General features: G+C 42.1%; 1 protein-coding gene across 1 annotated transcript; it reads left to right on the forward strand.

The window, feature by feature from the left end:
• Positions 1–407: 407 nt before the first annotated feature.
• tnfrsf21 (tumor necrosis factor receptor superfamily, member 21) lies at positions 408–76,256 on the forward strand. The gene is made up of 6 exons (XM_087980141.1): positions 408–917; positions 19,104–19,749; positions 23,052–23,471; positions 39,620–39,885; positions 73,418–73,655; positions 74,804–76,256. The coding sequence occupies exons 1-6, from the start codon at positions 834–836 to the stop codon at positions 75,031–75,033; spliced, it is 1,884 nt and encodes a 627-aa protein (XP_087836267.1). The 5' UTR covers positions 408–833; the 3' UTR covers positions 75,034–76,256.
• The last annotated feature ends 37,571 nt before the right edge of the window (positions 76,257–113,827 follow it).

The raw sequence follows: 113,827 nt of genomic DNA on the forward strand, positions 1-113,827 counted from the left end.
GCTCTTGTTTCGAATTTTGAAGAAGTCACACCGGACTCTGGGACGTTCAACTCCGTTTCTCTGTACAGATGCTACTGAGGTTTTTTTTAAAATTCCTTGCTAAAGTTGGAGCACCGAGATAAAACTTCAGTTGTATCTAAGGCAGAGCATGCAAAATACACAACTGTCCTGTAACTAAACAGGAAGCGACGAGGAACGTCTGCCATCGAGATCTGAATACCAGGAAAAAAGGGGGACTTTTGTAGGGATTTTCCTTTCTCTTCTCCGGGCAGACTGTGCGATCCGGTTGTCTCTGCGGTAGAGAGGAGGAGGCAGAGGCGCGCGGCCGACGGATTGGCAGTGGAGTGTTGCCCGGAAGGTTCTGTGGATGACGTGAGGCGCAGGCCCCGCCCCCTCGCTCCACCCTGCGCTAGCGGTAGCGGTAGCAGCAACTTGTCCATTTTCATTCAGCATCAGTCCGGAGCTCGTTTGTGTCGTCTGTGCCCAACCACTGCACATCGCTGGAGCTATGGGAATAAATGCAACCGACATTGAGGACCAGTCGCTTCTTCCCTACTATTTGAAGCCCGTCGACCTGGCGAGAGGTTTCTGCCGCGGTGCGGCGGCGGCCGCCAGTAAAAACGAACAATAAAAACCGAGATCTAGTCGGCGGCCGTCCATATGGGGGGGTGGTTGCCGATTCTAGCGCAGTAGAGCGGGGCCCCGGCACAATGCGGAGTGAGGCGACTCGCTTCCCACAAACACGGTAAAATGAAGCAGGGTGTGTGCTATGGACGCCTGGCAGCTCCGGCAGTGGCCACCAGCGAACTCTTCACCGCCTAGCCCTGCCAGCAATGGGAGCTTTTAGCTTGTTGTGGTGCTTTCTTCCTTCTTTCGCAGCTTGGACCGCAGCGACGATGCATTGGAGCATTCTGACGGTAGGCGCATATGGATGAGCGGTCGGTTGTTTACCACAAGCTCTGGTGTCTGGATGTTGGGGAGGCAAAGACGTGTTTCGGTTTTACAGATTTTACTTTTCACTTGGAAAACCACAGATTAGAATAGCTTGAGGTGTGGAGGGCTTCATGATTTTCCGTTTGAGGACAGATTGCTAGAATGCGTCTGGGCAGGGTTTTTCTTGACACCAGGATGGCGCGCCGGTTCCAATTCGACATCGGGGATAACGATACTTACGTACTGCAGAAGATAGCAAAGCTATATATTTTTATGACCGATGTGTTTTTGTAATAGTTTTTGGATATTTTAGGTACATTTTTAACTTCGTCTTTCCTTCAAAAACAACTGCTGGCAAATTTTGCTGGTTTGCAAAATAGTGCAAACTTGCTGAGACACTAATCCTGTAAACTAGAACTATGAAACATTTCATCTGATGTAATGCATTTGGCGACAAATATATGTCAGGTTGTTGCATCAAATTATTGATGTTTGAAGAAACAGTATGCCCTTGGTAGTCTTAGTTGCCATTGACCTGATTTTTAAGTGGAAAAAAATAAACATTTTAAATCCCTTGACCTGACAATTCTTCTCTGTTTCAGTGCCACATTGGGATAAATTTTGGGCTGTTTGGTATACATTGTCTGTATTCTGGTGAAACTTATTCAAGATTCAGTGCTTTTACAACAAGGCCAAACCTATTCATTGCACAGCTTCAGCTTAAAGCAAGTGTACTGCTACATACATTGGTGCAATATTTTAGCAATATTTTCCCCCTTTCAACTTTAATATTTCAATTCTTTGACACTGGGCTATGTGCAATTGATTTTTTTTAACAGTTCAACCATCTGCTTCTGAGAATCAGAAGTTTCTAAACACGTTCTTTTTTTGGGTAATTCTGTATCATTATATTTTAAATTTTTATCTAATTATAACACATGGGTGATTTGGCTCAATCTTTGTGTTGATGTTTGGTGTCAATACTCAGCAAGACTTTCAACATTGATACAGCCAAAATAGCACTGGAGCCTTGATTCCAGAAGTTCCATCCCTGATTTTAACTTATTATTATCACAGTGGGGCATATATCCATGTAAAGTTTAATTGATAGCTTCTGATGGTTGTCAAGCTTTTGTGGAGCGGTAGTTATGTCAGCATTTGATGCTTGGGCTGGAATTCCCCCCTCCACCCCCACCGAAGTGAAGAGAGAGAGAGAGAGGTGCAAAGGAGAAGCATTTGGGTTGACTCTGGAGAGATAGTTTCCCCCATCTACCACCTTTTGATTTAATCCTCCTTCCTCCTTTCCCACCCCACCACAAAGGGCAAGAAAGATGGCTGGATTCCAAACTATATAACCAAAGTGACTTGCCTCTTGGTTTGGAGAGATGATGGGAGATGTAATTGCTGCAACCTGGGCATAATGGGAGGGAGGGTTGCAAGAGGATGGCCTCAGAAAGTGATACCTTGCTCTTGCCTTTGCTCCCTGCAGGATGAGGAAAAAAATATTGTCCTTGCTATTGGATCCCCTGAGAAGTAGGCCTTAACTGCTAGCCTCTGATTGGCTTCCAATGACCCAGGATGCCAGTGTCTAGGCCTGTAATCAACGAGAAAACTCACTGAAGCTTGCCAGTCTCCTCTTAAGCTTTTGGTGTGAGTGTATATGAAGAGTGCAAGGAGAAAGGGTAATGTGTAGGTGACATATGTGCGTGTGAGTTGAAGCCAAGTTTTCACCAGGGTTAAGAGGCTGTGTAGAGGGGTATATACTTGCACGGAGGACAAGGACCATGGAAACAGATTGGGGAAGCATGAGTTGGCATGGCGGGAGTGTAAGGTGAGTGTGAGATGAGAGCTGTTTGGCTTTTTTCTGTAATTGTGTTTCAATCTGGAGTATTGAGTTAGACCTTTTATAACAGTCTGCCTTCACACTTGGCTGTGGCTGATGTTGATGGACCTGATTCACATTTACACATGCTTTGCATTATCTCTTTCCCCTATGCCTCCCAAACTCTAGAAGGAAGGTTTGGCTTGGTGGGGAGAGGCTTTCTGTCAGGAAATAATTGATTCTGCTCTAGATTAGATTAGATCCCCTACAGTGTGGAAACAGGCCCTTCGGTCCAACAAGTTCACACCGACCCTCTGAAGAGTAACCCACCCAGACCCATTTCCCTCTGACTAATGTACCTAACACTATGGGCAATTTAGCATGGCCAATTCACCTGACCTGCGCATCTTTGAACTGTGGGAGGAAACCAGAGCATCTGGAGGAAACCCACGCAGACACTGGGAGAATGTGCATACTCCACACAGACAGTCACCCGAGGCTGGAATCGAACCTGGGATCCTGGCGCTGTGAGGCAGCAGTGCTAGCCACTGTGCTGCCCTGTAAGAAGTCATGTCTCACTATTCCTAAATTTCTATACCTATCTTGTTTCCATATCGCTTTATGCAATTTTCCTTCTACCACTTAAATTATCAACCACATTTTGGTAATTGCTTCACCTATTTTTTTATTTTTATTTATTTTTGTTTGTGGAGTGAAATGAGTAAGAAGAATTGTTTTAAAATAAGGGACTGTGGAAAAAAATTGCTGCTCTTTCACAAACAAGTTGCTGGAGCTCATTATGAATGGGTCTACACTGCTGCCTTGTTTTAAGCACTGAGAAGCAGTACATGGCATGGCTCTGGGATATGTGTGTGTGTGAAGAGGTAGCTGGTTGATTTGTAATTGTGACCATTTCTGATTGTTGAAAGTCATCAGCTTGTCAACAACTCTCTGGCTCCTAGGCAGCTGAAGAGCTTGTGGGAGTGAGCAAGACAGTATGAGAAGTCTTGGTATTGCTGGAAGAGTAAGTTTCGAGTCTGTGTGTGTCTCTGCAGTGCCTGAAGAAAGCCAATTAATATCTCTCATCATTTGCGGTAATCCATTGCCTTTATCCAGAAGTGAGCCAGAGACTTTGTAACATACCAATTGTCGTTTCCTCTAATAAAGATTGAAGAACAACGTTTTAAAAAGCAAAATGAACATTTCATCGAACTGTGAGGATTAGTGCTCTTGGACTGTTCCTCCACCCATAAGTGCAAAGGTGTTTTGTTCGGGTGGGGATTTTTAAGTGGTTTAAAGTTTCAACTAGTAGAGTTATAGGTTGGGGGTTCTTCATTTTGTTTCATGATTAGAAAATAATCATCTGTGAAAAAGTTTTTATTAAGTACAGGAACTTAGTCACTGTTTTCTGTCAAACTGATTTCATCAGGCAGGTGTGTTTGGGGAATTTGTGTACTTTGATTCACTTATTTTTATGGAGCTCTAAGGAATGGTGGAGCTTAGAAATCAGCACAGATGTCTGTGGATCATAACGCAAGCCTAACTTAGTAAGTAGTTCCACAACCTCAAGTCTTTGTGAACAACATGTTTTACTTGATTTCAAGCTCCATATTTAATTATTTATCCTTCAATCAATAGCAAGCTTTTTCAATGTGTTCTCTTCCTTCATTTTCAGTGTTTGGATGAAGGTGTTTAATCTACTTAGCATAAGGAAATTACAGAAAGAAAAAACTAAGCAGTGTACAAGTGGTTAACTCTACCATTTCTTTTGGAAGTCACCTTTCTGTAGTATTGTGTTTTTGGAGGGGGGGGGGTGGTAGGAGCAAAACTACATACAGCACTGAATTGAGAATTTCTGAGATTTTCTCATGGCATGAAGTCCATCAAATTATATGCTTTCCATTAACCACAAAAGCCCATTATTCCATTAGTTTTATGGCTTGAGAAATGCAAATGGTTCTTTTAACAGCTTTCCCTTATTACAGACACTTAAATTTCTCAGCAACAATGCTGATGCCTCCATTTTATCAGCCATTTTGGAGGCTTCCTCAGAAAAATTTACTAAGTTTCCAAGTTGCTAATTTGGATATTACTTTGTGCAGCTTTACCACTCATATTTCCAAGTATTTTGCAAAATTGCATATCTTTTTAAATCAGGTTTTCAATCAACTTGACCTTTTTTTAATTTCATGCCCATTCATCAGCTCGGATACTATCATTCTGGTACTTTTGTCTTAAGTATTTCTGACGATTAGATTAGATTACAGTGTGGAAACAGGCCCTTCGGGCCAACAAGTCCACACCGACCCGCCGAAGCGAAACCCACCCATACCCCTACATTTACCCCTTACCTAACACTACGGGCAATTTAGCATGGCCAATTCACCTGACCCTGCACATCTTTGGACTGTGGGAGGAAACCCACGCAGACATGGGGAGAACATGCAAACTCCACACAGTCGCCTGAGGCGGGAATTGAACCCGGGTCTCTGGCGCTGTGAGGCAGCAGTGCTAACCACTGTGCCACCGTGCCGCCCCTTCATCCATTGTATTTTTCCTTTCACTATACGTGTCACCATTTCCATAGACTAATTTGTTAAGTAAAACAAAATCATGACGTGTAGGTTTCTCATGTTGTAGGTGTAGTGGAGGATGGAAGGGGTGAGAAGAAGAGGCAGGATGGGGTGTTGGATGAGGGTTATAGTGGAGAGGAGGAAGGTAGGGGGTATTGGATGAAGATCATGGTGGGGGTTGTGAGAGGAGGTATGGGATGTGGATGGAAAGAAGTGAGTTGGGTGCAAAAGGGGAAGCAGAGACACAGGCAACAGTAGGGAATGTGAGGGGTATGGGAGTGCTGGGGCCATGATGGGAACAGGAATACAAGCGAGGAATTGGGTCATGGGGGTAGGAATGGGAAATGTGTTGGAGAGAGTAGGGGATGACATTGGTGGAAGTGAGTGTGGATTGTGTGGGCAGGAGGAGAGAACTGGAGCAAGCTGGAAAGGGAGTGAGTTTGGGGGCTGTCAGGAGTGAGGTCATTCCTGATGAAGCGCTTTTGCCCGAAATATCAATTTTGCTGCTCCTCGGATGCTGCTTGACCTGCTGTGCTTTTCCAGCACCACTATAATCTTGACTCTAATCTCCAGCATTTGCAGTACCCACCTCCATGTAGGAGTGAGATGCAGGTGAGGTCATAGAATGGTAGGGGAGTGGGGGTCTTGAGGGCTGGAATGGAGAATGGGCAGGAGCAAGATTTCCTCTGAGCTGCGAGGCCACACTGTTCCTCAGAGGTCCCGTGTGTGCCATTCAGTTAGCTGGCACATTGACTTCTTGAGAGAGCTTGAGGTGATGGTTGGGCAGGGTGGAGATGGGAGTATGAGTGTGTGAGAGTGAGTGGTGAGGGTGGCAGTTTGGGTGAATAGATGTGTGGAGGGAGTAGGTGGACTTAATGAGACTAGCACATTTGCAATGTATTTTAAGAATTCAGAATGCCATATTGATATGCCGTGTCATAAGTTGATCTAAAATATGCGAAATTTAATAGCAGTGTTATTTGGTCTTGCTGTATGGTTTGCATCTTAGATCGCTAACTTTGAAGTGCTGTTTATATTTATGTATTTATGAATGCGATGTGGGCAGGACCAGCCTGTGTTGCACATTGCTCACTTTACTTGAAGGTGGCAGTTAGTTAAAATGGGATCACATTGGAAAATAATTTACCGTAGTCCTTGGCTTTGCTTTGTTTGTGCATGATCCAGCAAGGTCATGTTCTGTTGTACCAACTCCATCCCGTGTTACATGTGCTGAGTGAATTGCATACTGAAATGCAAAGGTCACTTTGATCATTTGATACAAATATGTTGGTCCAAAATCTTGATGGGAACAAAAGATAAACAAAGGGAAAATCAATGCTAGTGCGTTTGAGTCTAATAATTAGACCTTTTTGGAGCATTTGTATTTCACTGCAGATTATGAAAGGTGCTATAATTGCATGCTTCTTCATCAAGAAAAAAGTTTATGAACATTTTTGTCCGGCTCTCTCTTGACAAACATCTGTGAAAAAGCCATGGGCACTGATATTTTACGACAGTAAGATGGAGGAGCAGAACTAGGGCATTGGGACCATTGGATCTCATCTGATAATCCGAAACTCCACTTTAGTGCCTGGTCCTCATAATCCTTGATTCCCTTACTGAGACATTTTTTAACAATTTCCGCTTTGAATATACTTACCCCAACATCTGTAGCCCTGTGGAGGAATGATTTCTATCAAACCTGAGTGTTAGCCTGTTATGAATTGTAAATGAGGATCCCCCAACCCTACATGTACTGCAGCTTTCAGCAGCCTTCTCCATTTAAGTTTTATTCTGATCTCCCATTCTTCATGCCAAACTGCAGAGCCTCACTCTTTCTTTCCACTTTATATTCCATCTGTCAAGTTTTTTTTTCACATTCAACTTGTCAATATCCCTCTGTACACTATGATGTCCTCAAGACTTGCTTTCCCACTTTTGTGTCATCTGCATACTTGGAACATAGTACATTCACTTCTGTTATCCAAGTCATGAATATATATTGTAAATAATTGTGGCTTAACACATTGATTCCTGTGCCACTCTACTGGTTAAAAATTGCCGTCCTGTATCTCATGGTGAGCTAATCCAGTCTTGTATGAATGTCCTACCCAATGTCACGTCTCAAAAAGCCTTATGTACCAATTCTGAGCAAATGCTTTTTGGCAATGCAAACGTACCTACTTATTTAATTTTATCTATCCCACTTTCTTACCTCCTCAAAGAATTCTAATACATTTGTCAGGTGTGATTTCCCCCTTCATGCAGCCATGCTGTCTTTGCTTGATTATATTATGTATTTCCAAATGCTCTACTGTGATGTCCTTCATGTAGACTGTGACATTTTCCCAAAGACAAATGTTAATCTAACTGGCTGAGAGTTTGTTGCTTATTTTTGTCTCTATCCTTTTGGAATAAGTGTGCTGTGTGGTAGTTCTCCAAACCTCTAGGACTTTCCAAGAATCTAAGGAATGTTAGAAAATTATGATCACTGTGTCCACTATCTCTTGTGACTACTTCCTTGAAAATCCTAGGATACAACAAAGTAGGTTCAAGGGACTTAGTGACTTTTAGCCAAGTTAGTTTTCCTTGGAATGTTTGGTGATTCATTTTCTAGCTTTTCTTTAGTGTTGTTTTTCAGTTTCCATTTCCCCCGTCAGCTCCTTGATCATGTAGTAATTGTAGGAATGCTAATTGTGTCCTTTTACTGTGAAGACTGATGCAAAGCATTTATTAAAATTGTGTGACGTTTCCTAGTTTCCCAGCCTTTTTCTCTAACTGGCCTATGTTCATTTTGGTCCCCCTCTTCCTTGATTGCAGTGCCTGGTAGCTGAGGTTCCATTTTAAATATAATGCCTTTTCAGGAACCAACCATAGCAAGCCTTGGTGAGCATGCTTGAGTTGCAGCCAGATGCAAGTTAGCATATGTTGAGTTTACACCATGAGCTGGGTTTCTTGCAGTGCTGTGTATGAAAAGCTGCATTATTTTGATATTTTCACAGTTGAACTGCCACCTGACCAGTTCCTTCAAAGATCTTTCAGGTAAATTGGAGGTTGGTATTAATATTGAGAGCTCGGAAATGTTAATGCCAAGAATAAATTTGTGTGAATTATAGGATTATGTTGTGTGGTGGAAATAATCTTGCTTTTATTGTTGATTAAGTGTTATTTGTACATTAATCACATGTGGTGAATATGTTAGCACAGATTATTTCATTTTTGAACTGTTAATTGTTTCTTAGAACCAAACAAAGAGTTTTACTTTGGAGGTTAAGATTGCTGGGGTTGGAATAGGGGGAAGGAAGAAGGGTGAACATTAGGGAAGAAGGGGAAAGCAGTCTTCAGAATATTTGTCTGTTCAGGTGGGACTGGGCTGAAAACCAATGACACTATCTCAACTGCTGTCCTGTTCAGATTCAGCAATTTAGTGGAGGTGAGGAATCAAAGCTGCAGCCTAGTTTTTTTTGCTTTCTTTTGTGCTTTGCCTGTACTTGAGATATAAAGAAGACTTGTTTGTTACTTAGAGCATATCTGTACGGGGATTGAAGAATCTGTTGTATTTGAATGGGTTCTATCAGCATGGTAACAAATTATCAGCAAGTCAATTAAGCCAACTGCCAAATGCTCTTGTTTGGATGTATCTGTTCACGTCCCTTCTGAAAGTATCAAAGCAGCCTTTTACTCTTCTTTCTTCTCTGAAGCACTCATTATAATTTACTTCTTTGACCAGTTTTGTGGCCATTTTCTGGAGGCTTGTATTATCTTATACTACAGCTTTACAATATATTTTATGATGCATCTTTCCATTTACTTTTGATGGACATGCACTAAATCAAAACTGTTGGGGATGGGATAACTTTATCTGGTGCACTTACATGGTTTGAAGAGACCACTCTGAAAGACAGGTTCTGCCATAAGTTCTCCATATGAAATGATTACCAGGTTGTTTGTACAGCTCCTCAAATGCTTCATTCGGAGCTAGATTTTTGAAAATTGCATCCTGAATTACACAAGAATCATCAAAAGTGATATCACACTTGGTCATATTGATGAAAGAATTGTTGTTTGAAGGCATTGCTTTTTAAGGTAGTAGGTGTAAATTAGTTATTTTGTTGCATGCTCTTTTATTAAAATGTCTGCATGTCCTTATTTAGTGGACTGATGCAAGGAGCCATTAAAAAATGTTAGAGTGCACATCGGGCATTCAGCTCATTGTCTGCACTGGCTGACTAAGCTAGCCACCATTCCAGTATGTTGAAGGCTCCAGGTGTGGGCCCAGGCTCTCGCTCTCTCTCGCGCTCTCTTTCCCCCACCCCACCCCCCCGCCAAGTAATCAGATCTCTCTTCCTGGGGACACTGGTATCCTATTTGCATCAAAAAAGCCCCACACTATTTTATGCCACCTCAGTGAATTCTCCTCTGAGCCTTCCCTTCTAAAGCAAAACAATCTTGTCCTGCCCTATCTTGCTTCATCTGCAATTTTCAACCTCAGGCAACATTGTTGTAAATCTCCTCTACTGTTCTAGAGCAGTTATATCGTGGCAACCAGAACTGGACACAAAATTCCAGAAGTGGCCAAACGAGTGTCTGGTGTGGATCAGGCATGATCTTATGAAAATATCTTGTTTTTTATTCAGTACCTTGCCTAATTAAGCAGAGCATCATGTGTGCTGCCTTCACCACCTTCAGGGATAGGTAGATATGCACTCCAATATCGATCTCTCCCTGTGTCTCTGTCTCTGTGTGTCTCTCTGTGTGTCTCTCTGTGTGTCTCTCTGTGTGTCTCTCTGTGTGTCTCTCTGTGTGTCTCTCTGTGTGTCTCTCTGTGTGTCTCTCCTTCACTGAATTCAGTCCTATTTATTGTATATTCCCTTGATTTGCTTGCCCCCTCTAAATGCAAAACCTTGCACTTCTCCAAATTGTATTTCATTTGCTACGTTCCTGCAACTCAACCAAACGTATGTTGTGATTTAATTTTGTCTTTTAACTGTGATCATCCAAGTTATGATTGGTCTCATATAAGCTGGAGATGATGAATGTTGATTGTTGAACCATATAGGGACTGAGTCATTTTGACTAGTTCCATGTGCACTTTGCATCAGTAGTTTCAACAGATATTTAGGCTATTGAAGCTTTTGTTTTTGCCAAGTTATGACTCTATGCTTAACTGAGCAAGTGTCAATGTTGAGTCTATTTTGGCATGTTTGTTGCTGTATCTGACTATATTCAAAGATGCATTGCAATTAATACTTTTAAAATATATTTTAAACAGTGTGAAGGATCCATACCACAGAGTATATTTAAAAAGCCTATTCCTGATGAAGAGCTTTTGCCCGAAACGTTGATTTTCCTGCTCCTCGGATGCTGCCTGACCTGCTGTGCTTTTCCAGCACCACTACCATGATCTAAACTCTGGTTTCCAGTATCTGCAGTCCTCACTTTTGCCTATTTAAAAAGCATGCTGTTGCTGATGGCTATTCTTTTAATGATTGCTTTGAAGTTCGCATTTTTAGCTGTCGTTATTTCCTGGGGCGAGTGAAATTTCATAGTGGTCAAGAATTGGGAACCTAGTTCCAATTTGAACCAAAATGAGGACAGCATTATGTTGGGGGTTAAAAACATACAGAATTGAGTGGAAACTGCCTGAATTAATTCCACATAAGTTCTTCATAACAAGTTTAAAGTATACTTTTAATTTTAATCCCATCAGATCCTTTGAACCTAGTCTCCAGAGTTGAAAGGGTAAAGTTCTGATTCATTGCTTCACCTTCTACTCTGGAGAGCTTTCAGTTATTTTGGAAAAAAACATTTGTTTCAGAAGATGACTTGTTCCAAATTGAGAATTCAAGAATTCTAAGCTAAACTTTTGCATATTGCATAATTGTCAGGTTAACATATATTGATAAGATGAGTTCTATTGTGGAAATCTACTGTTAGTGCACACCCTCCTGTTAATTTAAACTTAAGCATATGACTTTGGTTTCATCAGTGTACTTGAAGTGAACATGTGCAAGACATAAAAATTGCAAGTTTTAGCTGATTGCAATGTGTTATTTTCTTCTGTAAGAGCTGAGTATCTGATGGAATTGTGTGCAGATTTTTTAGTTAACGAAAATTATCCAAGCTATTGACCATCTTGATATCTCCACTGTTGCTAATTATTAGACTGCTTATTCGACATTCTGTGGTGAGTAAGCAGAAATATCCTTGAATTCAAAATTAAGAAGACGGAAATCATCACAGTAATGCTTAGGTTTGCTATAAAGAAAGTCCATTCATACACAAAGATCTATTCTCTGCAAACAAAAGGAAACTGTTCAAGAATTGCACTTTGTGGGACCACTTGTAACTTTGGCTTTATCCATGGCACTGTCTCAGTTGGTTGGACTCCAATTGTTGATCAAGAACTATTCTTTGCTCCTTGGTGTAACTTGATGTGATCCTTTCAAAACATGGCAGGCTTGCATTTGGCTGAATGTGTGCAACGTGAACATTTTCAGTTTTAACAACATTCAGGATTGAGGTGGTTGTTTTTGGTCTCCCCTACAAACGCTATTCACTTACCACTAGCTTCATCCTGTCCTCAGCAATTGTCCAAGGTTAAGCCAGTCTGTGCATGACATCATTGTCACATTTGGACCTGAGACAAATTACTGAACAAAAAGATGTGCAGGTCAGGTGAATTGGCCATGCTAAATTGCCCATAGTGCTCGGTGCATTAGTCGGAGGAAAATGGGTCTGGGTGGGTTACTCTTCGGAGCTGAAAATGTGTTGCTGGAAAAGCGCAGCAGGTCAGGCAGCATCCAGGGAACAGGAGAATCGACGTTTCGGGCATAAGCCCTTCTTCAGGGGGGCTTATGAGGGTTGGTGTGGACTTGTTGGGCCAAAGGGCCTGTGTCCACACTGTAGGGAATCTAATCTAATTTACACCATTGCTCAGACCACCTATTTCTACCTCTTAGACTTCCCTATTCCACTATATTTGGATTATTAACCCTTATTTCCCCCTGTGAACTTGACACCATCTAAAACTTATGACCTCCATAGGCAAGCAATATTTTGCTTTTAAAACCTGCATCATTGTTTTTGAATGTTTCCATGGCTTTGCTCCTCACTCTGTTTTTAATGTCCTCCAACAGTGCTTTGAGATGGCTTTGCTCCTCATGTTCTGGCCTCTTGCGCATCTCTAATTTTAATGTCACTATTGTTGCGGCAGTGTCTTCCATTGCCTTGGCTCCGAGCTCTAGCTGTGCCTCTTTGCTATCTTTCTTCCCCTCATTCAGGCATTCCTTAAAATACTGTCTCTTTGACCAAACTTTTGATTATCTAATGTAGTATTTTCCAATGTCACAATGTGATACCTTTTGAAGCAGTTGAATATTTCTGATGTTATGTAAGTACTATTGAAAATATTCATTGGCACTGATGTGACTGTGAGCAAAGCTTTGTTTTTGCTTTGAAATGTACTTCTACAAAGCCCTGCCTTGTTCACGTACAATAGGCCTTCCAGTTGTAACATTTCTGAAATTTGAAACATTGTGTAAAATAAGAACACTTGTGCAGTTCTTATCAATGATAACATGAAAACAACTTTAGAGATGGTTATATTGCTTCCAGTTAATCTTTCCTGTCTGTAATATTACTGATGTTTGACACCCTTTATGGTTACTGCAGGATAAATGTTAACTTGGCTTTCTCTCTCAGATAACTTAATTTCATTTTAGTGGTGTTTGTTATTGTTTCGCCTCAAAATCTTGACTCCTCGTCATTTGTCTTGCAGCCTGAGAGTCATAGAGTCACAGATGTACAGCCTATAGTTATGTAGGTCTGGGAGTTTTGGATCAAAAGTTTGTTGACTGTCTTAATTACTTATATCATGATTGATTGATTCATGTGTACCATTGAATACAATTTGTTTTAGTAAGAATTGAGTAATTGGACTTAGAAAATATCCACTTTTTGTTATTTGCATTTTCATTACTTCATGGTGTGCGTGCGCTGCATCTTTGGCCTAGTTTTCTTGCTGCTTATGATTTGAGAGATAAAATCTGCCGCAAGTCACGTTATAAAATGTACAGGCATCCTCAACCATGTGCGTGCTTCTTGTCCCCATTCTCATTTCATTTTAATAGTAAAGCATCAAATATAGTTTGTGCTCTTCAAATTGTGACACTGAAGAGAAAACAAAATAGGCTTTGCTGTCGAACCCTTTGTGACCAAGATATCCTAGTGTACTCCCATCAGCAATGAAGCAATATTCAAGTACAGTCATTTTCATGCTGACAGTATGATCATCACCAGATACTCTGTTTTTAGTCATGTTTAAGAGATAAATATTATGTACATAATCTCACCTGCTGTTCTTCCAAATTGTGCTGTGGGATCTTTACATTCACCTAAATGGGTTTCTTTTAATATTTTTTTCCAAAAGTTGATGATTGCAGCAGTATAGCTCCACCTCCATAATGCTCTGAAAAGCCAACAGGGATTAATCTTGTGCTTAAGTGGGAAACAATGCAATAAAAATGAGGCAAAAACAAAAGTTGCTGTAAAAGCTCAGCAGGTCTGGCAACATCTGAAGAGAATTCAGAGTTAATGTTTCAGGCCCAGTGCCACTTCTTTAGAACTATAAACCGACCGATTTCCCACAGCTACCTAGATTACACCTCCTCTCACCCTGCCCCCTGTAAAAACGCCATTCCATATTCCCAATTCCTTCACCTCCGCCGCATCTGCTCCCAGGAGGACCAATTCCAATACCGAACAACTCAGATGGCCGCCTCTTTCAAAGACCGCAATTTCCCCTCAGACGTGGTTGACGATGCTCTCCACCACATCTCCTCCACTTCCCGCTCCTCCACCCTTGAACCCCGCCCCTCCAATTGCTGCCAGGACAGAACCCCACTGGTCCTCACCTACCATCCCACCAACCTCCAGATACATCGTATCATTCTTCGTCATTTCCGCCACCTCCAAACAGACCCCACCTCCAAGGATATATTTCCCTCCCCTCCCCTATCAGCGTTCCGGAAAGACCACTCCCTCCGCGACTCCCTTGTCAGGTCCACACCCCCCACCAACCCAACCTCCACTCCCGGCACCTTCCCCTGCAACCTCAAGAAATGCAAAACTTGCGCCCACACCTCCCCCCTCACTTCCCTCCAAGGGATCCTTCCATATCCGTCACAAATTCACCTGAACCTCCACACACATCATTTACTGCATCCGCTGCACCTGATGTAGCCTCCTCTACATTGGGGAGACAGGCCGCCTAGTTACGGAATGTTTCAGAGAACACCTCTGGGACACCCGCACCAACCAACCCAACCGCCCTGTGGCTGAACACTTTAACTCCCTCTCCCACTCCGCCAAGGACATGCAGGTCCTTGGCCTCCTCCATCGCCAGACCGTGGCAACATGACGCCTGGAGGAAGAGCACCTCATCTTCTGCCTAGGAACCCTCCAACCACAAGGGATGAATGCAGATTTCTCCAGCTTCCTCATTTCCCCTCCCACCCCCATCTCAGTCGCAACCTCGGACTCAGCACCGTCTTCTTGACCTGCAATCATCTTCCCGACCTCTCCACCCCCTCCCCCTCTCTGGCCTATCACCCTCACCTTAACCTCCTTCCACCTATCGCATTCCCAATACCCCTCCCCCAAGTCCCTCCTCCCTACCTTTTTATCTTAGCCTGCTTGGCACACCCTCCTCATTCCTGAAGAAGGGCTTATGCCCGAAACTTCGATTCTTCTCCTTAGATGCTGCCTGACCTGCTGTGCTTTTTCAGCAACTCATTTTTCAATTGAGGAAGGGTCACCAGACCCGCAGTGTTAACAGATGCTGCCAGGCCTGCTGAGCTTTTCCAGCAACTTCTGTTTTCATTTCTGATTTAGAGCATCTGCAGTATTTTGGGTTTTTAATAAAAATGTGAATCTGGTTTGCACCGTCAACTGCTTTAAACGGTTATCCACCTTCGCCTTCAAACATGCTGTGGTCTTTGTCTCAACCATGCAATAACAGGTTTTTTCTTTTTGCTCCAACTATTCCTGTATAAAACATTTCTCCTCACCAACTCTCTACAGACCAAGTGATTGTAAATTTGTAGTACCCTGTAATCCTGAGGTAAGGTGAGAGTGACCTGGTGTCAAGGTAGCATTTGTCTGAATATTCAGAAGTTCCAGTAGAATCGAAATCAGTGTGAATGTGGGAAGTTGTAATGGCTTACCCTATCTACTTGAGGACAATTGGGGATTGGCAAAAAACAACCATGTACCTTCTAATGCTCATGCAGGTGAGAAACCTGGGATGCACTGCCTCTAACCATTGTACAGTTTAAGTCACACTTAACCCTTTTTGTTTTCTGTCCATTGACCACACCTACACATGATGCTATGTTTCTTCTTTCATCACTTTGGAATTTTTTTCTTCTCAACCTTTTCTTTGAGACATTTCATTGAATGCTCTTCTACCCATCTTTTACTGTGTAGTAGCTGCAGTATGTCTTGGACAAGCCAGTTAAATATTACAAAATTGACATGCTTTTTAATAAATGTATACTGACTGTTCTTACTAATTCCAAACACTTCTAGTTGCTTGTTGATTTTAATTTGAAATATGGATTTGAAGAGTTTGACCACAACTGATAGTAGAGCTGACAATGAATGCTGTTCTCTAGCACCCCTGCATAATTTTAAAGAAGAACACAGAGATTTTTGTTCAGAACCTCTGCCACGTTCTATCAGGTTTCTTGGAGCTGTCTGCAGTGCGTGCTTTCAGGCTTTGATGACTTGTTCATTTTGTCTGCTATTTCTTTTCAGAACCAATTCCTTTCTACAGGTACCTCTTGCTCTCGTTCAGCCCATGTTTTTGATTCCACTATCATCTGTAAAGACTGAAAATTTATTTTGTAAATCATTTCCATGCCAACATTGTCCATAATAGATTCCATTCATTCCAGAGTGCTCAATCCTGTCATTAAATGTTTACTTCTTGTGGTCATATGGAGACTTGATTAATTCCTTTCTTTATTATCTGCTAAGCTTCTATTTGAGGTATCCTAATCCTTTATCCCCTGTAGCTTTATAGTGGTTCTTGAATCTCTCATTGGCCCAATTTTGAAGTTTAAAATTTTGAACTTTCTGTATCCAATGGGATTTCTTTTGTTATTTGTACCTCATACTATAAGCTTTCCCACAGCTTATCCAATGCCTCCTCAACCAAGTTAATTTGAATCACACTTTTTTTTGCCTTTCCTCAGTTCAGTGTTCCTTTTTTGTCTTAATTTCACTCTTCATTTAGTCTTTTCTGTAAAGTCGTTGAACCTAACTTTGCCTTGTGGTCACTGCTTCCTAGTTATTAAACCGAATGAACATTTGTGATTGTCCTAGTAAATTTCCCAGAACTGACTCAAGTTAGGTTTTCAGACTTGATCTGAATTAAAAACATACCAAACTTGGAAGCTGTCCTGGTAAATTTTAAATCATCATTCCTACTTTGATCATCAGTTACATTTATTCCAGTCTTTTGTGGGATACTTACAATTGAACTAGATCCATCTTTCCTTTTTTTTTGGCTAATATATTTTTTAAAAATTCCAAAATAACCAAATGTACACATGCTCTCAGTAAATAAAGTGACAAATGGACGTTTCATGTGTAGACTTTCAGTTAGTTATTTTTAGTTATGTGCAAATAAACAGTTGCTTCTGTTTTTGCTGAGTTATAAAAAGTTGCAGAATGTTCCATTTGCTCAATCTGAACATCAACTGGTGAAATCTGTATTACATCAGACAAGTGCGGCAGTGCATGTTCATATATACAGCTGAATGATGGCGATTGTTTGGTTTTGTTGATTAAAATAACAGACAGTTCCGACATCCGATGGGAAATGCATATCTTGACTTTGTACAAAAAACTTTGCCAACTGGCCTTCAGGTTTGTTTTTCAACTGCAGAGGTATCGTTATCCTCATGTCTCCTCAGGTGCTTAACACAGCCCTGCAGTTTACATCCATGCCATCCACATACATCAGCCTATCTTGGTGCTCAGGATTTGTTTGATTGTCATTTTCCAAGGCGTTATTCCTTCCTCAAACACTGTCACAAAATAACCATTTGTTAATTGGATTGTATTCAGGAGTCAGTACACTAAAATAAGTTACCCTGTGCAGAGAGCTTCAGAACATTATAAACCCGGCTCTGTTTTTATTTGAACATTTCTTTGTGGCCACTCTGCTCTCTCTTCAAAGCTAGGTTCTGGACATGCCAAGTCCTCACTCACCCACTTTGGAATTTTATCCTCAAGTGTAATCAGCAAGTGTAATTTTACAGTTGAGACTCTTGTTATCCCTATCATCATGAAAAATGCTCCCCCTTTGCTTTGAAATGCGGTGCTGATATCGTGGTCATGTCACGGGGCTGGCAGTTGTTCTAGGATACAAATCTCACTGTGGTAGATGGTAAAATTCCAATTCAATAAAATCTGGAATTAGAAAAAATGCTGGACAAATGATGACTGTGTAACTACTGACTGTTGTAAAAGCCCAGCCATTTGATACAAGTCCTTTAGGGAAAGAAATCTGCCATTCTTACCTGGTCTGGCCTATGTGCACAGCAATGTGCTTGACTCTTAACTGCCCTCTGGGATTAGGGATGGGCAATAAATGCGGGCCGATCTAGTGACATCTACATCCTATCTGCAAAAAAAACCTTACTCTTGTTGTTGTGACACAACAATGTCTTGGTATCGGAAAGAAGGAAAACAAAAATTGGAGCTCGTGCACTGCAAATAACAGAACTATCAGATGCATTAAAAAATCTAGACATGAAGCAAAAATAACTGGGAGAAATAAAAGTGTAACCTCAAATTGTGGCATATTAATGGGAAGATGGTTGTTTGTCCATACATTTCAGGTTTGCTTTGAGTACCTGATGTACTTAAGGACTTGTTATCTGATTTATTATTGGAGACAACTGAACATTTGAATTTGGGATTGCCAGCTAATGGTTATCTCTGTTCCTTTGGTGCCTGTAGAAGTTGTTTTTTACTGGTATGATCAACAATGTTACTTGATTACATTTACTTGTCAAATAATTATCCTCTCTCTCCCTCCCCCCGGCTTGCTCGCTTTCTCGACTTCCCCTCGCTCGTCTTTCGCCCTCCCTCTCACTCTCTCTCTTTTCTCTCTCCCCTGCCCCCCCCCCCCCACCCCCACAACTGCTCTTGTACTATTTCATTTTTACTGTTTCCTGAAACAGTAAGTGAAACCTTTTTGAGTAGACTGCAATTTGCAAATTGTCATTGCTTCCCAAAGTACGAAAGTGATGGTGTTAAGAATGGAATACTTTATAATAAGGCACCAGTTGTCACCATAAGCAATTCCTAGGACAAGCGCAACTAAGTTACATGTAAACGTATGCACCTAGTGATGCCGTTCACCCCCAAATTCAAATGAATGAGCTTAACAGGCTAATTATACGTTGATAACTTCTATCTCACACTAAACACCTTTTGCACTTTCCTGAACGATATTGCCACTCCCGTTCAAATTCAGATTAGTTTTGTGTTATGTGCTTGTGGGGAATAATTGCATGTGCATAGAGATGTATTAACACTTCATCAATTTGTCCTTTTTGTGCCATTTGATTCTGGATGAATGTTCAGAGATCACATGAAAGTATGCCGCTATTTAACATGTCTACTTAAGCAGGTGGACTTCAGTAAATATTTTGAGTGCTACAAAATGTCTCACTGAATATTTTTCTGCTTTGTTTCAGCTGCTGTTTGTGTTTCTTGGTGACATTACAGCTCAAGTAGAACCTGCTCCAAAGGTTGCTGTGTCCCTTTCGGGTAAATACCATCACTATGATCGTGCAACAGGGAAAGAAATTTACTGTAATAAGTGCCCTGCAGGCACCCATGTGGCACAACATTGCACATCAACATCATTGCGTGTCTGTAGCTCCTGTAAAAATGGCACTTTCACGAAGCATGAGAATGGCATTGATCAGTGTCACACCTGCAGGCCTTGCACAGCCCCGATGATTGAGAAATTCCCATGTACTGCCTTCTCTGACCGTGAGTGCACTTGCCCACCTGGAACCTTTCTGTCTAACAAGATCTGTGTAGCTTATACAGTTTGTGCAATGGGTTGGCGTGTGAAGAAGAAGGGAAGCGAGACAGAAGATGTTAAGTGTAAACCATGCCCTCGTGGCACTTTCTCCAATGTGCCTTCGAGTCCGAGGTGCAAACCACTCACCAATTGTTCAGAACATGATCTGGTGATCTTAAAACTAGGAAACCAACAAAGGGATAACATCTGTGGCTTGCCAAGCACAATTCGGAGTACAACCCTCAATTCTTCAAGCACAGAATCAACTCGCCACAACAGTGGAGTTCTTCCTGATGCCTCCACTCCATCAGGTAATTATTTATGATTCGTAATTACCAAATTAGCGTATTGAGATTGAAGTACAGTCCCTTGTGGGGTTAATGTAATTTCTCCTATGGTATTGGTGAATTGTGAATGTTGCATTTTGTGTTCGACATAATTACTGAAGCCTGGCTGTCTGACCAAAGATGTATCTAACTGCATAGTCTTGCAGGACGGCAAACAGCATTTTGAATGTGATCAAGTCTTTTTAAAACACTTATTTGAATTTTGAAACATGCTCTTTTTAACATTATAGTGAGTGAGAAACAAATAATGATTTTTGTTATTGAGATATGCAAACCTATTTCTTGAAACAACTCTATGAGTAGAATCGGCACGGTGGCCCAGTGGTTAGCACTGCTGCCTCACAGCGCCAGAGACCCGGGTTCAATTCCTGCCTCAGGCGACTGACTGTGTGGAGTTTGCACATTCTCCCCGTGTCTGCGTGGGTTTCCTCCGGGTGTTCCGGTTTCCTCCCACTATCCAAAAAAAAAAATGTGCAGGTTGGGTGAATTGGCCATGCTAAATTGCCCGTAGTGTGAGTTGAAGGAGTAAATGTAGGAGAATGGGTCTGGGTGGGTTGCACTTTGGTGGGTCGGTGTGCACTTGTTGGGCCAAAGGGCCTATTTCCACACTAAGCAATCTAATCTAAAAAAAAATCCCGACTCTGTGGAAACAGGCCGTTCAGCCCAACAAGTCCACACTGACCCTCCGAAGAGTAATTCACCCAGATCCATTCCCCTACCCTATTATCATTTTTTACCCCTGACGAATCACCTAACCCACACATCTGAACAAGCTGGGCAATTTAGCATGGCCAACTGACCTAACCTGCACATCTTTGGATTGTGGGAGGCAGACATGGGAAGAATGTGCAAACTGCCAACACAGACAGTCGCCCGAGGCTGGAATCGAACCTGAGTCCTTGGTGCTGTGAGGCAGCTGTGCCACCTTGTATAAATCCGATCAAGCCCCCATATTAAAAATAATGCACTGCTGTGCATCTGATTTCAAATTGAAGCTGGCATTGCAGAGGTTATCAAATAAAATTTAGAACTGGGCTTCAGTAATGTTTCGACTACTCAATAATTGTTTGTTTTGTCTGGAAATGTTCAAGATAGTTACCATGTTCTAAGTGGCAATTTAGTAATTGATAATATGTAATGAGTCAAACCCACCAAAAGACTGGGCAGTTAGATTGGGGTGGGGGAGGTGGGGTGGTCATGTCCCTACCCCTGAACCTGGTGGCCCAAGTTTAAGTCCCCCTTGCTCCAGTTAACAGCACTACTTAACAGAAAATTCCTGATTTTTTTTTTTTATTAGTTGAGAAAAATAACTTATCTAGCTTGTTTGGTCAGGGTGTGTGGTGGCACAACAGCTACAGTCAGCTTTGTGCGGATGTCTGTTCTTGTGAGAGATCCTTTACCTGGCCAAACTCCTAAACTTTAAAGCTGGTACAGGCTCAGTCCTATAGTTTCCAGTTAAGATACACTGTACTTGTAATGGTAATATATGTATCTTCCGTTGTCTCAGATCAGTGAAACATTTAAAGGTACAGCTGAGGGGCTTTGTTGCTGGGAGTGGGGTACAATCTGCCAATCTGAAGCTCCCTGCAAGGTTTGATGTGGTTGACCATACCATCATCTCTAGTGTCTGTCCTGTGTCCAGTTAGATGGAGTAAATCTACCATGGTTCCATTCTTGCAATCTGTTCAAGTCAGAATAAATTGCAATGGGTTATCTTCAGGCTCTTGCACAGTGAGATGTGGAATTCTCCAGAAGCTTTCCCTGACTGCTTTGATGCCCCTTGATGACATCAAGCAAACAAAAAAAGTCAGATTCTGTGTGCGCTCGAATAATGTCCAGCTTCACTTCCCCTCAAACCCTCCCCTGCCCCAGCTTCATCAGACAGCTTCTGTGACAGCTAGTATTAATGTGCAGAAGTTGTTTTTTCAGTTAAATATTGGAAAGATTGAGATCATTGTCTTTGGCTACCAACACAAACTCCATACTCTATATCTAAATTTTATCACCTTCCCTCACCTTTGTCTGAAGCTAAAACAGACTATTCATAATCTTTAATGTCCCATTTTTTTCCCTGAGCTGTGTTTCCAACCAGCTCTTTGATGTTTTTAAAAAAAATACAGGTAGTTCTGCTATGATGTGTCTTTTGTTGATACGAATTGGCTGTGGCACGATTGGGTGAATAGGGAATGCGGTTTCTAAAGTGCAAATTTTTAACCTGTGCATTGACTATAATGTGATCACATTGCCAACACTTCCAGTGTATTGGTATTGCGTGATATTTTATAGCATGGGGTTGCACAGGATTGTGTTCTGGAAAAGCTACCTGTATTTCCAACCCCCTTAATATTGCAGGTTTCTGTCTGAACCTCAGCCCACCTGCTGCAGAGATTGTCAGTTGTTCTCTTTTGTTACAGTTTGCAATTGTTGCAATACATTCCCTGGGCAGCCTCCCATCTTCCAACCTTTGTAAGCCTCAGCCTTGTATATCCTGACTTGCCCCAAAGCCTTTTTTGTTTAACTAGTGTTTGACCTATACTGGCTCCCTGACTAGAGCTGAAAATGTGTTGCTGGAAAAGCGTAGCAGGTCAGGCAGCATCCAAGGAGCAGGAGAATCGACGTTTCGGATTCTCCGGCTCCTTGGATGCTGCATGACCTGTTGTGCTTTTCCAGCAACACATTTTCAGCTCTGGCTCCCTGACTAGCAAAACTTCCGATTTTAAAATTCCTATCAAGTGTCAAAATCCCTTTGGTACCTGCCTCCCTCATGCTATCTATAATCTCATCGAGTCTTGCGACCCCCGAATAACTGTTTCAATTCTGATCATTTCTGCAAATCCAGCTTTCTCTGCCATCTCATTGACTGTCGTGCATTCAGCTCTTGGGTTCTTTGCTTTGGGATTCATTCCCTAAATTGGGGCAAAAGCCTCAACAGAACTTGTCTTCCTGTGCTGAAACTGTTCCATGATTTTGTTTTGCCTCATAATTTGTCAAAGATACTTAGGCAGCTGATTTCAGGCAGAGTAGCTATTAGAATTGAGCATCTGACATCAGTACCTTGTGACAGGAATTTCTTAAGTATCCTTCTGGATGACTGGGGCACAATGCAGAGTATGCAGTGATTTATACCTGGTGAATTAGTCCTGTTGTCAGCAGTCATCGACAGAATTAAAGACGCTTGAGAGTACTGCTTTTTTAAATTAATTTTAATTTTAAATAAAGTTTTGATTTTGTTTTCTGTCTCTCTTTTTTTCTGTAATATTTTGCAGGTATTCTAAATCAATTAAGCACCACCACTACAAAATCAATCAGTGGAGTGACCAAAGAAGCACAACTTTGGCATTCTTCCTATTCAGGCCCCAATTCACCTCTGTCAGCTGCGATGAATTTTCAACCCATCATGGAAAGCTCAAGAGCAGGTGCTGACTTCAGACCTCCCAGAAAAGGCCCACCGAGGCCAAGCGCACACAAGCACTTTGACATAAATGAGCATTTGCCGTGGATGATCGTACTCTTTCTGCTGTTGGTGCTGGTGGTGACAGTAGTTTGCAGTATTAAGAAAAGCTCCCATGTGCTGAAAAAAGGCCCCAAACAGGATCCCAGCAGCATTGTTGAGAAAGCTGGCCTCAAGAAGCCTATTTCCCCTAGCCCAAATAAAGAAAAATGGATTTACTATTATAATGGGCAAGGTAAGCAAACCAAGATGTAAAACTTGAAGGTAATGAACTTAAAAAACTGCAATGTAGTTATAGATGCAATAATATTAGTATTTCACTCGCCATCGCTTAATGAGGAAAATGAAACTCGCATTAGGGTCTTGAATTTTATTTTTAATTTTCACCATTAATTTTGATAACTTTTTGATATGTGTGTTATCAGTAAAGATCCGAATAAAGGGTGTTAACTTCCACCAAGCTCGTTAGTTTAGTTATATTGGCAGCTAGCATTTGGTTCAGGATAGTGGCAATAGCAGGGTAAGCAGTCTGCTTCTGGCCAAGGTGGTTTGGGATCTACGTCCTTGCTTGCCCATGTCAATGGATGACGGGAGTAAACAACCATTGACAAAACTGCCAAACAAAGGCTGAGGATGAAGAAATGGCAGACAATGAACCAAGGAGCTTGCATTTGAGCAGAGCGCTATTACTGGACCAATCTTCTAATCTTCTTGGAGTCCAGTAGTATGTGTCCATGTCACTTTTTAAAAAAAAGTTTGTATTGCTGAGGAGTGAGTTCAAGGTTGGAACATAATTTAAGAATGTTGAAACACTAAGAGACCATTCAGTCTTCAGGAGCCTTTTGTTATTAGTTCATGAGGATAAAGTGAGGTCTGCAGATGCTGGAGATCAGAGCTGAAAATGTGTTGCTGGAAAAGCGCAGCAGGTCAGGCAGCATCCAGGGAACAGGAGAATCGACGTTTCGGGCATAAGCCCTTCTTCAGGAATGACCTGCTGCGCTTTTCCAGCAACACATTTTCAGTAGTTATTAGTTCATGGTCAATCTATACTTTACCTCCATGTGCTTAATCCATAACCCTTAATGGCTTTGTCTAATGTGACTCACTCAATTTTGACACTGTAGGAAAACCGTTCCAGAATTCCTTCACACTTTTTGTGACAAAATACTTTGTGACCTTGCCTCAAAATACCCAACAACAATTTTAAAACAGCATTCCTTTATTTTGGGTTCACTTTATCAGATCAAATATTTCCCACTGCCCCTGCCACACACACTGCAATAAACCATTTTTAGCATTAACGTTTCAATTAGATAACTCTCTATAATTGTCTATAGTCACAAAAATACAAATATGGTCAATGCAACTTGTTTTCTAAACTTAACCTCTTTAAATCAGTTGTCAGGTTGGTGGCTGCACTATCTCCCAAGTTCAATATAATCATCTTGAGGTACTGTGTCCTCGTCTAAAATGAGATATTTTAGAAAGGATCAAACCAGACTCTGCACAGCTGTAGTGGTAATCTTTCAATTTTGGTCCTCCTTGAAGTAAAACCTAAGAATTCTGTTAATCTTGTAAGTTATTTTTCTGTGCCTGTCCACGAGCTTATTGTTGTTCTTGGGCTTATCCACAGTTGCTAGCTTCTCATCATTAGGAAAATGATCTCAGCAAGTTTGTAAGTGCGTGATGTCACACTTGCCTACATTGAACATCATCTACTATGGTTTATTTACTTAATCTATCCATATCACCTTGAAGCTTTGTGTTTCCTATTTAGTGTTCAAGCCAACTTAGTGTTGTCAGCAGACTTGGATATACAGGGTGAAAGTGAGGACTGCAGATGCTGGAGATCAGAGTCTCGATTAGAGTGGGGCTGGAAAAGCACAGCAGTTCAGGCAGCATCCGAGAAGCAGGAAAGTCGACGTTTTGGGCAAAATCCTGATGAAGGGCTTTTGCCCAAAACGTCGATTTTTTTTTTTTCCTGCTCCTCTGCTGCCTGACCTGCTTTGCTTTTCCAGCACCACTCTAATCTAAACTTGGATGTGCAGCCTACATTCCCTAATTTAAGTCACTTATAAACAAGTGAAACGTTGACTTCCCATAACTGATGCTGTGGAACATCACAAATTGCTTGCTGTAAATACGAGTGCAAACCAATAACTTGGACTGTGCTTCTATCTCCTAAACGTTCAAGCCAACAGATTGCTTCAAAGTCCATATGCGCTCATTTTTGTTAATGGCTTTTTATGCAGACTGCCATCTGGAGATTACTATAAATTAGGTCCACAGACAATCCTGTGTGTACAACATTTGTTATTGCCTTGACTAATTCAAGTTGATTAACTAAACAAGATTTGCATTTAAAAAATTCGAACTGACTCTCTGATCAACAGATATTTGTCCAAATTCATAGAAGGGTGCTATAAATTAGTCAAATGTACTGTTGATTTCTGTATGTTCATGTTATTTTTGGTCTCCGTTTGTTTTAAACTTCAGAAAGGTTTGTCTCTCTCCACTGCCCTTTCAAAGCTTCCTTTGATTTATCAGTTTTGTTCAAATAACAACTAAAACCCTGCAGGTTAAAGTCACAGGAAGTGTTGATGATGTAAAGGGCAAGGCAATTTGCTGTTGTGATGGTGTTGTGTTAACTGTGATGGTTTACTCCAATTTTATGTATTATTCAGTGTAAATTTTGTTTACATTTCTTTAGCTCTTCAGGTGTCATGGCATTTAATGGCAAATGTAATTTATGTTGTAAAAACTCTTACAAATAATAGTACATATCCTGGTGAATGGAGAGATTACAAGCTGCAGCTAATGATTACAAAAAGGCAGGAAGGGCTATGAAGTGAGTATAGAAAGAAATTTGCAAAGGAAATCAGTCAACAGGTTTTCTTTCACCATTAGGAAAAACATGGTCAAGAAAAAGCCTTAAAAACTGGTAATATTGTCTGTGCAAATAGGGAATTGGTAGACACTGAATAATTGCTTTACGACTATTTACAATAGAGGGTGAAGTCGCCATGCTAGAAATGTCAGGAAAACTAATATTGAATTTGGATTATTAATGCATTAAGTAGGTGGGTATAATTTGAGCCAGTGAATCCCAGTGTTAAAAATATAAGGTGATTCACTCTCTTTTCAGGGAGTGGGGAGGTGGTGGTGGGTATGGTGTTGAGGTCATGCTTTGGCTGTTTGGAAAAAAACCTGCTTATGTCACACCTGGACACTATTGTGGATGTAACGCCATGTGTTAGCCTTGGAAGAAACTAGAAGGTCAACTAGTAATTTAGTTTGTTTGCAAAACATTAAGGAGAATTGGTAGGGTAGATTATTTGCAATATTTGGGGAGTATTGTTTAAGGACCAAAGTTAAAACTGAATTACTTTGGGAGTAGAATTAGATTAGTTTTTAACATTTGTAATTGCTTGGGATTCTAGTCTGCAAATGATGATTTGTTGCTAGATCAATTGTTTGTTAAACTGCCAAGTACAGAGTTTTTTCATTCAATGATATCAAAGACTATGGAGCAAACTGACTAGCTAGTGATGTCATGTGCCATGACTGAATAAAATAAAACGTTCAAGTATAGATTACAATTCATCATGATCTTGTTGAAAAGCAGGAACTGGCGAAATGGTTTATTCTTGTTCCTATGGATTATTTTGTTCATACTGCATCAGCTACTGTTTCTCATGTACTGATGTTTTGTAATGGTACTCCTCTCCTTGTAGGCCAGTTATTTGTGACTAAGACTGCTCTATTATTGCACATGATCTCCTGATGTGAATTCAGCAGCGACAAATTGATCTAATCTTGCCTGTGGTTTTCATCCTTTGTTCCCACTCAACTCTGTAAAACAAACCAATGTAAAACAAATCCTTATTTTGAAATTTTCTGTCTTTGAACTCTCGGGCATGAGCCTAAATTTCCAAACTTTTGTGTTCAAGTTGGTAGAAATGTTGGTAATGGGCATGTTTTTGACTCTTGATCAGACTAGGATACCTGATTATTTCTCAGATATTCCTGGTACAATTCTAGGAATAGCATTGACCAACCTGTGTTCTCTGTTATTTCTGTTCACAATCTTTATTGAAGAATAAAAGGACCTTTTTATTATTGTTGGGATGAGGGCATTGCTGGCCGGGTCACCATCTGGCCCATCCCTAATTACCCAGAGGGCAGTTAAGAGTCAAATCACATTGTTAGGTCTGGACCCAAGTAGACCAACCTAGGATGGCAGTTTTTTTCTCTAAAGATAGGTTTTTCCCACAATCAACAACGGATTAATTATCTCTTTGACTCTTAATTTCAGATTTTCATTGAGTTCAAATTCCACTGCCTGCCATGGCAGGATTCAAATCCCGGTCCCATTACATGGGTCTCTGGATTAATAGTCCAAGGATAATACCACTGAACTATTGCCTCTCTGTATTTTTTTTTAACACCTTTTTGCTTTTCTGTCCTCCTGCACGATTATTGATTTTGTATAAGGCAACCTCAAGACATTATTTATCCCTAATAATGTCTCATAAATAATGTCTCATAAATAACTCATTAGGGATAAAATTCAGGAGAAATATTGATGTTTGGGGTAGCATTCACATTTTTAATTCATGAGTGCTGTTGGCTGGTCAGCATTTAATCCCATCCTGAGTTGCCCTTTAAAAAAATAGTGGTGAGCTGCCTTCCTGAGTCACTGCAGTCCATGTGATGTGGGTAGACCCACACGACCTTTGGGGAGGGAACCTGAGGTTTTTCATCCAGTGACGCAGCAGGGCTAGCTTGGAGGGGAACTTGCGGGTGGTGGTGTATCTGCTGCCTTTTTCTTTCTAAATGGAGCGGTTGTGGGTTTGGGAAGTGCTGTCTGAGGATCTTTGAATTTCAGTGGTGCATCTGAAAGATAGTACTGCTGCTCCTGAGCATTAGTGGAGGGAGTGGATGCTTGTGGATGTAGTGCCACTCAAGTGGGCTGCTTTATTTTGGATGGTGTCAAGATTCTTAAGCATTGTTGGAGATGTACCCATCCAGGCAAGTGCCAAATCTTCAGTCACACTCCTGACCTGCTCCTTGTAGGTGCTGAACAGTTTTTGGGGAGTTCTGATGTGAGTTATTTGCAGTATTCCTGGCATCTGACCTGTTGTCATTGCCACTGTATTTGTGTTGAGTCTAGTCGAGTTTCTGTTCTATGGTAACCCACGCATGTTGATAGTGGGGAGGCAATAGCCGAGTTATATTAGCACGAGACTACTAATCCAGAAATTCCGCTTATGTCCTGGGATCTGTTATGGCAGAATTTGACTCTCATTTACCCTCTTAGTAAGCTGCTCAGTTGAATGGCAGCTCGGAACAAGCAATAAATGCTGGTCAGCAGAGATACCCACATTCCCACAAGTGAATTAAAAAACAGTGATGGTGACACCATTGAATATCTTGGAGTGGTGGTTCGATTCTCTCTGGTTATTACTTGACCTTTATGTGGTGTGGGTTAATTGGCACTTCTCGGCCCAAGCCTGGAAATTGTCCGGATCTTGTTGCATTTGAGCATGGATTGCTAATCATCAGTGAACATCTGCACTTCTGAGCTTATAATAGAAGGTAGATCACTGAAGCAATTGAAGATAGTTAGGCCAGGGACACTACGTTGAGGTACTTCTACAGAGATGTCATGGAGCTGAGATGACTGAGCTTCAACAATTACAATCATCTTCCTATGTCAGGTATGACTGCAACCAGCAGAGTTTTTCTCGTTTATTCCCATTGATGCCGGTTTTCCTCGGCCTCCTTGATGCCGCAGCCATTCAAATGAAGGCCTTCATGTGAAGGGCTCTCACTTTCCCCTCCCCTCTGGAAATAAGCTCTTTTGTCCACATTTGAACCAAGATTATTGGCAGTGTTGGATTTTATTGCTTTGCGTACTGGATGTACCTGGGCAATTTTCCATATTGTCTGATCGGTGCCAGTATTACAACTGTACTGGAAAGGCTTGGCAGGGATGTGGCAATTTCTGGAGCACTGGTACTCAGCACTATTGCTGGAATGTTGTCAAGAGCCATTGCCTTTGCAGTATCCCGAGTTTGTAACCATTTCTTCATATCATGTGGACTGAATAGAACTGGTAGACGATTGGTACCTGTGATGCAGGGAACCACTGCATGAGGCAGAGGTGGATCATCCACTTGGTACTTCTTCTGGCTGAAGATTTCTGCAAATGTTTCAACCTTGTCTTGTGCTGATGTGCATAGCACTTCCACCTATTTCTGGAATGGTCTGCACAGTGCTCCATGCTGATAAAGATACTTGTTTGGGTAAGGGGTGTGTGGAATGGAAGCCTCCAAACGAAACAGATAATAATGTCAAATAATCCCTCCTCACCCAGAGGCATTGTGTCCACCATTCATTTTAATGTGGAATGCTAGCAACTCCTCTGGTTTTGTGCTCACTTTCAGGAATAGCCTAGTTTGCCTTTGTTTCTGATTGGTTTCTATTCTTTTCACAGGTTGCAAAGCCTAGCTTTCCAAAGTTTGAAACATGCAGGCATTTTGTTTTATTTTTCATCTCAGCACCAACCTTTCTGCCCTAAGGAGGGCTTCTAGCACATTTCCCTTTCTCCAGTGGGTGTTCTGTTTCCTTGGTGCTCGACGGATAGTTGGAGTGCCGAGAGGAGGGCATCTCCTGGTCAGCCCACTATCATTGATCAACATGGCAGTTTGCCTGAACCTTAATATTTTTAGATGACTTTGGATCACTAGATACAAGTACTGAAGATAGAAGTGACCTAGAAAAAACCCATCGAATTTGATATATTCAATGTGCCTTTACATTTAGATATGTCTGATGTGAAGCAGAGGAATGTGCTGGTATGTGGACAGAGGGAGGACAGGAAGCAGCAGTACATGGATTGCTGCTGAGGATGCTTGCACAGTCCTGGTGGATAAAACGCCCTCCTTTGTGCTGGAATGTGTAAAGAACAAAGATTAAGTTATATCCGGTTTAGCTAAGTTTTGTTTCACCTTGCTCCATCTAAACAGCCTTTCATTATCTCAAAGTGAAGGCAAATGTTATCCTGAACTTAACCTTTAATTCTGCTGTTGCAATCATTCTTTATCACTAAGATTGAGACACTAAAACAATTGCACATAAAGCAATTATAAATACATACGCCACACTGTATAATCTAGAGTTTACTTGATGTCTCACAAGCTGCCTTGCCTCCTGATGAAGGAGCAGAACTCCAAAAGGTAGTGTGGTGCTGTGTGATTGTTAACTTTGTCCACACCAGTCCACCACTGGCATCTCCAAATCACCATTTCCTAAATATGTCACACATTTGTGCCATTAATAATTATGCAGCTGATGCATCCTGTGAATGAAGGAGAATGTCTAGGTGGCCTTAGTATTTAGATATTTAATAGCATTAAGTAAAGAATGTTGGCAGTCTAGGAAAAATGAACAATGTTGACATAAAATAAAATTGCCATAAATGTAAAGAAATATAACAGTTGATGTTCGTTTCAGTATGAAACATTCAGTCATCCCTCCCTCCCCCCCCCCCCCCCCCCAACGCCAACAGCCAGGTATCTGGTTGTCTGTTCCAGCAGCTACATTTCCTTTTGTGCTTATAACAGGAACACTTTTTTTTGGTTCATTTAAAAACAGCAAATGAGAGGAATTCATTTGCTGGATCAGACCAGTGACTGTTACAAAGTAACAATTACTCTGGGTTGAAATGGAATTTGAAAAATGTGTTGCTGGAAAAGCGCAGCAGGTCAGGCAGCATCCAAGGAGCAGGAGAATCGACATTTTGGGCATAAGCCCTTCAGAAATGAGGAGGGTGTGCCAAGCAGGCTAAGATAAAAGGTAGGGAGGAGGGACTTGGGGGAGGGGCGTTGGGAATGCGATAGGTGGAAGGAGGTTAAGGTGAGGGGATGGGGGTGGGACGGGAAGAGGATTGCAGGTCAAGAAGGCGGTGCTGGGTCCGAGGGTTGGGACTGAGATAAGGTGGGGGGGAGAGGGGAAATGAGGAAGTTGGAGAAATCTGCATTCATCCCTTGTGGTTGGAGGGTGCTGCATGCCCTTGGCGGAGTGGGCGGGGGAGTTGAAGTGTTCAGCCATAGGGCGGTTAGGTTGGTTGGTGTGGGTGTCCCAGAGGTGTTCTCTGAAACATTCCGCAAGTAGGTGGCCTGTCTCCCCAATGTAGAGGAGGCCACATCAGGTGCAGCAGATGCTGTGTGGAGGTTCATGTGAATTTGTGGCGGATATGGAAGTGTCCCTTGGGGCCTTGGAGGGAAGTGAGGGGGGAGGTGTGGGCGCAAGTTTTGCATTTCTTGCGGTTGCAGGGAAAGGTGCCGGGAGTGAAGGTTGGGTTGGTGGGGGGTGTGGACCTGACAAGGGAGTCGTGGAGGGAGTGGTCTTTCCAGAACACTGATAGGGGAGGGAAATATATCCTTGGTGGTGGGGTCTGTTTGGAGGTGGCGGAAATGACGAAGAATGATACGATGTATCTGGAGGTTGGTAGGGTGGTAGGTGAGGACCAGTGGGGTTCTGTACTGATGGCGATTGGAGAGGCGGGGTTCAGGGGCGGAAGGGCGGGAAGTGGAGGAGCTGCGGTGGAGAACATCGTCAACCACGTCTGAGGGGAAATTGCGGCCTTTGAAGAAGGAGGCCATCTGGGTTGTTCGGTATTGGAATTGGCTGACACGGACATTTACTATAAACCGACCGACTCCCACCCTGCCCCCTGTAAAAACACCATCCCATATTCCCAATTCCTTGGCCTCCGCCGCATCTGCTCCCAGGAGGACCAATTGAACCCCGCCCCTCCAACCGCCACCAGGACAGAACCCCACTGGTCCTCACCTACCACCCCACCAACCTCCAGATACATCGTATCATCCTTCGTCATTTCCGCCACCTCCAAACAGACCCCACCACCAAGGATACATTTCCCTCCCCTCCCCTATCATCGTTCCGGAAAGACCACTCCCTCCGCGACTCCCTTGTCAGGTCCACACTCCCCACCAACCCAACCTCCACTCCCGGCACCTTCCCCTGCAACCGCAAGAAATGCAAAACTTGCGCCCACACCTCCCCCCTCACTTCCCTCCAAGGGATCCTTCCATATCCATCAGAAATTCACCTGAACCTCCACAGACATCATTTATTGCATCCGCTGCACCCGATGTGGCCACCTCTACATTGGGGAGACAGGCCGCTTACTTGCGGAACGTTTCAGAGAACACCTCTGGGACACCCGCACCAACCAACCCAACCGCCCTGTGGCTGAATACTTTAACTCCCCCTCCCACTCCGCCAAGGACATGCAGGTCCTTGGCCGCCTCCATCGCCAGAACATGGTAACACGACGCCTGGAGGAAAAGCGCCTCATCTTCCGACTAGGAACCCTCCAACCACAAGGGATGAATGCAGATTTCTCCAGCTTCCTCATTTCCTCTCCTCCCACCTTATCTCAGTCCCAACCCTCGGACTCAGCAACGCCTTCTTGAACTGCAATCCTCTTCCTGACCTCTCCGCCCCCACCCCCTCTCCGGCCTTTCACCCTCACCTTAACCACCTTCCACCTATCGCATTCCCAATGCCCCTCCCCCAAGTCCCTCCTCCCTACCTTTTATCTTAGCCTGCTTGGCATACCCTCCTCATTTCTGAAGAAGGGCTTATGCCTGAAGCGTCGATTCTCTTGCTCCTTGGATGCTGCCTGACCTGCTGCGCTTTTCCAGCAACACATTTTTCAGCTCTGATCTGCAGTTCTCACTTTCTCCTACTTGAAATGGAATTTGCACTGATTGATTGAATCTCATTCTTTTATGTGCGACAAATTATATCTACTTTTTTTTAACTGCAAAACTTGACAGTTGAAACGGTATGAAGTTATTTTCAATCTAAAGGGATGTGACTAAAATTAAAACAAATTTCTTCAACTGACGAGAAGTACCACCACAGAAAAAAAAATCCCTCCTGGAAAGTAGTCTAGATAGGTAAATAGAAGCTGTTAAAATCTCTGTAGAGGACAGGAGGAGTACATTGTTATATGGTACTGCTGCAGTGTCTTAATTAGTGCAAAATATTTGTCATTAGTTGTGGTTATTATCTCAATTAACTAATTTGGGCTTCACCTGTCTTTTAAACTTGTATTAAAATTACCTTGTGATTCATGATATTTGACATCGTATAATTTAACTTTTATGTTTCGAATCTTCTAAACATAAGCAAGTTGTATATCTCCTCCAAGTTTGTTGCAAACAGTTGTTCAGTAATTATACCAAAACGTTGGTAATATTTATTTGTGCTGAAAATGTCTTGCCGGAAAAGCGCAGCAGCATCCAAGGAATAGGCAGCATCCAAGGAATAGGAGAATCGACGTTTCGGCATAAGCCCTTCTTCAGGAATGAGGAAAGTGTGTCCAGCAGGCTAAGATAAAAGGTAGGGAGGAGGGACTTGGGGGAGGGGCATTGGAAATGCGATAGGTGGAGGGAGGTCAAGGTGAGCGTGATAGGCCGGAGTGGGGTGGGGGCGGAGAGGTCAGGAAGAAGATTGCGGGTTAGGAAGGCGGTGCTGAGTTTGAGGGATTTGACTGAGACAAGGGGAGGGGAAATGAGGAAACTAGAGAAATCTGAGTTCATCCCTTGTGATTGGAGAGTTCCCAGGCAGAAGATGAGGCGCTCTTCCTCCAACCGTCGTGTTGCCATGGTCTGGCGATGGAGGAGTCCAAGGACCTGCATGTCCTTGGTGGAGTGGGAGGGGGAGTTAAAGTGTTGGGCTACGGGATGGTTGGGTTGGTTGGTCCGGTGTCCCAGAGGTGTTCTCTGAAACGTTCCGCAAGTAGGTGGCCTGTCTCCCCAATATAGAGGAGGCCACATCGGGTGCAGCGGACGCAATAGATGATGTCTGTGGAGGTGCAGGTGAATTTGTGGTGAATATGGAAGGATCCCTTAGAGGGAAGTGAGGGGGGAGGTGTGGGCGCAAGTTTTGCATTTCTTGCGGTTGCAGGGGAAGGTGCCGGGAGTGGAGGTTGGGTTGGTGAGGGGTGTGGACCTGACGAGGGAGTCACGGAGGGAGTGGTCTTTTCGGAACGCTGATAGGGGAGGGGAGGGAAATATATGGTGGTGGGGTCTGTTTGAAGGTGGCGGAAATGACAGCGGATGATACGTTGTACATGGAGGTTGGTGGGATGGTAGGTGAGGACCAGTGGGGTTCTGTCCTGGTGCCGGTTGAAGGGGCGGGGCTCAAGGGTGGAGGAGCGGGAAGTGGAAGAGATGCGGTGGAGGGCATCGTCGACTGCGTCTGGCGGGAAATTGCAGTCCTTGAAGAAGGAGACCATCTGGGTTGTACGGTTTTGGAACTGGTCCTCCTGGATGCAGATGCGGCGGAGACGAAGGAATTGGGAATATGGGATGGCTTTTTTACAGGGGGCAGGGTGGGAGGAGGTGTAGTCCAGGTAGCTGTGGGAGTCGGTCGATTTATAGTAAATGTCCGTGTCGATTCGGTCACCCGCGATAGAAATGGAAAGGTCTAGGACGGGGAGGGAGGAGTCTGAGACGGTCCAGGTGAATTTGAGGTCGGGGTGGAAGGTGTTGGTAAAGTGGATGGAACTGTTCAACCTCCTCGTGGGAGCACGAGGCAGCGCCGATACAGTCATCATGTAGCGGAGGAAAAGGTGGGGGGTGGTGCCAGTGTAGCTGCGGAAGATGGACTGTTCCACATATCCTACGAAGAGGCAGGCATAGCTGGGGCCCATGCGGGGCCCATGGCTACTCCTTTGGTTTGGAGGAAGTGGGAGGATTGGAAAGAGAAGTTGTTAAGGGTGCGGACCAGTTCAGTCAGTCATGCTAAACAATATTTATTTGTGTCAAAGCTTCACAATTCTTTTGTGGTAGTGCCTTTTTGTATCAATTTTTGCACTTGCTTGTTTCTCCATTTATTTGCCTTTCCTGTAACAGATAACATCCTGTTTTGTTCAGGAGAATATAATAGTAAAAACACCACCAAATTATTCAGATGGAATGGGGATTTGACTGTAATTGAAACCAAGTTTACTCCATTTCTGTGAAGCTCCTCTTCTGTGATGTGGCGTGTAAATAATTTTCTTCTTGTGTTGCATGGCAACAAGAACCTGGCTGCCTCTCAGCTTGAATAACATGATGCTATCTTTTGAAATTCAAAGCAGACAGATTTTCTGCTGGCTGACTAACAAAATTTACTGCAACTGGTGTGATTGGATGGCTGACGAATGAAAAGAAAGGTTTAATTGGACGACGTTGTCTGTGTCTCCCAGCAACAACCTCAGCTTGCAGCTGATCGTAGTGCATACAAGTTAATGATAATATGTAGAAAAATGGTAAACAAATTTAAAAATCATTTAGGTTTAAATATCTGATTTGTGATAAGGCATCTCTGATAACATGTTTAGGAGTAAATATAAATTCTCTCTTCATTAATGTATGTGGGTGGTCATATAAGCAGAGTAAGTTTGGTGAATTAAAGGTCACTATCTTGCTAAAAGTGTGGTCCATACCTTGTATTCAACTAGTTTATACTGTGCTAAGAGTTATAAAGTAGGGTAAGAAAGTAATATAAGTTTCTTTTCAGTCTGAGATGGAGTAAGCAAGCCCTACTGGAGAATAATTGATGCCCGAAACGTCGATTCTCCTGCTCCTTGGATGCTGCCTGACCTGCTGCGCTTTTCCAGCAACACGTTTTCAGCTCTGATCTCTAGCATCTGCAGTCCTCACTTTCTCCTAGCTAATTAGATAAACAGGTTCTTGCACAGTCTGGGTCTTGCATTGTAGTTCCAAAGAGAAGAAATACAGTGGTATCCTTGCACCTTGGAAATGCAGTAGATATTGAATTCAGAATATGCTCGGTGAGTTAAGTGAAAGGTGGAAAGGAGGTGCATTTTATTCTCCTTTTTTCCCCACAGTTTCCTACTTCATTATTTGACTCCTACCTGCTTGGTAAAATAAGATGGTTGGTGGTAACCAGCAATCTGTTAGACTTATATACATCATTGAAGCAATTAAAATATGCAGGGCAGTTCAGCTGAGTGGAATGCATAATTTGTGGGAGATTTGAGCCATGGTTGTGTCCAAGTTGGATGTATCTGCAGGAAATGTCACCATCTGCATAAACATGAGCTCCAGGTATTGGAACTTGAGTGGCATCTGGAGTCATTTGCATGACAGGGCGAGATGGATAGTACATTTGATGGAGGTGGTCACTCCACATTGTCACACGGACAGACCAAGGAATGGGCCACCTTCCAGGCATTCCAAGTTGCAGGTGTTCCATGAGACTATCCCCTTCAAATCCACTTACTGTTTGGAAACTGGAGATGCTGATGGTTCCTTAGAGAAACATAGTCACAGCCAAGTCAATTGAACTATGGGTGACTCAACTCAGTATCAGTGGATAAAGAGAGACCAGCAGTGATTGGACAGTCTTTAGTTGGGGGAACAGAGAGGGATTTCTACAGGTGTATACCAGGGTGTAGGTTTGCTCGCTGAGCTGTAGGTTTGATATCCAGACGTTTCATTACTTGGCTAGGTAACATCATCAGTGGCGACCTCCAAGTGAAGCGAAGCTGTTGTCTCCTGCTTTCTACTTATGTTTGTCCTGGATCGGGTTCCTGGGGTTTGTGGTGATGTCATTTCCTGTTCGTTTCATGAGGGGCTGAAAGATGGTATCTAGATCTAGGTGTTTGTTTATGGCGTTGTGGTTGGAGTGCCAGGCCTCTAGGAATTCTCTGGCATGTCTTTGCTTAGCCTGTCTCAGATAGATGTGTTGTCCCAGTCGAAATGGTGTTTTTTTTCATTCGTGTGTAGGGCTACGAGGGAGAGAGGGTCGTGTCTTTTTGTGGCTAGCTGGTGTTCGTGTATCCTGGTGACTACCTTCCTGTTTGTCCTAAATAGTGTTTGTGGCAGTCCTTGCATGGAATTTTGTTGATGACGTTGGTTTTGTCCATGGGTTGTACTGGATCTTTTAAGTTTGTTAGTTTTTGTTTGAGGTGTATACCATGATGGTGTGTTATCTTTGTGATGCCAGATTTAAGGCTATCACAGAAGTGTTGTATGAACTCCTTCCTTGGGACGGCGAACAGCAAGGGGTTAAGGTATATGTTGGTATCAATGTCTTGGGTAGGAAGGGAAATAGGTCCTGAATGCAGATTTCAGAGAGGCAGGAATTGATTGAAAAGCAGTAATTTACCAACCTTCAAAAACAGTAATTTTAAGATTACTCCCAGTCCTACATGCTGATGAGCACAGAAACAGGAGAATTGTGTAGGTGAACACCAAGCTGAAAAACTGGGTTAAGAGGAAGATATCAGAATTCTGAGGCATTGGGATTAGTTCAGGAGGAGGTGGGACCTGTAAAAGGTGCATTGTTTACACCCAGGCAGGCTTGGGAGGAGGATCCTTGCAGGGAGATTTGTTAATGCTCTTGAAGGTTCAAACTAAATTGGTCAGGAATGGGAACCCAAGAAGGAGCCTAACTACATCAGTGTTAATGATCACATTTCAAGTGATCCAATTGAAACTCATAAAATACTTACAGTAAGTGTTAGAGAGGATGTAGATACAATCTTTCTCCTGCCTAGTGGCACAAGAACCAAGGGACATAATCTCAGGATAAAAGGCCAGTTCAGATTAGGATGAAGAGGAATTCCTTCATTCAGAGGCTGGTAAGTTTTATAGAATTATCTACCCTTGAGGTCTTTGCAAGCTCAATCAGTCAGTCGATTTAAGATTAAAATAAGTTTCTGGCCACTAATTGCAGTAAGAGATATGGAGGTGGTGTGAGAAATTGGCTTTGAGGAAATGTTCAGCCACGATCAAGAGTCCCATGCAGGTTTGCTGAGCTGAATGGCCTATTCCTGTTTGTATGTCCCTAGGTGAGGTTGCTTAGCCAATATGTCTTAACATTGAGACAGATGCATGTAAAAATATGTAAACACCAATATATCTGGTGCCTCCCAAAGATTTATGCTTTAGTCCCAACCTATTTCTTAACTCCCCCATTGACCATTTGTGACGTTAACTAGAACACTACATCAGGTTCTATGGGTCTGCTTTCGAGAATTAAACATCTTTTTTCAAAGTTAAAGTCCATTTCCATCAAAGGAGAGATTGGTCACTAATACTGTCCTTTCAGTCAATGACTAATAAATCTAATGCAATCTCAGCATGAATCATTCCTAAATATGATTATTTTAATCTGCTTCTCAGCATTAAATATGCTGTACTATTTTAACAGCTTGCATTTCTGTTGAGCCTTAAGCTTGAAAAATCATGCCAATGCTGTTCTCTGAAGCGTAGTCAAAAATAAATGCATTTGGACCCAATTAGAGATGAGGTAAGGTTTACAAAAACGTGTAAAGGAGGAAAGGAGTTGGAGAAACAAAATGGTTTCTGGAATGTCAGAGCATGAAACCTTGGTGAATAAAGGCTAGTTTAATAGGAGGGTAAAGTTCAACCAATTTGGTTGTATCTCATATGTGTACAAGATCAAGGAATAAATGACAGAATGCATTTGTGAAGAAAACAAAGGTAACATTTGCAGTTCTGGACTATTCAGCCTGCTGTTTAATACCTGGGAGGGAAATCAGTCACAAAACAGTGCATTATTATTCCGAAGTTTCTTCTAGAATGTAAATTAGTCAGCTGATAATGGGTCTGCTGGAAAGCAATCTGCAGTGTTACACCGCAAACTCTGGATACTACATGTCGTTCCACCATATTAAAGGTAAATCATTGTTATACAGCTGAGAGAAAAACTGAGTCTTGTTTTGCTGGGTATGAGACCGCATGCTTGATTGGTTGCATTAAATTTTCAACCAATTGAATTACTATTTGTTGAATGATATGAGGTGGATGGTGGTAGTTAACATGGCACAAAGGCAGTGAGTGGTTCTTTTCACTAGTTCACTCTCTGTTTGTACCAACTCAAATTCATCCCACTTTATTCTATATAATCCTGGAATAGTTTTGTCAAAGCTGATGGGTTTTTTTTCTATGCCATGAAAAATGGATGGTTTAAGTCAAATTTTAGTTGTACCCAATGCTAAATGTTTGCAGGTTGACGAAAGGTAAGCCTCAATTTAGCTTTCTAGGAAATACTCCTCTGTAAAGACAGCACGCTTAATATTAAATAAATTAGAGCTACCTGTTGGATATTTGCCTTTCAAATTCATTAAGCTGATGGATTTCTACATATGCAACATATTTAGCTGAAGGTAACGAGGCTTGTTGACAACCAGTTTACTTTTCCTGTTAATTTCGGTTTAGTTGCATTTGATGTGAAATATGTCAAGTTGGCGCATTGAGGTGATATTAGAAACTGCTACTAACTCATTCGTGTTATTTGAATTAGGAGTGGACATCCTGAAACTTGTGGCAGCGCAGATTGGTAGCCAGTGGAAGGACATCTATCAGTTTCTTGCCAATGCAGCTGAACGAGAAGTAACCGCTTTCTCTAACGGGTATTCAGGAGATCACGAGCGAGCATACGCAGCCTTACAACACTGGACGATCCGAGATCCTGAAGCCAACCTGGCAAAACTCATTAGTGCTCTTCGTCGCTACAAGCGCAATGATGTGGTGGAAAACATCAGAGGGCTAATGGAAGATACCTCCCAGGTATGTGCCCAGTCTCAGCAATTTAAATCCCTTATTTAATGGTGACTTAAACTCTGCTGGGCAATGTACAGTATATCATCAAGTGAAACTTTATAAGGGAAAGGCTTTTCTTTGGAAGTGCGTTTGTCAAGCATGAACAAAAAAGCTTTGTGCACGATTAAGACAAAAGTCATAGGCTTGTTGACTTGGAATTTCGTGTGGCCTCCCACCGTTTCTCTGTGTACTTATATCGCAGTTTCACGAGTGCTGATAGCTTGCCTTGTCTTATACACATACATTCCGATAATTTAAGGGCTTCAGCCCTGCAAGAGTTTGTAGTGAATTTAAAATACCCCTTTTTTTGATATTGCAACAGCTTTTGTTTATTAATTGCTCTGGAATAAATATCTGCAAGGTCGGAAAACAAGAATGTTTGGCAAAAAGGTATAACCCTTGCTTGGAAGATATGTCAAGTCACATTTAGAGTACAGTTCATTGCATGCCATATATGAAGCAGCTGTACTTTGTTGCTGCAAACGCAGTGTTCTAGATATAGAAGCATTGATAAGTTGTTTGAACTTATGCAATGGTGTACACATACCATTTGGTAGGGAGAAAATAAATTATTCAATATCTGGCTGTCTTGTGTTACAGAATCATAGAATCCCTATAGTGTGGAAGCAGGCCATTCAGCCCATCGAGTCCACACTGACCCTTCGAAGAGCACCCTACACCTCCACCCTATCCCTTTAACCCTGCATTTCCCATGGCCAATCCACCAAGCCTGCACATTCCTGGACACGGCAGTTTAGCATAGCCAATCCACCTAGCCTGGCTGTTTTGGCCATGGCTGTTTCAGAGTCCTGCAATGAAAAAGATAGTTATTCACAATAAACCTCGTTCGAAAAATAGAAGACCTTGTCATCGTTCAATGGGATTTTAAATGGGCTCTGACAAACATACAAAATTTCATGGTCCAATTTGAATCAGGCATGCTGTGCTGAAGGATGCTGCAAAGGACTCCTATAGCATGTTGAGGGAACAGTTCAGTGATTCCCAGTGCTGTGAAGTTTTCCCTTTTTTAATTTAGAACCAATTTTCCCAGTAGATCAAGGAATTCACAAAATCATAGAGTCCCTATAGTACTGAAAGAGGCCATTTGAGTTGCACCAACTTTGAGTATCCCCTTCACCCTATCCTTGTACCCCTCAATTTACTATGGCTAATCTATCTAGCTTGCACATCCCAAGACATTGCAGACAATTTAGTATGGCCAATCCACCTAAACCTGCACATCTTTGGACTGAGGGAACCAGAGGACTCAGCGCAAATCCAAGCAGACACATGGAAAATGTCCGTGTTTGAACAGTCACCCAAGGCTAGAATTGAACCTGGGTCCCTGGCGCTGTGTAGTGGCTGTGCTAACTACTGTGCCACCATGCTGCCCAGACATTCAAACGTCCATCTGGGCCAGTCAATATCTGTGGGTTTACTCAAGAATGCTGATGTGACGTCTGCGTTGGTGACTGTGGGTACAGGTCCACCCAAGGCAATCGGGGCTCGGGATATCATTTCACTGACCTTCTGTTCAGAACGAGCATAGAATGCATTGAGCTCACTGGTGAGGCATACATTGTTGTCAGCTATTTTACTCAACTTAACTTAAGGTTGTCGTGTAAGCCTACTGCAGTCACTGTCTGATCATGTGATTAGTCTGGGACTCTAATTTAGTCTGATATTGTCTCTTGGCTCCCCTGAAGGTTGTACCTAGATTTTCTATATAGGTCAGGGTCACAACTTGAATGCTTCAGAGCTGGACTTTAGTAGGAAGTGGATCTTCAGGTTCATCCATGATTTCTGGATGGGGAGCACTCAGATTACCTCCTTTGGCATGCAGTCCTTTGCACGCTTACTGCAAGTCTGTGACAGTAGTGGCATATTCATTTAGGTTAGCTGCTGAGTTCTTGAATATGACTCCAAGTCATGTAACAGCTTATCCATTACCTCAGAAAGAAATGTATGACTTGCTGTACCAAAGCTCACGCCTCAGTTTCTGCTTGTAACCTGGGAAAAAGAGCACAGCCTTATGGTCTGATTTACCAAAATGCAGGAGCGGAATGGAGCAGTAGGCATCTTTGGTTATGGAGCAGTGGTCCAGGGTTCTTGGGCATTCATGGGACAGGAGACATATTGATGCTATCTTGGTAGCATATTCTTGAGGTTGGTCTGCTTGAAGTCAACAGCTACAATGAATGAGATCTCGGTGTATTCTGTCTCAAGGCTATTTGTGGCGGTGTATGTTTCATCAAGTGTGCTCTTTGCTTCCACACGGGATGGGATGTGAACTGCGGTCGGGATAGCAGAAGCACGCTTCCACGGCAAATAGTGGATACAACACTTAACGGTTAGATGTTCTAGATCTGGGTGCAGTAACTTGCCAGGTCGTCATGTGCAGGCACCAAGAGGGGTTCAGCAGGAGGCAGACCCCTCTGTCCTTTGCCTTGCCTGAAGGTGCCATGCAGTCCATCTGATGGATCAAGAAGCCCTTGGGTTGCAAGGCGCACTCAGGTGAAGCAGGAGCAAGACCGAGCACACAGCAGTCTTTCCGTTCCCTTTGGTACGTTAGACTTTGACTACTTCATTTGAGTTTCCAGTCCAAATTTGCACTATTGTTTGTGTGAATTTGTTATAATTAAGGCATTTGGTTACAGTTATATATGATAGAGATGCATTTGACATGTTGGAATCCTGTTAAACGTTTATGTCCTTTCATATCATTAGTGTTCTAAATTGCAAACATGCACTATTGTAAGTAACTTGAATGTTTTCTGCTACCATTCTCAGTAATTCTCTCCCTCCCTCTCTCTCTTTCTCTCCCCCCCCCCCCCCCCCCTTTCTAACTTTGTTCTGAACTGCATAGCTCATTGTGTTCCATACACAACCACACTTTGATGTTGCTCAATTTGAATTTCTTTCATGACAGAAAAATGCTTTCTAATCCTAAAGATCAAATTGATTTGCATCTCTGATCAGATTTCCAGTGTACCTTCAATAGCTTTTGATATTTAAAACATAGTTTGTATGAATTTGTATGAGGCCAGCACAGAAGATATTTGTTTGATGGGATTATGCAACATGGCATTTGGCACATCTGTTCTCCATTGTGAATTTGACATTTGTGGTTTGGGATAATTTTGTTCTGACATGTTTGTCAACTCCTCCTGATGTAACAGCTTTTGAAACATTGCAGTTCTCTTGAATTGTAATTTTCTATTGCATCATCAATGTTACTGAACAGAGACCTTGGAGTGCAGGTTCATAGCTCCTTGAAAGTGGAGTCGCAGGTAGATAGGATAGCAAAAAAAGGCATTTGGTAAGCTTTCCTTTATTGGTCAGAGTATTGAGTACAGGAGTTGGGAGGTCATGTTGCAGCTGTACAGAACATTGGTTAGGCCACTTTTGGAATATTGTGTGCAATTCTGGTCTCTGTGCTATTGGAAGGATGTTGTGAAACTTGAAAGGGTTCAGAAAAGATTTAAGGATGTTGCCAGGTTTGGAGGATTTGAGCTATAGGGAGAGGCTGAATACCCTGGGATTGTTTTCCCTGGAGCATCGGAGGCTGAGGAGTGGCCTTATAGAGGTTTATAAAATCATGGGTAGGGTAAATAGACAAGGTCTTTTCCCAGGGGTGTGAGACTCCAGAACTAGAGGGTTTCGGGTGAGAGGGGAAAACTTTAAAAGGGACCAAGGGGACAGATTTTTGTGTGTGTGTGTGTGTGTGTTTTGTGTGTGTGTGTGTGTGTGTGTGTGTGTTTTGTGTGTGTGTGTGTTTTGTGTGTGTGTGTGTGTTTTGTGTGTGTGTGTGTTTTGTGTGTGTGTGTGTGTGTGTTTTGTGTGTGTGTGTGTGTTTTGTGTGTGTGTGTGTGTTTTTTGTGTGTGTGTGTTTTTTGTGTGTGTTTTCTGTGTGTGTGTGTTTTCTGTGTGTGTGATGAAATGAGCTGCCAGAGGAAGTGGTGGAGACTGGTACGATTAAATATTTTAAAGGCATCTGGATAGGTATGTGCATAGGAAAGATGTAAAGGGGCATGAGCCAAGTATTGGAAAGTGGGATTAGATTAATTTAGGATATCTGGTCAGCATGGACAAATTGGACCAAGTGTCTGTTTCCTTGCTGTACATACTCTATCATACATATTCTGTCTCCCTCTGGGAGTTCGTAAAACACTGCTGTGATATTTCATGTGAGCATATAATCTCTTTGTTATGCCAAAAACTGGAGCTCTTTTTCTTCCAACCTATAAAACTGAAAATTTTGCATTAATCCTAATGAAGGATCACCACTACTTAGAGTATTTAATTTTATCAGCTTTGCATAGTGACAAAAAATCCTAGTTTATTGAAGTTTCTCGAACTACAAAGGAATTTTGTTTTGTGACCAGGTGAGGTAAGCGAAACAAGTAAAGGACCAAACCAACAGGATCAATGAATTCAGAATGCAGTCTTCAGTGAATGCTGAACCCATAATGAGACTAATCACATCTGAACTGTCAGTCCATGCTTGGCGTGGATTAGATAATGGGACTGAGCATTCTGCTCTGTAGGGCTGACAGTCTAAGTGTTCCCAGTAGTCACTGCCTATGCTGTGGCAATTAATGCACGTAAAATTGATGCAAGGGTTGCAAAAACTCTTTGGTCTTTAAATCCAGAGTACCTGTGGCCTCTGTAATGACAGCCTGTCCACTTCAAAGCTTCATTTGTATTACTGTCGCTGAATATAAATAGGCTTCGTTTTGGACTTTAAGATTTGCTAAAGGTTCAATATATTCTGAAAATGTGGTCAACAAAGAACAGGAGGTATATCCTCCTTTGCTATTTTAGAATAATGAGCATTCCAGTGATTTGCAGATCTAAATCCGCTCCCACTGTCAGTTTTTGTGTTGCTTTTTGTCTGACCACTCTTGCTTATGCAAATTAGACAAATCAGCAATCTATACACTGGAATATGAATTTTAATGCTTTGAAGTTGCTAACTGCCTTTTTCCTATGATCTTCTGCTCCTTGGTGTAAAATTATGTTATATGTGGTGTTTTTTGGTCCATTGCCAAATATGAGGTAGAATTAAATATATTCCAAATATGAGTTACTTAACCAAAAATACTACCTTGTGCACTCCTGGGTAACTTTCTCCTCCTTTTCATTTAAGCTACTGTCTCCTCAACCCAACACAAAGTACTAATGAATGGTGGCAATAAATGTTTATATGTTCTGACTTTGAACAGTGTTCAAAGAATGAATAATACCAAGCTGACACTAAAATGTAATTTCATTGGCCATCATGAATGAAGGTGACTTATATAATGATCATCTCATTAATTCACAGTTGTTTGAACTATTTGCATGTCTGACAAGTACATTAATGTTTGCAGTAGGTGGTTTCATGAATACAAATGTGTGATGATACTACTTTTAAAAAATGTGCATTTTCTTTCTCAAGGCAGTCTAATTTACCATAACATCAGTATTTTTAGTTTTTCTCCCCCAACATTTAGTTGTTTCCCCCCTTTTTGGAGCTGAATTAACCAAGTTAACAAAGCAAATGCTGTGCTTTTGGAAAACAAATTAAATGCATGTCCACACAATTTGTGATGAGCGAGACTGGAAGTTATAAATAAATTACAGGATTAAGGTGGTTTTCAAAATTTCCGTTTTCTTCCTGTCCACGTCATTGCATTTAAACCTATTGCTGATGTTTTAGAACAGTGAATGGGATTGCAATGTGCTGGGACTAAGTGGTGTATAAATGCATGAAATGTTAACTTGTCTGTATAGCTGGATTGGGGAAATGATACAAAACATTGAAACTAGACTTCTGCTAGTTGAATTTGTGCTTCCAAAAGCTGCTTTTGTTTACATAGGTTTATTTTCAGGATGAAGTTGTGCCATATATCTTCCTTTAGTTATAGAGTCATAGAGATGTACAGCATGGAAACCGACCCCTCGGTCCAACCCGTCTACGCCAACCAGATATCCCATCCCAATCTAGTCCCAGCTGCCAGCACCTGGCCCACATCCCTCCAAACCCTTCCTATTCATATACCCATCCAAATGCCTCTTAAACGTTGCAATTGTACCAGCCTCCGCCACATCCTCTGGCAGCTCATTCCATGCACGTACCACCCTCTTCATGAAAAAGGTGCCCCTTAGGTCTCTTTTATATCTTTCCCCCCTCACCCTAAACCTATGCCCTCTAATTCTGGACTCCCCAATCCCAGGGAAAAGACTTTGTCTATTTATCCTATCCATGCCCCTCATAATTCTGTAAACCTCTATAAGGTCACCCCTCAGCCTCCGACGCTCCAGGGAAAATCCAAGTACAGCTAGTGAACTGCGTGATATCTGTGCTCAAGAGTAAGTTATGTCTACTTAGCTGCTCCTGTAGTTTAGTGTATGTTGTAGTGGAATCAAAACTTTTGCCCACGAATTCTGCTTTGCCAAGAGGTGCAATTCAGACAGATAACAGCGGAATTAGACATTAGGGTGAAACAAACTTCTGACCTTTTGGATGTTGCAATGAGTACAGAATACAGTGAGAGCAGTTTTCTCACCAACTGGCTACCTGTATTGATGTCAGTTTGAGATGAGTAAGCAGAAGCAAATAGTTTTCAGGTTTCCCTAAAAAAACTTGTCAATATACCTTTGTGTTAGCCAGTGAAATGTGAAAGTCCTAAAATCAAAATATTTGGATGACCAAATGAGTATAATTGGTAGATCACCATCAAAGGACTGCCAGAAGAAATAATTTAATTGTAGTGTAATGTTTCAGCCCAATTAACCTTGGACTTCCATTTTACAAAGTAGCAAGGAAAGCGCCACCATTCTGTTTTACCAGTACGGTGCCCCACCCAATTGCCTTGCTGAAGGGACAAAACTAGAGCGAGCACCAATTTTTAATTTTGTTTAATTTCTTCACAGGATGTGGACATCATTGGCTAAGCGAGCATTTATTGTGCATCCCTAATTGCAGAGTGTACAATTAAGAGTTAACCACATTGTGATTTTGGAGTCATATGTAGGCAAGCCTAAATAAAGATGGCAGATTTCCTTCCCTAAAAGGCATTAGCAAACCAGGTGGACTTTCATAATGATTGTAGTTACATGGTTGCTGTTAAGCTTAGCTTTTTCTCCAGTTTTTTTATTGAAGTCAAATTTCATCAAGTGTCATGGTGGAATTAAAAGCCAAGTCCCCAGAACTTTAGGCTGGGTTTCTAGATTGTTTGTACAATGTCAATGCTATTGGGCCACTGTGTCGTCAACTGTGGTCTGCCTGATGACCTTTCCCTGGGATTGTTAGCTGAGGTTGTGGTTGAGGCAGAGGAGCAGGTAGGATTTGATTCCTCATGCCAGAATTTGTTGTTTTTATGACTTAGGCATATTGGCACTGAGGGCTTTGGTACATGATCTTTTGTATAAGATTTGACCACACTTGTAGCATTAGGTAATCTCTGATAGATGCAAGTCACTGTTTGGGTAACAGCATAAATTAATGATCTTGCATTTTTGATACTTGTGGGCTGCAAACTAAGAAATTTCATGCTTAGGAAATTAGATTGTTTTCTGTATTCATTATGTCCCAGGATCTGTCATGAGGTGTGCCTCTTGTACCTTCTGTTCCATTGTCCCAACAATTTATCTGACCTCATACAAGCATTCCCCATTATGGGATTACATTTTTGACTTAGTTTTAATTCACTTTTGGCCTCTGTGCTTAATGAAGCCACCTTTTGTTTCACTTAGTTATCCTTCTGTAGGTTATTATAAGCTCTCTCATGAACTATGAAAGTCTAGATATTGAAGCAATTCTTGCAATGCTGTTAGATATGAAGTCCAAACATCTTATCCAATATGGATGATGCAGCAACAAAGGAAGATATGAGACTTGGGATATTTGAATGTGATTGTATTACAATGCTCCCTGTCCTTTTATTCCTTGGTGACAGGTTTTGTCAATGACACCTCTTGAAATGCTAAGCAAGAGAGTAGATATTGCAGTCGCTGTGTACTTGTCTTGGCAGGAATTCATGTTTCGGGTGGCGAATGGGGTGCTTTGCCTTGGATGACTTTGAGCTTCCTGCAGCTGCAATCAAGGAAAAAGTTGAGTCTCCCATCCCGCTCCTGGCTTGTGCAGTTTTGGTGATTAGGAGGTTTTGCAAATTCAGAAGATGAGTGACCTACTGCAGTTTATCCCATCTCAGACTTACTCCTTGTAACCATAATGTTTGTGTAGCTGGCCCAGCTGACTTCCTGGTCAATGGTGATCTGAAAAATGTTAATAAGGTTATTTACAGTTAAGAATGCTGTTGTCTATTATGGGAGGTGCTGATTAGATTCGCTTTGGAGATTATTATTACTTGGCATATGTGTGGCTCATATGTTACTTGCTGCTTCTCAACTCAAGCCCAGTTGTTGTCCACGTCTTGTTGAGCACAAGCATGATTGCTTCATTATCTGAGGAACTGCAAATAGAACAAAATATTACAATATACTGCAATCCATTTCCAATACTACTTGAGCTTAGTCCAGAATGAATCTGATTCTCCTCTGGAAGCTGGATGGATTGCCACCCAGTAAATCAATTTGGTATCAGTTGATGTAATCAAGACCTTATTTTGCTTTATTGTTGTGGGGTGTTGAAAATTATAGGAGAAAGTGAGGTCTGCAGATGCTGGAGATCAAAGTTGAAACTTTATTGCTGGAACAGCACAGCAGGTCAGGCAGCATCCAGGGAACAGGAGATTCGACGTTTCGGGCACAGGCCCTTCTTCAGGAATGAGCAGAGAGTGTTCAGCAGGAGAAGATAAAAGGTAGGGAGGAGGGACTTGGAGGAGGGGCGTTGGAAATGTGATAGGTGGAAAGAGGTCAAGGTGAGGGTGATAGGTCGGAGTAGGATGGAGGCGGAGAGGTCAAGAAGAAGACTGCAGGTCAGGAAGGCGGTGAAAATTATAATCTTGTTATTTAAGCAGTTAAATCAGGTAAATATTCATTGTTGAGTTTGATAATGTATTTTAAAATGGAATCTCTTCCTTCAAAAAGGCATTTTACTATTCATGTTGAGCAACGAGAATAGATTTAAATGGTGTAACATGTCCAGTGAAGTGATACTTGGCTGTCTGAAGTGCTTGTGTTTAGATGTCAACAGAGTTAAGTTTTCTATTGACATACATGAACTGTTGGAACAGAAATCCTGCTTTCAAGCAATATGGGAAAATTGGTTTTCACCAGTAATAAGTGATTGTATTTATTGGGAGTGGCAGAATGTGCATTGTGATGGATTGGAGAGTAGCTTCTACAGATCTATCCAAGGAAAAATGGGCAGGAGGAGAACAAAGAAGTATTGCTACGACCTGCTTGAGTTCATTGGCCTGTTTGAGAAAATATTAGAATTAACTATCAAAATTATCTTTTTTTTTTGATATATGAAAACATTTCAAATTATTGTTGGCTTTCTATACATCCTTAGTGCAATAACTTGCAATATGACCTCAGACTAGATTTTGCCCCTCAATATTCGAAGTTCATTTAGGCTGCTGTGATCTTTGTGAACTCCCTCTCTTTCATTAACCAGCTGTTGAGACTGTTTTTGTAATATACTGTCCATTCCACTGGGATATCATTGGTTCTCCATGTTCCCTATCCTATGCTCAACAGCCAGGTTTTCTGTCTATCTATCTAAATGTTTTGTTGTCTTGTGTGTTTTTTTGTCTGGTTTTCACTATTCCAGTGACAAGTATAGTTGCAACATTTAAAAGTCATTTGGGCAGGTAGGTGAATAGGAAAGGTTTAGAAGGATATGGGAAGTGCAGGCAAATGGAACTAGTTGAGGTTAGGAAATCTAGTTGGCATAGACAATTTGAGCAGCAAGATCTGCTTCCATGCTGTAGGTCTCTAGTAATTAATTTTACTGGCCATGGCAGTAGGGAAAGACAGAGCATGAGAGAGGTGCAATTTGTCTGCTTTGCAATATTTCTTAGATTAATTCTTTCTCATTCCATGGACTTGGTATTCTGTCTTTTATCTCACTGTTCTTGAATTTCTGTCATACTTCCCACCCTGATTTTTCATCTGTTCCCCATATCCATGACATGCCTTTCCTTTGGTCAACCTCCTTTTCTTGATGCTGCATGCTTTCATATCCACCTTCTTAGTGATCAGGTTTGTTTTCAAATGCAACTAAATTAAGAATGAACATTTCTGGTGGTTCTGAAACCTGAAATGTTTCACCCGGTCTAATCTGTATGCTTTCTATTTGACCTTGATGCAAGTCAGTACGTGGATGACAGCATAAATTAATAACCTTGCATCCTTGATTCTTGTGTTTTGCAAGCTGGGAAATTTAATGCTTAAGAAATTTAGATTGCTTTCTTCATTTGTTGTTTCCCAGCATCTGGCATGAGCTGTGCATGTTGCAATCTCTCTCACATTGTCCCAACAACCTACCTAACCGCATGGAAGTGTTCACCATTATGTGATTACATTTTCGACTTGTTTTAAATTTACCTTTGGCCTCTAGGCTTGTACGCAAAGCTCCTCCCACAGTCCAAAGATGTGCAGGTCAGGTGAATTGGCCATGCTAAATTGCCCGTAGTGTTAGGTATAGGGGTAAATGTAGGGGCATGCGTGGGTTGCGCTTCGGCGGGTCGGTGTGAACTTGTTGGGCCGAAGGGCCTGTTTCCACACTGTAATGTAATATAATCTAATCTAATCAATTTCACCCGGTCTAATCTGTATGTTTTTGATATTTATGATTTGTGTATCCATTTTATAACCGTATTGTGTTACTCTGAGAATCTTTGATTTCATGTATAGGTATTCCTCTTCACCCCATCTTATTTTCTGAGCTTGATCTTTGTAGTTATAGTTACAGAATGGAACAACACAATGTTTTGAATTCCTGCTTGAAGACTAATTTTGGGTCATTCTCTCAATCTGTTTTCATGCCCTGACTCTGTACTTACTCTGCTTGAAGTAGCTGTCATCTCAACAATAGCTCACCTCTCCTTCCCTACCCCGTGTCTGTCTCTCTCTCTCTCTCTCTCTCTCTCTGTCTCTGTCTCTGTCTCTGTCTCTGTCTCTCTCTGTCTCTCTCTCTCTCTCTCTGTCTCTCTCTCTGTGTCTCTCTGTGTCTCTCTCTCTCTCTCTCTCTCTCTCTCTCTCTCTGTGTGTCTCTCTGTGTGTCTCTCTGTGTGTGTGTGTGTCTCTCTGTGTGTGTCTCTCTGTGTGTCTCTCTCTCTGTGTGTCTCTCTCTGTGTGTGTCTCTCTCTGTGTGTGTGTGTCTCTGTGTGTGTGTGTCTCTCTCTCTCTCTCTCTCTCTCTCTGTGTCTGTCTCTCTCTCTCTCTCTGTGTCTCTGTGTGTGTGTGTCTGTGTCTCTCTCTCTGTGTCTGTGTGTGTGTCTCTCTCTCTCTCTCTCTCTCTGTGTCTCTGTGTGTGTGTGTGTGTGTGTGTGTGTGTCTCTCTCTCTCTCTCTCTCTCTCTCTCGCTCTCTGTCTCTCTCTCCGCCACCCTCCACCCCATCAACCCCCCCGAATTGGAAGTCTGAGAGTTTGCACCCTAGGTCAATGCCTTATGCATGTATTCCACTTATGAGGAAGTGTTCTAAAAGGCAGTCAGGGATGGGCAATGAATGCTGATCCAGCAAGTGGCACCCACTTCCATGATTGCAAAAAAAATTGTTGCCCTATCAGATGAGAATTTTTAATGGCGGTCCTATCTACTCATTCAGATGAATGAATGTAAAATGTCACATGGCATTATTTCAAGTATAGCAGGGAAGACCTCTGAACACAGGTCAATAATGGTTATACAGTGAAATCCTCAAAAGTGTGATGTGGTCATTTTACACGACATCACTGCTTGTGGTTCCCTGTTCTGGACAAATTGGCTGCACATTTCCATTGTCACATCAATCTACTCCATTGGCTTTAACAATGAGGTAATTCAAATTTAGAATTTTGAGCCAAACATGTCTTATGCTCAAATTAATGTAGCTCAGAATAATGCTTCAAATAAAAAAAATAGAATGGCCAGGAGATTTAGGTAGTTAACAAATTTGAAATGGCAGGATGTCTTAACTGGTTTGTTGCTGCTCTAGGAATTCTGAGACTCAGTTAATGCTTTGGAGTCTTAGGTTAAAATTCCACAATGAGTGGTTGGAATTTGAATTTATCGAGAGTTTCGGTTTAAAAGTTAAATGATGAATGTTGATTTTTGGTAATCAATATTTTTGAATTTAATGAAAAGTCTGTCTGGTTGAGTCATTTCGTTTCAGGAAGGAGATGTTTTGCCTTTGTCTGTTCTCGCATGTGCATGACTCTAGGCCTCCAGACATGTGCTTGACTCTCAAGTACTCTCTAAAATGGCATAACAAGCCAGCTGTATTGAACCACAAATGTCTCAAACGAATGAAACTGAATGGGCCATCACCCTAGACTTTGGAAATGAAAACACCAGTAACAGCTATGTCAACCCTGCAAACTCCTCCATACCAACAGTGGGAGCTAGTGCCAAAATTAGGAGAGCTGTCTCTCAGCCTGACATAGTCATAGTCATGCAGTCATACCTTGCAGATTATGTCCGTGGCACCACCAGCAGGACACACCAAACAAAGGTGCTGGAACAATGGTACACAGTTGGGAGGGAGTTACAAAACACGCTAAGCAGCAATGGAGTACACCTAAGCTCTGCAGTCTGCCACATCTGATCATGAATAGTGACAAACTCTTTAAACACCCAACAGGAGGCTGCATAAATATCCCTATTCTCAGCACATCAGTGCAAAATACATTGCTGACACATTTACAGCAATCTTCAGCCAGAAGTATCAAGTGGATGACCCATCCCTGCCTCCTCTGGTCTCCAATATTACAGTTGTCAGTCTTCAATCAAATTAATTTCGCCTTGAGGTCAAAAACAGCTGAAGGCATTGACTACTGCTATGAATCCGGACACTATTCTGGCTGTAATATTGAATTTGCAGCACTCCTGGTCAAGCTGTTCAGTACAACTTCAACACTACCATCATTACAGTATGCCATGTACATACAAAGCAGGACAAATTCGACTTGGCTAATCACCTATGTCAGTCTACAGGAAAGGTTCATAAATCATGCTATTAGCAGCATTTGATTAACAGTAACCTGCTTACTGATCAAAGAATCATTAAATCATACAGTAGTGACCCTTCAGTCCCAAGTCTGTACCTCTAAAAGTATGCTAAGTCTACAGGCTGCTTTTCAGTGGTTGGGGAGAAAGTGAGGTCTGCAGATGCTGGAGATCAAAGTTGAAACTTTATTGCTGGAACAGCACAGCAGGTCAGGCAGCATCCAGGGAACAGGAGATTCGACGTTTCGGGCACAGGCCTGTGCCCGAAACGTCGAATCTCCTGTTCCCTGGATGCTGCCTGACCTGCTGTGCTGTTCCAGCAATAAAGTTTCAACTTTTCAGTGGTTGGTCCATTGCGTTAAATGTTATGGCATTTCAAGTGCTCATAAAAGTACGTTTTAAAGGTTACCTGCCTGAACTGCCCTCCAGGCAGTGCATTCCAGACCCTCACCACCCTTAGTTGGCAAAATGTTTCCTCAATTCACCTCTAATCGTCCTGCCTGTCATCTTTTAAAAGTGTGCACCCTTCTTGACCCTTCAACTGAGGAAAACACATTTCTATCCATCCTGGTCATGCCTTGTGTTATGAATAATCACAATCCAGTTTCCTCGGCCTTCTCTGCCCCAAAGAAAACAATGTGAGCTTATCCAGCCACTCTCCATAGCTGAAACCCTAGGCAACATCCTCTGCACCCTCTCAGTGTGCTCACATCCTTCCTATTGGACAGACACCATTACTGCACACAGTACTGCAGCTGTGGCCAACCAAAGCTCTGTGCAGCTCAATATAACTTCCCTGCTCTTAGAATTTATGCCCTGACTGATAAGGGAGAGTCCCGTATATCACCTTAATTACTGTATTAACATGTTCTGTCACCTTGAATGCGTGACCTCTCTCATTATTGAATCCCTCAACCTGGGAAAAAGCTTATCTCTATCCACCCTGTCTATACTCTTCATGATTTTATAGACCTCAATCAGGTCCCCACTCAATCTCCTTTTTTCTAATGAAAACAATCTTAACCTACACAACCTCTCTTCATAGCTAGCACCTTCCATATGAGGCAACATCCTCGTAAACCTTCTCTGCACCCACTCCAAAACATCCACATGCTTTTGCTAATGTGGCGACCAGAACTGTACACAGTATCCTAAACGCTGCAAAACCAAAGTCTTGTACAATTTTAACATGACCTATCAGCTCTTATATTCAATACCCCATCTGATGAAGGCAAGCATACCATATGCTGCCTTGACCACTCTGTCGACCTGTGCAGCCACCTTCAGGGTGCAGTGTCCTGAACTCCCAGATCTCTGCTCATCAACTTTTCCCAAGGCTCTTCCATTTACAGTATAGTTCACTCTAGAATTAGGTCTTCCAAAATGTATCACTTCACATTTGCCCAGATTGAACTCAATCTTCCACTTCTCTGCCCAACTCTCCAGTCTCTATCAGTATTCTCCTGTATTCTTTGACAGTCCCCTTATGCTTTCTGCTACTCCATCAATCATCATGTCATCTGCAAACTTACTGATCAGACCACCAGTGCTCTCTTCCGGATCAATTATGTATATCACAAACAACAGTGGCCCCAGCACTGATCCCTGTGGGGATACCACTGGTCACCTTGCTCCATTTTGAGAAACTCCCTTCAACTACTGTCTCCTGTTGCTCAATCAGTTCTTTATCCACCTTGCTAGAACACTCTGCACATCATCTGACTTTACTTTCTCCATTAGTCTACCATCTGGAACTTTACTAAACTCCTTACCAAAGTCCATATATATGACATCTACAGCCCTTTCTTCATCTGTCAACTTGGTCACTTCCTCAAAGAACTCTAAGTTGGTAAGGCATGATCACCCCCGCATAAAACCAGGTTGCTTATCACTGATAAGCCCAGTCTCTTCAAAATATAAATAGATTCCAGCCCTCAGTACCTTCTCCAGCAACTTTACCACCACTGATGTCAGGCTCACTGGTGTATAGTTACCTGGAATATCCCTATTACCCATCTTGTACAGGGGTACAACAATAGCAACTCTCCAGTCCCACGGCACCTCACCTGTGTTTAAGGATGCTACAAAGATATCTATCAGGGCCCCAGCTATTCTCCCCTCGTCTCCCTCAGCAACCTGGGATAGATCCCATCTGGTCCTGGGGATTTGTTCACCTTAAAATCCTTTAGCCCTCCTTATGCCAATGTGATCCAGAGTAAACAAACTTCTATCTCTAATCTCAACATTCATCATGTCCCTCTCCTCAGTGAACACTGATGCAAAGTAATCATTTGAGAATCTCACCCATTTTTTCAGGTTCAACACACAACCTACCTTCCTTATCCTTTAGTGAATCAATATTTTCTCTAGTTACCCTCTTGCTTCTTATATGAATAAAAGGCCTTGAGATTTTCCTTAATTCTGCTCGATAAAGTTATTTATCACCCCTTTTAATTTGCTTGATTCCTCGTTAAAGATTGGTCCTGCTCTCGCGATATTCCTCCAAGGCCTGTTCTGTTCTTGGCTCCCTCGACCTTAAGTACACTTCCCTTTTCATCTTGGCGAGTCGCATGATTTCTCCTGTCATCCACAGTTCACAAATCCTGCTTTTCCTATCCCTTGTTTTCAAAAGGACATGCCTATCCTACACTATCTTTGAAAGCCTTCCACATATCGAATGTGGACTTCCCTTCATGTAACTGCTCCTGGCCTAGCTTAGTCCTCCTTCCCTTAGGACCACTCTCATCTTTGTCTATAACTATTCTAAAACGTACAGAATTGAGGTCACTATTCCCAAAGAAATCCCCCACTGCAACTTCTACCACCTGGCCTGGCTCATACTCCAATACCAGGTGTAATAGTTGGACTATTGACATACTGCTCTAGAAAACTTTCCTGGATGCTCCTTACAAATTCTGCCCCATCCAGACCTCTGACACTAAGTGTATCCCACTCAATGTTGGGAAAATTAAAAGTTTCCATCATCACCAGTCTGTAGCCTCTATATTTTTCCATAATCTGTTTACCTATTTGTCTTCTACCTCATGCACACTGTTGAGAGGCCTGTAGTACAGCCCCAACAATGTAGCTGCAACCCTTCTTATTTCTCAGCTCTACCCACAATGCCTCATTGCTGAAGGCCCCCATAGTGTCCTCCTTTAGCACAGCCGTGATATCATCTCTGACCGGAAATGCAACTCCTCCCTCCTACACCATCCCTCAAGTCATGTGTTCATACTGCCTTTTTTTAAAATTCTATCCTGGCTAGCCTGTGACAATCCTGAGATCGCTATCTTTGAAGTCTCCCTCTCTCCTAGCTCCCTGAATTCTGCTTTCAGGAACTCGTCCTGTTTTTTACTTCTATCATTGGTGCCTACATGCACCACGGCAATTGGCTGTTCAACCTCCCCTTTCAGAATGCTTTGCAACCAATCAGTGACATCCCTGACCTGAACACCTGGGAGGCAACGTACCACCTAGGAGTCTCGTTTTCAGCCACAGAAACGCCTATCTACTCCCCTTACAATAGAATCCTCTATGACTATGGCCCTATGAGTCTTTTTCCTGGCCTCCTGAACAGCAGAGCCTGCCACGGTGCCATAATCCTGACAACTGCCCTCCCCTGGTGAGCCATCTCCTCCAACAGTATCCAAAACGGTATTCCTGTTTTGGAGGGAGATGACCGCAAGGGACACCTGCACTGCCTTCCTACTCTTTCTCTGCCTTTCACTATCTCCCTCAGCAATTCTAATCTGTGGTGTGATCAATTTACTAAACGTGCTATTCATGACCACCTCAGCTCCAGAGCTGGCATGTGATCAAACAAAAGCTGCAGTAGGACACACTTCTTGCAAGTTTGAGTCAGAGACGTCAGGCTTAGCTTTTACTCATCTAACCAGTACCAAACAATGAACTTAAATATTTGAAAGAAAAGGCCTGTAAATATATCAGCGTTACTTCAGTGTTCTTGGGATACAAATCTGGAATTTCTTCCCAAATAGCATTGTGGGTTTAACTACAGCACATGGATTGCAGTGATTCAAGATTGCATCACCTTCTCAAGGGCAACGAGGCCAAAAATGGTGGCCCAACCAGCAAATCCTACTTGCACTGAATGAATATTTGAAAAAAGATATTAAATCTGTGTGGTAGTACATTACTTGAGTATTGCCAAAAAAAAAGCATAAATTTGTAGAATTGTTTTCCCCATATTGTGCAGTAACCTGTGTTGTTAGTCTAAAACTACTTTTAGGTTGAGTGCATTTCCGCTCAACTGACTTCACAGCAGGTGCAAGGGTAAGAAGTGTGTATAGAACATTAATAAAATGTACGATTTTTTTGGTGCTAGAAGATTTTGTTCCATTTGACTTTTGTTGTCCTTTCTGTTTAAGGCTGTAGTATGAGTGCTTGAATGTGCTGCTTGTCAAAATTGATTTAAATTCTCAATCCTTGAACTCCCCACCTGTGTTTTTAATTTCTTTTGTACCACTCCGTTTTGGAGAATTGCCAGTATAAATGTTATTGATGCAGAACTAATACTCTTTGTGATAAAATTGATTATTTTAAGGACCTCCTCCAGAAAGCAAAGTCCAATACATGTCACAATATTTAAATAATGGATTTGGACCTGAAATATTTTGAGTTGAATAGAACATTAAGCATCTTTGAAGCACTGCTTTCATTGTTCTAATTATCTGGTGGAATTCAAGTTGAGGTTTCAAAGATTGAAACTATGCCTCCATTATATTTATCAACACTGTGGAAAGTTGAGTGTCATTGTATATTTCGTATGAAACAAGCTAGAGAAACGACAACTCTGGAGAGAGGGGATGTAAAGTTTAATGTTTCGAGTCCAGTTTCCTGACTTCAGAAGTGAATTCCACGGATTCACCATTCTTTGAGTGAAGAAACCTTAGCTGCACTCCCCCTATATCAAGAATATCCTTACTCTGGTAAGGAGACTAAACTTGATGCAGTATTTGAGGTCTGGTCTCATTAAGGCTCTGTATGATTGCAGCAACACATGCCTGCTCCTCTGCTCGAATGCCCTTACTATGAGGCTAATATGCCATTTGCCGTCTTTACCTCCTACTGTACCTGCATGCTTGCTTTCAGTGACTGGTGTGCGAGGGCACCCAAGTTTTCTTGTACATTTTCCACCCATTATAGTCATTTAAATAATAATGCACCTTCCTGTTTATGCTCCCAAATTGAATAATTGAATAAATTTATCCACATTGTACTGCACCTGCCGTGTCTTTGCCCACACGCTCAGTTTATCCAAATCACACTGAAGCAACTATCTTCCTCACAACTTTCCCTAAATTACTATGATTCTACTTTCTTCTATTTGTCATTAGTCTACACAAACTAAGGTTTAAGACAGTACAGCAATGTACAAAGATATTCAAGTGGGAAAATTAGTCTTGGGTGTATCGTTCAAGCTTAAGCTCAGTACTACTTGATTTAAGCAAGTCATTTCCTTGTGTTTAAAATGGCAGGAATGTTAGCAACCACTTAGCAGCTAAAACTTCGCTATTTTCCAGATTCTGCTGTTAACTGGCATAGGTTGCTCATTGTCAGAGGAGTTATGAATAGAGCTCAACACTAGAAAAGTCAGCAAGCAGTTCCACTCCTGACCTCCTGATCTAAGGGATACTATTGATTAAAGAGGAAAAGATGCTTGGACTGAGGGCACTTACCTGAGAACATCCTACAATTCAAAGTTTGTGAGATGATTTGTAGCTCGGGTGCTCATTGCTGTGGTTCTGTTCGCCGAGCTGGAAGTTTTTGTTGCAAACGTTTCGTCCCCTGTCCAGGTGACATCCTCCGTCCTTGGGAGCCTCCTGTGAAGCACTTCTGTGGTGTTTCCTCCGGCATTTATAGTGGCCTGTCCCTGCCGCTTCCGGTTGTCAGTTTCAGCTATCCGCTGTAGTGGCCGGTATATTGGGTCCAGGTCGATGTGTTTGTTGATGGAGTTTGTGGATGAGTGCCATGCTTCTAGGAATTCCCTGGCTGTTCTTTGTTCGGCTTGCCCTATAATGGTAGTGTTGTCCCAGTCGAATTCATGTTGCTTGTCGTCTGCGTGTGGGGCTACTAGGGATAGCTGGTCGTGTAGTTTCGTGGCTAGTTGATCGTGGATGCGGATCGTTAGCTGTCTTCCTGTTTGTCCTATATAGTGTTTTGTGCACTATATAGGACAAACAGGAAGACACCTAACGATCCGCATCCACAAACATCAACTAGCCACGAAACGACACGACCAGCTATCCCTAGTAGCCACACACGCAGACGACAAGCAACATGAATTCGACTGGGACAACACTACCATTATAGGGCAAGCCGAACAAAGAACAGCCAGGGAATTCCTAGAAGCATGGCACTCATCCACAAACTCCATCAACAAACACATCGACCTGGACCCAATATACCGGCCACTACAGCGGATAGCTGAAACTGACAACCGGAAGCGGCAGGGACAGGCCACTATAAATGCCGGAGGAAACACCACAGAAGCGCTTCACAGGAGGCTCCCAAGCACTGAGGATGTCACCTAGACAGGGGACGAAACGTTTGCAACAAAAACTTCCAGCTCGGCGAACAGAACCACAGCAACATCCTACAATGGATGGTTGACCTGCAAAAGCCACGAACAATTTTCTTTATTCATCATACATAATTTAATCCATTGAAAGGTTATCCTTTTGACCCCAATTAATGTCAATATGTCTAGACTGCAATTGAATGCACCATTAATATTAATAATAGCTACCCACCAATTAGGAAAAAATAAAAGTAATTCCAAACTACAGAAGCAAATGATTGACAACACAAATCGACAAATGTTCTGGTGTACAGAGCAGTTGTTACCACATGCCTGCACTCCAGTGAGACCTAGGCTATGTATCGTTGACACGCAAAGCAATGGAGAATTTCCACCAACGATCCATGTGCTTTGAATTCAATATGAGGATCAAGTACCTGTGTCCTTCCTGAAGCCAACTCCACAAGTATTCAGACAAAACTTTAGAATCAAGTTTGACGGAGTGGACACTGAATACAGACAGCTAGGTCCTGCTTTATCCATTCTCTAAAGCCAGCATTCCAGCAGAGAACAAAGTAGATGCTTAAAATGCATCTTGTTCAATCATAGTAAGTCCCATGACAGAAACTCATGACCTTGAGTTGATATCATCCTCTGTTTGAGGGACAGACAATTAAATAATATAAACTACATGAAGATGAGGGAATCCTGAGGGACAGGTGTTACATGTATTTGGAAAGACCAGGACTGATTAGGGATAGTCAGCACGGCTCTGTGTGGGTAATCATGTGTCATGAACTTGATTGAGGTTTTTGAAAAAGTAACAAAGAGGATTGATGAGGGCAGAGTGGTGGACATGATCTATATGGACTTCAGTAAGGTGTTCGCCAGAGTTCCCCATGGGACACTGGTTAACAAGGTTACATCTCATGAAAGTTGAAACTTTCTATAGATTAGATTAGATTACAGTGTATAGAAACAGCCCTTCGGCCCAACAAGTCCACACCGACCCGCCGAAGCGAAACCCACCCATACCCCTACATTTACCCTTTACCTAACACTACGGGCAATTTAGTATGGCCAATTCACCTGACCCTGCACATCTTTGTGATGTGGGAGGAAACCGGAGCACCCGGAGGAAACCCACGCAGACACGGGGAGAACGTGCAAACTCCACACAGTCAGTCGCCTGAGGCGGGAATTGAACCCGGGTCTCTGGCGCTGTGAGGCAGCAGTGCTAACCACTGTGCCACCGTGCCGCCCTTCTTCCTGAAGAAGGGCCTGTGCCCGAAACGTCGAATCTCCTGTTCCCTGGATGCTGCCTGACCTGCTGTGCTGTTCCAGCAATAAAGTTTCAACTTTGATCTCCAGCATCTGCAGATCTCACTTTCTCCTCGTACATCTCATGAAATTCAGGGAGAACTAGCCATTTGGATACAGAACTGGTTCAAAGGAGAAGACAAGAGGGTGGTGGTGGAGGGTTGCTTTTCAGACTGGAGGCCTGTGATCAGTGGTGCTGGGTCCACTACTTTTTGTCATTTATATAAATATTTGGATGCAAGCATAAGAGGTACAGTTAGTAAGTTTGCAGATGACCCCAAAATTGGAGGTGTAGTGGACAGCAAAGAAGGTTAGCTCAGATTACAATGGGATCTTGTGCAGATGAGCCAATGGGCCGATGAATGGCAGATGGAGTTTAATTTAGATAAATGAGATGCTGTGTTTTGGGAAAGCAAATCTTAGCAGGGCTTGTACACTTAATGGTAAGGTCCTAGGGAGTGTTGCTGAACAAAGAGACCTTGGAGTGCAGGTTCATAGCTCCTTGAAAGTGGAGCCGCAGGTAGAAAGGATAGTGAAGAAGGCATTTGGTATGCTTTCCTTTATTGGTCAGAGTATTGAGTACAGGAGTTGGGAGGTCATATTGTGGCTGTGCAGGACATTAGAATATTGTGTGCAATTCTGGTCTCCTTTCTGTCAGAAGGATGTTGTGAAACTTGAAAGGATTCAGAAAAGATTTACAAGGATATTGCCAGAGTTGGAGGATTTGAGCTATAGGGAGAGGCTGAATAGGCTGGGGCTGTTTTCCTTGGAGCGTCGGAGGCTGAGGGATGGCTTTATAGACGCTTATAAAATCATGAGGGACATGGATAGAATAAATAGACAAGGTCTTTTCCCTAGGGTGGGAAGTCCAGAACTAGAGGGAATAGGTTTAGGGTAGAGGGGAAAGATATGAGAGACCTAAGGGGCAACTTTTTCACGCAGAGGGTGGTACGTGTATGGAATGAGCTGCGAGAGGAAGTGGTGAAGGCTGGTACAATTACATCATTTTTAAAAGGCAGCTGGACGGGTATATGAATAGGAAGGGTTTAGAAGGATTTGGGCTGAAAATGTGTTGCTGGAAAAGCGCAGCAGGTCAGGCAGCATCCAGGGAGCAGGAGAATCAACGTTTCAGGCATAAGCCCTTCTTCAGGAATGAGGAAAGTTTGTCCAGGCTAAGATAGAAGGTAGGGAGGAGGGACTTGGGGAGGGGTGTCGGAAATGCGATAGGTGGAAAGAGGTCAAGGTGAGGGTGATAGGTCAGACTGGGGTGGGGCGGAGAGGCCAGGAAGAAGATTGCAGGTTAGGAAGGCGGTGCTGAGTTCGATGGATTTGACTGAGACAAGGTGAGGGGAGGGGAAATGAGGAAACTGGTGAAATCCGAGTTCATCCCTTGCAGTTGGAGGGTTCCTAGGCGGACGATGAGGCGCTCTTCCTCCAACCGTCGTGGTGTTGTGGTCTGGCGATGGAGGAGTCCAAAGACCTGCATATCCTACACGACCACAACTGCGTGGAGATCGGCGTGGGGGCAGAGACACATGCGGCGTTGTGGTCGACTCCTCCATCGCCAGACCACAACAACACGACAGTTGGAGGAAGAGCGCCTCATCTTCCGCCTAGGAACCCTCCAACCACAAGGGATGAACTTGGATTTCACCAGTTTCCTCATTTCCCCTCCCCCCGACCTTGTCTCAGTCAAATCCATCGAACTCAGCACCGCCTTCCTAACCTGCAATCTTCTTCCTGGCCTCTCCGCCCCACCCCAGTCTGACCTATCACCCTCACCTTGACCTCTTTCCATCTATCGCATTTCCGACGCCCCTCCCCCAAGTCCCTCCTCCCTACCTTCTATCTTAGCCTGCTGGACAAACTTTCCTCATTCCTGAAGAAGGGCTTATGCCCGAAACGTCGATTCTCCTGTTTCCTGGATGCTGCCTGACCTGCTGCGCTTTTCCAGCAACACATTTTCAGCTCTGATCTCCAGCATCTGCAGACCTCACTTTCTCCTTAGAAGGATTTGGGCCAAGTTCTGGCAAATGGGAAATGAGGTTAGGATATCTGGTCAACATAGCTGAGTTGGACCGAAGGATGTGTTTCCCTGCTGTGCATTTCTATGGCTCTGAGGACAGGGTCGCAGGTATGTGCAAGTATCAGTACTGCAGGTACTGACAAGTAATTCATCATCCTATTGTGAACTTGATCAGTGCTCCTTCACTTGTCTCTGGTCAGATTCCTGGACTGACTCTCTCAAATATCACTGTAAATGTAGGTTTCCCAAATGAACTGTCACCGTTCACAAAGATACTTAACCATCATCACCTTGAGGCTGTTTGGGGATGTACAGGACACTCGCCCTGTCTGCACTGCCCTCATCCTAAGGAGAAATATATATTAATTTTTAATATTTTTAAGTATTGTGCAATATGTTTTCATATACTTTGAAGGTTGGATCAAAACATGCTGTTTCTAGCAATCGAGTGGTCACAAATGAGTGGACAAAAGGGAATTTATTTCCACTTTGTTACTGGGGCAGAAAGTGTTTGCACCTTTAGGATTAGATTGTATGTGTGAGTAAGGGGATATTGGAGTACAGTGTGTAAATGTGATGAGAACTATTTGTTGTGTGGAGAGTAAACACTGACATAATGCTTCAAACCAATACCCCCATGTCTTATTTAATTCTCTGGAGAATTGTTTTTTTGTGGCATGTTTATTCCCTGGTGTTGAGTTAGCAGAACTCAGATGCAGTAAGTACATTTAGCCTCTGGAGTTTCATAATGTATGCAGAGACTCTCTGTGGAAAATGGTGTTTTTGGCTGGGTGTGAATACAGCCGGCTTGTTTGATTATGTTCACCGTTGCGGAGTGTTCGTTGGATCAGAACAGTTACTGTGTAGTAATGAAGCTGGTGCTTTGAATTAGTATCTGAGCATGAGTAGTTACCTTCGGTAAAGGGAGGAAAGAAGCAAAGAGATTCCATTAATAATAATTCCCCACAGGACATCCCCAAGTGATTTGCAGTCTTTGTAATGTAGGAAACAGAGCAACTAGTTTGTGCACAGTAAGCTCACACAAACAATCATGTTGATGTGCTGCAAGGAACTGAAAACTGCTCCTAAGTGCATTTTATATTTAATTTTCTCTCAAAAACACAACATGAGCACTTTGATTATTATCTTTATAAAAGTAATGCAAGTGTATTCCTGTGTGCATTGTTCAGGAGTGGTCTGCAACATTAAAGTTTGCAGTTTGGATTCAAGAGCAGCCATCTTGTAAATATTTATACGAGAACTGAATAGATACAGTTCAGCTGTCATTTGCTCTTTATCTCTGAACTGTCTGTATGTCAAATCTGCTGTTGTGCTTTGCTCAAGCATAACTTTTAAGAGAAAAGAAAAGCTTCGACATGAGGCCTAACTGTCCAATGTTGAAGGGCTGATAAGTTAACTCCAACTTTATTTGAGACAGAGCCCCAAATAATTTTGTGTAGAGTTTTATAGTTCAGTTGATGTAGATTAGTTCAGTTTTAAAAACTGAAAATAAAAGCATTTCTTACCCTTCACAAGAATTTAATTGCATTATAGTATTTTATATTTGAGCTATTGACAATTTGAAGCTACTGAGACCAGTTGGTTTCTATTGCTATGTTCACAGTGAAAAGCATGTTCTTCATGTGAATCTCGTTTAGGCCTCGCTTACACTAGTTTTTCTTGACCGAAGGAATGCATACTACTTAGCTTTTGAAAATACTTGTAGTGCATTAAAATATTATTGATTGGATAGTAGACATTTTAAGGGAAAGATAAATATCAAACTTTTTTTACAACTTCATATTACTTTGATTTTGTAGCAGGATATAACAAAGTACTTATTAGACAATTATACATCATAAGATTTCCACTTATTAGCAAGTGGACTAGTCTGGAAGCATTTAATTGTTGCTTTAGTGTCAAGAATCCATAGCAAAACCCATTCCTATTTCAACAGTAAACCAGGCTGTTGTTTTCGGAATATGGAATTTACAATAAAGTGTCTGCTTTATCATTGTCTGGTCTTGAATTTCAAATAGTGGGATATAAATTACTTATTTAGTTCTTCTCAATTTTGCATGTAACTGTTCTGCTGAAGTATGCCTCATGGGTTGAACCTTTAATAATAAAAATGCTTTGTATCTTTGTATTGTAGTGTAAGCCTTTTTAAATTTATACTTGGGATGTGTGCATCGCTGGCTAGGCCACCTTGCTTTCTCTGTCCCAGAGAGCCGTTAAGAAATCAACAATTTGCTGTGGGTCTCTAATCACATGATGGCTAGATGCAGGTTTCCTTCTCTAAAGAACATAAGTAAACCAGATGGGTTTTTTTATAGCAATCAAGTGATTACATGATCGTCACTAGACTAGCCTTTTTTTATTCCAATTTTTTGCATTCAAATTTCCCCATCTGCCTTGTTGGATTTGAGTCTAGTCTAATTAGATTGGCCTGGGGTTCCGGAGTACTCGTCCAGTGACATTACCACTATGCTACCATCTTTCCCTGAATTAGTTAAAACAGTCTAAAAATCATTTAACAAATTGTTGTTAATGCTGTTTCCATCAATGTAATTGGCACTGGAACGATTCTTATTGCACAGAAGAATTTTATGTTTTGTCTACAACTCTGGTGATGTGTATCGGTGCAGAATGTCCAACCTGTAGTCTTAACCATCCGACTGTAATTGGTCTCCATTAATTGGTTGTTGAATGGGTTTGAATTTTGCATGTTAATTTTGTTACCAAGCCAAAGGCTCACTCCTTAAGAAAAACATTAGTCACAACCAAGTAAGGAGCCTTTTCATTCTAACAGATTAAAACAAAAAAAACTAACTTGAACACAATGGAGCCTAATCTTGATTACAGCATGTCCCAATAAGTGGCACAAGAATTTGCTCAGCAGCTGGTCTAAATGGAAGGTGATACCATTGTTAAACCCGCTACATCTAATAGCACAAGTAGTGGTAAAGCCAGAAGATGTTATCTTTGAAGGCATTACTTAAAGAACTGCTTGTACAAAGAACTACTTGTACAAAGAACTACTGCGGTAACTGACAGGTGGGTGGGGCTCAGATTTCAAGAAAACAATATGCCAAAGCCGTCTTGTACTAACTTTTGCGGGAAAGGTGAAACTTATGTTGAACTGGTCAATCATTACTAAGTAAGTAATTACTTGACTTGAATTGTGATGACCACATGTAACATAGCAAAGTCTATGAGAGAGGATAGTTGTGAGAAATCAATGAATATGTAACATTTAGCATTTAGGATCATAGAAATTTATATGAAAGGAAGCCATTTAGATGTATGCTGATTCTTTATTAAAACAATCTAGCTGCTACTCTTCCCCGGCTTGTACTTTTCACCCTGTATATCCCTCTGTTTCAAATTTTAGCACCGTTTTGTGAAATGCACAAGTTTCTGTGTCAACTGTTCTTGCTCCAAAAGGGTTATGTGTCCGAAATGACTCTCTGGATAAAGCTATTTCTTTGACCGTCTTATTACTATGGTAGTTTTAAAGTTGGCAGTTCTTGTCACTGACTCAACTGGAAAAAGCATTTTTTTCTGTTCACCTTATCCAAGTCCTTAATTATTTATATTTCAGACTGAAAACATGCCCATAATTCACTGTGATAGGAGGTCTAATAGTGTCTGAAGCTGATCCTTTCCATAGTTTAGCTTTTAAAACGTTTTGCAAATCAAGGCATTGAAATTCAGTTGATCCGGTCAGGTCCACCTAATCCAGGCTAATTAAAGTCAATTATCATGGGCAGGTCTAATAGCCACCTTGTTTCTGATGGTTGTATTTTTATTACAAAGAAATTGTTAAATTCATTTTGTAATGTTTTAATATTAGGTATTTATCAACTTGTTATATTTGTACCATGCTTTCCCATCTGATGTGCATTTTCTTTTTGATTACTAATTACTTTATTGTTTTTGTTGTTTAGAAAAATGTTATTTTCAACTTCTAAAGAAGTTTTTCTAAATTCATTTTCACTCTTCATGGCTGCTCAAATGCCACATCACTTTCACTGTGCCTCTTAACTAATTATTAAGGAGTTTGATGAGACATATAGATTCACCACTTTGTCTTTTCTGTTCCCCTAATTCTTGCCAATGACAAAGGCTTTTCTTCAGCTTCTAAGAATCTGAATTTAAGAGATATGAACTCACTGTCCAAAATTATAATTCAACAGTGTCATTCATCGAGTTGTATACCTGTACTATCTCAAACTGTTTTCTCAAGTTTATTTTCAGATTGTTTAAATGTATATAATTACAATATGTCTTCAGGGGAAGTAACATTATGTAGCCAGCTAGGAAAGTAGGAATCAGTATTTATGTTACAGAGCAGGTCGAGCCAACAACAACCCTCACCCCCCCCCACCCCCCCCAACACACACACACAATTGTTCAAAATATGTCGATTTCTATTATGTGCTTCGAAATCATGATTAACTGGAGTGGGCGGCACGGTGGCACAGTGGTTAGCACTGCTGCCTCACAGCGCCTGAGACCCGGGTTCAATTCCCGCCTCAGGCGACTGACTATGTGGAGTTTGCACGTTCTCCCCGTGTCTGCGTGGGTTTCCTCCGGGTGCTCCGGTTTCCTCCCACAGTCCAAAGATGTGCAGCTCAGGTAAATTGGCCATGCTAACTTGCCCGAAGTGTTAGGTAAGGGGTAAATGTAGGGGTATGGGTGGGTTGCGCTTCGGCGGGTCAGTGTGGACTTGTTGGGCCGAAGGGCCTGTTTCCACATTGTAATGTAATGTAATCTAATCTAATATGCTTCACATGACCTTTCGTAAAGATTCTAGTTTAAAGATTTTTCATTTATAACCAATTATGGCATCTGAGTAAAACATTTTTTGGTAGAAGCTTAACCATAATTAAATTTAAACAATAGCTTTATCTACGTGAGCATGGAGTCTATTGCTTTTTTGATAGAGTCTCAGGCTGAAGACATTTAAATGTCATGTAGTTATTCCTGTGTAACCAATTCATTTTATATCGGAATATTTTGGAAGAAAGTCATGGGGAGCAGATTTGAGACAAGTCTGGAATTAAGATTGGCTTCAAATTTGACAATCTTCACAGGCAAGCGCTGTTTGTTGTGAAAAAAACATTTTATTTCAAAAGGATTTTTTAAAATAAAGAAACGACTTGATAAAACAAAGAACTGCGGATGCTGCAAGTCTGACACAAAAACAGAAATTGCTGAAGAAACTCAGGTCTGACAGCACCAGGAGAGGAAACAGTTTAAGTTTCAGATCCAGTGACTCTTATTCAGAACTTAGTGATAACTTTTACCACTATGTGTCGGAGCTTGGACCAGGAGACCGGGAAAGGTGAATCACTGATTTAAAACTTTAAGCAGCGTCAGCACCTCTGAGAGCAGAGGTTTCTGGGAAAGGAGGGACTCCCCCCCCCCCCCCCCCCCTCAGCTAAAAGAGGCTGTGATAGGTAAGAGTTAGAGGGAAGCAGAAGCAGTTACTCCTAGGCATGAAGAAAGCTGGGTAACCGTTAGAAGGGGGAGAGGGAAGTGAAAACAGTCAGTGCAGGGATTCCCCTGTGGCTGTTCTCATAAAAACAAGTATACTGTTTTGGGTACTGTTGCAGGGATGACTTATCAGGGGCATGCACTGGGGTACAGGTGTCTGGCACAGAGTCTATCCCTGTTGCACAGAGGGAAAGGAGGAGAGTGTTAGTCATTGGAGACTCAATAGTTAGAGAGTCAGATAGAAGGTTTGTTGAGAACGAAAGAGACTCACAGTTGGTGTGTTGCCTCCCAGGTGCCAGGGCCATGATGTCTAGGATCATGTCTTTGGGGTCCTGAAGGGAGAGGATGACCAGCCCCAAGTCGTGGTCCACGTGGGTACGAACGACATACGTAGTAAGAGGGATAGGGATGTAAGGCAAAATTTCAGGGAGCTAGGGTGGAAGCTGGGAGCTAGAACAAACAGTTGTTATCTCTGGATTGTTATCCGTGCCATGTGATAGTGAGGTGAAGAACAGGGAGAGATATCAACTGAACACGTGGCTGCAGGGATCGTGCAGGAGGGAGGGTTTCAGGTTTATGGATAATTGGGGCTTATTCTGGGGAAGATGGGACCTCAACAAACAGGATGGTCTTCACTTGAACCAGAAGGGTACTAATATCCTGGGTGGGAAATTTGCTGATGCCAATCGGGTGGGTTTAAACTAGCTCAGCATGGGAATGGGAACCTGTGTTGTAGTTCCAGTACACAAGACGATGAGAATAGGGAGGACATGGATATGATTTTTAATCCCAGTCCAACACCAGCATCTCCACGTCATGTTTAAGACTTGGTTTAGTTAATTTTGGTTGATGCATTTCTTGTAGCAATGTGTTCTGCATTGAAATAACTTTATTTTATGCTGTTCTTTTTCGTTCTTCCTTCATTTTGCTCCCTGCATGTTCCCAAGCATTTGTTTGTATAGAATCCCTACATGTGGAAAAAGGCCTTTCGGCCCAACAAGTCCACACTGACCGTCCGAAGAGCAGCCCACCCAGACCCTTTCCCCTTATCTATTACTCTACATTTTACCCCTGACTAATACGCCTAACCTGCACATGTTTTGGATTGTGGGAGGAAACCAGAGCACCTGGAGGCATCCCACGCAGACACGGAGTATGTGCAAATTCCACATGCAGTCGTTTGAGGCTGGAATTGAAACCAAGTCCCTGGCGCTGTGAGGGAACAGTACTAACCACTGAGCCACCATGCCACTCCTTACTAGATTAGATTGTCTACCGTTTTGTTACTGTTTAAGTTCCATTAAAATGTGCAGTTTATGGTAGTAGTCACTCACACAAGACTTATTTGAGCGATGGGCGATAAATATGCAGGAGCACATATAGCTGTGGTCACTCAATACAACTTATGCAAGTAACAACTCGATGTAATTAAATATAATTTGTGTTGAATTGAGGAAGTGGTTCGAGAGAGAAGTTGTAATATTGTTGCACAGCATTTTTTCTACAGAACCATATCAAGTGTACTCAGAAACATGTAACACTGTTAAAAAGTGCTCCTTTCTCTGCTCAGTACAGTTAAGACAGGCAGTGTAGAATGACCAAATCCCATTTCCCTTTTCCAACCTTCATTTCAACATTCTGTTCATAGTATTTTTCATAAAGTTTCCTTATTTATACTTGTTTCAGACACTGAGCCAATAAACCATCCACTTAGACTTTGGTATTATGTTTCAATAAGGCTACTTCAATCATATTGAAATCTAGACCTCTCAGATTTCTCGTACAGAGAATATTGTGTGAGTCAGATGCCTGATGACTCCAAGTTTGTTTTGCAAGCTAAGATGAAAGGTCAAGGCAGCTGTCAATGCGATGAATGGTATTCCTTTGGTATTGACTGCCAAAGCTCGGCCATTACATCTTTTTATGGTACAGTTGCTGATATAAAATTGCAGAAGTGCTTGAACATTTGAAATCAACTCTAGAACAAAGCAATTGGCTATGAACTGACAGCAAGTTTGAAATCTAGTGCAATTTTTCCATTTTAGTCAGTTATTCCCCAAATTCAAATGGCACACAGGCCAACTTTGAGACTAACCAAAACAAATCTCTTTTTAAAAAAAATATAGTGACTTTCTTTTAAATCAAGAATGTTGCTATGTGGACTTTACACTGTATGTTGTGGCTGTAAGCACGAAGAACTCCAGGAAAATCAAATGGAATTTCTGATGTCTTTCTAAATAAGTATTTACTATTTTTAGCTCTGTTGCAATATTGGTTTTTAAATGTGTTTTTTAGCTGGAAATGTTGCACAGTATGGAGGGATTTTTTTCCCCTATTCCTGACGCCTGGAAGATAAGCAAAGTCTTTGCCTTCAGCCCCACACCCAATGCCAGAGACGCAGAAACTTAAGTTTGAATTGAATGGAAATGTTGCCTGTAATCAGTTTGTCTGCAGTTCAGCTAAATTAAAGAAGAATTAATTGGGAAGACAGAGGTCCCTATCAGAGACTCCCGTTTTCCATGTATCCTATTCTCTTACCTAATTGTTAACACTCTGCAAATGATATTGATGCTGACTTGTGGTGAACTATTTGATTCCATGCTAAACCTAGGACATACTGTGTCATGACAAATGCCACATTTTACCCTGTAATGTTGCCCACCTTCTCTCAAATGTCACCAAAAGCACTCATTCATTTGTCCTTTGGCATCTCTGGATTGGATTGTTCCAATACTCAGACACCAACAAGCCTTTCAGTTGATCTCAGCCTGACTGGCTGAACACATCAAGTCAGCTCATCAGTCTGCTTTTGTTCATCTACATTGTTTCTAGATCTTCCAATAACTCATTTTAAAATTCTTATTCTCATTCCATGTAAATAAGTCTCCATCTTTGCTTTTCTACAACCTCTCAACCCTTGTATATAAGAACTTGAGAAATCAAAGCAGGAGTTGACCATACAGCCCCTCAAGCCTGCTTATCACTCAAGGTCATAACCCTAATTGTCCCTTTTAACTCTTCTTTACTGTGTGCTTTCCAAAAAGTCTTGATTCTGTTAAATCCTCCATTTTATCCCATCATTGATAAAGGTAACCTCTGAGTCGTACTGCACAGAAACAGACCCTTTGGTCTAACCTTTCCGCACCAACAAGACATTCCAATCTGACCTAGTCCCATTTGCCAGCATTTGGCCCATATCCCTCTAAACCTTTCCTATTCTTGTACCCATCCAGATGCTTTTTAAATGTTGTAATTGTATCTGCCTTCCCTGTTTCTCTGGCAGCTTGTTCCATACACACACCGCCCTCTGCGTGGAAAAAGTTTATCCTCTGGTCCTCTGTAAAGCTTTCCCCTTTCACTTTAAACCTAGGCTATTCATTCCATCCACCTCATGATTTTATAAATATCTATAAGATCACCCCTCAGCCTCCACCCCAGAGAAAAAAGCCCCACCCTATTCAGCCTCTACTTATAGCTCAAACGCTCCATATCCTTGGAAATCTTTTCTGCACCCTCTCACATTGTAACAATACCTTTCCTATGGAAGGGTGCCCAGAATTGTATGCAATATTCTAAGAGTGTTCTAACCCATGTTCTGTACTGCTGCAACATGACATCCCAACTCCTACATTCAAATGTTCTGACCAATGAAGGTAAGCATGCCAAGCACTGCCTTCACTACCCTGTGACTCAACTTTCAAGGAACTATGCATATGCACCCCTTGGTCTGTTTGTTCAGCAATGCTCCCCAGGGCCCTACCATTAAGTGTATAAGACAAACCAGGGCAGGACTTATCAAAATGCAACACCTCTCCTCAGCCCATTGGCCCATCTAATCAAGGTCCCATTATACTCTGAGATGATCTTCAGTGTCCACTACACCACAATTTTTGTCACCTGCAAACTTACTACCATGCCACCTAAATTCACATCCAATTCAATTATATAAATGATGAAAAGCAGTGTGGACCCAACGGTGATCTTTGTGGCATACCGCTGGTCACAGGCCTCTAGTCTTAAAAAGCAATCCTCTACCACCACCTTCTATCTCCTACCTTCAAGCTAATTTTGTATCTGATTGGCTAGTTCCCCTGGATCCCATGTGATCTAACCTTACTAACCAGGAGAAAGTGAGTACTGGAGATTAGAATCAAGATTAGAGTAGTGCTGAAAAAGCACATCAGGTCAGGCAGCATCCGAGGAGCAGGGTTAGTTGAGGACTGGTATTTGTGATGCTGCAATTGGCTATCCGGATTATCTTTGAGGATAAAGTGAGGTCTGCAGATGCTGGAGATCAGAGCTGAAAATGTGTTGCTGGAAAAGCGCAGCAGGTCAGGCAGCATCCAGGGAACAGGAGAATCGACGTTTCGGGCATAAGCCCTTCTTCAGGAATGAAAGAAGGGCTTATGCCTGAAACGTCGATTCTCCTGTTCCCTGGATGCTGCCTGACCTGCTGCGCTTTTTCAGCGACACATATCCGGATTATCTATTTGGTGCTTCAGGCTAAAAATGATTGGAAATGCTTCGGCCTTGTCTGACATGCCATTTTTCTGCTTCATTCAGGGATATTTTTAGAAACTATTTTCAGTTAGTTAGTTTCTGATTAACAGTAAACATGACTGTATGTGGCCATCTGTAGAACTTGTACCTGATTCATTATTATGGGATCATTCAGCTCTGCCTACTGTACATTGTTTCTGTTGTTCAGCATGAATGCAATTCTATGTTGTAGCCTCATCTAAAAATTAGATCCAAATCTAATGATAGAAGAAATGCTACCATTTCTGTACAGTCCTTGTTGTAGAAACAAATCCTCATTTCATTCCCACTTGGCAACTTTGAATAATTTAAATAAGGCTAATAACTTTATCTCATTTCCCAAGCTGAAATTATTCCAACTATTTCAATTTTGTCTGTTTCCTATATGCACATACTTGGATTCCTTTTTGGTTTCAGTTACTTTATTTTGCAGATGTTTTAAAATGTAAAATGTTTTCTTTTCCAGCTGGATCTTGAGAAACTTGTTCCTGTCGTCAACAATAAAAATGGAGTCGCTCCCAATTCCGCTGCTCCCAATTCCGCTGCTCCCAATTCCGCTGCTCCCAATTCCGCTGTTGAAACATCTTCAGCTGACAAGACAAAAGTATTTTTTGTGGATGAATCAGAGCCCCTACTTCGCTGTGACTCAACTTCCAGTACTTCATCTTCAGTTCTCAGCAGAACTGGATCTTTCATTTCCAAAGGTAAAAACTCTATTTCATTTGTAATAGTTTCTAATAGTTCACCTGTTATTCAGCTATTTAGTTTAATAAGAAAAGAATTCCGAAACCCATTTAAAATTAGGAATGGTTTCATACACTGTTAATTCTACTCTTTATTTTAAGAACTGCATCCGTTTTATTTGATTTTAAATTTTATTTGCAAAGACATTTCCAGGAACAGCTGGTCTAAATAAATTCATAATTTAGAGCTGCGTGAGAGCCATTGGAAGTAATGGTGTCTTAAAGTTGCTGCTACAAGCCCTAAGCTATTCCGTTCCTCAGTCATAATTATACAGTGTTTCTTTCAACAAGTTGTCTGCTGACTGAAAGCAGTATTAACCTTCCTCCACAACTTATTAAAGCTTTACTGGTAGGGGCAGCTGTGAAGCCATGACCTCAGTGATGCACAATACCTTTAAAAAAAACCTTCAGTAGATTTTGGAGAGATTGTGGTGACCATATCTTGTTACAGTGCTTTTTTTGTGAAGTTGATACTGGGATATTTTTCTTTGTTCAGCAAAACAATTTATACATTCAACAATCCCAAGTTTTAAAATAAGTCCGAATGGTGGTCATTCCTTGGAGTGAACATACAAAGGTATGGATGAACACTGATACAAGGTTTAGGATCTTAAAAACCTGAACTGATGGCTCAATTTGTAACAAAACTAGTCAGGTGCTCTCTCAGGAACCTGAACTGATTTTTAGCTGCAATGGCAAAAGAACAACTACATTTGACTGATCTCATCCTGAACATGAGGAAAAAAAATCAGCAAGAGGCAGGCTCATTCTGTTGAACATTCTGTGGTCTCTGCTGAGGGTCATGATAGTCAATGTCTATTTCTGATGCCCTCAGAATTGAACAATTTCACAACATGCACATGTCTCTCCTTGGCTGTTCTACTTCTCTGTGCAGCATGGCCTTGTAGGTCAGGTATTAGAAGACATCGATGAAATTGTATCCTAGCTTGAATTTATTACTCTTAGAAAGATAAGAAGCAAACATGAGAGAAGTTTTGTTTTAAATGCAAACTTCGAATTGTCAAGTATTTTCATTTGAGACTTCTTTACGTAGAACTGTTCAAAATGTTTAAATGGGCCTAAATATTTATTTCTATTCTAAATTGCAGAAAAGAAAGACACCATTTTACGCCAGGTACGTTTGGATCCTTGTGACCTGCAGCCTATATTTGATGACACACTTCATATTCTTAACCAGGAGGAGCTCGGAGTGATAGAAGAGATTCCCCATGCTGAGGACAAATTGGATAAGCTGTTCGAGATTGCTGGAGGGAAGAGTCAGGGTGCCAGTCAGAAACTTCTGGACTCTGTTTATAGCCACTTACCAGACCTCCTTTAATTCTGTGCAGCATTGTATGTGATCGGTCATATTTATTGATGCAGTACTGGTTGGTCAGTGCCAGTAAAATGAAAGAAAACTTGAACTTGTTCAGGTTACATGTGGCATTTCGCCCATCAAACTGGAGATTATCTTGGGTAATTCATTTTGTAGTCTGGAATTGGAAGTTTGCTTCCACTCTATAGAAGCATGGCATCTGTCTGGCATATAGAAGCCAGTGATTTGGCCCTCCTTTCATTGAATGATATTTCAGTTCACAAAAATAAACAAAGGCAAATTGTGTGCACTTTTGTATTCCATTTAGTGTATTTAACTGGTATGGATTATTCTGTGTACTCAAGCACTAACTTTTAAGCAATTCCTGAAGTAAATTTAAAATAGTGATGTCTTCTATGGAGCTTGCTTTGATTCAGTTTTTGTTCCTTAAATGCGCTGAAGTCTGGTCTCTAAATGTTCATTTTCTGCTTTTTAATGCAAGATTCATTTTTTTTACAGTTTTCCACTTCGGTTGCTCTTGGTCTTTTTCTGACTTGTTTTACTTTTTGCTGTTGAAATGGCTGTAGAAGTGGCTCTGATTTACAAATTGATAGATAAGTCAGAGCTTTAATAATCAACATAGTACTTGAAGCAAGCTGTTGTACTAGTTAATTTTACTTTTACATGTATTTTCAACAGCTGTCTAAAAAATGGTTGAGGATCTGATGAGAACTGCTGTATAGAATATTATAAAATGATTATAGCATATTGTGTAGAGTTGTCAAAGCTGGATGAGCACCATTCATGAGAGAAACTATTTTGTAGTGATCTTTCCAAGAAAAGAAAATTGCTGACCGGTTGCTTCGCCAGTTGGGATGACGTAGCTGGTTGAATATTGTGCAAAACTGGTGCTGAATTGCAGATCTTTTGACAATTTTAGCGGTACTAATGCTGTCACCTGCTACTAGCAGTATGTGAGAGAGAGCAAAACTATTTTTTAGCATTCTGCTTTGCAAATGTGGGAAGGGATATACAGGTACTTGTTTTAGTATTTTTTTGAAACTACTTGGAACAAGTCTGTTACCAGTCCAGAATGGTACTAATTTATTCAGGGTACAAATATTTGAGTGTTTATTACAATTATCTGGTAAAATCATGCTGCATTTAATTTCACTCGATATATAGCGATGTAAACTATTAATGAGATGCATCCAAATAAAAGTTCAAACTGCTTTGTTTTTCCATAACCATGTGTGTGTAATTTGTCCTTCAGCTGAAGGTCAGAGTTCTGGTTTTAGTCCAATTTGTCTATCAAGATTGTAACAGAACATTCAGTAAGTGTACAAAAGGATCTGTTTTCATATTAAAGAAAATTAGAATGGCTGTTTTTCCTGTGCAGTCTCCTCCAGACTTGTCACATTGATCTTGTTTGCTTCTGTACTTGCTGCTGCACTGGAATAACAGATGTCCTTGGTGAGTTGAGAAGCAGTTTTCCCTTTGCCTCAAGGTGAAATACCAATCTCTAGATGATGACTGCTGAATTTGTTTTTCCTTGAAAACTGGAGAATGCTTTTTCATTACAAGAGTTTTAGTTGGTGAAAACATTTAGAGAATTATGAGGGGATGAGGTCAAGCAATTCGAAACAGACTATATCCTGAGTTTGGGAGGCTGGAGCTAGGGGTGCATTGTATTAAACTTCTTGCATTCAAATTCACTTTAAACAGCAGGAGAAATCCATTTTATACGGAATGTTGTGAAGCTTTAAAAAGTGCAGCCAGCATTTCTGAATAAAGCAAACATTATAGGATAGGATCAAGGATAACCCAAAGGCATTTTATGCGTATGTGAGAAACATGAGAATGTAGGTCCGATCAAGGACAGTAGTGGGAGACTGTGTATTGAGTCGGAAGAGATAGGAGAGGTCTTGAATGAGTACTTTTCTTCAGTATTTACGAACGAGAGGGACCGTATTGTTGAAGAGGAGAGTGTGAAATGGACTGGTAAGCTAGAGGGGATACTTGTTAGGAAGGAAGATGTGTTGGACATTTTGAACAACTTGAGGATAGACAAGTCCCCTGGGCCTGATGGGATATATCCTAGGATTATGTGGGCAGCAAGACAGGAAATTGCAGTACCGTTGGCAATGATCTTTTCGTCTTCACTGTCAACGGGGGTGGTACCAGGGGATTGGAGAGTGGCGAATGTTGTGCCCCTTTTCAAAAAAGGGAATAGGGATAACCCCGGGAATTACAGGCCAGTTAGTCTTACTTCGGTGGTAGGTAAAGTAATGGAAAGGGTACTGAGGGATAGGATTTATGAGTATCTGGAAAGACACTGCTTGATTAGGGACAGCCAGCACGGATTTGTGAAGGGTAGGTCTTGCCTTACAAATCTTATTGAATTCTTTGAGGAGGTGACCAAGCATGTGGATGAGGGTAGAGCAGTGGATGTAGTATACATGGATTTTAGTAAGGCATTTGATAAGGTTCCCCATGGTAGGCTTATGCGGAAAGTCAGGAGGCATGGGATAGAGGGAAATTTGGCCAATTGGATAGAAAACTGGCCAACCGGTCGAAGTCAGAGAGTGGTGGTAGATGGCAAATATTCAGCCTGGAGCCCAGTTACAAGTGGAGTTCCGCAGGGATCAGTTCTGGGTCCTCTGCTGTTTGTAATTTTTATTAATGACTTGGAAGAGGGAGTCGAAGGGTGGGTCAGTAAATTTGCAGATGATACGAAGATTGGTGGAGTTGTGGATAGTGAGGAGGGCAGTTGTCGGCTGCAAAGAGACTTAGATATGATGCAGAGCTGGGCTGAGGAGTGGCAGATGGAGTTCAACCCTGCCAAGTGTGAGGTTGTCCATTTTGGAAAGACAAATAAGAATGCGGAATACAGGGTTAACGGTAGGGTTCTTAGTGAGGTGGAGGAACAGAGAGATCTTAGGGTCTATGTTCATAGATCTTTGAAAGTTGCCACTCAGGTGGATAGAGCTCGTAAGAAGGCCTATGGTGTATTAGCGTTCATTAGCAGAGGGATTGAATTCAAGAGTCGTGAAGTGATGTTGCAACTGTACAGGACTTTGGTTAGGCCACATTTGGAGTACTGTGTGCAGTTCTGGTCACCTCACTTTAGGAAAGATGTGGAAGCTTTGGAGAGGGTGCAGAGAAAGATTTACCAGGATGTTGCCTGGAATGGAGAATAGGTCGTACGAGGATAGGTTGAGAGTGCTAGGCCTTTTCTTGTTGGAACGACGAAGGATGAGGGGTGACTTGATAGAGGTTTATAAGATGATCAGAGGAATAGATAGAGTAGACAGTCAGAAACTTTTTCCCCGGGTACAACAGAGTGTTACAAGGGGACATAAATTTAAGGTGAAGGGTGGAAGGTATAGGGGAGATGTCAGGGGTAGGTTCTTTACCCAGAGAGTGGTGGGGGCATGGAATGCACTGCCTGTGGGAGTGGCAGAGTCAGAATCTTTGGTGACCTTTAAGCGGCAATTGGATAGGTACATGGATGGGTGCTTAAGCTAGGACAAATGTTCGGCACAACATCGTGGGCCGAAGGGCCTGTTCTGTGCTGTATTGTTCTATGTTCTATGTTCTATGTCTATGTTCTATTATCTAAGAATAGGTTAAACAGTTAGTTAAGGTAAGGCAAGTTTTTTTTTAAAAAAGGCAGAAATTGGGACTGTAATTGCAAGACTTGAGGATAAACATCAACATGCACTTGTCAAATCAAAACTTGTTTCCATTTAGTTTGTTCTTTTAGAAAGGTATAACTTATTTGAAGCATTTAACCTTGCTATATGGATATTTATAAACAGTTTTTGTTTTATTGAGAATGTATGAGAGAACTTAAACAGGCATGTTTTAAATGCTTCATAGAGAAATAACTGAGCTCTGGCATGATTAAAATTTCCTTTTTTTAAATCCTAACAGAGTTTAAATATTTACAATGATAAAATATAAGTTCTGGCTTTCAGATTGTACAGGGTTCAAAATAAATCTTCGTTCTGCCATTAGTGAGAGCAGGAATGGATCCTGGAAATGTGGTTGGTGGAGCAGTGACCATGAAGTCAGACTCTGAAAGGAACTTCTGCTCCAATCACAGATTCTGTTGCTAATGATTTTGTTGTACCTTAAGATTCAAAATCTCTGGAGAAAGAACAAAGCCAGAAGGGTAGGAACCTGTGATTGGAAAAGCTAGAGCCAGCTACTGTGGCTGTTGCCTTGCAGGAGAGTTCCAGGTGCACTGTCACCAAACATTTGACATTTGCCAAAAAACCAAGAAAAACAAATGAAAGATGGGCAAAGAGTCTGTGCTTGTAATAAGGTTGGTGAAGGGCAGAGTTGGCTATCAATTAGGCTTGTGTTAGACCAGACCTGGCTGTACCTGCATACTACACAGCATGAGTCAATCCTTAACAACTGGAACTTTCACTTCTAGTGATAATGCACCAAGTCTTTGGTGAGCTATATTAAGCAAGGTAAGTGCTGTGTCCACAAGAGATGGTCACAACTCATTACATGGCTGTGTGGTTGACCCCGTAGACTGTTAGGCTGGATTGTTTGTTCCCGATACAACTCTTTAAAAAATTGTCTTCAAGGAAAGTAAGAAACAGTTGTTCTCTATACTTCTCTCCAGGGGCAATCTGATAGCTTTCCCAAAACACATCCTGTTTGAACATTACCATTCTGGGTACAGAGTAACAACGGCTATGATAATAACTAAAGCGATCTGTGGGATTTAGTGTCTCGGAAATGCAGGTTTCCTAGAGGTTCTGCAAAACTTAAAAGAAAGGCATGATGTATCTATTTTTAATCATTTTCCCAATTGCAGCCAGCTATACGGAGGCCTATGTGACAGGGTGGAGGACAGCAGAGGCAAGAAGTGAAGATGAGTTGAAAACTGCTAGGAAGGGTTTGGGTATTGAACATTCGACCCCTGGATGAGTGTTGGGCATAAGATGTGAGGGAGCTGGTGGTAAAGAAATTGGGAAGTGAAGAATTTAGACCACAGACATTTTGGGTAAGCATTGAACAGCAGACAGTGGGGTTGATGGAAGGTTAGACATTGCAGGCTATTAAGGTAGGTCTTACACTCCGACATGATTACTGCAGAGTTAGATTGAGAACTGTGTAGATGTCACTGTGATGACTCCTGTGGCTATGTAGCCTGTTTATACTTGTCTACACTTTTTATATAAAAAGTATATTTGGGGACCAAAAGCTCGAGACTTTCTGGCGGCACCGAACAATGTTCAATGTGACTCACTGCCAATAAAGAGAATTAAAGGAGGTGGTTCCATAATAGCAGAAATGCTCAGCACAATACAGTTTCTATTTTTCAAAACGTCTACAATTTCTAGTAATGTTTTGCATTTCCTTATTTAAAAACTTTTGTTTTAATCTTAACTGACCTAGACTACATAAGATATAATAGTAAAAACAGTATGAAATTCAGTCTTTATGATGGCGTTTTCTGGACAGGCAAAATGATGCCTGCTTTTTAATATTTTCCAAAATGTTTAGAAGAGGGACAGATTACAATGCGTGAGCAATGAAGTTGAGGAGGGGGGCTGAGAGATTTGATTTTTTTTGTTACCAAGGGATACAGTTCTTTATACGTATGAACAAGAGTAGGACACTCAGCCCTTTCGAGTCTGCTCCACCGTTCAATATGATCATTGCTGATCCAGCATTTTTTCACATTCACTGTCCTGCCTTTTCCTGTAACCCTTGTTAACGCTATTGATAATTCTATCAGTCTCATCCCTAAATGTACACATGGACTCTGCCCATACAGTTCTGTGACAAGGTGTTCAAAGGTACTCAATCCTCAGTGAAGACATTCCTCCTCATCTCAGTCTTAAATAACCTGAAACAACGCCCTCCGGTCCTAGACACTCCTGTGAGAGCAATTATGCTGTCAAACCAGTTAAGAATCCAATATATTTCAATGAGATCACCACTTGTTCTTATAACTCCAGTAATTGGAGTCCCCTTTAGGCTTTGCTCATTAAACAATTCCTGCATACCAGAGATCATCCTAGTACTCAGCAGTCTTGTAGTGAAGCTATTACAGTTCAGGGGCTTCTAATCTACCTCCATCAGTGACTCCTTTATTATTTCTATCCAAACTAATTTACATTTTTGATCCTGTGAACCAAAATCAATGTCTCATACCCTCAAATGTTTTGGTTTTAGCAGTTGTCAGCTTACAACATTTTTTTTAAAAGAATAGCTCACGTTAAACCTTTACTTCTATTTTACTTCTATTTGTGCTATCAATTCCCCTGACTTGGGGTAAATGTGTGTATTCTGAAGAGGAGTCCCAGGACTCAAAATGTCAACTTTGCTTTCTCTCCACAGATGCTACCAGACTTGAGTGTTCCAGCAATTTTTGTTTTCATTTGTGCATTCAATAAAGAGCCTTTCCCTGTCTTTTTGCCATGTTTCACTACTTTTAAATCTTATATAGTGGTGCATTTTTATGTTTGCACATTGTTCCTTCCTATGACATTAGTTATCATTTTCAATACTCAGTATTTTTTCTATTTAGAGCTGTATAACATGGAAATAGACCCTTTGCACCAACTCATCAATGCTGACCAGATAGCATAAAATAACCAAGTCCCATTTGCCAGCACTTGGTCCATATCCCTCTAAACTCTTCCAACTCATATACCCATTCAGATGCCTTTCAAATGTTGTACCAGCCTCCAGCACTTCCTCTGGCACCTCATTCTACACGAGCACCACCCTCTGCCTGAAAAAGTTGTCCCTTAAGTTCCTTTTAAATCCCTCTCATCTTAAACCCATGCCCTCTAGTTTTGGACTCCCTTACCCGGGGGAAATGATCTTGGATATTCACCCTATCTGTTCCCCTCATGATTTTATAAATTTCTATAAGGTCACCCCTCAGCCTCTGATGCTCCAGCAAAAATAGCCCCAGCCTATTCAGTATCTCCTTAAAGCTCAAATCCTCTAATCGTGGCAATATCCTTGTAAATCATTTCTGCACCCTTTCAAGTTTCAAATCTTTCCTGTAGCATGGAGACTAAAATTGAATGCTGTATTCCAAAAGTAGCCTAACCAATGTGTTCTGTGCAGCCACAACATGCCCTCCTAACTCCTATACTCAATGCACTGACCAATAAAGGCAAGCAAACATCCTGTCTACCTGTGACTCCACTTTCAAGGAACCACTAACCTGCACTCCAAGGTCTCTTTGTGCAGCAACACACTGCAGGACTTTACCATTAAGTGTATACGTTCTGCCCTGATTTGCCTTTCTGAAGTGTAGCATCTCCCATTTATCTAAATTAAACTCCATCTACCACTCCTTAGCCCATCTCATCAAAATCCCATTGTAATCTGAGGTAACCTGCTTCGCTGTCAACTACACCTCCAATTTTGGTGTCATCTGCAAACCTACTAATTATACCTCCCATATTCATTGCTGGAAAGTAGTGGACACACCACTGATCACGGGCCTCTAGTCTGAAAAGCAACCTTCCATCACCATCCTCTGTCTTTTACTTCAGAGCCAGTTCTGTATCTAAGTGGTTAGTTTTCCCTTAATGGTTCCCCATGCTAACCAATCTACCTTGTTGAATGCCTTACTGAAGTCCATATCAATCATGCCTACCACTCTGCCTTCATCAATCCTCCTAGTTACTTATTCACAAATCTCAATGAAGTTAGTGAGGCATGATTTCTCATGCATAAAGGAGAAAGTGAGGATTGCAGATCCTGGAGATCAGAGCTGAAAATGTGTTGCTGGAAAAGCGCAGCAGGTCAGGCCGCATCCAAGGAACAGGAGAATCGACGTTTCGGGCATAAGCCCTGCTGACTATCACTGATCAGTCCTTGTCTTTCAAATACATGTAAATCCTGTTTCTCAGGATTCCCTCCAATAACTTGCCCACCCTCTATGTCAGGCTCACCAGTCCATAATTCCCTGGCTTCTCCTTACCACCTTTCTTAAATAGTGGCATTAATGTGAGCCAACTTCCAGTCTTCTGGCACCTCACCTGTATCTTGCTCTTTTAATGTTCAAAATCACCCCTCATTTGAACATTTCTCCCCCTTAGTATTTAGTTAAAGTCCATAATATTCAATTTGCCAGAATCCTGGTTCCAGTGTGGTTTTGTGGAAGCTGTCCCAATGGCACATTTCATAGAGGCTGGGAACATCGGACCTACAAGCATGAATTGGCCCTTCATGCTTATTTGGCCCTTCTGCCAATCTGTGGTCTCATCACCACATTCCTGTCTAAACCTGACAACCCTCGGGTCTCTTGATGAAAAATCTGTGTAGTTCAGTCTTGAATACATCTAAAGACCCAGCTTCTACTATCTTCTGGGTAAGCCTCTTATTTTTGCAGTACTGGTACAGGTAGACAACCCTTTACCCGAAATCCCCAAAGTCCAGAGGCTTTTTGTGAAATTGTTTTCTCATTATCAAGGTTGTTTGGCGTGCAACCAGTTAACCCAAGTCAGCATGCACTCTATGCGTGTCACTCGGTTGCGATATGGGAAGACGTGGCCCAGCTATGGCAGGCCTCAATTTTTCTCTCAAGGCCCGTTTTACTCAGAGTCTGCTCCTCCGGTAAGGTTTTTTAAACTTTCACCATCAAATTGTCACTTATTCTGAAATTTGAAAAATTCTGAATTCCGAAAACCAGCTGGTCCCAAGCATTTCAGATAAAAGATTGTGCACCTGTACCAAAGTCATATGACTTGGAAACTCTTTTTCAGACACTAATCTTTGAGTCACCCATTTAGAACTCCCTGCCTAATGGCATTTTAAGTCTACCGACACCTATTGGACTGCGGCAGTTCAAGCAGTTAGCTCACCATCACTCTTCCAATGGCAATTCGGAGGAAGGGTCACTGAACCCAAGACGTTAATTCTGATATCTATCCACACATGCTACCAGACTCACCGAGCTTTTGAAGAAACTTATGTTTTTGTTTCTGATGTACAGCATCTGCGGTTCTTTTTTTAATGAAGAATTGTTGCTGGCTCAGCCTGTAAAGCTCATATCCAGAGTGAACAAACAGAGTTAACTCTTTGGTCTTGTTTACTGTATGCAAATTTGCTAATACCTCAGACAGTACACTTTTGTGGTTCAACTTTTCAATATGATCCCTAGATATTCAAATTTCTTTAATCACACCTATGTTATTGGTGTCTGGGTGCACCATGACTTATTTATCACCACCTCTGTTAATATCTTAATATGCCATAGATAATGGTGGATAAGATAACACATTCTATGGTCCAAATGATCATATTTTTACTTGGCATATTAGTTCAGTCCTTTCTTGCTAAAATATTCTATACTTGCATTTATTTTCAGCTTAGTTTTTCATCTCAAAATGCATATTTTACTTACCTGAAGACAGTGTATGAGATCAAGGTGACAACACAGATGGTTACCAAGATGATGCACTGGAATTTAAAACATGTCCACATAGAGAAGATTGTGCATGCTGTTGGAAGAACAGAAATGGACCACTTGACAAAAAGAATGCAGTACAAATCTGGCTTTGAGCTAAAACTAGTAATATTTGTTAACTTGACAAATAACTGTGCTGCAGCAAGGGAATTTGGTGTTAGTGAAAAACTGATAAAGAAAATGGAAGAAGGAATCTGCCCTGATGCTCAAAGTCAAATACTTCAGGAAAACATGGACTAATCTGTGGTGTGATCCTGAGATACAAATATTGGGATAGGTCTTGGAAAATCATCCAAATTACCAAGCCATTACTGGTAATGGAATGCCTATGCACTTCAGTGGGCCAACCCAAACCTTAAATCCAGGAAAGTTTTCACAGCAATAGCTGGTAGGTGTAGCTATCTAATGTAACAAAACTCTGGTGTGTGGTGAAAGTCCAAGATTGCTCGGAGACTAACGACTGCAGACTGAAGTTACCAGTTTCTAGTAATTTGTTACCATGAGGTTGCAAAAATATAAGTACCTGTTATGCTAACTTGGGTGGAAAACCCATGAATTTCAGTATTCTCAAAACTAAACCGTGGAGTAGAAAGGTTTGAAACAATTCTAGTGGATAATTGGAGGGAAAAAAACTTTTCACTTAAAAAAATGGAAATGTACGTGTTCTCCCTAATTATAACTGCCATCAGATTAGGCAAAGACATATGTAGATTATGCATTTAATAGATGGAGAAGATGATTATTTGTTGTGCTGAGATGCTTCTGAAACTGCTAACTTTGATCTAAAGTGGGATATTTACAATGATGCAAAGTGAATCAAATGAAGTGTAGTCGCAAACCTGGGTAGTTCTAATGCACTATCCTGGTAAATAGTTTTCCCAAAAAGCAGATTGTTTGGTCATTCTAATATTTCAGTTTGTGGCACCTTGCTGTGAAATGTGGTTGCTGCGACCATGGCATTCTGATAGAGCTATAATCTCAGAACTCTTTCACTGGAAGTGTTCTGTTGTGTCCTGAGATCATGAAGGTTGCTTTATAAATAGAAGTTATTTCTTTGATTGTAGTTGGCTGTATTCAGTGGAAAGGTTGTCATGGACCAGGCCAAACCCCCTCAAGATCATTCAAGAAAGTAGCCTAGACCCTAACTTTTTCTTATTTTAAGGGCAGATGTGAAGTGGATCTTCCTGGGGTGAAGCAGCTGGTCAAACCACTTGGCTTTAAGCAAAACATAATTTATTTAAGTGCTACAGTGCAAGCACGATCAAAAGAAAACAGAATTTGAAATAACAACTATTTGAAAACTCAACTGACTCAAAACTGCAACTTAACTAAGGAGCTGTTCCAGTTTCTGCAACATCCCATAAACACACCTTTGGCAAAAGGTAAATCAAAACACAGGTTCTTACAGGCAAGAGAGGTTTCAGGAGAAACATCAGACAGGGATCATCTGCGGAAGCATAGACCTTTTTCTCTCCAGCAGCTATAACTAAACCAAACTAGAAAAATGTGAACTGGAAGAACTGACCACTCAACTGGCATTGTTAACCAAGGCTCTTTGCCAGGCATTTCAGTACCCCTGCCTTTGCAACCACTTCTAAAGAAAAACCCAAGGACAAAATAACATGTTAAAGTGACAGGCATCGTCACAAGGTTTCCTGAGTTATGTTTAAAGGTGATGAAGTAACAATGTAGAGACAAGGAAGTTCTCATTTGTTCTCCAGTTAATACTGATATTATTGATCTATCCCTCTCATCCACTTCCTATACCACCAATGCTCAGTTTCGTATTTACAAGGTGCACTGTAGAAAATCACTGAAGATTCTTAGACAGCATCTTCTAAGGTAACGGCCACTTCCTTCTTGAAAGATAACAATGCATCACCTGCATTTTTCCTTCCAAGCCCATTCACCATCTAGGCGTGGAAATATATCACTGTTCCTTCACTATTGCTGGGTCAAAATCCTGGAATCTCCTCCCCAACAGTATTGTGTGCTTACCTACAGCATGTGGACTACAGCAGTTCAAGAAGGCAGCTCACCACCACCTTCTTAAGTGTAACTAGGTATGGGCAATAAATGCTAGTCTAGCCAGCGATGCCCACATCCCACAAGTGAATTTTAAAAAAAGGAAAATTATGAAGGCATTACAAATGGCCATAATGTCTTGAATTAGTGATGGTAATTGGTCTAACATCCTGAACACTTCTGAAAATGTATTTGGGATTTTCAATTATCAATATGGTTTACCAATATTCAATGTCTTGTCTGCAAAAAATCAATAGTTGGATGAGGTATTTCAGGTCTCTCGGTTTTACTCAGCATTTGCATGGAGAGAGTGAAATATAATGTTGTTAAATCTCTCTTACAACCTGTTGTCAGGGGATATAGAGAGTGTTATTATTACAAGAACTCTTGCTCTGCGCTGAATCCCCTTAGTGAGATCATCAGTAATATTTAGACAATATTTTTTTCAGACGAAATCAGATGGGAAAATTGAAATAAACAAAAGATGGTTTCAGTTTATCCATGATTTTTGCAGCCAACTGTTTTTTGAATCCGAGACCCCACAGCCCCATGCAAAGAGATTTTGAGAGTTAAAGCTACCATATGTTGTTATACACATGAAATATCTAAAAATAGTAAAGATGCATGAAGCTGTGACTAAATGTGACAAAAATAATCTTTCAGAACATTTGGGAAAAGCGAGAACCCGTTTTTCTCATTTAGACAGGTTTAGAAGCATGTTGTAGCAGAAAATACCAGAAAGGCTAAATTTTATATGATGCCTCTGCAGACCTGCAGACTTTTTAGTAGCAATCACATTGTACATAGGGCACCACTAACAGGTCAGAAGGAAGCATTACAAAAGCAACTCACATTGCATAATAATGTTGAAGTCTGTATTAGGTGGCAGTAGCTGACACCATGCACATTCTGTTTGGAACTCCTAATAGCTAGCAATTTTTTTTCACAGTATGATATTTTAATCCATTCAATATTGAACATATATCTAGATTTACATTAAGCACTTTCGTTGTTTTATTAAATTAAGACAAATTTCACTCAGTTGTTGGTATGAGGCAATGGAAGGGCTTCTATGTGACTGCTTAGGCTTGGTGGACTGGTCCATATTCAAGAACTCAGCGGCCAACCGAAACGAGTATGCCACCACTGTCACAGACTTCATTCGTGAGTACGTAGAAGACTGTGTGCTGAAAACGTTAATCCGAATGTTCACCGGCCGGAAACCATGAATGAACTGAGAGATCCACACCCTACTGATATCTAGGTCTGAGGTGTACAAGTCGGACAACCCTGATGCATACAGAAAATTTTAGGTATGACTTTCATAAAGCCATCAGAGATGACGAGGCAATACCAACTATGCTTGAGACCCAGACCAACACTGTCATTTGTGGCAAGGCTTACATGATATAATGGGCAACAAAGCAAAGTCGAACAGTATCATGGACAACAGTACATCCCAACTTGACATGGTCATTGTATTCTCTACTCGCTTTTAACAGCTATCCCAACAGCGTTAGCTGCATCTGTATCCCCAGTCACCATTGCAAGTGATAGATTGGCCTTCTTGAGAGTGAACTCATGGAAAGCGACTAGTTATTGACTAAGTTCTGCCTCCAACATCATAATTTTAAACAAACTCATCTCTACACTAAAACACTCTGGATTTCAGCTCCCTGCTCGGTAACTGGATCCTCGATTTCCTGACCCCACAGACCACAATCAGTAAGGACAGGAGACCACGCCTCCTTCTGCATAACCCTCTACACCAATACTCTGCATAGCTGACTACTCAGACCCCTAGTAGACTCCTTATACACTTACAAATGTGTCGAATTCCACCCAACTATATTTGCAAGTTTGCTGATGACATTACCATTATAGATTGGATCTCAAATAACGATGAGACAGAATACAAAAAAGAGATTGAGTACTTGTAAAGAAAAATCCTCTCCATCAACATCAGCAAAATGAAAGTTGGTCACTGACTTCAGGAAGCAGTGTGGAGAGCATGTCTCAAACAATAGTGCTGAAATAGAGATGGTTGAAAGTGTCAAGTTCCTGGGAGTGATGATCACTGACAATCTGTTCTGGTTCACCCACGTCAACGCGACAGTCTAAAAACACAACAACATCACTACTTTCTCAGGAGGCTAAGGAAATTCAGCATGTCTCACCAATTTTTATAGATGCACCCTTCCTGGATGCATCACAGCTTGGTATGGCAACTGCTGTTCCCAACACCACAAGAAACTACAGAGAGTTGTGAACATGGCCCAGTCCATCACATAAACCAGCCTCCCATCCATTGACGGCATCTTCCCACTGCCATGGGAAAACAACAAACATAATCAAAGACCTCTCTCATCAGAGTTTTCCTCTCTTCCACCCTCTTCTGTCAGCCAACACACGGTTTAAAACACAGTCATGTTTAGAAACAGTGTCCCCAATTTGTCAATTGTGTTACAGTGAATTCGCATAAACAAAACGCACATTATAGCTGATGACCTGTACTTCATAATTTTCAACAGGTGCATGAACTCTTGTTTATTTTAGCCTTCATAAGGTGCAGTGCTGGAATTAAATATTTACTGTCTTCCACTTCTCTTATAAACCACTGTCTCAGAAACAATTATGCTCACAAACAACCATTCTGGCTTAAAACTATCAATATTCTGTTTTGAAGATGTGGGTGTACTGTACCTTTAAGAGAGTTAAAAGCGAGCAGAACTACCTGACAGCACCAAGTGTTCTGAATAAGATACAATGTAACATGTGGTCCAGCAGCTAGGGTAGCTGGTTGCCCGGAGACAAAAAACAAATTTGAATTAGGCCAATCAGTTTAAATTATACCCCCAAAAAAACCCAAACTCCAATTAAGTTTGAATTGAGTATATTGACAATATTAAAAGCCAATGATACAATCCGATGCATTGGTGGTATAAGACAGGGAACATTGAACAGTTGGAGGAGAACTGACAAAAGACCAACAGATGTAGGCTGCTAGGCAGAACTGGCTGAGAGGTACCTGTCTAGAGAAGGAGTTTGCACAGCAAGAAACATCAACACCGACCTGGAGAGCAAACCTGCAAAGAGAAGATTCGACAGCTGGCTGGTTTTGAAATTTGAATTTTTCAGTAAATCTTAATCAGGGGTTTTCCCAGACTAGTATTATAGAAGGAAAAGTAAAAGATAGGCTAGAGGAAGGAGTTGTAAATAGTTGTTAGTTAATTATTCTCTGTTATACTTCAAGAAATAAAGTTGTTAATTTTTACTTAAATAGTTCTTGGCCTCTCAAGTTTTCATAGATTTCTGCACAGGATAAATCTTTCTCTGTTGCTGGCTTAAATTAAGCAGTGGGGGTGAGGGGGTGAGGAGGGGGTGAGGAGGGGGTGAGGGGGGGGGGTTACCCGTGTCAGAAATGTTTGGGGGCTCATTGTTGGGATTTGAATGGTTTGGGTCTTGGATTTGGGATTTGAACTGGTTTAGACAGATTTGAATAGATCTGGGGGTACGAAAAATCCCCAAAACACTTAGTCATAGAGTCATAGAGATGCACAGCATGGAAACAGACCCTCCAGTCCAACCCATCCATGCCGACCAGATATCCCAACCCAATCTAGTCCCACCTGCCAGCACCCGGCCCATATCCCTCCAAACTCTTCCTATTCATATAACCATCCAAATGCCTCTTAAACGTTGCAATTGTGCCAGCCTCCACCACTTCCTCTGGCAGCTCATTCACGTACCACCCTCTGTGTGAAAAGGTTGCCCCTTAGGTCTCTTTTATATCTTTCCCCTCTTACCCTAAACCTATGCCCTCTAGTTCTGGACTCCCACACCTCAGGGAAAAGACTTTGTGTATTTATCCTATCCATGCCCCTCATAATTTTGTAAACCTCTATCAGGTCACCCCTCAGCTTCCGACTCTCCAGGGAAAACAGCCCCAGCCTGTTCAGCCTCTCCCTATTGCTCAAATCCTCCAACCCTGGCAACATCTTTGTAAACCTTTTCTGAACCCTTTCAAGTTTCACAACATCTTTCCGATAGGAAGGAGACCAGAATTGCATGCAATATTCCAACAGTGGCCTAACCAATGTTCTGCACAGCCGCAACATGACCTCCCAACTCCTGTACTCAATACTCTGACCAATAAAAGAAAGCATACCAAACACCTTCTTCACTATCCCATTTACCTGCAACTGCACTTTCAAGGTGCTATGAACCTGCACTCCAAGATCTCTTTGTTCAGCAACACTCACCAGGACCTTATCATTATGTGTATAAGTCCTGCTAAGATTTCCTTTCCCAAAATGCAACACCTCGCATTTATCTGAATTAAACTCCATCTGCCAGTTCTCAGCCCATTGGCCCATCTGGTCCAGATCCTGTTGTAATCTGAGGTAACCCTCTTCGCTGTCCACTACACCTTCAATTTTGGTGTCATCTGCAAAGTTACGAACTGTACCTCTTATGCTCGCATCCAAATCATTTATGTAAATGACAAAAAGTAGAGGACCCAGCACCGATCCTTGTGGCACTCCACTGGTCACAGGCCTTCAGTCTGAAAAACAACCCTCCATCACCACCCTCTGTCTTCTACCTTTGAGCCAGTTCTGTATCCAAATGGCTAGTTCTCCCTGTATTCCGTGAGATCTAACCTTGCTAACCAGTCTCCCATGAGGAACCTTGTCGAACGCCTTACTGAAGTCCATATAGATCAAATCTACCACTCTGCCCTCATCAATCCTCTTTGTTACTCCTTCAAAAAAACTCAATCAAGTTTGTGAGACATGATTTTCCATACATAAAGCCATGTTGACTATCCCGAATCAGTCCTTGCCTTTCCAAATACATGTACATCCTGTCCTGCAGGATTCCCTCCAACAACTTGCCCACCACCGACGTCAGGCTCATTGGTCTATAGTTCCTTGGCTTGTCCTTACCACCCTTCTTAAAACAGTGGCACCACATTAGCCAACCTCCAGTCTTCCGGCACCTCACCTGTGACTATCGATGATACAAATATTTCAGCAAGAGGCCCAGCAATCACTTCTCTAGCTTCCCACAGAGTTCTAGGGTACACCTGATCAGGTCCTGGGGATTTATCCACCTTTATGCATTTCATGACATCCAACACTTTTTCCTCTGTAATATGGACATTTTTCCAGGTGTCACCTACATTTTATATCTTCCATATCCTTTTCCATAGTAAATACTGATGCAAAGTACTAATTTAGTATCTCCCCCAATTTCTGCAGCTCCACACAAAGGTCACTTGCTGATCTTTTTGGGGCCCTATTCTCTCCCTAGTTACCGTTTTGTCCTTAATGTATTTGTAAAAGCCCTTTGGATTCTCCTTAATTCTATTTGCCAAAGCTATCTCATGCCCCCTTTTCGCTCTCCTGATTTCCCTCTTAAGTATATTCTTACTGCCTTTATACTCTAAGGATTCACTCGATCTATCCTGTCTATACTTTACATATGCTTCCTTCTTTTTCTTAACCAAACTCTCAATTTCTTTAGTCATCCAGTATTCCCTATACCTACCAGCCTTTCCTTTCACCCTAACAGAAATATACTTTCTCTGGATTCTCGTTATTTCATTGCTGAAGGCTTCCCATTTTCCAGCCATCCCTTTACCTGCGAACATCTGCCCCCAATTAGCTTTCGAAAGTTGTTGCCTAATACCGTCAAAATTGGCCTTTCTCCAATTTAGAACCTCATCTTTTAGATCTGATCTATCCTTTTCCATCACTATTTTAAAACAAATAGAATTATGGTCGCTGGCCCCAAAGTGCTCCCCCACTGACACCTCAGTCACCTGCCCTGCCTTATTTCCCAAGAGCAGGTCAAGTTTTGCACCTTCTCTAGTAGGTATATCCACATACTGAAGCAGAAAACTTTCTTGTACACACTTAACAAATTCCTCTCCATCTAAACCCTTAACGCTATGGCAGTCCCAGTCTATGTTTGGAAAGTTAAAATCCCCTACCATAACCACCCTATTATTCTTACAGATAGCTGAGATCTTCTTACAAGTTTGTTTCTCAATTTCCCTCTGACTATTAGGGGGTCTAGAATACAATCCCAATAAGGTGATCATCCCTTTCTTAATTCTCAGTTCCACCCCAATAACTTCCCTGGATACATTTCCAGGAATATCTTCCCTCAGCACAGCTGTAATACTATCCCTTATCAAAAACGCCACTCCCCTTCCTCTCTTGCATCCCTTTCTATCCTTCCTGTAGCATTTGTATCCTGGAACATTAAGCTGCCAGTCCCGCCCATCCCTGAGCCATGTTTCTGTAATTGCTATGATATCCCAGTCCCATGTTCCTAACCATGCCCTAAGTTCATCTGCCTTCCCTGTTGAAATAAATGCAATTTAATTTATTAATCCTACCTTGTCCCTGCTTGCCCTGACTGTTTGACTCGCTTCTGTTCTCAACTGTATCAGTCTCAGATTGATCTCTTTCCTCACTATCTCCCTGGGTCCCGCCCCAACCTAGTTTAAATCCTCCCGAGCAGCTCTAGCAAATCTCCCTGCCAGTATATTAGTCCCCTTCCAATTTAGTTGCAATCTATCCTTCTTGTACAGGTCACTTCTACCCCAAAAGAGATTCCAATGATCCAAAAATGTGAATCCTGCTCCCACACACCAGCTCCTCAGCTATGCATTCATCTGCTCTATCCTCCTATTCCTGCCCTCACTAGATCGTAGCACCAGGAGTAATCCAGATATTATTACTCTCGAGGACCTCCTTTTTACATTCCTGCCTAACTCTCTGTAATCTCCCTTCAGAATCTCAACCTTTTCCCTTCCTATGTCATTGTTTCCAAGGTGGACAATGACCTCTTGCTGGCCCCTCTCCCCCGTGAGAACATTCTGCACCCTCTCTGAGACATCCTTGATCCTGGCACCAGGGAAACAACACACCATTCTGCTTTTTCTCTGCTGGCCACAGAAACATCTGTCTGTACCTAGACAGTCCCTAACACAATTGATCTCTTGGAACTCGACATACCCCTCGTTGCATTAGAGCCAGTCCCAATACCAGAAACTTGCTGTTCGTGCTACGTTCCTCTGAGAATCCATCACTCCCTACATTTTCCAAAACAGTATACTTGTTTGAAATGGGGATAGCCACAGAAGACTCCTGCACTAGCTGCCTACCTCTCTTACCTTTCTTGGAGTTAGCCCATCTATGTGACTGTATCTGAGACTTTTTCCCCTTCCTATAACTGCCATCTATTACATACTGTTGCTATTGCAAATTCCTCATTGTTTCTAACTGTCTCTCCAACTGATCCATTCGATCTGATAAGATTTGCAACCAACAGCATTTATTGCAGATATAATCAGCAGTAACCCCTCAACTCCATTTAAACTCCCACACCTGACAAGAAGCGCATATCACTCTACTAAAGGCCATTTTTGCTCCTTCACAATTTACAAACCCAGAAAAATAACACCGTCTTATTCCTCTACAAAACACTGCCCCAGGTTAAATTAATAGTTATGGCTTATATTTTAAGTTTAATCAAGAGACATATCTCATAAAACATATAATCAAGAAAGAAGCCACTCTTTTCACTATTGCAGACTTTCTGTAGGTCACTTATCTGCTTCTGTGCTGTGAACTTCACCCAAACAGTTCCTCCAAGATTAGTTGTGAAATTCACTGTTTGTTAATTTTCCCAGACGCACTCCGATGTACAGCGATACATGAATTCAAAGACAGTAACTGTGCAAGTCCATTGTGGTGTCAGTTTCTCTCTCTCTCTCTCTCTCTCTCTCTCCTGCATTGACCTCACCATGTGCTTCCTTTGCCTGTTCTTCTCCCTTTTAAAACTGCTGTTGTTTTGAGTTTTTTTTTCCCAAAAGTTCCAAAACAATGCAACAGCATATAAAACAGTAATTGCTGCTCCTGGAATTCGAGGAAATCACCTCCAGCACCTAAAATACCTCAAAAAAAGGAGCAGCAGTTACAGCCAGAAATTTTTCCCATCCTCCATCTTGGATTACCCAGAATCCTTGCAGGTTAGTGTCCTAGATCTTAAAATAAAACTTAGGTGAGGCACTTTGTTAAATTTCAGTGAGTTGTGGTTGATTAAATTCAAAGTGAGAGAAATGTCTCTTAAAATTGTGAATGAGGTTCTGGGATTTGAAGATTATTCTCAAATTTGCCAAGAAAGCTTAGAAGGAAAGAAAAATTATTTTGGAATTAGCAAAGAAGTTAGATTTGGATTTAACCAAGGACAAAGTAAAGCTGAAGTTGTAAGAGAGTTACTCAAACCCTTATATGTGTCAGAGAAACAGACAAGTGCAGTAGAGGTAGAAAAACCTAAATTACAATTAAGGAAAATGGAGTTAGACGATAAACAGAGAGAGGAAAGAGAGAGGGAGAGAGAGAGAGGAAAAAGGGACAGAGAGAAGGGTCTTGGCTGAGCAAAGAGAGAGATGAAAGGGAGAGAGACAGAGAGTGAGAGGAAAAAGAAAGAGAGAAAAGGTTCTTAGCTGAGCAAAACGAGAGAGAATTTGAACTTGAAAAGTTGCAACTTACTCAGCAAAGTCAAGTTAACAGGATGGAGATTAAAAGAGAAGGCAGTGATATATTCGAATATGTCAACACTACCATATTTTGATGAGAAAGATATTGAAGCCTTCTTTATTTCATTTGAAGAATTGGCCAGGCAGATGGAGTGGTCCAAGGATTTTTGGGTCATGCTAGTTCAGGCTAAACTGGTCGGCAGAGCTAGTGAGGTATTTGCTGCGCTGTCAGATGAGGGCTAAAGTGAGGACTGCAGATGCTGGAGATCAGAGTCTAGATTAGAGTGGTGCTGGAAAAACACAGCAGGTCAGGCAGCATCAGAGGAGCAGGAAAATCGATGTTTCAGGCAAAAGCTCTTCATCAGGAATGAGGCAGGGAGCCTCCGGTCCAACCCTGGAGGCTCCCTGCCTCATTCCTGATGAAGGGCTTTTGTCCAAAATGTCGATTTTCCTGCGCCTCAGATGCTGCCTGACCTGATGTGCTTTTCCAGCACCACTCTAATCTAGACCCTGTCAAATAAGGTGTCAAGAGATTATGAAGAAGTTAAAAAGGCTATTTTAAATGCTTATGAATTGGTACCAGAGGCATATAGACAGCGATTCAGAAACACAAAGAAGGAACCAAGTCAGAATTATGCTGAGTTCGAAGGGTGTGTGCTTTAAAAATAGATAAGACCTCTGAAGCTCTAAGAGAGATTATTCTGCTGGAGGAGTTTCAAAACTCTCTTCCAGAGTTCGTAAGAATTCACATGGAGGAACAGAAAGTTCAGGAAGTGAGAAGGGCAGCAGAATTAGCAGAAGAATACATGCTGATACATAAGACACGCTTCCAGCCAGAATTTTGTCCTGTGAGGGATAGAAAAGTTGGGAGAAGGGGAGATCCTACACTACAAAACCAAGAGTAGAGAGCACTGGTAAGAATTTACAAGTTTAAAAAGAAGTTTAAAAAGAGAGTGGAAAGGAGGTGAAAGGCCTCAGATGTTTCCACTGTGCTAAAGTGGGACATGTAAAGTCACCGTGCTGGTTGTTAAAGAAAGGCACTGTGGGAAAAGATGTGGTAAAAGAAGCTAAGCCGTGGCATTAGTGAAAGTAATAAAGGAGACCCCAAGAAGAGCCAAGGAGCTGCAGGAGAGTGCACAGCCTAGGCAGGGGCTGGGTATGGAGTTAGTACCTGATCTCTATAAAGAATTCTCCTCTGTGGGTAAAGTTTACTCAGAAAGAACAGGGGGAGAAGGACAAGAAGTTATAATTTTGAGAGATACAGGATCTAACCAGTTGTTGATAGTAAAGGATGAGCGAATATGCACTCTTTCCGATCTGTTACATGAGAGTGTGGTAATTTGTGGGATAGATGGACAGAAATTTAGCAATCCCCTATGTAAGATCAGGTTGGAGTGCCAACTAAAGACTGGGGATGTTACAATGGGAGTGATTGGTAGAGTGTCAGTTCCAGGAATTCAGTTTGTTATTGGGAATGATTTGGCAGGATCCAAGGTGGGAGTGATACCCCTTGTTGTGGGAGTGACATCCCTTGTTGTGGAGAAGCCCAAGGAAGACTAAGAAACTGAGGAGTTAGAACAGAAATATCCTGGTATTTTCCCAGACTGTGTGGTAACCAGATCCCACTATCATAAGTCACAGCACTAAATGAAAAGTAAAGAGAAAGAGGAAGGAGTTGACATTCAGTTAGTGGATACCCTGTCGGCAGAGGGTCAGACAGAAATGTTTAGTCCTGAAAGCTAAGAGACTTGCAACAGCAAGACAATATGATAAAAGATATATATGTGGATGTGTACTCCGAAAAGGAGGCAGGGAATATTCCGAAGGGTTATTATCCAAAAGATAGAATCCTAAGATGGAAATGGAGACTATGGCAGGTTAGTGCAGAGGAGAAATGGGCTGAAGTGCACTAGATTGTGTTGCCTGTAGCATACAGACAGGAGGTGTTATGGGTAGCACATGAACTATCTGTAGGAGGTCACCTAGGGGTACGAAAGACTCAGGCTAAGGAACAAAAACATTTTTATTGGCCTAGAATGTACATAGATATGGTTAATGTTTGCTGAACATGTCATACATATCAAAACCAGCACCTTTGTTGCCAATTCCCACATTCAAAGAACCTTTCACGTGGGTTATAATTGATTGTGTAGGTCCCCTCCCAAAAACTAAAAGTGGGAACCAGTACTTGCTAACCATAATGGATGTGCCTACCAGATTGCCGGAGGCAATTCCATTATGGAGTCAGAAAGGGTAGTAGTTAGTAGCTTTCTTCACACGCTATGGGCTACCCAGAGAGATTTAGTTGGACAAAGGGTCAAATTTTACTGTGAGGCTGTTTAAGGAGGTTATGGATAGCTTAGGTATACAGCACTTTACATCCCAGCAAATATCATCCTAAATCCCAGGGAGCTTGAGAAAAGTGGCATCAGATCTTGAAGACCATGTTGAGAACATACTGTCAGGATTACCTGAATGATTGGGATAAAGGTATCCCATTCGTTTTGTTTGCCATTAGAGATGCCCCAAACAAATCTACTCATTTTACTCCCTTTGAGTTAATATTTGGGCATGAAGTTATAGGTTCATTGAAATTAATTAAAGAAAAATTGACAGGACCAAAAGTCGGGGATCTCACACTTAGATTATGTATCAGAGGTGAGGGAGAGATTAAATTGAGTAGATGAGTTAGCTAAACAGCACCTAAAGAGGGGACAGCATAGAATGAAGCAGATGGCAGATTAAAGCTCTGAGACTCAGGCGTTTTCCCAAGGAGATGGTGTGTTATTACTGTAATCAGTGATAAGAGATCCCTTCAAAGCCAGGTTTAGTAGTCCTTATCAAATTGAGAAAAAGTTGAGTCAGGTGAACTATCTAGTAAAGATGCCAGATAGAAAATAAAAGTATCAGGTATGTCATGTGAACATGTTGAAACAATATTATACTAGAGATAAAGAACTGGAGAAACAGGTGTTAGTTACTGCCCTGCAAAGTGAGGAATCAAATCTGGATGAGGTGGATTTTGATGTACCTCAAGATAGATTTTAAAAATGGAGAAGTCCTTGAGGAGTGGGATAGGTTAGTATGCCATCTGTCTCAGAAGCATAGAACACAGTTGAAAGATTTGTTACTGCAGTATGAGGACATATGCAAGAATCAGATGGGGAGGACAAAAGCTAATAGTACATGAAGTAGATATAGGAAATACCGTTCCAATGAAACAACCCCTATCAGCTTAATCCTTTCAAAGCCATACAGGTCCAGATGGAGGCGGAGGCCATGCTCGACGAGGACATCATCGACCAAGCCAGAGCGAGTGGACTTCACTGATCGTCTTAGTTCCCAAACCGGACAGGACTCAACGATTCTGCGTGGATTATCGGAAGGTCAATGCTGTTACAAAATCGGACTCATATCCAATTCGTAGATTGGAGGACTGCATCGAGAAAGTCAGACAAACCAGTTACATCACCAAGTTGGACTTAATGCGTGGTTACTCCAACTACCTTTATCAGAGTTGGCGAAAGAAATTTCTGCATTTGTAACCCCAAATGGGCTATATTAGTTCCAGGTGAAGAACGCACCCGCCACATTCCAAAGGCTCATGAACAGATTTGTGGCTGGGTTAACAAACTGTGCAGTCTCTTTGGACAATGTAGTGATCTTTAGTAAGTCCCAGAAAGATCACATGGTACAGTTGGCAGAGCTCTTTGAACGACTATGAAATACAAAACTGGTGATAGACCTAAATAAAATGGAATTCGTGAAAGCAGAGGTCACATTCTTGGGACAGAACATCAGTCATGGAAGGTTGACCCCACGGAATGCAAAGATGAAGGCCATCGAGGAGTTTCCATGACCAACCTTGAAGAAAGAGGTGCTTCAATTCTGAGGACTCAATGGATTCTATCGGATGTTTATTCCACACTTCACCATTGTAGTGACACCATTAACCAATTTGCTGAAGAAGAACAAAGAATTTTGGTGGACAGAACCATGCCAGGAGGCATTCGGCCATTTGAAATCAATGTTAACCACCCAAACCAGTTTTAGTTACACCAAATTTTTTAAAACCTTTTAGAGTTGCCATCGATGCTGGTAACATAGGAGTTGGGGCTGTACTCCTACGGGAAGATGAGGATGGGATTGAACTGCCAGTTAGTTACTTTTCGAAGAAGATCAACATTCACCAGCGGAAATACTCCACGATCGAAAAGGAACCATTGAGTTTGGTGCTGGCTTTACAACATTTTAATGTGTATGTCACAAACAATGTGTCGGAGACAGTGGTGCACACGGATCACAATCCACTTACATTCTTAGAACAGTTTAAAGACAAGAATATGAGACTGTTTTGTTGGAGCCTTATGTTTCAGACTTTTGATTTAAAAATCGAACATGTTGCAGGTCATAAGAATGTAATCACAGATGCGTTATCGCGGATTTAACTAATAAAGTTTAGATGAGATTTGTATTTATTTAATGTTATATTTCTATACAGTTATATGGGAAGAAGTTAAGGTGAACTTAGATTAATGTTATTGGTATTTTAGAGTAATGTGTTCAAAGAATAGAAAAAAAATGAAGCCATCTTTTCATTATGTTGGTTCATGTTTTCTTAAGGGGGGGAGGTGTTTTGAAGATGTGGGTGTACTGTACCTTTAAGAGAGTTAAAAGCGAGCAGAACTACCTGACAGCATAAAGTGTTCTAAATAAGATACAATGTAACGTGGTCCAGCGGCTAGGGTAGCTGGTTGCCTGGAGACAAAAACAAATTTGAATTAGGCCAATCAGGTTAAATTATACCCATCCCCCTCCACCCCCACACCAAAATACACAAAACTCCAATCGAGTTTGAATTTAGTATGTTGGCAATAGTAAAAGCCAATGACGCAATCCGATGTTTTGAGGAAGACCGGGAAAAATTCAACAGTTGGAGGAGAACTGACAAAAGACCAACAGATGTAGGCTGCTAGGCAGAACTGGCTGAGAGGTACCTGTCTAGAGAAGGAGTTTGCACAGCAAGAAACATCAACACCGACCTGGAGAGCAAACCTGCAAAGAGAAGATTCGACAGCTGGCTGGTTTTGAAATTTGAATTTTTCAGGAAATCTTAATCAGGGGTTTTCTCAGACTAGTATTATAGAAGGAAAAGTAAAAGATAGGCTAGAGGAAGGAGTTGTAAATAGCTGTTAGTTAATTATTCTCTGTTATACTTTAAGAAATGAAGTTGTTAATTTTAACTTTAATATTGCTTGGCCTCTCGTTTTCACATATTACTACATGGGATAAATCTTTCCATGTTGCTGGTTTAAATTAAGCAGGGGGGGGGGGTTTACTTGTGTCATAACAATTCAACATCATCTATGTTGTCACCCTTTTGATTAGCATTCCAATGTGTTACCCCTGTTGTTTCTTACAAATCTTCTCAATCTCTGTTCCCTTTTTCTGACCACAGAATTCAACACACTCTGTTTCCTTTGTCAGTCTTCCATTATGTTCAAGACTGCAATAAAAATTCTCAGGAAGCAAATCCATTTTGTAAATCAAAAAGCAAACCATTTATAGATTCAAACATAACAGGAAACATTGGCCAAAATCTTCCTGTCCCTAGATAAACAGCGATTGCACAGACAATTCTGCAAAGATTAGAATAAAATAAAATGACCAAGAATGTTGATGTAGCAAAATTAATAAAACTTAAATTTTGGAGCGAGTCAATCAAATGTAGAAAATCAAAAGCTTTTGGGAGGGGCAATGTGATTCTGACCCTAACTGCGGAACTTGACCCCGCCGTCTCTCCCTGAACAACAGGTACAGCAGTTTTTATAGTCTGGACGATGTGTACAACAAAAGCCTGCAAAAGACAGTTTCTTGTGTTCTGCGCATGTCTGGGGTGACTCCCAGACAACTCAACGTGGAAGCTAGCACCCAGCATAATTTCCGCTGTTAAAACTTTACAACATGAGTAAAGGACAGCCATAACAATGAACGTGATGAAGGCATGCAAAAGCCACGAGCCCCAAGATCTTCCTTGTAGCCATCCTAGCCACCCCAGGGGATTATAATCATGGGTGGCAATTACCTCACCCAACACCTCGGAGATGGCCGTGCTAACAACTGCAAAGCCATCGGTGGTTTCATTAGCCAGCCTTTCCAAGGTTGAGGCCATATTGATCAGTTCCCTAGCAGCCTTAGCAGTCCCATAGGCAGGAAATGGAAATGTGTTGCTGGAGAAGCGCAGCAGGTCAGGCAGCATCTAGGGAACAGGAGAATCAACGTTTCGGGCATTAGCCCTTCTTCAGGAATTTACCTGTAGTCATAGGCAGGAAAGGTGATCATAATGAATCACTCAATCTCAGTGATGGACTGTTTGGTTTGAAGTAGATGTAGGTTGGGTTAAAGGCGGAGGAAACTGTAATGGCAACCAAAAGGGACCACATTAGCAAGGGAGCAAGATCCCGACCGATCTGGAGGGAGCCAATGGTAGGCCTTGAGACCACAGACGGAATAAGTATCATTACAAGTCCTCAGGTAATCAGTCTGAATTATGGTCCAAATGGATTTGAATGATTTACCTGTAGTCATGTTGACAACCTCCAGGCTCAGAATACTCAGACTGGAGGCTTGTGACCAGTGGAGTACCACAAGAATCGGTGCTGGGTCCTCTACTTTTTGTCATTTACATAAATGATTTGGATGCAAGCATAAGAGGTACAGTTAGTAAGTTTGCAGATGACACCAAAATTGGAGGTGTAGTGGACAGCGAAGAGAGTTATCTCAGATTACAACAGGATCTGGACCAGATGGGCCAATGGGCTGAGAAGTGGCATTTGGAGTTTAATTCAGATAAATGTGAGGTGCTGCATTTTGGGAAAGCAAATCTTAGCAGGACTTACACACTTAATGGTAAGGTCCTGGGAGTGTTGCTGAACAAAGAGACCTTGGAGTGCAGGTTCATAGCTCCTTGAAAGTGGAGTCACAGGTAGATAGGATAGTGAAGAAGGCGTTTGGTATGCTTTCCTTTATTGGTCAGAGTATTGAGTATAAGAGTTGGGAGGTCATGTTGCGGTTGTACAGGACATTGGTTAGGCCACTGTTGGAATATTGCGTGCAATTCTGGTCTTCTTCCTATCAGAAAGATGTTGTGAAACTTGAAAGGGTTTATAAAAGGTTTACAAGGATGTTGCCAGGATTGGAGGATTTGAACTACAGGGAGAGGCTGAACAGGCTAGGGCTGTTTTCCCTGGAACATCGGAGGCTGAGGGGTGACCTTATAGAGATTTACAAAATTATGAGGGGCATGGATAGGATAAATAGACAAAGTTTTTTCCCTGAGGTCGGGGAGTCCAGAAGTAGAGGGCATAGGTTTAGGGTGAGAGGGGAAAGACATAAAAGAGACCTAAGGGGCAACTTTTTCACACAGAGGGTGGTACATGTATGGAATGAGCTGCCACAGGATGCGGTGGAGGCTGGTACAATTGTAACATTAAAGAGGCATTTGGATGGGTATATAAATAGGAAGGGTTTGGAGGGATATGGGCCAGGTGCTGGCAGGTGGGACTAGATTGGGATGGGATATCTGGTCGGCATGGACGGGTTGGACCGAAGGGTCTGTTTCCATGCTGTACATCTCTATGAGTCTATGACTCTATGACTTCCAGAAAGAAACGATTGGCAGGTGACCGGTTGAGGAGCAGGAAATGGGTACATTCACTGGTTCCAGCATTCCACCCTGATGTGTGATTACATATAAAACAAATAGTCCCCATGGGCGTTCCTTCACCTGTGGTGTCTGTGAGGGACAGAGCCGGGGTATTTGCAAAAGGTTGTAGTGAGGCTGGAACCGGCCTTTATAGTTTTGCCCGTAATCTCTCAGGTGACCTTATCATTAGCAGCATAAGTGGTCCGGTCAGGGCATCACACGAATGACTCGTCAGACGTACCCAACCCCCCCCCTGCCACCCCCAAAAAACAAGGATAATTGTGAGGATCGGTCCTGGTCCTGGTCCAACCACCAATCCGCCATTTCTGATTTATTAAACGGAATAGGTTTTAAGGGAGTCCCCTTACTAGAGTGTGCAGGGATTCGAGTACAGACCCAGCATTTGGAGATGTTATTTTGCTGTGCATACATATAGGACATGTATAGGTAAGTATTAACATGTAACCCGTGCCTACTCTGGTGAAGAGTACCTAGATTGGTACAATTCCTTCAGTGCTCCCTCCCAGTGGCTACTAGGCAGAAGGCAAAGACAAAAATGAACAGAAACATCCCAGAGTTTACCAAACGGAGTTATACAATTGTCCAAAGGCTATACTGCCTGCACACAACAGGCCGTGCTCTTGGTCTGTCTGCAACAACTGCACACACACAAATGACGTCAGCAGACCTTGAGAAGAGTCAGTCTGTAAAGAAAGCAGAAGGTGAGGATTATCAACTAGTGTCTGTATATTTCTTCAGTTGTGACCAGTGTTTCCAGATCCCCTTCCCTCGCATGTCAATACAGGCTCACAGGTCACTGTTAATAATAACCTGGCAGGGACCATTCCACTTAGGGGTGAAGCCAGGTTTAGTGGGTAGAGTCTTAACCATAACTTTACTAACCACCAATAGGACCTCTCTAATTGCCTCTATTCATCCCCCACCTCCTGTTTCTCCCTGACTGTTTTTCACATCTCCTTGAAGGGGGCGCATAGCGACGTATTATATCGCAGAGAGGGCTAACATTGGAATCCCCCATGATGATGGACTTGGGCATTTGCATTGCCCTACCTGTCATCAACTTGTAAAAGGTCAAAACAGTTGACCAGCTTGTGATGGACCGGAGTTGCGTGAGTATAGCAGGCAGGACCTCGGTCCAGCGTTTGTCAGAGTCCTGCATGGCCTTAGCAAGGGAGGTTTTAAGAGTTCTGTTCATTCGCTCCACCATGCCAGAACTTTGTGGATGGTAAGGTATGTGAAATTTCTGTTTAACACCCATCAGCTGACATATGGTTTTCACAACTCTTCCAGTAAATTGGTTCCCCTGGTCGGCGTCAATCTGGGACAGCACTCCCACTTGGGAATCACCTTCTCAGCTAAAATCCTTGCCACAGTGTTAGCTGAGTAGTTCCTGGTAGGGTAGGCCTCGATCCACCTGGTGAATTGGTCAATAATCACAGGCAGTCCGCTTTCCCATTGGATCAGGAAAGAGATCCCGTAAAATCTATCTGTCCATGCTCCCAGAGCCCCTTTGGGCGTGGCTGGTGCCCTATCCTAATTTTACACAGTAGTGACAGAATCGAGCTATACCTGTGCCCATGCCCTTCCATCACCATTCCTTCCCGATGCTGATCAACATAGCATCATGCCCCACATGGGAAATGCCATGGTGTAATTGTGTAAGATAATGTTGGAACCACACGGGGGCCAGGACCTTGTCATTCAATCTCCAGACATGTTTCTCATCTGGCGTGGCCCCCTGCGCCTTCCACCTGGCACATTCATCCTCAGGGATATCAGCGTGCAAAGGTGGCAGACAAAGGATGGATGTCTTTTGTCTCTCGAGCTGATTGAGCAGCTTTGTCAGCGGCCTGGTTCCCCTTAAAAATGTGCCACTTGGCATTCCATTTATCTGGTTCTCTCTGGTGGGCCTTGACCTTCAACCCTGCAGCCTCCGATTGGAACTCGCTGGCCTCCAGTAAGGTCTTTATTATCTGCCCATGCTTGACAGGGGTGCCCCTGTGGTGACAAAACTCTGTCTTCCCCAAATAGTCATGTAAACATGGACAATCCCGAACACGTATCTACTATCAGTGTAAATGTTAACCCTCTTCCCTGTGGCATCCGTGAAGGCCTGATTGAGGGCCACTAACTCCACCACCTGGGCTGACAGGCCTCCCTCTATTCACCCCGCTCAGGCAACCCGTAGTTCCACGTTCACTACTGCCCATCCCATTCGTGACAAACCATCTACATATCTCCGCGAGCCGTCCACAAACAGGGTCTCATCTGGTGCCTCCATGGATACATCCTTTATCCCATTTTCTTCTACTTCGTTGTCCACATTCCCACACACATGTTTCACCACCGCCTAACATCCCTTCCGCTGGGTTTTCCCGGGTATCTCGTACTATGGTAATGGATTTGGTGGGTGGCAAAAGAACAGCCCCCATTTTGCCCTTCTCATGTTAGAAACATTGCATAATGTTCTTGTAATTAACATTTCTACGAGGGTGTGTTTGGTATGCAAGAATGTATTCCCTGTCATCACAATAGGCTCACTGACTCTCACAGCCTTTGTAGCAGTCTAAAGCAGCTATACATCTAGGCAAGCCATTCACTACGGGGCCCTCAGCAGTAGAGTGGTACCCTATAGGTCGCTGTTTATCGCCATGGAGCTGCGTTACTACTGCCGAGTAAAAACCTCCCCCTTCATTGCAGTAAACGTGGAAGTCTTTACGAGTATTTGATAATCACTGTCCTGGTGCTGACATTAACTCTGCTTTCAGTTTTGTATAGGAGTCGTCTTGCTCCGGTCCTCAGTCAACAGGGTCCGTTGCAGGTTTATCACCTTTTGCCAATCGTCGTATGGATTCGACAACTTTGGCAAACTCAGGGATAAAATCCCTGCAGTGATTAGACAAGCCCAAGCCCTTTCTCACACCACGGACTGTCCCAAGTAAAGAACTCTGGCTTTCCCAATTTGAACTTTCTTTGGGCTGGCTTTTAACCCTCTGTCCTGCAAGTGCTTCAGGACTAAGTACAGCATTGCCTGATGTTTTGGTTTGGATTCAGAAGCCTGAAGGATGTCATCGACATATTGGAGTATTGTACTGCCATGGGTCAGGTCGATCTCCCTGAGTACCTCACTCATTGCACAGTGAAAGATGGCTGGACAATTATGGAATCCATGGGGTAGTCCGGTCCAGGTATACTGTTTATCCCTGACGGTAAATGCAAACTTATCTTGGGAGTCCAGATGGAGGGGGAAATAGACCAGAATCCATTTGCAATATCCTGTACAGTAAAGATTTTATGGGTTTGGGAGAGCCCATTTAAGGTTATGGATGGACTGGCAACTATAGGGTATAGATGGAAATGTGTTGCTGGAAAAGCGCAGCAGGTCAGGCAGCATCTAGGGAACAGGAGAATCGATGTTTCGGGCATTAGCCCTTCTTCAGGAATGAGGAAAGTTGGTCCAGCAGGCTAAGATAAAAGAGAGGGAGGAGGGACTTGGGGGAGGGGCGTCGGAAATGTGATAGGTGGAAAGAGGTCAAGGTGAGGGTGATAGGTCAGACTGGGGTGGGGGCGGAGAGGTCGGGAAGAAGATTGCAGGTTAGGAAGGCGGTGCTGAATTTGATGGATTTGACTGAGACAGGCTGGGGGGAGGGGAAATGAGGAAACTGGTGAAATCCGAGTTCACCAGTTTCCTCATTTCCCCCCCCCCCCAGCCTGTCTCAGTCAAATCCATCAAATTCAGCACCGCCTTCCTAACCTGCAATCTTCTTCCCGACCTCTCCGCCCCCACCCCAGTCTGACCTATCACCCTCACCTTGACCTCTTTCCACCTATCACAATTCCGACGCCCCTCCCCCAAGTCCCTCCTCCCTATCTTTTATCTTAGCCTGCTGGACCAACTTTCCTCATTCCTGAAGAAGGGCTAATGCCCGAAACGTCGATTCTCCTGTTCCCTAGATGCTGCCTGACCTGCTGCGCTTTTCCAGCAACACATTTCCATCTCTGATCTCCAGCACCTGCAGACCTCACTTTCTCCTCAACTATAGGGTATAATTTAAAAGTGACCCTGTTTAGGGCTATATAATCAATTGTGAGATGGCCATGTGGGGGAATTAGTAATGCTCATAGTATCTTGGAGAATTGCCATCTCCACTAATCCTTTCGCAGTTTCCACAACCGTCCTTCTGGCTTTGGGTTTTATGGGGTATTGGCAGTGCAGCTTGTCTTCCGGACTCTCTACGACTATGAGGTTGATTTTAATCAAGCCTGTATCTAATTTAGTCTTTGCCCATACCCCTGGGACGGAGGTGCAAATGGCTCCAAAGCCATTATCCTCTTGCTGCCAATCACATCCCATAGAGGATGCTACTTGGACAGTGCTCAAGTGGCACACGTAAGTCTCCATTGTTTCCTTTCTCCCATCGGGATGGGGCCAGATTAATTCACCCTTCCCACAGTCTATAAGGACTTTGTACTCCTTCATTAAATCATTTCCCATCATAGTTCCATCATTATTTTTACATACATAAAATCGCATCAGTATATATAGGATATTGATTTCTACTAGAGTGGTCTCACTCAAGTACGCAGGAGTTTGTTGTCCATTAATCCCCTTCACATAAATCATTTTGTTAGTTGTCGGCAGGGGTAGGTAGTCATTGATATGGAGGTGCCCGTGTCCACTAGCATCTCACACTGTCTGGCCCCTACCAGTGCAGACATGTAAATCCTTCCCTCCCTATCACCCCTGTCCATGAGGGCTGCCAGATGTCAGGCCAATGTATTTTTGGTGTTTGTTGGTTTGTCGTGTTTTTCCCAACAAGTGTTTTCAGAATGGCCCCTTTTGCCATCGTCCTGACAGACACAAGTGGGCTTGCCGTTGTTCTGTTTCCTCGCCCTACAATCCCGGACAAAGTGGCCTTTCACAATTGTGACATGTGGGTCTGGATTTTGTCTTTGTGACGGTGCCTAGGTTTTCCTGCTTTACGTGCACAAGAGGTTTTCCTCCTGTGTCCTCCTTAATGCCTGTTGCCCATTCTACCAATGTAATAGTCTTGGAGAATGATGATCCCCATTTTTAGGACTTCCTGCTGCGTGGGAGACAGCCCATCCTTGAATGCCTGAACGAATGCACGGTTCAGAGCGGTCTATCTGGGGTATCCCTGAGCATTCTTGGTCTACCCTAAAAGGTCATTCCCCATATTTGGAGGTGGCCTCCCCCTTCTGTTGTCTGGTGTTTGTTATTTTTGACCAATTGGTGGGCGGTTCCCCTGGAACTGGATTTCAGTCTTAAATCTGCCGAAGGGCTCCTGCTGATCCTCAGATATCTGCTTTAATAGAGGTGCCCTGGGTCCATCTGCCTCTCCTATAATCTTGACTTTGTTGATGTATGGCATCGGCTATGTCAGACCCATCAGATACCAGACACCACTTGTCCTGACGGCATGCAATCTGGACCATTTGGTGGATGTCCCTTAAATGTATTGGTGGCCCACCCAGATCTAGCAAGCAACAATTTGATTTCAGATAGTCAACATGGTTTCGTCAAGGGCAGGTCATGCCTCACAAATCTCACTGAGTTTTTTGAAAAGGTGACCAAGCATGTAGATGAGGGTAGAGCAGTTGGCAGGGTGTACATGGACTTCAGAAAAGCCTTTGGTAAGGTTCCACATGGTAGGCTCTGGGAGAAAATGCAGCGGCATGGAATTGAGGGTGATTTAACAGTTTGGATTAGAAACTGGCTTTCTGAAAGAAGGCAGTGAGTGGTGGTTGATGGAAAATATTCAGCCTGGAGTCCGGTTACTAGTGGTGTGCCACAAGGATCTGTTTTGGGATCACTGCTGTTTGTCACTTTTATAAATGACTTAGATGTAGGCATAGGTGGATGGTTAGTAAATTTGCAGATGACACTAAAGTCGGTGGAGTAGTGGACAGTGTGGAAGAAGGTTACAGGTTGCAGGGGGACTTGGATAAACTGCAGAATTGGGCTGAGCGGTGGCAAATGGAGTTCACTGCAGCTAAATGTGATGCACTTTGGGAAGAATAACAGGAAGGCAGAGTACTGGGTCAATGGAAAGATTCTAGGTAATGTGGATGTGCAGAGGGATCTTGACGTCCATGTACATAGATCCCTGAAAGTTGCCACCCAGGTCGATAGTGCTGTTAAGAAGGCAAACGGTGTGTTAGGTTTCATTGGTAGAGGGATTGAGTTCCGGAGCCACAGTATCATGCTGCAACTATACAAAACGCTGGTGCGGCCACACTTTGAATATCGTGTACAGTTCTGGTCCCTATATTTCGGGAAGGACATGGAAGCATTGGAAAAGGTGCAGAGGAGATTTACCAGGATGTTGCCTGGTCTGGAGGGAAGGTCTTATGAGGAAAGGCTGAGAGACTTGGATCTGTTCTCATTGGAAAGAAGAAGGCTAAGGGGGGATTTGATAGAGACATACAAAATGATCAGAGGATTAAATAGGGTAGATAGTGAAAGTCTTTTTCCTAGGATGATAACAAGGGGGCATAACTACAAATTGAGGGATGATAGATTTAAGATAGATGTCAGAGGTAGGTTCTTTACTCTGAGAGTGATAAGGGCGTGGAATGCCCTAGTTCCTACTATGGTAAACTCAGCCACATTAGGGAGATTTAAACAATCCTTAGATAAGCACATGGATGATTTTGGGATAGTGTAGGGGGATGAGCTGAGAATAGTTCACAGGTTGGCACAACATCGAGGGCCGAAGGGCCTGTTCTGCTCTGTATTGTTCTATGTTCTATGGTATCTAATTCAGCCTAAACCTTTGTATTATTACCACGGGGCTGTAAGCGACCCAGGGAAGCTAGGCTCTGGGGCAATTCACCCGGCGTAAACGGCTTATATTTCGCATTCGCATTAGCTCCTTCCTCACTGTGAGTCGCCGGGGCCAAAGTAATTCCCTCAGGAGGTACGACCAGGCCCTCCTGGGCATTATAAGGTGACAATGATCCCCACTGACAATCCTCCAGGAACTGATTTTTCTTTTCCTGTTCCCTTAGTCGGGATTGAAGCATTTGTTTTTCCTCGGTCCCGTTCTTTGTGGAATACACAGTCTGACCTATGAGGCCAGCCAATTGATGGAGCAAAAGGACACCTATTTTCTTGGACTTACCTTTCTTTTCACCAATGAGTCAATTTTGCTGTTGATCTAGGGTCTGGGACGGATCCCACCCAAGCGTTCTCATCTGTCTAATGAGTGAATGTCGGTCTATCATATACTGGTTAATGAGAGATCCCGGGTGTCCCCATTAATCTCCCTGTCCTGCCATAACACTGATAGGTTTATACTCACAGATCCTCTGCTGGTCGATCACGTTTACCCACCAACCACAACTGCTGCGTGTTTTCCCACCAGCCGCGTCTCACCCAGAATCGTTCCTATCGGAGTCTGGCATTACTTGTTTTAGGGAGTGATCATTTCCCCGTATCCCGCTTATTTAACCTAGGCCTTTATCTCAGACAGGAACAATCACACTGGCATCTGAATATGACTCAACTCAGGGACCACACAACTGACACTCTCTCATTCACTCTTACCAGATCAACAGCTTCTGTAGTTTCATCTGCTTTTGTCTGATATCCTACCCTGACTCCCAGAAGGTGGCCACTCTTCCTGGGACCGTGAACAATTTGTTGTAATAAAATTAATAAAACTTAAATTTAGGAGCAAGTCAATCAAATTTAGAGCATCAAAAGCTTTTGGGAAGGGCAGCGTGATTCTGACCCTAACAGCAGGACTTGACCATGCCATCTCTTCTAGAACAACAGTACAATAGTTTTTATAGTCTGGATGACGTGTACAACAAAAGCCCATGAAAAACAGTTTTTTGTGTTCTGCGCATGTGCACGCAGAGATCACTGTTTCCAGGAGTGATATACTACACCGTTTATTCTGTCAGTATTTCTTTTTTAGTTAGTTTCTGTCTTCAATACATAGGAAGAAAATATTAGAATGCAGACAGCTAATGCACGTAAAGAATTTCCACAAGTATTTAAATACCTGGCTTTCATTATCAGGGCACTGAGTATAGAAGTTGGGATGTTAAGTTGTAATCTTACAGGATGTTGGTGAGGCCGCACTTGGAGTATTGTGTTCAGTTTTGGTCACCTTGTTATAGAAAAGATGTTACTAAACTGGAAAGAGCACAGAGGAAATTTAAAAGGATGTTGCCTGGACTCAATTGTGTGAGTTATAGGGAGAGATTGGACAAGTTAGGACTTTTTTTTAAGAGTGTAGGAGACTGAGGGGTGATGTTATAGAGATGTATAAGATCAAGAGAGACATGGATAGGGTGAATGCAGTCAGTCTTATTCCCAGGGTTGGGGAATCAAGGACTGGAGGGTATCAGTTTAGGGTTAGAGGGGAAAGAATTAGAGGGAACGTGAGGGGCAACCTTTTTACACAGTGGATGGTACGCATATAAAAAGAGCTGCACCAGAAGTGGTTGAGGTGAGTACATTACCAACATTTAAGGGGCATTTGGACAAATACATGGATAGGAAAAGATTAGAAGGATATGGGCCAAGTGCAGGGAAAATGTACAGATTATAATTCTAAATGGGGTTAGTGTAGATGGCCGTTTTGGGCAGCATGACCAGTCTGGGCCAAAGGACCTGTCTCCGTGCTGTAGGACCCTATGACTCTATGACCCTAAATAGGAACAGAGTGACCAGTGAGAGTGTTAGTCTTCTGGATGGCGAATCTTGGGAATTAATAATGAAAAATAAGGAAATGACAGATGAAATGAACAGCTAGATATTTTGCATTTGTCTTCACTGCAAGAGGAGACAAATAATAACACTGAAATGAATGTGCATCAAGAGTTGAAAGGAAGGGTAGAACTTAAAAATGATTACAAAATAAGAAAAAGGTTCTGAGAAAATTATCGAAAGTCCTCAGATCCTGATAAATTTCATCTCAGGCTATTAAAAGTAACAGCTGCTAAGGTGAATCGGTTTTCATTTTCTGAAATTCCACTGATTTAGAAAGGTCCCAACAAAGTACTGAATGTAACTTTTCTTTATAGGAAAGAAAAATCTACAGGCCAATCAGCACATCATCTGAGATTGTGACAATAAATGAAACTACTGTTGCAGAAAATATCAATGCAGAGTTTGATTCATTTACTTGATTTCTTTGAAAAAGTAACAAGCAATAAGTAAAGTTAAACCAGTGGATGTATAGAGAGAACTAGCCATATGGATACATAACTGGCTTCAAAGTAGAAGACAAAGGGTAGTGGTGGAGAACTGCTTTTCAGACTGGAGGCCTGTGACCAGTGATGTGCCACAAGGATCAGTGCAGATTCCACTGCTTTTTGTCATTTATGTAAATGATTTGAATATAGACAGAGGAGACACAATTAGTAAGTTTGCAAGTGACACCAAAACTGGAGACGTAGTGGACAGCGAAAAAGATTACCTCAGCGTATAACGGGATCTTAACTAGATGGGCTAATGGGCCGAGGTGTGGCAGAAGGAGTTTTTTTAGATAAATGTGACATGCTGCATTTTGGAAAGGGAAATCAGGGCAGAGCTTATACACTTAATGGTAAGGTCCTGGGGAGTGTTGTTGAACAAGGAGACTTTGGAGTTCAGGTTCATAGTGAAGAAGGCATTTGGTATGTTTCCCTTTATTGGACAGTGCATTGAGTATAGGAGTTGGGAGGTCCTGCTGTGGTTGTACAGAACATTGGTTGGGCCACTTTTGGAATACAGCATTCAATTTTGGTCTCCATGCTATAGGAAAAATTTGAAAATTGAAAGATTTCAGAAAAGACATATAAGGATGTTGCCAGGGTTGTAGGATTTGAGCTAGAAGGCTGAATAGCTGAAGCTATTTTCCCTGGAGCGTCGGAGTCTGAGGTGTGACATTGTAAAAGCTTATAAAATCATGAGGGGCATGGATAGGGTGAATAGCAAAAGTCTTTTCCCCAAGGTAGCAGAGTCCAAAAATAGAGGCCATAGCTTTAAGGTGAGAGGGGAAAGATTTAAAAGGGATCTAAGGGGCAACTTTTTCATGTAAAGGGTATTGCATGTATGGAATGAGTTGCCAGAAGAAGTGGTGGAGACTGGTACAATTACAACATTTAAAAGAGATTTGGATGGGCAAGTGAATAGGAAGGATTTAGAGGGATATGGGCCAAATGTTAGCAAATAGGACTAGATTTACTTGGAAACAAAAACAGAAATTACTGGAAAAGCTCAGCAGATCTGGTAGAATTTGTGGAGAGAAATCAGAGTTAATGTTTCGGATCAAGTGATCCTTCCTTAGAACACTGATTTATTTAGGATATCTGGTCAGCATGGGCAAGTTGGACTGAATGGTCTGTTTCCAAGCTGTACATCTCAAACACTCCATGACTCTATATGGGGCACTTGGATTTCCGGAAGGCATTTGACAAGATGCCACATTAAAATTTAACAGCTGTTTGGGAAACAGCTTGCATGTTTAAGAAGATTAAAATAAGGCACATTGGAAATCTAATTTCAATGAAACAGAAAGATTTGGTTTTGTGATTACTTCCTCAATGAATTCCAATAAAGTAACAGGCAATGTAGATAAAGGGGAACTCATGGATGCCATACTTTAAATTTTAGAAGCGCATTTAACAAAGTGCCTTGTACTTACTGTGCAAAATAACTCATGGTGGATGATAACTTATGAGCTTGACTGAATGATTGGTTAGCTAATAGGAAACTGAGTAGGTATAAATGGTTCATTTCAGGATAGCAAAATGTGGCAAGTGGTGTGCCACAAGGATTAGTACTGGTGTTGCAATTATTTACTTCTACTACATCTACAGAAGTAAATATGCAATTCGAACAATATTTGTCAATTGGGAGATGTGTGTCAGGAATTTGTGGTTGCTCTGACCATATATTAGGGATTGCCCGAGAAGGTTAAAGTTCTGATGGACTGAAGGGCTAATGTCGATAGCCTTTGAAAATGTCTGTTTGGAGACTTGGACTAGATACACAGAATGTAACTGTGTGCCTACCCAGGAAATATTAGAC

Source organism: Chiloscyllium plagiosum, unplaced genomic scaffold, assembly GCF_037043375.1.
Source record: "Chiloscyllium plagiosum isolate Xiang-an unplaced genomic scaffold, Cpla_swu_hap1 HiC_scaffold_3, whole genome shotgun sequence".
NCBI classification, from domain to species: Eukaryota; Metazoa; Chordata; class Chondrichthyes; order Orectolobiformes; family Hemiscylliidae; genus Chiloscyllium; species Chiloscyllium plagiosum.

What these genes read in the sequence shown, in the direction of transcription:
- tnfrsf21 (XM_087980141.1), top strand. Translation starts at nt 834, where the DNA reads ATGGGAGCTTTTAGCTTGTTGTGGTGCTTTCTTCCTTCTTTCGCAGCT. An exon ending in TGCATTGGAGCATTCTGACG is followed by an intron (nt 918 to 19,103) that starts GTAGGCGCATAT and finishes GCTTTGTTTCAG; the next exon opens with CTGCTGTTTGTGTTTCTTGG. An exon ending in TAATGGAAGATACCTCCCAG is followed by an intron (nt 39,886 to 73,417) that starts GTATGTGCCCAG and finishes TTTCTTTTCCAG; the next exon opens with CTGGATCTTGAGAAACTTGT.